Source organism: Natrix helvetica, assembly GCF_964273705.1.
Source record: "Natrix helvetica genome assembly, chromosome: 16".
NCBI lineage: Eukaryota > Metazoa > Chordata > Lepidosauria > Squamata > Natricidae > Natrix > Natrix helvetica.
Window position 1 is genome coordinate 274308 of NC_138563.1, and position 125885 is coordinate 400192.

The 125885-nt window shown below is 62.1% G+C and overlaps 15 protein-coding genes and 1 long non-coding RNA gene across 36 annotated transcripts in view; 7 read left to right on the forward strand and 9 right to left on the reverse strand.

Moving 5' to 3' along the window:
• Positions 1 to 307: 307 nt before the first annotated feature.
• On the forward strand, positions 308 to 18082 carry PEA15 (proliferation and apoptosis adaptor protein 15). The gene is made up of 4 exons (XM_081968029.1): positions 308 to 1008; positions 14148 to 14321; positions 15040 to 15195; positions 15315 to 18082. Exons 2-4 carry the CDS (start codon positions 14150 to 14152, stop codon positions 15377 to 15379), a joined length of 393 nt encoding a protein of 130 aa, XP_081824155.1. The 5' UTR covers positions 308 to 1008; positions 14148 to 14149; the 3' UTR covers positions 15380 to 18082.
• A 1324-nt stretch (positions 18083 to 19406) lies between these two features.
• On the reverse strand, positions 19407 to 25414 carry DCAF8 (DDB1 and CUL4 associated factor 8). 2 transcript variants are annotated; one of them, XM_081968024.1, is made up of 15 exons: positions 25257 to 25414; positions 24956 to 25028; positions 24432 to 24500; positions 23750 to 23822; positions 22787 to 23472; positions 22391 to 22531; positions 22070 to 22164; positions 21881 to 21991; positions 21581 to 21653; positions 21288 to 21345; positions 21053 to 21160; positions 20514 to 20644; positions 20256 to 20375; positions 20047 to 20163; positions 19407 to 19882 (listed from the first exon to the last, which is right to left on the reverse strand). In XM_081968024.1, exons 4-15 carry the CDS (start codon positions 23796 to 23798, stop codon positions 19763 to 19765), a joined length of 1809 nt encoding a protein of 602 aa, XP_081824150.1. In that variant the 5' UTR covers positions 23799 to 23822; positions 24432 to 24500; positions 24956 to 25028; positions 25257 to 25414; the 3' UTR covers positions 19407 to 19762. The 2 variants fall into 2 exon arrangements, with proteins under 2 accessions (XP_081824150.1, XP_081824149.1); XM_081968023.1 differs by lacking the exon at positions 24432 to 24500.
• Positions 25415 to 26213: 799 nt separating this feature from the next.
• On the reverse strand, positions 26214 to 28856 carry PEX19 (peroxisomal biogenesis factor 19). Its single transcript, XM_081968028.1, has 8 exons — positions 28705 to 28856; positions 28464 to 28609; positions 28212 to 28377; positions 28030 to 28115; positions 27743 to 27907; positions 27379 to 27555; positions 27262 to 27306; positions 26214 to 27041 (listed from the first exon to the last, which is right to left on the reverse strand). Exons 1-8 carry the CDS (start codon positions 28754 to 28756, stop codon positions 26958 to 26960), a joined length of 921 nt encoding a protein of 306 aa, XP_081824154.1. The 5' UTR covers positions 28757 to 28856; the 3' UTR covers positions 26214 to 26957.
• Positions 28857 to 28899: 43 nt separating this feature from the next.
• On the forward strand, positions 28900 to 32256 carry LRRC71 (leucine rich repeat containing 71). Of its 3 annotated transcripts, XM_081968027.1 has the most exons (14): positions 28917 to 29083; positions 29267 to 29539; positions 29628 to 29703; positions 29791 to 29865; positions 29958 to 30026; positions 30176 to 30335; positions 30450 to 30533; positions 30635 to 30724; positions 30880 to 30990; positions 31103 to 31214; positions 31297 to 31385; positions 31593 to 31704; positions 31784 to 31899; positions 32007 to 32256. In XM_081968027.1, exons 1-14 carry the CDS (start codon positions 28990 to 28992, stop codon positions 32121 to 32123), a joined length of 1578 nt encoding a protein of 525 aa, XP_081824153.1. In that variant the 5' UTR covers positions 28917 to 28989; the 3' UTR covers positions 32124 to 32256. The 3 variants fall into 3 exon arrangements, with proteins under 3 accessions (XP_081824152.1, XP_081824151.1, XP_081824153.1); XM_081968026.1 differs by having other exon boundaries at positions 28900 to 29083; positions 30176 to 30533; positions 31596 to 31704; XM_081968025.1 differs by having other exon boundaries at positions 28910 to 29083; positions 30176 to 30533.
• A 1158-nt stretch (positions 32257 to 33414) lies between these two features.
• ARHGEF11 (Rho guanine nucleotide exchange factor 11) lies at positions 33415 to 49255 on the reverse strand. 6 transcript variants are annotated; one of them, XM_081968316.1, is made up of 42 exons: positions 49113 to 49255; positions 48420 to 48860; positions 46893 to 46925; positions 45428 to 45519; positions 44997 to 45095; positions 44746 to 44795; positions 44549 to 44606; positions 44201 to 44385; positions 44037 to 44108; positions 43664 to 43783; positions 43478 to 43535; positions 43229 to 43305; positions 43000 to 43137; positions 42664 to 42738; positions 42309 to 42410; positions 42046 to 42144; positions 41829 to 41871; positions 41590 to 41686; positions 41265 to 41387; positions 40955 to 40975; positions 40657 to 40792; positions 40464 to 40566; positions 40261 to 40290; positions 39671 to 39797; positions 39312 to 39491; positions 39071 to 39118; positions 38619 to 38806; positions 38329 to 38475; positions 37960 to 38039; positions 37735 to 37860; positions 37447 to 37564; positions 37185 to 37363; positions 37021 to 37096; positions 36726 to 36893; positions 36513 to 36600; positions 36240 to 36347; positions 36029 to 36123; positions 35679 to 35858; positions 35251 to 35565; positions 34806 to 34895; positions 33980 to 34239; positions 33415 to 33746 (listed from the first exon to the last, which is right to left on the reverse strand). In XM_081968316.1, exons 2-42 carry the CDS (start codon positions 48446 to 48448, stop codon positions 33426 to 33428), a joined length of 4734 nt encoding a protein of 1577 aa, XP_081824442.1. In that variant the 5' UTR covers positions 48449 to 48860; positions 49113 to 49255; the 3' UTR covers positions 33415 to 33425. The 6 variants fall into 6 exon arrangements, with proteins under 6 accessions (XP_081824442.1, XP_081824443.1, XP_081824445.1 ...); XM_081968317.1 differs by having other exon boundaries at positions 49108 to 49255; XM_081968319.1 differs by lacking the exon at positions 46893 to 46925.
• Positions 49256 to 57872: 8617 nt separating this feature from the next.
• Positions 57873 to 63553, reverse strand: LOC309399832 (ETS translocation variant 3-like). The gene is made up of 5 exons (XM_081967960.1): positions 63382 to 63553; positions 62481 to 62548; positions 61928 to 62165; positions 60960 to 61075; positions 57873 to 59384 (listed from the first exon to the last, which is right to left on the reverse strand). The coding sequence occupies exons 2-5, from the start codon at positions 62524 to 62526 to the stop codon at positions 58216 to 58218; spliced, it is 1569 nt and encodes a 522-aa protein (XP_081824086.1). The 5' UTR covers positions 62527 to 62548; positions 63382 to 63553; the 3' UTR covers positions 57873 to 58215.
• A 778-nt stretch (positions 63554 to 64331) lies between these two features.
• Positions 64332 to 66690, forward strand: LOC309400112 (uncharacterized protein). Of its 2 annotated transcripts, none has more exons than XM_081968436.1 (6): positions 64332 to 64688; positions 64912 to 64935; positions 65134 to 65198; positions 65336 to 65383; positions 65461 to 65631; positions 65762 to 66690. In XM_081968436.1, the coding sequence occupies exons 1-6, from the start codon at positions 64651 to 64653 to the stop codon at positions 65992 to 65994; spliced, it is 579 nt and encodes a 192-aa protein (XP_081824562.1). In that variant the 5' UTR covers positions 64332 to 64650; the 3' UTR covers positions 65995 to 66690. The 2 variants fall into 2 exon arrangements, with proteins under 2 accessions (XP_081824562.1, XP_081824563.1); XM_081968437.1 differs by having other exon boundaries at positions 65464 to 65631.
• On the forward strand, positions 66440 to 68449 carry MRPL24 (mitochondrial ribosomal protein L24). Its single transcript, XM_081968438.1, is given in 10 exon segments — positions 66440 to 66492; positions 66494 to 66595; positions 66597 to 66638; positions 66640 to 66758; positions 66761 to 66784; positions 66916 to 67070; positions 67164 to 67259; positions 67370 to 67467; positions 67866 to 67996; positions 68185 to 68449. Coding segments are annotated over 10 exon segments (942 nt in total). The 5' UTR covers positions 66440 to 66454; the 3' UTR covers positions 68322 to 68449.
• On the reverse strand, positions 68394 to 70903 carry METTL25B (methyltransferase like 25B). Of its 2 annotated transcripts, XM_081968432.1 has the most exons (7): positions 70671 to 70903; positions 70316 to 70585; positions 70171 to 70233; positions 69921 to 70061; positions 69182 to 69837; positions 68894 to 69066; positions 68394 to 68780 (listed from the first exon to the last, which is right to left on the reverse strand). In XM_081968432.1, the coding sequence occupies exons 1-7, from the start codon at positions 70764 to 70766 to the stop codon at positions 68662 to 68664; spliced, it is 1518 nt and encodes a 505-aa protein (XP_081824558.1). In that variant the 5' UTR covers positions 70767 to 70903; the 3' UTR covers positions 68394 to 68661. The 2 variants fall into 2 exon arrangements, with proteins under 2 accessions (XP_081824558.1, XP_081824559.1); XM_081968433.1 differs by lacking the exon at positions 70316 to 70585.
• Positions 70904 to 70934: 31 nt separating this feature from the next.
• Positions 70935 to 73639, forward strand: ISG20L2 (interferon stimulated exonuclease gene 20 like 2). Of its 2 annotated transcripts, none has more exons than XM_081968434.1 (4): positions 70935 to 71051; positions 71433 to 72236; positions 72414 to 72614; positions 72807 to 73639. In XM_081968434.1, the coding sequence occupies exons 2-4, from the start codon at positions 71523 to 71525 to the stop codon at positions 72936 to 72938; spliced, it is 1047 nt and encodes a 348-aa protein (XP_081824560.1). In that variant the 5' UTR covers positions 70935 to 71051; positions 71433 to 71522; the 3' UTR covers positions 72939 to 73639. The 2 variants fall into 2 exon arrangements, with proteins under 2 accessions (XP_081824560.1, XP_081824561.1); XM_081968435.1 differs by lacking the exon at positions 70935 to 71051 and adding an exon at positions 71062 to 71254.
• Positions 73640 to 81718: 8079 nt separating this feature from the next.
• Positions 81719 to 83382, reverse strand: LOC309400077. The gene is made up of 2 exons (XR_014176602.1): positions 82765 to 83382; positions 81719 to 81917 (listed from the first exon to the last, which is right to left on the reverse strand). It is a non-coding gene; the product is annotated as an uncharacterized lncRNA (long non-coding RNA).
• A 4269-nt stretch (positions 83383 to 87651) lies between these two features.
• LOC309399765 (dnaJ homolog subfamily A member 1-like) lies at positions 87652 to 94363 on the reverse strand. 5 transcript variants are annotated; one of them, XM_081967864.1, is made up of 9 exons: positions 94238 to 94255; positions 92971 to 93096; positions 91567 to 91717; positions 91282 to 91474; positions 90841 to 90945; positions 90031 to 90258; positions 89482 to 89712; positions 89264 to 89364; positions 87652 to 88987 (listed from the first exon to the last, which is right to left on the reverse strand). In XM_081967864.1, the coding sequence occupies exons 2-9, from the start codon at positions 92985 to 92987 to the stop codon at positions 88760 to 88762; spliced, it is 1254 nt and encodes a 417-aa protein (XP_081823990.1). In that variant the 5' UTR covers positions 92988 to 93096; positions 94238 to 94255; the 3' UTR covers positions 87652 to 88759. The 5 variants fall into 5 exon arrangements, with proteins under 5 accessions (XP_081823990.1, XP_081823991.1, XP_081823989.1 ...); XM_081967865.1 differs by lacking the exon at positions 92971 to 93096 and having other exon boundaries at positions 94238 to 94363; XM_081967863.1 differs by lacking the exon at positions 94238 to 94255 and having other exon boundaries at positions 92971 to 93712.
• Positions 94364 to 102519: 8156 nt separating this feature from the next.
• NES (nestin) lies at positions 102520 to 110588 on the reverse strand. The gene is made up of 4 exons (XM_081967972.1): positions 109704 to 110588; positions 108407 to 108531; positions 107747 to 107820; positions 102520 to 107526 (listed from the first exon to the last, which is right to left on the reverse strand). Exons 1-4 carry the CDS (start codon positions 110508 to 110510, stop codon positions 103805 to 103807), a joined length of 4728 nt encoding a protein of 1575 aa, XP_081824098.1. The 5' UTR covers positions 110511 to 110588; the 3' UTR covers positions 102520 to 103804.
• Positions 110589 to 115171: 4583 nt separating this feature from the next.
• On the reverse strand, positions 115172 to 120576 carry HDGF (heparin binding growth factor). Of its 2 annotated transcripts, none has more exons than XM_081968622.1 (6): positions 119865 to 120576; positions 116822 to 116898; positions 116403 to 116541; positions 115960 to 116157; positions 115605 to 115879; positions 115172 to 115444 (listed from the first exon to the last, which is right to left on the reverse strand). In XM_081968622.1, exons 1-6 carry the CDS (start codon positions 119949 to 119951, stop codon positions 115438 to 115440), a joined length of 783 nt encoding a protein of 260 aa, XP_081824748.1. In that variant the 5' UTR covers positions 119952 to 120576; the 3' UTR covers positions 115172 to 115437. The 2 variants fall into 2 exon arrangements, with proteins under 2 accessions (XP_081824748.1, XP_081824749.1); XM_081968623.1 differs by having other exon boundaries at positions 115605 to 115876; positions 119865 to 120260.
• A 144-nt stretch (positions 120577 to 120720) lies between these two features.
• On the forward strand, positions 120721 to 123443 carry PRCC (proline rich mitotic checkpoint control factor). The gene is made up of 6 exons (XM_081968629.1): positions 120721 to 121083; positions 121158 to 121586; positions 121674 to 121778; positions 121924 to 122067; positions 122173 to 122238; positions 122326 to 123443. The coding sequence occupies exons 1-6, from the start codon at positions 120898 to 120900 to the stop codon at positions 122410 to 122412; spliced, it is 1017 nt and encodes a 338-aa protein (XP_081824755.1). The 5' UTR covers positions 120721 to 120897; the 3' UTR covers positions 122413 to 123443.
• Positions 123444 to 124195: 752 nt separating this feature from the next.
• LOC309400225 (death-associated protein kinase 2-like) overlaps positions 124196 to 125885 on the forward strand; it is a 6322-nt gene continuing 4632 nt past the window's right edge. The window contains exon 1 of one of the 5 annotated variants that reach the window (XM_081968627.1): positions 124196 to 124322. The gene's annotated coding sequence lies outside the window, so the exon portion shown is untranslated. Of the gene's footprint in view, positions 124323 to 124477; positions 124639 to 124690; positions 125472 to 125535; position 125885 lie in introns of those variants that run through there. The other 4 variants (XM_081968624.1, XM_081968628.1, XM_081968625.1 and 1 more) reach the window with 4 other exon arrangements.

A 125885-nucleotide genomic window follows, 5' to 3' on the forward strand; every position in this document is an offset into this window, starting at 1 on the left:
TGGCTGGGCTGCCTTGGCCAGCCGAGAACCAGAGACGTCTCTGCCCCAGGAGAGTCCAGACTCCGGGGTCTCCAAAGGATGCCTGAAGATCTTCTGCCAGAGGGGGCTCAGGGCCAGCCAGGAGGTCAAGGCATAGGAGCCTCCATCGTGGCCGCTGGGCTGCTGCCCTTGGTTCTCGGGGTCCTCCTGGCCTCGCTGACGCCCGGCTCAGCCTCTGGACTGAGGGGCCCCGCGGGCAGAGGGGCAGGAAGGGCCTTTCATCCAGGCGGCTGCAGCAGAGACTCCTGGGAAGCAGCGAGGAGGGCGCCTGGGATACGGGGCGGCCGAGGGTCTGTTCCCCCAGCCCCCTCCCCAAGGATGAGCACTCAAGCGGAGCGACAGTCTGAGAAGTCCAGCATGGCGGGAGTCCTTCCGATCTTTCGGGGCCGCCTTTGGGCGCTGCTACCCTCTTAGTCCATCCGGACTAGCGAGACCGCGGGGCGAAGACCACCCCGCGTTAGAGGAGGGGCGCCGAAAGGGGGAAGTGGCGGAGAAGAGCAGCCGTCTGACAGGCTGGACGTCCCTCGGCCGCCCGCTCTCCTCTCTTTTGCCTTCGCCTCCTCCTCCTCCTCCTCGGGCATCACGTGTGAACGCCGCTCGCTTTCCCGCTCCTCGCTCGCTCGCTCGCTGGCGGCTTCCTGCTCCCTCGGAGGCGATCCGGAGCCAGGCGCTCGGCACAAAAAGCCACCCAGCCGCCAGCTTCTCCCCCTCTAGCTCAGCCTCTCCCGCTGACATCACTCGGCGGGGAGGAGGCGGAGGGAGGAGGAGGAGGAGGAGGAAGGGTGGGGTGAGCGGGAGAAGAGCCTGAGAGAGAGCCGAAGCCGCCTGCCCGCCCTCCGCCTGGGCAGCCGCGACGCCCAGCTCCAGGGTCGCCCGTCCCGTCCCGGCAGGCGAAGCCAGGACGCCCCTCGCCCGCTAGGCCGGCGGTGCCCGCGTCCTTCTGCCTGTCCAGCCGTCGCTCTGCCGCGGGTAAGTCCGGCGCCTCCCAGCCCACGGCAAGCCAGCCGGTAACAGCCGGCGCCTCTTCCCGGGCTCCAGGGAAGGGGGAAAGGGGTGGGGTGGGGGCTCCGGCTGGCGGCAACGGAACTGGCCGCGGGCGCTCTGCACATGGGCAGAGGCGGTCGAGGCGCCTCAAGGCAGAGCAGCTGAGCCGGAGACTGGCGCGGAGGCGCTTTTTTCCCTCCCGGCCCAGGAGCCGCCGGGAGGGCGCGGCCGGAGACCCCTGGCCGACCAGCCTCCTCCTCCCTTTTCCTCCTCCTCGTGACCGTGACTCAAACGCGGAGCCGCGCGAATCACTGCCGCCGCTTCCTCTTTGGCCCCTCGCCCGCCCAGCCCTTGTGGCCAACTCCGCCGCCGCCCTCCTGGCCGCCCGGCCGGCTCGCCTGCCGCCTTTCGGAGTCACCCGCTCAGCCAGAAACAGGCGGAGAAAGGGGGCGCGGCCACCTGCACGCTGCCCGGCGGCCTCCCTCGGCCCCGCGCCCCGGGGGAAACCGGCGCTCGCCCGGCCGTCCCTTTGCCCGCCCGCGCTTCCTCGCCGCCTTCCTGGCAGCGCGCCGCCTGGCCCGGAGCTCGGGCCCCTGACTCCTGGCCTCCTTCCCGCGGGCTGCGGACCTAAACGGCGGCCGGCGCGCTCTCCCCAAGTGCCCCACGGGCCGCGCCCGTTTTTCTTTCCCCTCGCCCCCACTTGGAGAGAAGCGACCGCTCGGGGGCACCGGCTGAGCCTCGGCGGGGCAGGGGGAGGATGTGCTAGAGAAGCGGCTGGGAACCAGGCGCCCTCCATTCCCGCCCAGAAGCAGCGGAGAGAGGGGGGCGGGGGGGGGCGCGGAGAGACTGAGAAGCACCCCAGGTCAGCGCTCCTTCCCCAAATGTGGGAGAGCTCCCACCTGGGCGTTTTCCAGGGCCTGTCCCGGGACGAACCAATGCTGGTCGAAGGCTTCAGGTGAAGCACCCCTGCCCGCCCCCACCTGGCCCCATGGAGCACCAGGGCGCCCCAAACGGGCTGGGGGTCCAGGTGGTGGTTGGGTCTGGTGTCACAGCAGCCCTTCCTCCTCTTCCCTCCCGCTATTTGCAGGATTCTCATTCCCCCCTCCCCTCCAAGCAAAAGTCCTGAAGCCCCTTCCTGTCCTGTGAAGGAGGAAGCTGGATTGACCGGCAGAATGGGCTGGATCTGGTCATTCTGGGTCCCTTGCGGGTCCTTTCCAGGTTCTGGTGGACTTGGTGGCTGCTCTTCTCCCTCCCTCCCTCCCTCTCCCTGTGGTCAGCAGGACATTTCTGCTCAACTCCAGCACTTGAAGATGTCCTGGCTGGTCCGGTCTCCGGAGCATCTTCTGAGAAAAGCTGGAAGTGGAGGAGGCAGAGAAAGAGGGAGAGTGGCCAGAGGTCACCCGACAGGCTTTGGGGCCCCTCAGCAGGGACTTGAACTCTAGTCTTCCTTAGCTCCCCCCCCCCCATTACACCTTAGGAACTCCTCCTGGGTAACCTATTTGCCAAGTAGTAACTGTGAGAGGGATCTTGGAGTCCTAGTGGACAACCATTTAAATATGAGCCAGCCGTGTGCAGCAGCTGCCAAAAAAGCCGACACAGTTCTAGGCTGCATAAACAGAGGGATAGAATCAAGATCACGTGAAGTGTTAATGCCACTTTATAAGGCCTTGGTAAGGCCACACTTGGAATATTTGCATCCAGTTTTGGTCACTACGATGCAGAAAAGATGTGGAGACTCTAGAAAGAGTGCAGAGAAGAGCAACCAAGAGGATTAGGGGACTGGAGGCTAAATCATACGAAGGACGGTTGCAGGAACTGAATATGCCTAGTTTAATGAAAAGAAGGACTAGGGGAGACATGATAGCAGTCTTCCAATATCTCAGGGGTTGCCACAAAGAAGAGGGAGTCAAACTATTTTCCAAAGCACCTGAAGGCAGAACAAGAAGCAATGGGTGGAAACTAATCAAGGAGAGAAGCAACTTAGAACTGAGGAGAAATTTCCTGACAGTTAGAACAATTAATCAGTGGAACAGAAGTTGCCTCCAGAAGTTGTGAATGCCCCAACACTGGGAGTCTTTAAGAAGATGTTGGATAGCCATTTGTCTGAAACGGTATAGGGTTTCCTGCCTAGGCAGGGGGTTGGACTAGAAGACCTCCAAGGTCCCTTCCAACTCTACTATTGTATTGTATTGTAAGTGCTATGCCAAGTCTCTGAAAGGGCAGAGCTGCCTCATGGCAGACGGAGCTGCTTCTGCCCTCTCTCCCAGGACCGCTGAATGGCAGGCGTGGACCTGACACGGCCGTTTTTGTGCCTGAGTTAAAAGGTCAACAGAGAAGGTTTCAGCCCCAGTTCTGCAAGGGATATGGAGCAGGGCTGGGGAGGGGGGATCAGTTCCACGCGATGCTGCAGGCGCTTCCTACTGTCCAGCTGGAACTATTCTTAGAAGCCAGCAGGCAAACCTGCCTGCAGCCTCCAGCTCTCTTCTGATCTGGTCTTTCTGGTCCGATGCCCGTAGATGCCCGTACGGCATTTCTCCCCCAGAGCCTCACCTCTTTCCACGATAGGCTGGCATGAGTGGGTTCAATTGGTGAGGCTCATTGGGAAGGAAGGCTTTTGCTCTGAGGGGCTTTCAGGGCAGAACCAAAGACAGGGGACACAATGCCTGTCCCTTCTGGCACAACCACCCTGGGCTGGGGAATGGAGGAAAGGGAGGCAGCCAGAGAGCTGGTGGGCCGGGAGAAGGGTTTGAGTTGCATCTTTCACCCCAGGCTCTGCTTCCAGGGTGGACTCCCTCTGGCCTCTCACAAACGGCTCCTGGGGAAGCGAGGAAGGGAGGTTGGAGGCAGTGAAAGGGCTTCCCTGAGGCAGCCAGGCACCCTCGCCCCCCTCACCTGCCGGGCCGAGGATGGAAAACAGGTTAGCCATCCCTCCCCTTCGTGCCCTGAATCGCGTCTGTCTTTGGGTGTCAGCCTGGATCAGCCCATCCCTCTCCTCATTGTCTGTGAACAAAAAGGCCATTGTTCAGGCATGGCATGGCTCCCCATGCTTCGCCTCGCCATTGTTTCCTCCCGGCGTCCTTCGATATTCCTCCCCACCGGCGCCTCCCCCACCGGACATTCCATCCCATTTCCGGGGGTGGGGGAGGGGCTGCATCTTTTGGTGGGGCTCTTGCCGAACATGTGAGAAACAGCTGCACTTTCTTTAAAACGAGGAACATAAAACAAAACAATAGGAAGGGACCGGTGAGCAGTGGGGATGGTGGGGGGAAAGGAAAGGCCAGCCAAATTAGCTCTGGGGGGGGAGGTGGGGAGCAAGCCTGATGCAATTCCCTCCCTGCAGAGGAAGCTGAACTGGCCAGTTGTCCCTGGAGGCTGGAGCTGCAGACGGAGGCATTCCACATCTGCTGGAGAGGCATTCGGGGGAGGGAGGGGGTGGCTGTCTTTTCTGTTGGGGGAAGCAGGGCATCCCTAAGACCTCAGCAGGTGGGCTCCCTCCTTTTGGTCCGTGGCTGGCTGGCATTTCCAGAACTCGGAGAATTAAAAAGTTCCTTTATTCCAAATTGGGTCAGAGCCCTGGCTGCTCCTAGTGGTCATTTTCTGCCTGTGGAAAGGAGGAATCCCATCCAGGGGGGACTTTCCCAGAGCTTTGGGAGAGGCCATCTCAAAGCTTGAGGAGCAAGAGGTCTGGTCCTTTGGCCCCTATTCTGAAGGGAAGAGGAACAGAAGTGGGGTGAAGGACATCCTGCCATCCTCTGCTGGAACTTCAAAACTTCCCAGTTCGTATGTTCTTGCGTTGGTCAATCGGCTCTGATGTTGGACATTCTTGGTCAAGCCATCAGTTAATTTTTGAGGGTGCAGCAAAGCTTCCGTTCTTTCCTTGCAACAGGGCTCCCGCTTGCAGTGATCCTGAGGAAACTTGCCCCTCGCTCAGCTGACCTTGCTGGAAAAATAGTCAATGTTTGGAAATATTTGGCACTCCCAACTCCAGACCTTGGCAAATCCCTCCCCTCTGTCAAAGGGAGGCCACCATTTGAAGAAGGAGCCGGAAGGGAGACGGTTGGGGTTAAGGGCAGCTTGTTTAACAGCCATATTGTGTCACGAATTGAATTATTGCTTCGCAGGAAAGGATGAAGGGTGTCATCCTGCCTATAAGCGAGAGAGGAATCTCTGCTCCCAGCACTATGGTTGGGAGAGAACCTTCCATTTTCAGCATGGGGGGTTGATTGGTTCCCCTTCTGCCAGTGCGCCTTCGGATGTTTCTATTGTGGGGAAATGTGAGTCCACAGGTGGCATGGCAACAGGAAGAGGGCAAAAAGCTCACCGGTCTGAGCACAGCCTTCAATTAGTTTTTCTGAGTTGTTTTCCTCTGGAAACACAAGGCACAGCTGGATATGAAAGGGATCAATCAAATTTGAAGGAAACAGGCAATATCCAGGGCTTTTCTTCCTACCTCAAGCCCAATCTTGGCCTTTCAAAGCCCTCCAAAGGGTTTTAGAAACACGATACAGCTGGATGGTTTTCTGGGGACCCTTGGCCAATCGTCCCCAGGAAGGTGGAGGGAAGTGGCTCCTCTGCCATCTTAGCCCTGGAGAGCCTTGGCAGGGTCGGCATTAACCAGCCTGCTCCTGAGGGGACCCAGTGGGAGAAATCTCTCCTTTGTGCAACAGGGATCAGGGCCACACACCTGGACCGGGCTCGGATTGCGCCTTCAGCAACCCTGGGTGCTTCACCCGGAGAGCAAACCCTCGCTGGGCGAAGGCCTGGCTGCCTGCGAGGAGCTCCAGGGCTTTGGATTTCGTGGGAAAGGGAAGAGGCTGAAGAGAGAGAGAAAGAGAATTGGGGGGGGGGGTCAGGGAGAGTTGGAAAGGCATATCTTGCTTAGCAGTTGCCATGACGATTTCTCTTGCTCCTGAAAACTCAAGCTGGATGGCTTTCACTCACCTCCCCCCCCCCACCCAACACTCTGTTCCCCTCCCTCTTCGCTCTGCAAAGTTCCAGGCACTCCTAATTGCTGGGCACGCTCTGTCCCTTCTCTTCCCCCCGGGGGCTGCCAGTCCTCATCCTTGGCTCTAAGCCGCTCCTCAGAGCCACCAGAGAAGGGCCGGGAGGCCGAGAGGTGGTTGCAGATGCTCCTGTGCCAGCGTGCCAGGCGGGGAGCAGCTCTGCCTTGGCCCCAGAGAGGGCACTGAAACCCCCTCCTCCTCCTCCTCCTCTGGTCTCCCCCCCCCCCCCCTACAGCCACCCATATCTGACTCCCCTTTCACGGCAGCCTCTTCTGTTACCTTCTGCATTCACAAAGCTTTCGTCACAAAGCTTGTCATCCTTCTCTCCCCCCGCCCCCCCCCCAGCTGAGACTCCTGGTTTTCTTTTGCCACTGAGGGGCTGCACACTTCTCCTTGCACACCACATCCCCTCCTTTCGACACGGGCTTCATTCTCCAGCTCCACAGTGGCTCTAAGCTGCACCTTCTACTCCCCCGTTGGCAACCCTCCACTTCCCTGAGGATGAGGAGCCAGAGGGCCGTTCAGAGACCAATGACGGAGAGGTCATCAAGCTAGAAAGAGGCCGGCCTTGAAGAGATGGCCTTCTACTCTCCTAAAAGGTGCCCTCCCTGCTTGGCTCTCCTGCCCCGGCTGCAGCTTTGGCCCCCTCTGAGCCTGCAGAGCTGAGCAGGCCTCCTACACGATGGCTCCTCCAGGCTTCCTTGGGTTCCTCAGTCCAGGTTGAGGGCCACGTTCTGGCCCAAAGCAGCAGATTCTCCTGCCCAGGAGACACCCCGACACAGAGGGCCCGGGGCGAGGGTCCGTTTCTCATAGCAGCCTCTCCTCCCAAATCTTCTGGCTTTGTGCACAGAGGCAGGTTCTGTGCTGCTGTTAACCCCATCAGTATTGGGGAGCTTCAGTGCTGCACCCCATTATCTATCTGCACCCTCCCTCTCCTGGGGCAGAGTCTTCCTTCCTGTGTATTTGCCTGTTGGGCCCACAGAAAATGAAACCCATGCTCCAGCTGAAAGCTTCCCAGTCCCTGAGGGGCCATTTTCAAAACTCTTGGCCACTGTCGTGAGGTTGGGGCAGTGCAGGAGGGAGGACTGTGCATTCTCTCCCAACTGAGACAAAACAGGCCCTTCTCCTCAGCTCTTCCAGCCCAGCTTTATTTTGTCCTCCAGGTCTGTGAGAAAATATTCTTGGCAAGGCCCACGGAGGAATAATGGCTCTCATCACAGCTCTATTTTCTCCCCACGGTCCTTCCTTCCTCCCTCCCTCCCCCTCCCACCTTTTGCAGGCCGCCACCCAGCTGCCTACAGAAGGACTGTTTTTTATGAATGAACCGCTCATGCATATGGATGAGCCACTTTGCATAGGAGCCATGAATGGAGTCCCTTTTTGGGAGAGGGGGTGGTTTAGAAATCCAAAGAAAATAATGGAGACAAAGGAAATTGCTCGCAACCCCCTTCCGGTAGCTGGGCTTGCTGATTTTGTTAGGAGGGCTTGCAGTGTCCCTGGCCTGCTCTGGCGTAAGGAAAAGCTTCCCGATTTGCTTGGCTCGGAACAGCCTTTCCACATTGGCCGGACACACTTTTCTTCCTCCCTTCAGTTGCCACAGTGCACAGGCAGGAAGGCCAGAGGCAGCCACTGACTTAAATGGTGCTGCAAGCACGCACAGCCCCGAGGTCGGGCACCCACACTGGCATGGGAGCCCTTTGCCCGATCCCTGCAAGGCAGAGAATAGCGGAAGATGGCTGTGCCAGTGGCGACAGCTGAAGCCTCTGCACCAGAAAGCCTCCACATCCCTTGCCTGGAGGGGCCTTCCCAGAGTCCGGTGGGGTGTGCCAAGGGCTGCCCTCCCCCCCCCTTCATGGCTGCGTTGTCACCAAGACGACCTCATCTTTGTGCAAGTCCCCCTTTAGCTTCTATTATTGTTTTTCTGACGATGTGGCTTAATCCGTTGGATTACCTTGGCAGGAAGTTCTTTCCCCATCATTTCTGGTACAGCTTGTGCGGTTGTGCCTCCTCTTGCGGGCTCTGTGGCCATCACACAAATGAGGAGACCGAGAGAGCAGCAAGGGAAGGATCCTGGGGGATCTTGCTCTGCTCTGCATTACAAGGGAGCTCTCTTGGGCCAGCAAGGTAGGAAGCCGGTTCCCACCCATTTTGTAAGGCTAAGAGGTCCACTCTAGGGCCCGGGGAGGAGGCAAATTAACTCTACATTTTTCGGCATGCCCTGGAGCAATGTCTTAATTCATATCCGCTGTGAGTCATCCACGGGAGCCTTAACCAAGCGTCCCAATTCCAGCTTGCACATTTGTTCTGGGTGCAAAAAGAATTTCTTCTATCTGAAATATCTCTGGATTTCCAGTCCCGTGTCTCCCCCTGTCTCCCCCACCCCGGAAGCTTTCTGGCAAGGATTAAAGCCTTTCTGAACCAATTCCTTCAGGGGATCGTTCCTGGAGTGAAGCCGAGGATCAGTAAAAAGTCTTTCCTTTCTCGGTGTTTTCTTAATTTTCCTTAAGAGTCTGCGACTACTGAGGAATCCACACCTATTTTCCCATACAATTGAACCAAGGCTGTTTACGTTAAATTGTGTGGTTATATCATCGGAGCTCCCGTGTTTTCCTCTTCCACCAAGGTTTGGCTGTGGGCCCACCGAACTCCACAGCTGTCAGCAGCTGGAAAGGAAGGATTTGCTGCAAATCCAGACCAGATTAGGAAACACGAACATGGCTGGATCCCAGCTCTCGGTTCCTCTTCTGATTTGCACTCCCAAGAGCAGTTCTCTGGCGCATGACTTGGTGTCTGGCCATGCCATGCGCTGGGCTCTCTGTTCCTTCGGGTCCTTCCATTAATTCATGACTTTCCAGCCAGGGGAAAATCAAGCTTAGAAGAAGGAAAAACAGGGAGCAGAAAAATCTCTCGACGCAACCCTGCAGAAATGTAGAGGGTCCCTGTTTTTCTCCTAGTCTCTTCTAGTCCAGTCCCCTGCTCGAGCAGGAGATCCTGTGCTATTTTACACAAATGGTTGTCCAATCTCTTCTTGAAGACTTCCGTGATGTGGCACCCACAACTTCTAAAGGGAAGCCAGTCGATGGATAAATTGCTCTTCTGGAAATTTCTCCTTACTTCTAGGTTGCTTCTCTCCTTGATTAGTTTCCATCCGTTTCTTCTTGTCCCGCTCCTTCAGGTGCTTTGGGGCAGCCCCTCAAATATTAAAAGGCTGCCATCATGTCCCCCCTAGTGATGGCCAGGCACGTCACATACGCAGATGGCTTAGCCCTTGGGAAGACTCGGCTCAAACTGGCTTGTTGCAATAATAGGGTTCAAGCCCACAAAGTGGGGCTCCCCACTGTTGAAAACAGGTTTGCAGAACCTGTCCATGCCTGCAGCATTGGTTTGGTTTTTGCAGCAGGGGTTTATTTATTTCACTTGTTAAACCAATTTATAGAGCCGCCCATCTCACCAGCAAGCGACTCTGGGCGGCATTCAACGGAGCTAAAAACTGTGAATAAATTTCCCCCCCTCTATTTTCTCATAAAAGCCATCTCTCTAGAAACCACAAGTTAGAAGAGAAATGGATTAAGGAAGGTTCCCTCTGAGTAAACTCGAGATTGTTTTGCAGATGCAGTCCTCTTATTTTATGAGCCGGAAGCTGTCTGGGGGCTTTGGCGCATCCAGGATAGACTTTGATTACTATTGGTTTTTTATTGCTTTTAATCATGTTTTGTACTTTTGTGGAGGTTGCAGTACCAGGAGAAGACAGCCTAAAGTTAGATGTAATGAATTAACAAAGCAAAAGACCTTAGAGGCAGGAACGCTTGAAAAAATAAGAAGGAATACAGTTGGCTTTTCTCCAGTCCATGGCCTGGCTCCCTTGCCTCTCCAGCTGATTTCTTCCAGAAATTAATCCATATTTAATAATTGAGCAAAGCTAAGTTGCTCCTGGCTAATGTAAGAAATAGCCAAATGCCTGTGTGGCTTTTTCTGTTTTTAAGAATTTCCCCCCCTCTTTCTGAGGCCTCCGAGTTGAAGGGCAGCCATGTTGTGACAGCAGCTTTTCTCTGTTTCTTGTCTGAGAAATGTCCTCTTTTTTATTTTAATTCCAGTTTTTCTCTGCGCTGCCTGTTTGAGAAAGAAATTGGGCAGCATAATGCTTTTGTGGCTGGAGATCAGGATCCCTCCATCTTGAAGCCTTCTTTGAATAGAAGGCTGTTCTGAAAAAGAGCTTTCTTCCTCAAAGACTGTCTGTCCCTCGTCATGTTTAGCCCGGGATGCCTTCAGCTGAAGGAAATTGCTCCAGAAACGTTCGTTTCAACCCAATGCAAAGCGAGGGCCCTGGCTGAAGAAACCCCTCAGCCCTGAGGAAAGTGTCCCTGGTCCTTCTCAAAATGGCTTCCCTCCTGCCATGGGTGGACAAATGGCCTTGGTTGGGAGAAAGAAGCCATCAAACGAAGCATTTTAATGTGGCAATGTCTGCCTTTCAGGGGGTTCCGGAGGACCCTCTAGATATTTCCCTGCAAATAAAGGGAAGTGGAAGATATGTTTTTTGAGGGAAACTCTTTATCTGTCAACGGCCATTGTTACCACAGATGCCCCGGATTCCCCCCCCCCTCGGAGGCCGTGGGGCCTTGTCCTTGGACAAAATGGGGCGGTGGTCTTTTGCTTCCTGAGAAACTGACATTTTGTATAAATAACCCCCTTTCTCTGACTAAATGCAGGCCAGCTTTGCAAAGAAACAGAAAACCAAACTTTTAAGCTCCAGAATTGCCTGGAAAGCAAAACTTTTTCTTTTGTAAAGCAGGAGAACAAATAAACCCTGTTTCTCGCCTGGCTAAGGAGAGCGGCCGGCTCCCTCCCCAGAGCCAAGAAAGAGAAGGGCCCTCTCCAGCCCTTCCTGCTCTTCCATTCGGCCGTTTTTGCTCTCCGCTTCTTGAAAGGCCCTCGGCCTTCTTTTGCAGGCCTCCCTGCCCGCCGTGCTTTGCATAACTTAAGATCGGAACAAAGCGGCCCTTGGCCTGCAGAGTTGCAAGAGATCAGTCACAGCACAGAAGGAAAAAGGAGAAGGGAGGGAAGAGGAAAAACGAAGGGAAGCCGGGCTTCAGGCCTTAAAGGGACAGGCTGGGAGAGCCACTTTCGGAGGCACCTCCACAGCCCCTTGCTCCCTCCCCAACTGCAGCTGGCCCCTGGCATCCCTGGGCAGGACATGCCAAGAAGTCACAACTGGCCTAAGGCTGCTCAGTGCCCCTCCTTCAGAGTGGAGGGAGGATTTGCACCCAAGCCTTTCCAGAGGCAATGCGCCTTAGTGGCTGGGGACGATGGGAAGTGTGGCCCAACCCCTCTGGAATGTGGAAAAGCTGCCCTACATGGCCCACCTCCCTGCGTTGCAGGTGGGACTCCAAAGCCCCCTCCCCCAGCAAAAAGCAGCCGTCCTAGATGAAGCATTACAAAAGTAGACCCATCTGGTGCAGATCGAGGCCACCCGTCCTCCTGCGTCCGTGACCCCCTTAGACTAGTCGGCTTAATCCAGGTCCATGGCTGGCACAGGGGGAACAGCTGGCGCGGGAGCTGTCGTGCTTTGCAATGGGTGATAGATGCCCATTGGACCCATGGCTCTGGCACCAGCCTTCAGGTGCCCATCCCATCTGCCAACCGCCCGGCCCCTCCCTCTGCTGGGCCAGGCCGAGCCTCTCCTGGCCTTCGGGAGCCTGGGAAAGGCACAGCAGATCCCGTGCCAGCTCGTTGGCTCCCAGCCTCCTCTGCCAGGCCCTGGGCTTCTGCCACCTGGCAGGCCTGAGGAAGGGGCGGGGGGAGGCCAGGGGAGGCCGTTGCATGGGGCCCTGAAAGGACGGGAAAAGAGGGCAAGCACCCAACGAGCCTCCCCCCTCCGCCAATTCATTCTGAGGGAGGGCAGGTTGGCCACCTGGAAAGGGCGCTGCCTTTCTCCAGCAGTGCAGGGATGTCCCCTTCCTGGGGAAGTCAGGAGAACAGGAGCAGGCTGGAGCCGCCACCAGTCCCTTGGTCCCTGCTGGCCAGCCCCACACTTCCCTAGTGCAGCAACAGCTGGACTGGACAGAGGGAAGGGAGGCAGCAGCAAAACAGACCCTGGCTTGGCTCGCTTCTGGGGGTGGGGGGGTGGCAGCCTTTGCTGGGGGAAAACAGCCCCCACCGAGGGTGAATTTGTGACCTCTTCCGGAGCCTCTGGGGTCTTCCCCTCTCCCTGGGCATGGCCTGGATGGGAGGGGGTACCTGAAGAAATTGGGGTGCATCAGAATTACAGAGAAGGAACAGGGCAATTTCACTTGTGAGGGAAAATAGCAATTTGCAAACATGGCACAGAGAAGGTGACACCTTTCTGGGGAGGGGGGAAACTTTAGGAGTAGAGATATTGCAGTGGCAGAAATGGGTCTTTTGAGGGGGGCTGTGAGATAATTAAGCAGCCTTCATTTGAGGGGTTTTTGGCTGCCCAGGGACCACTCTGGCCTGGGCTCAATCGTAGCCACCCTATCTGTCTGGAAGAGGAGCAGGACGATGGGTGCCCGGATGCTTCTGTAAAAGGCATAGGAAAGCCATCTGTGGCACGCCTGGCAATACTGTGGTGGCATTTACATTGGCACACGTAGCCTTATTTCCTTCCTGGGCAGGCAGAGGAGTGCTGTAAAGGGGGTGGGAGTGCTGGTGCAGTTGCTCCGGTGCCTGCAGGATTTCTGGGCAGGATACCTGGGGCTGCACCTACAGATCCAGCTTTCCAAAACTTCCTGCTTCTCTTCCCTGAAAAAAGCCTTTCTCTTGAACAAATGCATATTTCAGGTGAAGAGGTGGGAAGGCTGGGTGGAAGGAGAGCTCTTCAATGTTGTCTGGAAATGCATCTTTTTTATTTGCTGTTTATCTCTGCAAAATAAATCATTGGATTTTGAGGCAGAATTAACAGGGCGCTGCAACTAGCAAGCACGGAGCTGGGCTCTGTTTGTCAGGGAAATAAAGAGGGGAAGGATGTGCTTGGCTCCCTTGGTTGTTTTTGAGGAAAATAAGCGCCTTTGTGCCTCCAGAATCTCTGCTCACATCTGAGGAATCTATGTGGGAAAGGAATTTGGGTGCCCCCCAGGGAAAGGCCCCGCCGGTTCTGCCTATGCTGGTGAAGGGGGGGATCAGCCCCACAGGCTGCCTTTCTGCCAAGCCCCCAAAGGAAAAGAGGCTGCGCTTGGCAGGGAGGGGTGGAAGCCCCCCCCCCCCCCCCAAGTAAGCAAGCAACGTGCTGAGCTTTGATCAGGCCCTCCTTGGAGAGCAGCGGTCCAACTCAGGAGCATCTGCCAAGCAAGTGGGTGAGATTGGAAGAACATGTAGACTTTGAATGCAGAGCTCGAAGGGCAGAGCGTGGCCAGGGTCTTCGGGATGCGGCAGCCCCCTTGCAGGATGGTGCCCACTGGGGATCCTGTCAGTCCTTCCGGGGGAGCTGACAAAGCCAAGCAGGGACCCTGCCCGGGGGGTACTTGTGCCGCCTTCCTCTTGCAAAAAATAGGCCAGTTCTCGTGACCCACACCCAACCCAGCCCATCGCTCCCTCCCCATCCCAGGCCAGATGGCCCATGGTCAGGGATTCTGGAGCGCCCTGGGATGCCGGGGGCTGCCTCTGTCTGGACGTTATTTCCTGTGGTCTTCCTTTCCAAATGAAAACGCTCTAATCCCCATCGCTAAGCCGCTGGGCAGAGCGGAAATCAGGCTTCTGCCGGGATGCAGAAATCTGTTCTGGGGGGGGGGGGAGGCAGCGAGACCCACCCCAGCCGTCAGTCGGCACACTCTTCGGAGAGGGGGGGGGAGCCTTCCACAGAGCCACTTGCCGTCTGTTTTGCTCAGGCAGCCTGCGAGGTGCTCCGGCTGCAGTCAGGTAGGAGAGGAGCTGGGGAGGGGGAGGGGGGGACAGAAGCCCCCTGGGCCCAGCAAATGGGCTGCTTCCCGACCCCAAAGAGCCCATCCAAGGCATTAGGAGGTTGAAGTGGCCGCGGCCGATGCCCAGCCTGGCAAAGCAGCAGCACCCACTTCTTTTGAGGATGGGTGGGGTGCCTGTCCCCAACGCCCGTCACCCGCCAGCCTGGTGGGAGTTCTCCCAGGGCCTAAGCCCCCCCCTCCCCCCCTGCAGAGATGGCGGAGTACAGCAGCCTGCTGGAGGAGCTGGCCGAGAACATCACCAACGAAGACCTGGACCAGCTGAAGTCGGCCTGCAAGGAGGACATCCCTAGCGAGCGGCACGAGGAAATCACCACCGGCAAGGACTGGTTCGGCTTTCTGGAGAAGCACAGCAAACTGGACAAAGGTGGGAAGGAGCGTGGGGGAGGGGGGGAGCAGGGAAGATTTGGGGGCCCCTTCGCCATGCGTGGAACTGGGAGGGCTGCGGGTGGGAACTGAAGCGGAGAAACCGCTTGTCAGACACAGCTGGGGGACGGAGGGTCCGGATTGGGAGAAGAGGCTGCTGGTGCCCCAGTAATGCCAGGCACCCCCGTGGCTTCTCCCCCTCCTCCCCCCCCCCCCGAGAGTGCCAGGGAGTGATTTAAATGCATGCGCTGGGTGAGGCGCTCGGGGAAATTGGCAGAGGAAGCAGGATGCCCGCTGAGCTGCCAGAGCAGCCCTGGGACTAGGAGAACCTGGGAAGCCGGGCTCTCTGCCCTCCTCCCGCCAGCCCCTGCCTGCCCACCAGGAGGGGAGAGGAAGGGGCAGATGGTGCCAAGTGATGTCATTTGTTTTTGAAGCAAAAGCTGTTTTCTCGGCTCGGCTCCCTCCTCTCCTGGACGCCTTTGCAAGGCTTTGCACATCGCCCACCCGCTCTCGCTCTCGCTCTCCCGCCTCTGAACCAGCAGTGCGGCCACCCACGTGGCAGCGCCATGCAACACCCACTCCCCCACCCCAGCCACCTGACCTGCCGGCAGAGGCACCGCCTGGAAACGGCCGCGGATGCCCAGTCCAGACATACCCGGGCTCTGTGCCGCCCCCCGGCCAGTGCCCCTGCCCTGATCGCGCCCATCTCCTCCTCGCAGACAACCTCTCCTACATCGAGCACATCTTTGAGATCTCCCGCCGGCCGGACCTGCTGACCAGGGTGGTGGAGTACCGCACGCAAGTGCTGAAGATCTCGGAGGAGGATGAGGTGGACACCAAACTGACCCGCATCCCCAGTGCCAAAAAGTACAAAGGTCAGGAGCCCCCACCCCATCCCCATCCCCCGCCTTGGAGGGCCAGCCCTCTCTGTTAGGGGCATCTGGGGGGGGGAATTCCTTCTGGCTCTTCTGACCGCTGCCCCCTCTCTCCACAGACATCATTCGGCAGCCCTCCGAGGAAGAGATCATCAAACTGGCCCCCCCACCCAAAAAGGCCTGAACCCAGTGTGTGCGTGCGTGTGTGTGTGTGTGTGTGTGTGTGCGTGGAGGGGCCCAGCTCCAAGGATCACTGCCACCGCCCCCTCCACTGCTCTGGCTCAGACCCTTCGCTCCCCTCTGCTTACGCCCTTCTCTGCCTTGGCCCAGCCGGGTGGAGAAAGGGGAAGCATGGAGAAAGGGAGGTGGGGGGTCCATGCCTCCCCCTCCCCATGTTTCTCACCTTGGTTGCTGGCTGATACATGTTTTAACAGGCTGCTGAGGCCTGTTTGAGGGGGGGGGTTGGAAGGCCTCCCCCCCTCCACTGCTGCTGCTGCTCCCCCATCCCATCCCGCTGGGCAAGAGACGACCCACAGTTGGATCGGGGCCAATTTTGCAAGGAACGAGGAAGTGAAGCAGAGAGAGAGAGAGAAAGAGGGACGGAAGGAAGGAAGAAGGGAGAGGAGAGTAGGTAGCCTTGGGACCCTGCCAGAGGAGTGCCCCACAATTGCCACCCACCCTGGGGAAGCTCCTCCCACCCTCTGCCCCGGGAGCCTGCAAGAGGTGGGATGCAAGGGGGCAGGAGGAGCAGAAGGGGGGGGGGGAAGAGGGATTGCCCTCCCCCTTGCCAGGGACCCCCGGATCTTCTGCAGCTGCCCTAGAGACTCTCTGCCCTTTGCCCAGTCCCCAATAGGAGTCAGTGATGGCTGCAGCTCCTGGGAGGGTTGTAACCCAGGCACAGAGCCCTCCTTTCCTGGGGGAGGGGAGGGGAGGGGTGGGCGCTCAGGCAGCTGTTCCGGGGCCCACTGGGGCTGCCAAAGGACCAAGGAGTCAGGAGATGGAGCGGGCAGAGAAGTCAAGATGGGGGCGCCTGCTCCTGCCCAGCCGGACCAGAGCTCCCCCCCCCCGAGCAGAGGAGGACCAAGGGACCAGAGAACCCACCACCACAGACCCCCGCCCTGCCCCCTGCTGTCCACAAGGTGCCTTCCCTGGGCCTCCCACCCCGGTGGCCTCTCCAGGCATTTCCACGGGTGCCTCCTTTTCTACTCCCCTCCTGTGCCTCTGGTGGGGGGCAGCGGGTGAGGGTCAGTTGTCCATTTGGCCACGCTTGCACCCAAGGCCCAAGCCAGGTGGCCGGTGCTCACTGAGGCCCTGTCCTGCCCTGTAGAGGGGGCGTTGGGGGAAGAAGCAGCCCCCTCCCAGACCCATCCTACCCAAGCTCCCCCCCCTCAAAGTGGGTGGTGGAACCACTAATCCCACTCCCCACAGGGGTGGAGAAGGGAGCCTGGCAGACTTCCTTCCTGCCCCAGACTGACCTCCGGAGGGCCAAGACCACAGGGTCCCTCTGCCTCCCCCCCAGAACGGGCACTGCGTGGGGCTTGCAAAGGTGGGTGCCCACCAGTGGCTTTTGCAGCGGCCTCTGCTCAGGAAGAGACCAAGCAACTCGGCCTCACCGGGCACTTTCCCCACCTGGCCTGCTGGCACACAAGCAGGGGCATGGGGGCGCCCACACAAGGTGCCAACACAGGGCGGAGGCTCTGGGGCGCCAGAAGAGGGCTGGGGCTTCTGGTTCGTCCGGCAGAGAAGAGCTCCTGGCGCCTGGCCTGGCTTGTGGAGAACGCCCGGGGTCTTCAGGAAACGGCCAAGTCGCTTCTCTGGCGGCTGGAATGCAGTGTGTTGCTGTTGAATAGACATTTGTTTAGCCCTGCCATCCTGCGCTCCTCCGGCCCCTTCAAGTGGCGTAACCTCTCCCGACACTCGTCTTGTGCTCGTTGTGTGCATAGAAACAGCTGGGCTAGAACTGTGTTTTTAACATGGTGTCCCTTAATGCCTCCCCCTTCTGTCTGTCACATGCAGCCCAGGTGTTGACCTTACGGGGACCGTGGCCACAGGGCTGGGAGTTCTGGCTCCGTGGGGTGCCAAGTGCAGCGCCACAACTCTTGGAAAGAGCTGGCAGAAAGGACTGGGGCCCCTCCAAGATGCGGGAAGAGGGCTGAATTCTCGGGCTCCCCGCGGTCTGCATTTCACGCACTTTGGGTCTGCAAGAGAGGAGATGCAGGAAGCCAGCAGATGCTCTGGCACAGCATCCCCCCCCCGAGGCCTCTGAACCCCCCATGGCTGCAGGGCAAGCCTCCCCCCAAAGCTTCTGCCTCTGCCCCACCTGAGAGGCGGCCCTGGTGCCCAGGATCACAGCTGTGCCCGCCAGGTCAGAGTTGCTCCTGCCACCCAGGACCAACCTCTTTGCCTGGACTGGCCTTAAATTAGTACGTTTCTCTCCCAGTGTTTACAGCTGAACAGTTGGTGGTGCTGATCTCACTGCAAATTAGCACCAAGTAAAAATAGTATGGGGAGGGGAGGGGGGGCAGGTGTGAGGGGAGGTGTAGAATTCAGAGCGAATGGCTCCAAATGAAACGGAGGGCAAAGCAGCTTAAAACCAGCTTGCTCTTCTGACTCCCAAGGGCCCCTTGTCCTGGCAGGGGGCTCCGGGGGGGGGGAGCGGAAGGCCCCCTACTCTGGGGCCACGGGGTAGCTTCATGATGCCCCCCGGCATGGGAGAGGGGGTCTCCCAGGACCCTGCAGCTCCGAGGAGCGACAGAAGGCACAAACCCCATCCTTTGCGGCCAGCGCTCCCCCTTCCCTCCCAGTCCCTGACTCTGATGCTCAGACCGTGCTAACTGTGTGTACATATATATTATAAATATATGTATATTAAATATAATATGGAGTGCTCAGTGTTAACTTATTTTCTTTGTCAAGTGGACCAAAAATAAAAAAAAAGCAAAGAGGAATTGTAAGAGAATAGTTGTTTCTAAGTTCAAAAAAACTATATTCGTCTCAGACTCTGGAATTAAATAAGAAAGAAATCAAATACGCCGCTCTGGTACATCATAGGTGGAAGATGGGGCCACTCGGACCCAAGCAAGCTACGGAGATGGGAGCCGCAGGGGCCTACCTGCATTGGAGCCCACATTCACACACGGGGCAACGGTGGCACCCTGGTGGCACTGACACCACCTTAAACTGCTTTGCCAAATCCCAGCCAGTTTTTCTCGCTGCTCATAATACACCTGGCCATGATCCAAGTGACAGCCAGCAGGACCAAGGATGCCGATTGACAAGCTGGGCACTGGTGGACTTAGTGGCATGGGTCAAGCCCCCCCCTCCCCACCTGCTTCAGGTGAGAGCACCCAGGAGAGGCAAAGAAAACACCCCCAGCAACTACTAAAACATTCCCCACTTTAAATATCCTCCTCACACGCGAAGAATCAGAATGAAGCTGGGAGGCACCGTGGCCACACGGAGTAACTGACCGTTATAAAAATGGGAGCATTTTTTTGGGCTTGTCACACAAAGGCCTTGGGTCCACCCTCCACGTACCCGGCCCCACCCAAGCTCTCCTGAACAGTTTTCCCATAAAGCAAAGAGGATTTCACTCCCCGCATCGACTTGGGGGAGAGGAAAGGGCCAGTTGTGTGGGGAGGAGGACCCATCCCCGGACGAGGCGAACCCGAGGCAGCCGCAGAAGAGCAAGGAGTAGCAAAAGATGCTGGCCGTAGATGCCACCGGGTCTCTCAATTCGTTTATTGCATTTATATAATATATATTTATTTAAACTTTTACAATAATTTTAACTTGATAACATCCAAGTTTAATTTGGTTCTTGTCTTGTTTAATACATATAAAATTAGGCCTCTAAACAGCAGGGGGGGGGGGGGGAGGAGTTGCTTTCAAAACCAAGAGATTTTCCTGAAGAGGAAGGGGAAAAACGAGGCAGCTGTGTTCAAACCTTTGAAAACTTTATGCTCAGTGGACGCTCTCACAGCAGAGGAGGGAGGGAGGGAGGGAGGGAGGGAAGGAGGCCCTCTGGGCCTAAAGCTGCTTGAGGAGAAACACACCAAAAGAAAGAGGGAACCGGGGGGGGGGGGGGAGCAGGGGGGGGGGAACCAACCCAGAGGGAACGAAGCTCCCACGGGATTCACTGGAGAAGCAGGACCCAGGCTCCCTCATCCTGGGCACAACATGCAGCAGCCGGGTGTCTTTGTGTGTGTGTGTTTGGGGGGGGGGGGTGTTTTGAGATAAAAGTACATCTCCAAGGTGCTTCTGAGCCCCCCCCCCGCCCCCCACGGAGAGAGGGACCAAGCAAACTCTCGCCCCCCACCCCACCCCAAAGAAGCTTCGCAGGGAACAGGCGGCAACTGCAGCCAGGAATCTGGGGGCCCTGGGACTCTAGGGAACCTGGCACTGGAAAGGGCAGAGTCCCAGGGAGGGGAGGGGGCAGAGCCAAGCCACCCCCCCCCCCACTGCTAACCAGGGCTGGCAGGCAGGGCGAGGGCAGGCCTCTCATCTAAAGCAGGAAGAGGGGGGCTAATTCAACAGGGTGGGCTCCCCACAGCCTACTCGGGGGCTCTCAGGAAGGCATGCACTGCACCCGGTCGGGGCCCTCCTCGTCTTCGTCCAGGGTGTCCGAGGAGCTGAGGGAGTCCTCGGAGTCGCTGTCGGCCACTCCGGTGCCCGCATCCCGTTGACGCTGCAGAAAAAGAGCAGCCTCAGGGTCACGGGTGCTCCAGCCTCTTCGGAGCCCTCCTCCCTACTTGAGGCTGCAGCCTGAGCTGAGAGGCCACGGAGGGGCCCCAGAGACGGACTGAGCCCCGGGGGTCTCCGTGCCCAGAGTCAGGTGGGAGGACCGCTCACCCTGTGACGCCGCCGAGGCCGGAAGTGGTGCATGAGGAACCAGAGCAGGTGGCTCTCGTACATGTCCGCGTGGTTCAGGCTGTCCTCGTCCCGTTCTCGCTTGTTCTTCTTGATCACCTGGGGGGGGGGAGCAGAGCGAGGATGGAGACCTGCACGGGGGTCCCCTGGGGAAGGTGGGGGGGGGGAAGGACCCGGGAACCTCTCCCCACCTCCTTCAAGCCAGTCAGTTGGGTCGCCATCTCCGCGGTGGGGGCCCAAATCTTGACGTCGTAATCCAAGCCGCTTGTGGCCAGAACCGGCAGGTGGGGGTGAGGCTCCAAGCAGTTGACCTGCGAGAAAGAGGAGGGGGCTGCAAACATCTGCAGAGGGACCACCGAGCTCAGGAGGAGCCGCGTGAAGGCGAGGGATACGGGGGACCGGACACCACACGCCCCACCCCGTCTCCGTAGGCCCCAGGCCCCACTCACCACGCCCCCTTTGTCTCCTGGCATGAACTGCACCACCTGGCAAGAGGCCTTTTCCCACAGGAAGATGTGGCCGCAGTCGCTGCCGCTCACCACAAACTCACTCTTGGGGCCGTAGAAGTTGACCCCCTTCACTGAAAAAGCAGACGCAGAGACCCCTCAGGCCGGGCCGGAAGGGCCCTCATCCCCTACCTGCTCCGAGGAGAAAACCTCTTGGGTGGGAAACTCTGCTGCCTTTCATTCGGAGGACACAACACTCCCCCCACTCCCTCCCCCCCCCCCCACAGCAAATGTCCCTCTCTGCCTGCATCCCTGGCCTCCATTTCACATGGACCTGCACTCAAGGGGGGGGAGCACATTTTAACTGCCCCCCCACCCTTGTCTCCTCCGGCCAGAAGGGGGCAGCAGCCAGTTTTGCCAAGGAGGCCCCCACCTGCCTCTCTGCTGCCTGGGACCCCCCACCACCACCCTCCGCAACCCCATCAAACCACCCACAGCCTGGTGTGTGTGTGTGTGTGTGTGTGAGAGAGAGAGAGAGAGACCTGTGGCGTTGTTGCGGTGTCCCTTGTATCTCTTGATGTATTCGGCTCCGTCGCTGTGGGAGGAGTTGAAGAGATAGATGTCCTCGTCGTTGTAACTGGCCAGAAGCTCTGCAAAAGACCACAAAAGTGAGCGCCTGGAGGCAGCCGCCCAGCCCCCCCCCAGCCCCCCGCTCCAGACCAGAGGGTGCACCCTGGCCTTCAGCCTCCGAGCGGCTCCCCGTGGCCGGCCCCCTACCTGAGCCATTGTGGCTGTAGACCAGGCAGGTGATGTTGGCCTTCGACTCGCTGTTCACCTGGAGGGGGAGGATGGAGGGGCAGAACTCGAGTGCCTGGCAAAGCCCCCCTGCACAGGGGCTCCATCTTCCAAACCCTTCCCTTTCCCCAGCGCAGGGAAGACTCTTTCCCTAGAGACCAAGGCACACAGCCGCCCACCCCCACCCCACCCCTGGGCAGTCCGAGGGGGCTGTGGACCCCCCACCCACGGCTCCTGCTTGCTCCCCCGAGAACAGGCCGAAGAGAAGGCCTCACCAGGTGGTGGGGGCAGAACTTCTTCAGCACCCCATTGTTCTCGTTTTCATTAATCTTCCTCTGGTCGTAGACCCTGGGCGGAGATAGGCAGAAAAGGAAGGCTGAGACCCCGGCCTCATTTCCTCCAATCAAAAGCAAGCTGCTAGTCCTTAAGCTAACAGAGTTAAGGGGTGATGAAAGCCGAAGGAAGGACAAGGCGGATCTCCTTCCCCGAGTGTGGCACCCCAGCTGAACATCGGGGGCCCAGCAGGGTCTCCCAGACACACCAGGGTGAGGAAGGGGTGGGGGGACCCTGCTGACCTGACGTATTCATCTCTGCCTCCCACAGCAAACTGGTGGGTGTTGGCTGGGTTGACGTAGATGGTGTAGAGGCCGACTTTCTTCTCCTTCTCTTTGGTCACCACCAGTTTCCTAGAGAGACAAAACAAGGCCTTCAGGGCCCCCGAGCCGGCTCAACGGGCAGCACCAGCCGCTCAGCTGCCCACTTACGAGGCCGGCCGGTCTTGTCTCAAGTCGATGGTGAAGACCACAGCATCTTCTCCCGCCGAGAGGAAAGTACAGGGGGAATCCGGTTCCAGGGCCAGCTAGGGGACAGGAAGGCTGAGCTGAGATGCCTTTTGTGGACATCGCAAGAGAAGGGACAGGCCGCCTCTCGCCAAGGAGCCGGCTCATCGCGTGGGCAGAAACCGAGAGCCAGGTGTGGGCAGCCCATTGGGCAGAGGCCTTCCTGGTCCCCTTGCAGCCACAGGCTCCTGATCAACACTAAGAGCTCCCCTCCTGGGGTGGGGGAAGCAGAGGGCGCCCCCTCACCTTGTGCGATGCGCCCTTGTGCTGGGCCACCCGCTTCGTGGTCTTGCAGCACTGCGTGGCAGAGAGTTCGGCTATGCGGACCTGGCCATCCCGAGCACACATGGCCAGCGTGGAGTCTCCGCTGTTGGGGAGGAACTTGGCCTGCAGGGGCGAAAGCAGCCAGGGGCTGGCAAGTGTGGAGGAGTGGGGGGGCAGCTCTGGCCCAAGGCCAGACACCCCCCTCTGGCCCACTAGCCAGCAGAGCTCTTTCCAGGGCAATTAGGATCCCTCCTCCAGGCTCCCAGCCTCAATGGTGGGAAGCCCGAGGCAGCTGGGCCCTCTGGAAGACCCTGCTCCAATCTCCAAGTCACACCTGCCCCCCCCCCCCTGAACCAGAATCGCTGCCTCCTCCCCCACCTGGAAGACGTTGCTCTTGTGGCCGCTCTCAAACTCCAGCACGGGCCGCCTGCGCACCCAGTCCCAGACCACCACCTTGAGGTCGTCGCTGCCGCTGGCCAACCAGGCCCCTCGCTGGTTGAAGTGCAGGGTGTTGACGCAGCCCCCATGGCCCTCCAGGCTGTACTGCAGGCAGAAGCGCTGCACAAACAGCTGGGCCCCGCAGGCATCGTAGATGAAGCGGGAGCTGGAGCCGAGCTCCCTCCCTCGCAGCGCCTGCAGGGCTCGCCATCGAGGCAGGGGCAGCGCCATCGTCTCCGAGGCCACCCAGTCCTCCAGGGCCCGCTCATCATCCGAGGAGTCCCGGTCCTGGTTGGGGCGCTTGCGGTGTGCTCGCCAGCGGGAACGCTGAGCCTCCACTTCCGCCTCCTCCTCCTGCTGCTGCTCTTCCTCTTCCTCCTCTTCCTCCTCCTCTGAGGGGGAGTGGTCATAGGTCCGATTCAGTTCGTTGATGGAGTAGTGTCCAGTCTCCTCCATGCTGTCCGAGTCCTTCTCTTCGGTGGAGCTCTCTGTGTAAGTCTGGGTGGGGCCCACCTCATCCCCCGTCAAGCTGAGGCTCAGGTCAGAAGCCTCCACCTCCACCCCGGAGGACGTCTCGGGCCCTTCCGTGGTTCCGGACATCTCTTCCGGGCTGCTGGACAAGCTCCCTGTGTGTGCAGAGCACATGCGGGTGAGGACGCTGAGCTGGCCTTCCCTCCTCTGCCGTGCCCAAATGCCCACCCCTTTCCACAGGGGCAGAGCGGCTGTGATCCTGCCCAGCACAGGAGTCGCTTGCCCCCAGGGAGACGGACAGAAGCGAGCAGGATGCAGCCCATCTGCCCTGCCCTCTCTACCATCCAGACCCAGCTCAGTGGATTGGCCCAGAGCCCTTCACGGTCCTGCAACCAACGCCGGGAATCTTCCTGCTTCTCTCTCTGCTCTTACCGTTAGGGATATTCGTTTTCCCATCTGTGCTGTTCCCTGCGTCTGACATCTTGCTATTCTATTTGAACTCGCCCTAAGAGAAAGAGAAGGAAAGAGAGCAGCCGGTGACCCATGTGTGGCAGGAAAGGAAGAATCAGAGAGACCGACCCCTCCCCCAACCCTCAAGTGTGGGTCACGGCCTCTACAAGCCCATTCTGCCCCAGTTCGCCCAACAGCTGCCCTCAGACAGCACTGGCGCACCCGGGCGATGGAGGGCACAGTCACAGCCCTCCCGCCACGCTCACACATGGCGCTGGAGCTGTCTGGAGCACCAGCAGGCGCAGCATCCGGGGCCTTATGTGGGGAAGCAGCTGCCCTGGCACCTCCTCCCAGAAAGGCCCCGGCAGAGGCGGCGAGAGGGGCAGGGAGGCCCTTTTTTCAAAGTTCCCATCTTCAGGGCCCATCTCACAAGACAAGAAGCCCCCAAAACGCCTCCAAGTCCGACCAGACCTCGATGAGCAAACTCTTAACCGTAAGGAAGGCTTCCCGAGTGGGAGGGGCAGTAGAAAACCCCACCCTTTATTCTTCTGTTTAGATCACACTGCTTATTTAAGATTGTTTTGCCTTCCCTGCAGCCAGATGGTTGTCAAGATGGCTGGTAATTAATGAAATTATCAACAAACATCCTTTCAAAGACACCCACGCGATGGAGCAACCGTCTCCAAGTAAACAGGGGGGCTCCAAACGCCGGCCGGCCAAGGTCGGATGAGATCTGGGTGCGAATAACAGAGGCACCGTGGGGACATATGTGGGTGCCAGCTTGCACGAAGACGGCCCCCACGTCAGGCAGCAAGACCCAAGGGGAGGCTGCCCTCCTTCGCCCCCTGGCCAGGGCATCAAAGGGCCGGCTCTTCCCCTGGCCTCTCTCCCCTCCCTCAGCCAGGAGGGTCCCCCAGGGGACCCCGGGAGGCTCAGGAGCTGAAAGGCGGAGGAGGAGGAGGAGGGGGGGAGGGGAGGCCCCCGGGGGAAGGACTGAACCGAGACCCTCTCCCCTCCCCTCCCCCCCAGAGGCTCTGCCCAAAGAGGCCCCCACGCCCACCGGGGAGTCTCGTCCAGGGAGCCCCAGCGACCAGGACCCTGGGATTGGCTTTGCAGCCGCGGGGAAAGAGCGGTTTCCCCTTGAGAGCCTCCCTCCCTCCCCCCTCCCTCCCCCCCCAAGGGACCCACCTGTCCTGCCGCCTCTTCCGTCGGGGGGGGGTCGGGGGGGCCCTCGGCCGTCACCCGGGAACCGGAGATCAGACTAAGCGGGGGGGGGGGAGAAAACGGCGTCTCTGAGAGAACCGGATTTCCCCGGACGCGCCGGGGAAACTTCCTGGAAGGGAAGGTGGAGCCCCAGCCCACCCACCCCCTCCCGAGGAACGGCGGCCGAGGCTCCGCTGCCCCGCAGGCAGGCCCGGCCCGGCCATGGTGGGGCTTCGGCCGGGGAGGCGGCTGCCCTCGGCTGCGCCTGCCGGGGCCCTCTGAGTACCTCAGGCGGTGGCAGCGGCTCCCGCTCCTCCTCCTGCCGCCCCGTCGCCGGTGCTGCCCCCGGGACGCCCAGGTGCCGCCGCCATTTTGTCGCCCAACCGGCGCCGCGCGTCTCCTTCCGGCTCCTCCGCGGCCGCCGCTCTTCGCGACAGTCGCGCTTTACGCCACCCACCCCCCGCCGCCGCTTTATGGCAGAGAAGCTCGGAGGTGCCTTCGAGACGCCTGCCCAGAGCGGGAACAACCATAGAGAGCGAGCCCTGGTGGCTGGACTAAGGTAGTCCGGAAGCGCCGCCATCCGGGGGACCCTTGCCCAACGGTGGGAGCGCCGACCTGCCCCGAGGCCGGGGGGTTAGGGTCAAAGGTGACCCCCTTGGGCGCTTGTGCAGCCCCCTCCCCACCTCCCCTGGCAGCCTTTGCCGAGCAGAATCCCTCCCCCCTGCCTAGAAAGAGCCAAAGGGGTACGTGCCAAGGTGGCCGCTCCCAGGAGGGGCTCTGAGCGAAGCCTCTCATTTCCAAGCAACCCTAGAAGATGGGGGGGGGGGGGGTAGTGGATTATGGGAGGCTGAGACAGACCATCATCGCTCTCTCCACCGGTTCATACAAAGGCCACACATGCAACTCCTTCATGATTGTCTTCTCCCCATTTAGGATTCGCACCCCAAAAAATAAGCCTCTCTGCCTCTGGCCACTGAAGAACAAGAAGCATCTGATAGACAACCCTGCCACTTCGTCCCCTTTTCCCTTTAATGTGTACCTACTGAATGTGTCCACATCTTGGGAGATGCCCCATTGGAAATAGAAGTTGTTTTAGTAGACTGCTGGTTGTTTTGCCCAGACTGAACAGGACCTGAGCAGCTTAGGGCTGCCAAGCGGAACTGCTACAGACTCCGTGCGCTGAAGATTGGAAACGGGGGACTCCCTCTACTCACAACAATTAACAGAAACAACCACAACTTCAAACCATCAACCTCCACCTTTTATTTCAAGAATTGCCCTTCTCATTCGGTTCGGCCAGACCCGGCCAAGGAGGGCGGCTCTCCTGCACCATCAGCCGCTATCAGAAAGTGGCCAGTGGGCAGAGTCGGCCTGCTTCCTACCTATCTCCCCATACAGGCAGTTCTCAAAAAGCGATAGGACTAACGAGGGGCAGGGGAACGTTAATACTTGGGGCTACGGCAAAGAAAGAGGCTCACGCTGAGGTGGTCAGCTTGCCTGGCATAATCGAAAGGGGGCTCAGGCTCCTTGATCCAGAGACCGTGACGGAGCACTGAACTGGGGGTCGCAGGTGGAGCTGCCTGAGGAGAGCAGAAGAGTTGGGGCTTGGGGAGTGGGTGCAGGAGGTCTCCCTTCACCCAGAGGGCTCTCATGAGCCACTGCCTCCTCCTCCTCCTCCTCCCTCAGCCCGATTGTTTCATCGAGAGCAACCTCATCTGAGAGAGCCTGTCCATCAACCCAAGGCAGGAAGGGCGATCCGTCTCTTCAGAAGCCAAGAGGCAAAGCTGGGCACCTGACCTTGGGGCGTCATTACTCTGCCTTGCTAAGTCCCTGGTGGGATCCCTGCACAACCACCTGCTGGATTGAGCCAAGGCAGGCAGCCTCAGGCACCTGGTGATGACGGAAAACAGGGGGAAAAAAGGACACAAACCCCTCGACCCACCACAGCGCCCTCCCAACTCCTCAGTCTCCCTGGCATGGGAGCAGATCACATGATCTGGCACTGCTCGCCTCCCGCGCCTCCAGCATCAGGCAGATTCAGTCCTTCCAGGTCAAAGTTCAGGCCAGGAGGCTGGAAAAGGAGCAACAGGAGTCCGGTCACAAGAAAGAAACGCTTCTCTGCATGAAGTGGGCTGTAGGAAACGCCGGCGGGTTCAAGCCACCCTAATCAGGCACTTGGCGGCTTGGAAATGCCCCCTTTGCCCTCCTCTTCCTTTGCCTTGTGATGCCAAGGCTGCTGGTGGCAAGACCGAATCCAAGCCCGGGAAAAGGGCAGCCGAACAGGCACTCACCGACTCTCCGGCCAGCTCCTTGGGAGGGTGTCCCAGGTCTTGCAGCTGGAAGGCAAAGGGCATGGTTAGTCCCCAGTCCACGCACGGCTCCCCCACGCGGCCCACGCAACCCCTCACCTGCTGCATCAGGTCCAAGATGGTCTCAAAGCGGGCCCTGTGCTCTGGGTCACCGTCAGTGGGCTGCTCAGCCTCAAACTGCTCGCAGATCCTTCCCATCACCCTCTGCTGCTCCTGGTACTTCTCGTACTGTTCCTTGGGCAAGGACTCTCGGTGTCTCTGGAGCCACTCTGGGTACTGGGGGTGGGGTGGGGGAGAGTCCCCCATGAAGTGGTCACAGATAGCCCACTTGCTGGACCCCCTGCCTTTCTCGGGTGGGGTGAGGGGGGTGAGGAGTAGCCCCAGGCAGCCCCTCTCCCTGCCTTTCTGCAAGAGCTGGAGGGGGCTGCAGGGAGGGAAGGGGCCGTCGGGTGGGCTTCCTTACTTTCTCGGTGATCTCCTTGAGGGAGGGGTAGAGGACGTCCTTGGAGAGCAGGTTCTGCATGATGCTGTGCATGATGGGCCACAGGCTGCCTTCCCCACCGTCCCCTTCCTCCAGGCCGAGCCCCTCCATCGTCCGGCTCAGCTCCTCCTCCGACACCCCGGAGCTCTAGGGAAAGAGGCAGCTGGGAGGGAGGGAGGGCTTCCGCGGCACAGAGGGAGGGGTCGGGGAAGGCCGGCGGGGCCCTGTGGGCAGAAGGTGTTGGGGGGGGGTCGACGGGGGGGACCCACCTGCAGGCCGTCGGCGTTCCTGGCCAGCCCGCTGAGCGTCTCCTTCAGGCAGGAGGTGAACTCCTGGCGGGACGCTGGGTCACTTCCTGTAACGAGGCGGAGGCGGCAGCTCTCGCCGGGCTCTTCCCTCCCTCAAGAGCCCTGCGACCCCAGCCCAAAGGGCCTCCCCCCGCCCCGCTCACCGACTCTGCCCGCGGCCGCCGAGAGTTTCTGGAACTGCTGCACCAGCATGGGCTCCTCGGCCGCCAGCTCCTCCATGGCCCGCTCGAACTCGGCGCTGGCCTGCGACGCCAGCTCGCCCTCGAAGAGCTCCTGGAAGAAGGTCTCCTGAGCCGCCAGCAGCCGCCCCTGCGGGGGAGGAAGGAGAAGCGCGGAGGCTCTGCAGGGGCTGCCCCGGATGGACACCCCTGCCCGCCCCCCACCCTCCTACCTACCTGCGCCTCCCCCGCCGGCTCCGCAGGCCCCTCGCCGCCTCCTCCTCCTCCTCCTCCTCCTCCTCCTCCTCCTCCTCCTCCTCCTCCTCCTCCTCCGGCGAGCTCCGCGGGCGCCGGCGCGGCCCTCTCGAAGTCCTCCAGGGCGCCTGCCGGGAGAGAGGGCAGCGGGCTCGGAGGGGCGCCTGCCGGGAAGACACCCCCGCCCCCCGCTCCCCGCCCTCTGCCCGCCGCGCCCGCTCACTGGCCAGCAGCTCCTCCAGCTCGGCGTCGGGCTCCGTCCCGGGGGCCGCCATCTAGCAGCGCAGACCGGCCAGACGCTCAGCAGGACGCCCGGGGGAGGCGCAGGCCGGCGTGGGAGGAGGCGGCGGCGGAGGAGGAGGAGTAGGGGCGCAGGCGCGGCCTGGCCCTGCGGACTACCGCTCCCGTCAGGCCCCGCGCGGGGAGAGGAAGGGCGGGAGGAACGCCGGGCCCCGCCCCCTGCGCGGTTGCCGGGCGACGGGTGAGACGCCTGCCAGACGCCGCCGGGATGGGCAAGAAGGGCGAGCGGGGCGCCAAGGACAAGAGCGCCGCGCAGGAGGAGGAAGCGCGCTTGGCGGCTCGCAGGGCCGAGCACGGAGAAGGTGACCGGCAGTCAGGAAACCCCCCCCCCCCAGTTGAGAAAGAGAAGCAAAAAGCCCCCCGTGAAGACCTGGGCAAAGGGGGGGGGGCTGGGGGCACCCAGGTTTCTCAGTGAGCCTCAAATCCCCCCGGGAGACCCCTCCCCTGTTCACCCCTGTTCACCCTCCCCTCCCCTCCCCCCGCAGAGGAGTACGTCTGCAGCGGCGCCCTGGAGCTGGACTTCCCGGAGCTCTGCGCGCGGGCGGGGCTGCAGGAGGCGCCGCGCGTGGTCAGCCGCCCCCACCCGCCCGCCGGGGCCCCCCTGGAGGAGGCGGAGGGGACGGGCCCGGCGGGGGAGCAGCGGGAGGCGCTGTCGGCCCTCGCCCAGATCCAGGCCAAGTACGCCTACTTCCGGCCCTGCCTGCAGGTGGAGCTGGAGCACGAGGACCCCAAGAGCGCCCGCGAGGTCTTCATCCGCAGTGAGTCTGGGGGGGCCTCCCCGGGAGCCCCCTCCCCTCGGAGTCTTCCCCCACCGCCCGCTCTGCCCGGCCTCTCTGCCGCCCGCAGGTTGGAAGATCGAGGAGAAGATGCTGGGGGTCCTGGGGAAGTGCCTGCCGGCCCTCGCCCACCTCCAGGCCCTCCAGTGAGTCAGCCGGCGAGAGAGGGGGGGGGAGGGGGTCTCCTGCGTCTCTCTCCCTGCGGACAGCCGGACTCTCTTGCTCCCCTGCAGCCTCTGGAAGGTCGGCCTGACCGACCCCGCCTTCCTCACCCTGCTGCCCATACTGGCCGCCTGCGTCAACCTCAAGTAGGTGACCCCCCCACACCTGGGGCTGGAGGGGAGACAAGGGGGGGGTCTGGCCGGTCAAGGGTGACCCTGCCTCTTCTCTTGCCCCGCAGGACCTTCGTCTTGGAAGGGAACCCGCTGCCCGAGCGCTCCTTCTACAAGCTGGTCTCGGAGGAGAGCAGGTGAGGCTGCCTGGCCCAAGTGGGTTCCCCCCCCCCCCCCGTGCGGCTGCTGCTGATCCCCTGCAGGGGCACTCAGGAGGAGGCCAGGCTGGGGGTGGGGGGGAAGGTGGTGCCACCCCCTCTCCCACGGCCCTGCCCTTTCTCCCCAGCTTGGCCCACCTGTCCCTGCGGAACAACTGCATGGACGACCAGGCGGTGCTGCTGATCGGCCAGGCGCTCTCCTCGCTCCGCAGCTCCAACAAGAACCTGGTCTCCATCAACCTCAGCTACAACCACATCACGGACGTCGGGGCCACCCACCTCGCCAACGTGAGGATGCTGGTTAAGGTCTCCTGGGCTCTGCTTGGCCGGCTGCCTTCCCCATTGAGGGGGGGGGGGAGCTGCCCATTGAGCCCGGCCCTGAGGGCCTCCTTCCTCATGCAGGGCCTGCGCCTCAACCGGTCCCTGCTGTCCTTGTCGTTGGCGCATAACCAGATCGGGGACGAGGGAGCCCTGAAGCTGGCCGAGGTGAGTGCCAGGGGGCTGCCCGCTCCGCTGGAGGAGCCTGGGGTTCAGGGTGGCCAGAGGGCAGCCGCCAGGGGTCCCTCAGCCGGCTGCTTGCCTTGCAGGTGCTTGGCCCCTTCGCCCTCACCCACACGGAGGTGGTGGAGAGGCGGCGGCTGCTGCTGGAGAAGGAGGCCCAGGAGAGAGGGCGCCTGGTGAGCAGCTGGGGGTCCCGTCTGCAGAGCAGCTCTCCCTCTGAAGGGGGCTGAACTGGCACAGGCAAACACCCCCCACCACTGGGAATTGGGAGGGGATGAATATGAGGCTCCGCAGGGTCCCCCAAGCCCACCTCCCCCCTTTTCCTTCCCAGCCCCCGAGACACTCGGAGCTGAAGGGCGACCGTCCCGCCAGCCACGTCAGCAGCACCGCCATTGACAAGCTGCAGGGCGCCAAGGGAGCCAAGGCTGTGGTCAAGAAGAAGGCGAGCCATCCCAAGGACCGGGGGGGGGGGGGAGCAGAGCTGGGGGAGGGGTTACCTAGAGAGCATAGATCACCTCCCAGGCAGGCAGAGACAGGCATCTGGCCTCTTCCAGGAGCCCACCAAAAAGGAGGAGAAGGGCCCAGTGGGTGGAGCGGCTCCCGCACAGCCACCGGCGGCACCAGCGGCCCAGGCTAAGAAGGAGGATGCCAAGCAGTCCAAGAAAGGTTCTGGCTGGGCCGCCTTGACCCTCCCCCCCTCCCTCCCCAGGCCTCCCCCAGGCCCCTGAGCTCCCTTTGTCTCCCGCAGCCGTTCCCCCGGTGGATCCCAAGGCGAAGGGGGCCAAGGGAGTGAAGCAGGGCTCCAAGGACAAGCGGTCCCAGGTCCTGGAAGTGGAGGTGAGCCCCCCCCTCCCCTCAAGCTCTGGCTGAGTGCAGCATGGATGGCTGAGCCTCACCCCACCCGCCAGAGCCGAGGCTGGCCGTCCTCTGGCAAGAGCCTCCCCCGGCCAGGCTCCCAAGGGACTGTGGGGGGGGGGGAGGGCAGCCGTACCCCGCCTCTCCCAACTCCTGGACCTGCCTGGCTTGCTCCCCGCCCCCCCGCAGCAGATCCTGGAGCCCACCGAGATGGTGAACCCCCTGCTGGAACCAGCCGAGCACCGTGAGGGGCAAGTCTTCCTCCAGGGCAACCGAGTTCTCATCTACCTGAACCTCATGCGTAGGTTGGGGAGGGGATGGGGGGGGGGGGCTCCAAGATGGAGGAAGGACCCATTGCCCTCCCCTCCTTGCCCCCCAAGGCAACCACATCTCGGAGAACGGCCTGAAGGGCTTCCTGGCCATGGTGGAGTACCAGGTCAGCCGGATCCTCCCTGGGGCCAAGGGGCCCACCGGCCTCCTGCGTCTCTCTCTGGCGGTGAGTCCCTCCCTGCCAGTCCAAGGGGGTGGGCAGCCCCTCTCCCTGCCACCCGGAGTCCTGGGCCTCACGGGGCCCCCACCCTTTTTGTTTCCCCCCCCCCCCAGAAAAATGCCTTCCCGGCTGAGAGCAAGACCTACAGCAGGATCCAGGAGCTCATGGGGCCCCGAGACCCCCTCCCCAGGGCCAGGCCAGAGGAGGAGCTGCTTGCCGCTGCCCTGTAAGCCTCTGCCCGAGGATGCCAAGAAGCTCCCAGCCAAGCCCCAGGACTGGCACCGGAGGGCAGAGAGGCCCCCTCCTCACTCAAAGGCTGGAAGGACGGAGGCCTCCCTTCCGCCCATTAAAAGTTTTTCTTCTGCGTAAAAAGTTCCGCCTGGGGAAAAAGACCTGTTAATTCTGGTGGGGTCAGAGGGGCTTCCATCTCAGCCACCCTCTGGCTGGGTGGCCCAGGACCAGGGGTGGGCGCAGGCCTTCCTGCAGCCAGGACGGACCCTCCCTCGACAGCCCACCTCTCTGCTTTTCCAAAGACCAAAAGCAATTGGGCTGCATGTCACACCAGACCAATGTGCAGATGCTCAGAGCCCTGCGCGGGTGTCCGGCAAGCCCTTGCTTGCTCAGAGCTGCCCAGATGCCCCTCCCTCCTTCAGCCGTTTCATAACCTGCTACCTTTAAAGGGAAAAAGAGCCCCCCCCCCTCTCACACACACAGGTTGAAGAACATTTTTCTTTCTGTTGAAAACTCTTTTAGCGTTGAAAGCAATAAAATGAAACCGTAACTCTGGTGCGCCCGTGGCATAAACTACAGGGGGGGGGAGGGGAGGGGAGGGGCCGCCTCAGTGTCTTCCCGGCCCCAGAAGGGCCAGAGCCTTAAGCCAAGAGCCTCGGGAGGAGGAATGGAGACACGTAAAAAACAAGAAGAGCCACAGGAAGGCAACCGTCTTATCGTATTTACAAAACCTCAATGCGCATACATACATATTTACAGCCCCTGAGGAGAAGGTCTGGGGGCTGCAGGGCCTCTCGGGTGAGGCTCCCCTCCCCACGGAGAGGAGATGTTCAGGGAAACAAAAGTGCAATTATACAGAATATACTCCCGCTGTCCTGTGCAGGGCGTGCGTGTATCTACACATCTCTCAGGCACACCCAAACGTGCAACCATGCCATCCATCCATCTAGGGGACAAAGCGAAGGGCTGAACCCCAAAGTCAGCCGGTGGAGGGACGGGGGCTCCTCACGTTTCGGGGGAAAGAGCGGAAAGTCTGCCTTTGCTCGCTCGCTCGCATTGGGGAAGCCTCGGGATGTTTCCGCAGAACAGTTCATGCGAAGCCGACGTCTGTCCTTTCCCTCGAGGTGGGGGTCCTGCTTTCCTCCCCTTCCTCCTTGGCTTCGCCATTTCTTGCCCCGGTAGCTCCCGGTCCCATCCACAGCCCTCTCCCATCTCCAGCACAGGCCGGGTGGGAGGACGAAGGAGGCATCGCCTGGAGGTGCCGTTTCCTTCCTTCCTTCCTTGGCAGAGGCCCTCATTCCCTAGGGGGTCACTTCCTGGGAGCCGTCTTCAGGTAGGGCGAGAGAGACCCCGTTCACATCTGCAGAGACATTAGCATCAGTCCCCGGGTGGACAGCGAGCAGGGGTGGGCCAGCGGGACCCTCCGGCCCTCGGGCCGCCGAGGACTGTGGGGAGGAGGGCAGAGAGGGGTGGCTGATTCTGGACCCCCGGTGGGTGCTGGGCGACATCCGGCTCGGCTCTGGCAATGATGCGCTTCCCTGCCCAGGCGTGGCTTCGGCAGTGCAGTGGCCCTTTGGCGGCAGTTGCCGGAACAGCAGCTGCTGATAGGCCCCTTCCACATCCTGCAAGGGGAGAAGAGATCCTCAGGGGGGGGCAGTTGGGACCCTTCCCTGCACGCCATCCCCTCTCCAGCCATGCCTCAGCTGTGGTGGCTGTTTCCCTTTGGGCGTTTGTGTGCCCTGCCCAGAGTCGCCCGTGTGAGGCTGCACGGATTGAAGAAGTCAATAAAACTGCCCAGAGACGCTGAAGGCAAACAGAGTCCACTTTGCCTCCCTCACCCATCCTGCCTCCTCACCTTCAGCTTGGTCAGCTTGTGGGTGAGTTGCTCTATGGTCCGGAAGATGGCCTCGGCCTCCTCCCGCCTGCCCTGGCTGGGCGCAGGGAGCTCTGCTGGGCTGGGCCACCTTGCCAGGGTCTCCCTGGGGCTCCCCTGGCAGCCTCCGGGCAAAGGCAAGGATGGGGCCCAGCTGGAAGCCCCCTCTGCCTCCCTGAGGCTCTGGGCACCTGTTGGGGGCTGCTTGGAGTCGGCCGGCAGGCTTAAGTAGAAAGTGTTTCCTGTGAGGAGGAGGAGGAGGAGGGCGACTCAGAGGGTCCTCTTTTGGGGAAGGGGCTCAGTCCCTTGGGCAAAACCTCTGCGTCCCCCTCGATGGGAGGCTTTCGGCCACCCTGGAGCTCTCAAGCCCCCCCAGCCCAGCCAGGCCCCTCTTCCACCTGCAGAAGGTGCAGAAGGCCCAGGCGGGGAAAGCCCCCCCCCCCAAGAAGCCCCCAGCTGCAGCTGCTTCTGAACTGGGGCCCTGCGTGGAAGGCAGCTCCCCCCTCTTTCCATCGCCTCAGCTGTGGTGGCTGTTCCCCTTCGGCTGTTTGTGGGCCCTGCCCAGAGTCGCCCGTGTGACGTTGCACGGATTGAGGAAGTCAATAAAACTGCCCAGAGACGCTGAAGGCAAACAGAGACTGCAGGGTGCAGACCCCTCCTCTCCCCCCCCCTCAAAGGCAGCCCTAACCTGCCCACCCCCCCCCCAGCCTCAGGGACTCCCCCCCCCCCGTGATTTCCCCCCTAAGGGCACAGAGGTGCACTATCTGGTGTGGGGGGGGGAGGGGGGGTTTCTACTTTTGGTCTTTACCATCTGTGTTAGGGGGGGCTCCGGTGTCAATTCCCGCCCGGCTGTCTTTCTCCATCAAGAGCCGAGCACTTTCACTCCCCTCCACCTCAGCTGTGCGAGAGACACCAGGAAGGGGAAAGTGTTTGGGGAGGGGGAAGGGGGTTGGGGGAGGGGAGACAAGAGAGGTCACCACTGGGAATCCCAGGAGGGTCCAGCACCGTCACCCACAGGGGAGCAGCAGAGAGGCAAGCGGGGTGGGGGGGGAGGGAGTGAAAGAAGAGGAGGGGAGCAGAGCCAGGGGGGGGGGCTTGGGAGGGGGTGCTCTGAAGAGTAATATAGCTGCAGATCAAGCCAAGCTGCCCAGCCCCTCCCCAAAGGCCACCAAGGGGGGGGGAGTTCCCAGGAGCTGCTGCCCCCCCCTTCTCTCGGGTGCCCCTTCCTCTCCCCTCCCCTCCCCTGCGCTTACCTTTGCGCACCACCAGGTAGCAGCTGGGAGTCTCAGGCTGCTGGTCGCCTGCCTGCATTGCAGGGGCCCCCACCTCCTCCAGGCCCTCGCCAGGCCCTGGATGGCTTGTGGGGCCCGAGGACGGGGGCCCGCTCACACATCCCTGCCCCTCCGGCTGCAGAGGGCCAGGCAGAGGAGGCGCCTGGGGGTCCTCGGAGGGCTCCTCTTGGCTGGTCCAGCCCCAGTGCCGGTTGGGGGTGGGGGTCAGGTCGTCTTCGGGCTCAGAGTCCTGGCAGGGCAGGAAGCTATGGAGCAGTAGCCTCCGCAGGGTCTCCACTGGAGGGGCACAAGAGAGGAGGGGCCGCCTTCAGTCCCGTCCAACCCCCCAAGCACAGTGGGAGGCCCCCAGGGGCCCAGCCTGGCCCTCGCGTGGAGAAGGGGCCACCTACCGTCCTCCAGGGCAGATTCAGCCATCCTCTCCAAGCAGGGGGGCCTCTGAGGGGGGGCTTCTTCCAGGAGGGGCAACACAGGTGCGGTGGGCAGGTTGCCTTCCTCCTCCTCCTCCTCCTCCTCCTCTGGGTGCCCCACCTGCAGCTGCTCAGCTGCAGAGGATTCAGTGGGAGTGTGGTCTGGGAAGGGAGAGGGGGGAGCCTGAGAAGCAGCTGGGGTGGCGGGGAGCGGAATAGCTGCCCCCTCCTCCCATCCAGTGGGACCAAAGGGGGCAGATGCCCCTGCCTGCCTTTTGCTGCCCCCAAAGCCCAGCCTCTCCACCCCCAGCCCCCAGGCAGCCGCTGCCTACCTGAGGCACCTTCCTCCTCTTTCTCGGCTTCACGGCTGGGGGGGCTGCTCCCCCGGTCCAGCCTGGGGGTGACCTCGGCATCCGGGAAGATGAAGCTGCGAAGAAAGAGCAGTGGTCCAATGGGGGACCAGAGGCCGGGCCTAGGAGGAGGAGGGGAGGCATGAATCTTTGCCCTCCCCTCCCTGCCCCCTCCTGCGGAACCCTCGCCCACCTGGCTGGGGCCGGCTGGTGGGGACACAGCTGCTGGGCGTGGGGCTGGGGGGGCAAGGTGGCCTTCTGCGTGGCACTCTTGACCGCCTCTTCCAGGAGCTCCATCCACCTGCCAGGAAAGAGCTTTCTCAGCAGACCCTTGAAATGGGGGGGGGGAGGGAATGGGGGAGGGGGCGGCCCTGGATATCCTCAGCCAGGCCGTTTCCACAGGCCAAATGCCCAACACCCCCCTCCCACCAAGAACAGCCCCCCCCCCCGGCCCTCCTCTCCCTACGTGTTCTTCTCCAGGGAGGTGGAGGCGACCAGCTCGTAGATCTGGGGCCCCAGTTCGGAGGTGCAGATGATGAAGAGGGCGCGCTTGTCTGCGGAAGGAAGCAGAGGCCGGGGGGCGAGGGGGGGGGGCGTGCTCAGCACCTCCATCTTCTCCCCCCGCCCCACCCCCGTGTCTCACAATCCCCCCCCTCCCATCTCAGGGGGCCGGGCTCACCGGTGGCCACGGAGCGGATGAGGACGGAGCCAAGTCGGAGGACGGGGCTGAAGGTCTGCTTGGGGTCGCTGGAGCCCAGCACCGTCCGGCTGTGGCACTTCAGCACCAGCCTCTCGTCCTGACGCTGGAGCAGCACCAGCAGGTCCCCCAAGAGCAGCACCTGCAGGTCTGGGGGGGAGGGGGGGAGACCCCTCAGCACGGCTGCTCCTCCCCCGGCCCTTTGGGGGCCCCTTCCTTTCCCAAGGAAAAGCGGCAGGTGGGTTTTCCCCCCCAAAAGCCAGAGACCCCTACAGACCCACAGTCTTGTCCTTGCTGATGCGCCAGAGCAGGGGCCCTTCGTGGATCATCCGGCGGCCTCGCAGGTCCAGGTTCTGGGCAGGGGGCGGGAAGCGGTCAGCTGGGGCCACACGGGGCCCACGCAGGGACCCCCCTCCCTCCCCCCGCAGGCACTGGGCTTACTTTGAACTCCGCTGCAATGGGGTTGCTGGTCCGCTCCAGCGAGGTGGCGTCCAGGCGCTTCTGGTAGGACTCCAGGCGCTGCTGGTTCTCCGCCTGCTTGACGGCCTCGTTGACGTAGCGGAGGGCCTCCCGGCACTGGTCTCGGGCCCGGCAGAGCTTCCGCTGGTCCTCAGGCTGCCCTGGGGGGAGGGGCCAGAGGGGAGGGGTCAGCGGAGGGGAGGGGAGGGGGCAGCTGCCGTCTTGCGCAGGAGCGGACGCCCACCTGAGGAGTGCTTGATGAGGCTGTCCAGCAGCAGTGGGTACTTGGTCAGCCGCTGCATCTCGCAGATGATGAGGTCCTTCAGCTGCAGCCGGCGGCACTGCGGGTGGCTCTCGGCCTCCTGGGGAGAAGCACAAGGCGGGCTGGGTGCTTGCCCTCCCCCCCCCGCGAGCCCCCTCCCCCCCACGTGAGTCCCAGGCAACCAGGCACTTCAGACGGGCTCTTCCAGCTGCCTCCATCAATTTCTCCCCTGAGCACAACAACCTCGCCCCCCCCCCGAGAATCCCCCACCTGCATGAACTGCTGAAAGCGCGTCTCCTTCCGCTTCTTGGTTCTGATCAGCTCCAGCGCCACGGACTGGTAGGCACAGAACTCTGCAACCACTTGCTGGAATTCCTCAAGCGCAGCCCCATCAAACTAAGGGGAAGGAGGAGGAGGAGATGGGGGTCCCCATGGGGGTCCCAAGGTCCACTCCCACCCAGGCCCCAAGCCCCCCCACCCCCCTTGGTGGCTCACCCGTGAAAGCATCAGGTCCCCGACCTCCTTCACCACCGGCCCCTCCTCCCGCAGCTTCTTCATGGATTCCGAGAGGGAATCTGGGGAGGGGGAGAAGGCAGGGCGGACTAAGAGGAGCCAAGCCCCCCTCTCCCCAGGAAAGACCCCCACGCAAATACACCTGTCTCCCCAACCTCCCCCCCCCCCACTCACTGTTAATGCTGTTGCTGAATCCCCTCCTCCCACTGAATTCACCCCAGTCCTGGCCCATTGTGAGCCCATCCCATAATTTCAGGGCCCTTCCGCTTCCAAACGTTCCCCGGGATTTCCTTTCCGCTCTGTCCGTTCCAGGTGGAGGGAGGGAGTGGGGGGGGCAGGGGGCAGCCTTACTGTGGATCTCGATCAGCTCTGGAAGGTTGGGGAAGATCAGGGTCAGCTCCTCCCGGGACAGCTGCCCCTCCCTCCTCAGGCGCTGGTGGAAGAGGAGGTCCAGCACACGCAGCGTCCGCAGGTGGGAAGACTCCGTCACAAAGAGCTCTGCGGGGGGAGGGGGGAGCGGGTCAGATGTAGCTGGGGCCCCGAGGGCCCTTGGGAGGCTCAGTCAGGGGGCTCAGGGCCTGGCTGACCTCTGTCCCTCCACCCAAGGGACAGACCTCCCCTCCCCAGTTCCCCTCCCTCACCATTGATGACCTCCTGCCGATCGATCTCCTGCTGAGGCATCTGGGCAGCCGCCTCCCGTCCCACCGTGTGCTGCCAGTTCTGGGAGTCCAGCTCCATTTCGAGGTCCGAGAACTGTCCCAGCTCGTCCTCCAGCAAGTGGGGCAGGAAGGCCTCTGAGCTGAAGGCCAGGCTGGGGGACTCCATGCTCCTGCCAGGACGTGGGGGGGGTCAGGCCGGGCTCCGAGAGGAGGAACCCCCCGCCCCCCAGTATCAGCTCTGCACCCCCTCCGCCTGAGTGGAGAGGGAAAAGGGGAGGAAGCCAAGCAAGTCCCCCACCCCCACGGCCAAAGGAGGGAGGGAACTGGGCTGCCTGGGGGGGGGGGGGTTCTGTCCAGAGCAGCCAGATTTAAAAGTGACCCCCTGATCCCAGGTGGGGAAATCTCTCCCGGCCCCTGGTCGCCTCCCCACTCACCTGCGCCCCATTTTGGGAGTGTAGGGTGGGGTGGGGTTTTCCAGGGACCTGGAGAGCGGGAGACAGGGCAGAGTCAGCAAGCACCCCTCCCGCCCCCCAACTCCCCCCCCCAGTCCCTTCGCCATCAGCCCCCACGCTCTGCCCTCCCTTCAGAGGGGCCTCCCGACGGGCATGGACACGGGGCGGGGGGCAGATGCCACAGCCGTGCGACTCCGGCTCCCCCAAAGAGGCGCCACATTACCGGGTGGAGATGCTGGAGGCGGAGGACGAGGTCGACTGGTGGAGCCGAGCAGCTTCCGCGGCCGCATCCATGTCGACATCACTGCGGGAACGGGGGACGTTCTCGGCCTTGCGCAGCCGCCTCAGCTCCTCCCGCCCCTTCAGGCTCTCCGACCGGCCCAGCCGGACCTCGGCCCTGGAACTGGGGGAACGGGGGGGGGGCATGAGGACTTCACAAGGCCCCCCACCCCCCCTCTCCCCACAAGGCCACCCGTCCCAAGACGGGCAAGGGGGCGAAGCAGCCGGGAGGCTCAAGAGTTGGGGGTCACTAGGGAAAGAGCCCCCCCCAAAGGGAGAAGGACCGAGGCCAGAGCCCCTCACCTGTCCGAGTCCAGAAGGTCTTCGGGGAAGCTGCCTGTGGAGAGGCGCTGCAGGGAAGCCTCCTGACCCTCCTGGGTCTGGCTGTTCTCAAAATGCTGGATGATGGTTCTGACGTTGCCGGGCTTAACTGCCAAAGAGGAAGCCGTTAAGACCCCCCCTGCGTGACTGGCCCTTGGCCCCCGGGCCTGGCCCTCCAAAGATCCTGGACTGGGGGGAGGGGGGGACGGGACTGAGGGGCTGCTCCCTGGTCCTTGTGCCCTCAAGGGCAGGGAGGAAAGGTGGAGGAAGGCTGCCGTCTCTGCCCCCTTCCTGGCCTTTCCCCTCCCCCCAGACCCAGCTGCCCTTGGAGGGAGGCAGCATCCGCAGCCATTTTAGAAGCCCGAATGGGGAAGGCGGAGCCCGTTGCTGTTCAGAGGGAGGGGGGCTTGGAACAAAGTGCCCCACCGTGGCAGAATACAGGTCCTGGGAGCTACGATCGCCACCTTTGGGGGGAGGGATCACCCCCTCCCCAGTTGAGAAAGCAGCAGGAGGAGAAAGGGAGGGAGGCCAGCCGGTGTGTGTGGGCGGAGGAGGGGAGGGGTGGCGTTTACCTTCCACGGGGGACAGGGGGACATGAAATGCTGGAAAGGAAAACAGAAATGGGGTGTCAAAACCAAGCGGGGGAGGCTGATGAGGGGGGCCAAACGAAGGAGAGGGGGTGGGGGCAGAGGAGGAGGAGGCAGGGCCCGCCCAGCCAGCCTGGGGGCTCTGGGATGGGGCGGTAAGTGGGGAGGAGGCAGAAAGGGGGACTCACTGCTCTGGGAGGCGCTCTTGGGCTTGGCGATGTACTTCAGGATGGGGTTGCGCTTCTTGTCCTCCACCGCGGCCTCCTTCTCCTTCTTGCTGCTGCTGCTGCTCTGTGGCCCCAAAAGAGGGAGAGGCGGGTCAGGGTTGCCTTGGGGGGGGGGGGAGGCTAGGGCCCCGCCCTTTCCGGCTTCCCCACCTACCTTCTTGGCCTTGGGGAAGAAGGGCAGCCACTTGTCTTTCTCCTGGGACTTCTCCACAACGCTGGCTGGGCGAGACTCCCGAGGGCAGAGCCCCATGTGGATCATGTAGGTCTTCAGGGCAAAGCTCATGGGGGAGCTGCAAGGAGAGGGGAGGGCAGTCTGGCTGGAGCCCCCCTCCCCTCAGCATAGCCCCGGGAGCAACTGACGAAGAACTGAACAGAAATTATACATTTGAAAAGAGGCCACAATTCAGGCCAGGATCAGAGGAGGATCCCCCCAAGGTGCTGAGATCACTCACCTCCGATCTTCATATTTGGATCTAAAGCAAGAAAGCAAAGGTAACGTCAGATCCCCCTTAAGCTGCTCTGGCATCCTCTTTTCTCTTCTTGCCCGTCTAGGACAAGGTTTCTCAAATTTGGCAACTTTAAGATGTGAAGACAACTTGACAAAGGTCTTATTTGAGCTGACCCGCGGCAAACCCGCCTAGCATCTGAGGGTGGCCCTTTCAGAGGCAGTTCGAGGTAAACTCTCTTCCAGAGGGGCCAACCCCAACCTCTGCCCCATCAGACCCTCCCCCCCTCCCTCCCCCGCCCACCCGTGGCACTCACAGGATGTCCCCCAGCTGCGCCATCTGCTTCTCGGCCACTTGGCGTTCCTTCTGGAGCTCCCCGTCCAACTCCAGCAGGTCATTCTCCCCATAGAGGCTTCCCAGACCCATCGTGCGCTTTGTCCTGGAAGGGCAGAGAAGAGGGGGCCCATGCAAAGGTTCTCCCTTCCTCTCGGAAACCGACCGAAGCTCCCCAGATGCTCCCCTGAGGAGCAAACTCCCACTTGCAAGGCCGTCCCATCTGCTTTTCCCTGCACCCGGCCTTGGTCCACTCGGATGGGCCCACTGAGGGTTTCCGACCTGCCACAAGGGTGGTGGGAGCTGACCTGTAATCTTGGATCTGCTCCTGGATCTCAGGCATGACAGCCTCCTGAACCTCCAAGAAAGCCCCCTGGGCGTCCTCTCCGTTGCGCAGGTGAGCCTCTGGACGGCACAAGGAAGCGGAAGGTGGGTGGGGCTGCTGGGGAAATGCCCAAGGGGGGCACAGAGGCAGCACCGAAGCCACCTCCTCCTGCCCTACTCAGCCCCCCAGAATTGAGCTGGCCTGGGCTCCGTACGGACTCACCAATTTCCGCCAACAGCTGATCGGAGACCGTGACTCTCAGGGGCTGCAGAGGGGGCAGAAGACACACGGCTGACCACTCACTGGGACTCCTGCGTGCTCCACTGCGGCCAAGGCAGCCTCTCCCTTTCCCGCGGCCGCCCCACCCCTGTCGCACCGAGGAGCCCCACGCAGGGCAGGTGTGAGCACAGCACAGGGGACCATGACTGGTCACACTCACGGCAGTCTTGTCCAAGAAAATGTGCCAGATGTCCTTGCCCAGCGCCCGGGCCTCCTTGGGGCCCATCTGCTGGGAAACGTCCACGCACAAGTACAGAAGCTGCAAGGAGAGCAGGACGGAAGCGTCTCAGCGGAAGCGAAAAGCAGTCGATGGAGAGGCATCAGGCGTGGAGGGGAAGGAAGCGGACTTCAACTGGGGCACTTCTCCAGCCCCGGGGAAGGAAGGAAAGGGAGCCCTCTCCCCCCCCCCCCTGGGGACCCTACCAGGGGGCTGGGATCCGCTTGAGAGAAGAGATAGCGCAGGAAAACTCCCAGGTGAGCCGGCCGTGTCTTCAGCTTCCCCAAATCTTGGAACAGAGAGTCGTTCTGCGATGGGGGGAAAAAGATGCTGAGCCAGGAGGGCCACAAACCAGCGCAAAGGAGCCCCCTCCCACCCGCTAGGTCTCCCCGCACCCCCAGGACCCCCTTGTGGAGGCATTTTCCCAGCCAAAGCTGCCAAGAGCAGCAGATTCCCCCTCGCTGGAGGGTTTCAAGGGGGGCGGGGGGGGGGGGGCGAAGGGTGTCCATTTGGGAATGGCCTGAACGGGGACTTTAGGAGAAAGAAGAGAAAGCTCCCTACCTCATTGTCCAAGTATCCTGGGTAGTAATCCTCTTCCGGACCGATGATGGAAGTTTGGAGTATGTGATCCAAACTCTGCAGAGAAAAAGGGATTAAAATCCTCTCAGAAAAGAGACGGAGGTGCCGAAAAGGAGGAGGAGGAGAGACACAAAACGGCTGCTCCATTGAACACCTCCATGTTCGGACACCAAACACAGGCAGGAAGCAGGAGGCACCCAGACGGAGGTGGCTCAAGATCAGATCGCAAGGACTGCAAGCGAGGACTGCCCTCCCCACCCCCAGGCACCCTTAGGAGGGGGGGAGGGGCTCCTGCGGATGGGCCCTGCCTGCCCTCACCTGCTCCGTGGAGTGCAAGACGGGGGTGTCGGAGCCTTGGCGTCGATGGTGCATGAAGAGCCGCGAGGCGGCAACGGGCGAGGTGTGGGGACTGCCCAGGCCAGGATCGGAAAGGACAGAGTTCCGGTTGAGGGAGATCTGTGCCAAGAGAAACCGGCATTCTCAGGTCAGCAATCACGGGCACCTTCCCTGGCACCGCGGGAAGGAGGAGCCCCCCCCCCGTGCTCACTTCGCTCATGGAGGAGAAGCGCTCCGTGCCCGAGTCCAGGCCGCTGTCCCCATCCTGGGGGTTGCTGGAGAGGCCGCCTGCACGGACAAAGAGAAGCCCCCGGGGCACTCGGAGGAGGAGGAGGAGGGGAGGGCCTTTGGACACCCACGGGGCTCCCTGAGAACCAGCAGGCGGAAGCCCTGAGCCCCCCGGGGGCCCTTCCCACTCGGCCAGTCGGACATTCCCAAAAGGGGAAGCAGCAAAACTCACCACCGTCCGTCACCCGGGAGCTGAAGGAGCCGGGATCGCTGGGCCGCCGGGGGCCGTCCTGAGAGGCAGAGCGTGGGAGAGAGCCCCATTGGAGAGGCCCAAGGACCACCCCTCTTCCTTCCCAGCCCCTGCAGGACTTCAGGAGCCCCCCTCCTGGCCAGCTGCTCTGCCCCCTTCCCCGCTCACCACCAGCTCTCCCATCTCCTGCCGGATCTTGAGCTGCAACTGGCTGACCCTCCGCCGAGCCCCCTCGATCTGCTCCTCCAGCAAAGATGCCGGATTCTGGCTGTAGATCTCGTAACATCGCTGGGGAGAAAGCCGGGGGGGTAGGGGGGTGTTAGGGGGTGACATGGGCTTATTTGGGAAGAAAACTAAGGCTCCTTTCCTTGGGTTAGGGTCAGCCTTCCTACTCCCACCTGCTGCTACTCGGTCAGTAAAAGCCAACCCGGGGGGGGGGGGGGGGGACAGGCCAGAAGGACCCAGACTGCCCCTGCAGTGGACCCCTCCCAACCTCCTTGGGGAGAGCCCGGCACAGACCCACAGGCGCTTTGACCCACACCTGTAATTCGGACTCTTCCTGCTGCAGCATTTTCCTGAGGATCTGCGTGGCGTGCTTCTGGACTTCGGGGTCCTGCGGTTGGCAAGGCGGGAGAGAGGGTGAGCCCCGGCCTCCAGTTCTGCCCCCACAGAACCGGCCCGGCCCCCTCTGCACCCCTGTGGTACCTGGGGCGGCTTTGGCCCAGCGGTGACCCAGTGGGGAGGTGGCGGCAATGGTGGTGGCAATGGTGGCGGGGGGCAGGCGCAGGTGATTTGCGGGGTGCCTGCCTGTTGCCGGTCATGCTGCGACCCCAGGAAGCCCAGAGACGGAGGAGGGGACCCCAACAGGGTGAGAGCAACGTAAGCACCAGCTGGGGGGGGGGGCAGCCGAGGGTGGGAAGAGAGAAGCAGAGAGAGAGAGAGAGAGCACAGGGAGACCTTCAGCTGCCTCTCGGGGGGCAACGCAGCCACTGCGGCTCCAGCCTCCCCCGACCACTGAAGGCCGGCCGGCCTGCCCCAGCCCGGCCCACTCACATCGGATGAGCTTCACCACTTCCAGGTGGGAGGTGTTGGTGACCACCATCCCATTCACCTGCGGGGAAAGAGAGCGAGAGGTCAGCAGCTGGGCAGAGGAGCCACCCGGGGAGGGATGGCAAGTTGGCCCACATTTATAAAGAGTCGGGGGCAGCAGAAGCCCAGCGGTCGGGGCAGCCCTTGGAGGCACGGCTCACCTTGACAATCCGATCGCCCTCCTGCAGCCCGGCCTTCATGGCGGCCCCGCCTGCAGGGACAAGCACGGAAAGGAGACGGGGGTCCTGCGTGGGGAAGCTGAGGGCGGGAGGGGGAAGGCTGCCCGGGGGCCTTGGGAGCAGCCCCCACACCTGCCCGGCCCCTCCCTGCCCTCCCCCTCGCTCACGGTGGCAGCTCAGCTCATTCGGGGCCTGGGACAGCAGCCCCCACCCCAACGGAGGCCCCTCCTCACCTGGCCGGACGGACTGCACCAGCACAACGCGGTCCCCGCTGACGGTGAAGCCGAAGCCGTGTTCGTCTTTCTGGATGATGACGCAGCGCTGGACCAGCCCTGCCAAGGCAAGCCACGCCCCTTTGGTCCCTTTCCCCCCAGGAGGGACCCCCCCGGGCACCGGCAGTGAAAGGGCCTCCACTCCAGCCCCCCCCCCTCCTCCTCCTCCTCCCACCTTCCCCCAGGAAAGAGCCAGGGCCGAGCAAGGGAGCCTCCCTGGCAGGGATGGTCCTGGACCGGACCTTTCTGGGGCAGGGAACCAGGGGTCAGCCTCCCCCTCCCCAACCACACATGCTGCAGACCCCCAGCCCCATCGCCCCCCCCTGCCAGCTCAGCCCCCGTGCACGCTCTCAGCCCCCCTCCCAACCCCCCAAAAGGAGCCAAGGGGGCACCTGTGGTCTCGCCGGAGTCGGAGGGCTGGCGCTGGTGGCTGGGCGATTGCCTTTCCAGACCGGAGTCGCCCAAGGAAGACAGGGAGCCCAACCTGCACGGAGAGAGGGGAGGGAAGGCGAGGTTGCCGCCCATCACCCTGGCTGCACCCTGAGGGTCTCCCTGGCACCCCACTCCCCCCCCCCACGGGGCCACTGGAGGCCAGGAGGAAACTGGAGCAGCAAAGACCCGGAATCCCAGACTGACCCCTCCAAGTCAACAGGAATTTCAGTCAGGGGTCCTGACTCCCCTGAGCCTGGGGGGAAAGGCCCAAGAAACCTCCTCCTCCTCCTCCTCAGCCAATGGGGAGAGGAGGGGGGGGGAGCCCTGGACCTCAAGAAGCCAACTCCTCTTGGATGGCGCTTGCAAGGGTGGGGGGCACTGGCTGCTCCCCCCAATCTTCTCCAGCTTTGCCCTTCCTTCTCCCCCCTGAGCAGAGAAGCGTCTAATCCTGGGGGGCCAAGGGAAGCCGGGGGGAAAGGGGGCAGCGTGGCAGCAGTGGAGAGGCGCTCGGGGGGGGGGGGGGCAAAGCCAGGCCAGGCGGGGGAGGAGCGGCTGATCTTACCAGGCGGCAATGGGGCTGACGGAGGATGCCACGACACAAAGCGGCAAGTGGGCAGGAAGACAGACGAGAACGGAGAGTTAATGCCAGCAGCCAAGTGGGCAGGGGCTGCGGGTCCTTGTGCCCCGGGCAGAGCCTCTCCGTGGGGCAGCCACGCCATGGGACCCCCAGCCTCCCCCTCCTCTTTGCCCTGGCCCCTCTAGGGGGTCTCCCAGCTTGGCAACGGTGGGACCTGTGGACTTCAAGGCCTGGAATTCCTCCGCTGCCCATCCAGAGCGTCTCTCTCTCTCCAGGGCCTTTCAGGGTCCCTGCATCTGAGGCCTCTGAGCAGAGTTATCTTCTGCCTCCAAAGCTGTCCGCTCTGTGCCCGGCCCTTCGAAGGCCCACCAAACCCACGGCTCCCACTGGGCACCAAGAGAGGCCGCTGGTCCTGTCTAGGTTTCATCTGGGCTCCTCTCAGGACTCTGGGCCTAGTTCTGTTTCTGCCTGCCTGCCTCGGTCACCCCTGCGGAGCTAGTAAGTCCGAGAAAGGAAGCAGGCTGCGGGTTTGTCCTCCCGACTCCCCTTTTGATTTCAAAACCTGGGTCCAAACACCAACCAGGGTCCAGAGGGCCCTCGCAGTGGCCTTGTCCCCGGTGGCCTCTCCAAGCCCCCCCCCCAGAGATCTGTTGGTGGCCATTTGGTACCCCCCCCGCCTCTGTCCTCTGCAAGGGTCTTCAGTTATGCAAATGAAACAGACAGCTGCCAAAGGGGAGGGGGCAGAGGGGCTGACCCACATGCTCGCAGCCGAGCCATCTTTTGGGGGACCCTGCGGGGAAAGGCAACTGTTTCGGGCAGCCCCCTTCGGCTCAGGGAGCCCGTCTTACCTGGGCAGGCGAGGGTGCCTTTTACTGGCGCGTCTGGCGTAAAGAGGAGACAGAGACAGAAACAGAAGGGGGCAGCAGCCGAGGCAGCATGGAAGGAGACAGAGAAAGAGAAGAAGAGGAGGCAGGCGGGCATGAAAAACAGGCCGAGGGGCGCAGGGCAGCCCTGGGAGGCTCTCCTGCCCAAATCACTTTCCTTCGGGGGGCCGAGCGGCCTTCCACAAAGCCCAGGGACCCCCCATCTCTCCCCCTCTGCAAACAGGGCCAGTGAGGCCAAAGGGTTCCTGCTCTCGGACCCTTAAAAAAACACAAACCCAGAAAACGCAGACCCCTGTTGGGCCGCCCCACCGCCAGCCTCGCCACCGTCCCGCTCGAGACCCAAGCCGAAGTAAAAAAAACCTCCCTTGGCCTCTGCACAGCGAAGCATTTCTGGGGAGCAAATTCAAATGGCGCACGCAACAAACTTTGCCAGATCTGCAGCTCAGCTCAGCAACCACGTTTTCCCAGCTGTCGGACGTTGTGTGAGCTGAACCAGAGGGAACTGCCGACTGCAGAGGCAGCAGGTTGCTAGCCATGGTTGGTTTTGCAAAAGCTAAACCGAGTCGGAAAGCCAGAAAGCTCCCGGATGGGAGACCACCAGGAGATCAACGTTCTGCAGAACCTTTGCTTGCTGTCACAATGGTGCTTTATAAGAAAACACGGGACTCCCTTTTGACACAGACCAGAAGGGTGGGGGGGCCAAATATTGAAATGGAAGCCATACATTGATGCCCCCCCCCTTAGAGGATTTTGCAGTCCTCCCTGACCACAAGTCTCTTCTTTAAAATGACTCACAAACGGCCACACGGCATTTTGCCTTTTGCCTGAAAACCTTCCTGCCCACTCGGCTGTGGAGAAGGGATCACCACGCTGGGTTATGGCGTAGAGCAACGTTGCTGCTTCAGGAGGGCTGCCCAGGCTACGGAGCAGCCTTTGGCACAGGGGGCACCAACCGGTGCCAGGCTGTTGGAGGAAGGCAAAGCCAGGGAGCCACGAATCCCACTTCCTGCTAAGCGGGCCCCTTCTTCAGCCGACTTTACGTTCACACGAGATGCTGAGCCACAAACGGGGCCCCTCGACCTCAGGGCCAAAGCAGCTCCTCCCACCCCCCAGAGCCAAGGAGGGCAGCGTTAGTCCCCCACCTCTGCCCACAGGGGGCTCCCCCTACATCCACCCGGGAATGTCTCTGGGCACCAGCTGCACTCCCCCCCTTGGCCCTGGCTGAGGCCCTGAACAGAGGAGGAGGCAACAGGACATAGCCTGAGCCACCCATGGTGGGGGGGGGGGGTGATCCTAGTCCTAGCACTGGAGAACCATATGGGGGGGGGAGGCAAAGGGTGCCAGGGCATGAAGGGAGAGTTCTTCCCAGATGCCAAGGCAGGTGCCAAAGGCACGAGTGCCCCCTCTTTGCCCATCCATGGCCAGTCCAGGTAGAAGACAGGAGGAAGCCCAGCCGAACTCCCACCTCCCCCCATGAGAGCCCCCGCATACCTGTCCAGGGCAGGGGGGCGCATGGTCATGGTGTGCAGTCAAGGCCAGAACCCCGAGGCGGAGGGCCCTGGTCCTTCGGCTGGGAGAGGAGGAGGAGCAGCCACCAGCTGCAGAAGGAGTCACTTCCCCATCCTGGGTGGGGGGCATCCAGGCAGCCCCCCCCACCCCCGCCGTGCCCAGGCCCCCTCGGCTTCCCTTGCAGGAGGGGCCTCCTCTTCCTTGGCAGGGCCAGCGCCTACATTGAAGGGGCGGAGGGGCTCGGAAAGGCTGCGGGGGGGGCAGCAGATCCCCCTCCTCAGGATCTCAAAGGCCCAGCAGATCCGAAGAGCAGATGGTCCACTTTTACCAGCCGGGCACCTGGGGGCCGCGGGGGCTTCCCGTCTTCCGCTCGAAAGTCCGGGCGGGATCCGCCTCCGCTGCTGCTCGGGGGGGGGGCGCCTCCTGCGGGGGGGGAGGGAAGAGGGGGGGTCAGCGGGGCCTGCAGGGGGGGCATCGGGGGGCAGGGAGGGAGGGAGGGAGGGGTTTTTGCCCACCTTGGAAGACCCCCCCTCCCTCCCTCCCTCCCCCTTGCAGAAGGGCCGTGGGGGGGGGTCGCTGCACGGGTCCCCCTCCCGGCCCCGACGAGGCCTGCTGCGGCGCAAAGCCCCGGAGTCGCCCGGCCCGCCGGCCAAAGCCTCGGCCGCCTTGCCTTGCCTGCCAACGCCGCCGCCGCCGGCCCTGCGGAAGGGGCAGCGGGAGCCCCGCGTCTCTGTCCGCCTCCGCCGCCTCTCTCCTCCCGGCCGCTCCTTCGCTCGTCGGTGGCGGCCGCTGCTGCTCCGTCCGCCTTCCTCCTCCTCCTCCTCTGCTGGGTCTAATCCCCGCCCTGCTTCCTGCGGGAGGCTTCGCTCTGCAGCAGGTGGGAGGGGGCTCCCTCCTTCCCTCCCTCCCCTGGCGCCCCCCCTCCCGTCGCTGCTGCAGAGGCGGTAGGCGACCCCCCCCCCGCATCCCCGGAGTTCCCACCGGTGCCCCCCCTTCCTTCCCCGGCTGGACTGGCTGGCAAAAGCCCCCCCCCTACTCCTCTAGAGGAAACCAGGCAGTTTAAGCCCAGGCGCCCTCTCCCTCCGATCCACCCACCGCCCGGGGCTTTCCTGGTGGTCTCCCATCCCAACAGGGGCCGCTGCCCTCCTCCGCCCCTTTCCTGGGCTGCTACTGAGCCACCCGTGGGGAGTGGGGTTTTTTGCTCCTTCTGGTCAAAGATGGGCCGGGGGGGGGCACTTTCAGGAGGAAGGAGGTGTTTTCCCCACCTTTGAAAGTGGCGGTTGGGGGCAGCTGGAGGGGATGTTTCCTCCCTTTTAATTGCTATAATGGGGCTGGAGGTCTCCTCCTGGCTGAGGCATTGGGGGGGGGGTGTCTCTGTGCATCAATGCTGAAGAAAAGGGGGGATCAAGGCTGCACCCCCCAAAAAAATTCATTTCATTTATTCCTTCATTAATATGATTTTTCACAACTCCAGCCATGGAGGTCTTTTTTTCTCATTCAAATATTATACTAAATACTTTACCCCCTCCCCTCCCCCATCTTAAAATAGATTACTCATTCACATATTGTACCCCCTCACCTCCCAACAAACATAAGTTTCTCTTAAAGTAACAATAGCCCATTAATCCCATCTTCTAAGTTAATTAAACATATATAAATCATAATATAAATTTCTCTTAGAATTATTTAGCATCACAACTTTAAACGCAGCGGAAACAGAAAAGGGCCGATGTGGGGCATCTCAAGACCATCCAGGTTGTTTCCACGACACTAATCAGTTCTAGATTATCCTGCCGTTTTGCAGGAAAAATATCTTTAAAGCGTTGCTTGTCAAAAGCTTTCAGCAAGGGGAAAAAAGCTAAAAGCATCATGAACAAATGGGGGTTTCCTGCACATTTGGCTCCTTTCGCGCAAAGTCCCATCCTTGGCCAGCCGCCTTGGCTGATTCTCCCTGCTTTGGTGTCGCAGATAAAGTGACTCGGGAGTCTGTTTTCCTGCCCTGCGTGGCCAGGAGGGGGGGGGGCGGAGGACCGGGCGGGAGGTGAGGCCAGAGCTGCCCACAAACCCTCTGGAACAGGAGCAGCTTCTTTGCAATGAAGCCAAGCGGGCGCCAGGGGCTGCTGCTGCTGCTGCTTCTCTTCCCTGGGCCGGGATCGACAGGACCTGTGCAGAAAGAGGGAGGGCTGCTCCTCCTGCACAACAGCGCCCAGCACTTCCGTTCCCCCAATGGAGGGGGCGGGCTCGTCCACGTCTAAATAGCCACCCTGCCCTTGGTTAAGGAGAGCCCGTTTTCATTCCCCATGCCTGGTGTTCTGCCAGGCCAGGCATCGTCAGAGGGAGTAGCTGCATGGAGCGCCACCGGTGGAAGCCCAGGGAAGGGTCTTCCGTGCTCCCCGTCTGGAGCACTCATGCCCAGCACTTTGGGGTCCATTTGGGGCTCTGCAGAAGGGCTCTTCCTTCCGAGGGTCCTGCAACCTGGCCCCTCAGTGGTGGACGAAAGGGCCGGGAAGGGGGTCTGGGGCCCCTCCTGCCAGAATGAGGGGGGAAGCCTCGATGGGGAAGTGGCTGAAGGAAGAGACTTGCCTTTGGTGCTTAAAGCACACTGGGAACTGAGGAGGCAGGAAGGTGGGGGGGTTTTCCGGGGGGGGCAAGGGCAGAGAAAGGGGGGTGTAAAGGTGGAGAAGGCCGGGAGCGAGGAGCAGCCAGATCCTGAAGGACACTCCCTTCTTATCACTCGGGAGGGAGCGAAGACAGCCAGAGGGACGGCAAAACTTTCCTCACCTCAGAACAATCGTTCTTACCTGGGTACAAAGTTGATTCATTAATAATAAACTAAGCCTGTTTGCTCAGAGGTGAGCTCGGCTGGTGCCCTCGCTGGAGCGGAGCCGAGGCTGCCCGAGAGGCCGAAATCCTTCAGCTGCTGAGCAGCCTCTGCGACCAGCCCTTCCGGAGAGCGAGCGAATGCAAATGACAGCGGCTGACTGAAGTGCAGGAAGGGCCCCTGGGGATGGCTCTTGGTGGGACGCCTCTGGGTGGGAGATTCGGCCTCAGAGCTGGTGGGGCTAGCACCCTCCTCCTCCTCCTTTTGCAAGGCTCAGGCAGCAGGGAGAGGGCTTTCAGGCCTTCCGAAGGCACTGCCATGCTATTTCCCGTTAATTGACCATTGCTGAAATATACCATAATTACAATGGCCTCCAATTGCCTCGTTCCACCGTCCTCCTGAGAGGCTTCACACTGTTTAAATTAGGACTCCTCCTGCCTAGAATTAACCAGCTGGCTCAGGAGCCTCTCTACCTTTTACCAGCACTGGAGAGGATGCCCCCCTCCAGGTACAGAGCCCACCCTGGCCGTAGCAGGAACTGGCCGCTCTCCCGTCCCCTGGATGTCCCATCTCCCAGCTGCCCCTGGGAGAGATGAGGACTGAAGTAGAGCAGGCTGGCCGGGCAAGATTCGGCTTGTACACCCAGCCAGGAAGGGCCAGGGCTGCTCTTCCTGAAGCCCCTTCTCCAGGGCAGGTCTTTGCCCTCGCCCCCTTACCTGGCCCCCAGGAGGAGCCTGGGAGAGATGGGGCTCCCATGAGGACCTTCCCACAAGGCATCTGGCACAGCAGGAGGCAGCCTGACATGAGGGCAAATGGAAGGGACCCACTTTGAGCTGTTTGCAAAGCCACGCAGGAGCATTTGGTTTGGCCTGGAGAAGACACAGCCTCAGGGAAGCAGCTTCGATAAAACAACCCCTTCCCCAAATTGCCCGAGACCCTTCCTTCCTAGCCGGGCTGCCCTCTGCTCCGCTGCCTCTCCTCACTAAAGCTTTGAATCCAGAAATTCTTCCGTTTCCCCAGCCCAGGTCTCTCCTCCTGTTTTCCTTGACCCCCTTTCCCTTCCCATTTCAAGGCACCCTGGGCCACGGAGAGTTGCAATACATACAAGAGAGAACATGAGATAATTAAGCCATATGTGGAAGACGAAAGGCGTGAGATAACAGCCCCAACCAGAATCGGTTGCTAAATTACAGATTGCTTTTCCAAACTGGAGAAGATGCAAAGATAAGGTTTGAAATTTAAACCCTTAAAACATAAAACACGAAATAACGAGAACGGAAGGACGGGACAAAGGCAGCAACTCTGCAGGAGGACAGAATCTGATTTCCTTTCCACAAGGAGGATTCTAAAAGAATCCAGACTGTGCACAAATCAATGGGGAGAGGTGAATTCTGCCTCCCTCCAGGAGGAAAAGTTTCCCCAGCCAGGAAAGGACGGCTCCCTTACCCGCCCGGCCCCCTCTGTCAAAGGATGCCCCAGCTGCAGCACCGGAGCATATGCTGCCTGGGTCGGTCCTCTGGGGGACGGGAGGGATGAGCAAAAGCCCCTCTGGGCACCCCAAGCATCGGAGCAGGCTGGAGGTGTGTGCCTGGCATCAACTGTGGGCATGGCAAACTGGGAAAGGGCCGCTGGCACAAAAGAGTCACATCCACTGTGGAGATCCTTTCAAATGGCTCTTCCTTCCTTCCTTCCTTCCTTCCTTCCTGCTTCACACTTTCCCGGGCCTCTGATTGGGGCACCGGCAGGTTCCAACAGGTGGTTCCCTCGTGCGTAAGTGGAGGTATGCCTTGCAAGCAGAATTCCAGTTGAGCCGGCCTGGCTGGCAGGCAGGGAGAGCTTGGAATCGCCTTGCAGCCTCTCGCTCGCTCGCCCAAATCCCCCCCCCCCCGCAATCTGCCTAGCCCCACTGAGCTGAGTGGGGAAGCCGGGGGCCGCTTGTCCAAAACCTCCTATGTTGGTCTCATCAAGCTGATTGCGGGAGACGCTGGCTCTGCAGCCAAGGGGAGGGGGGGCTGAGGAAACTGGGAGGGACCCTCCCTCCCACCCTCCCACCCTCTACACCTTCTGTGTAGCTTCTTAGCTTTCCAGGCTGTCCTGGGATGACCCAGTGAAGAACATACAAATTAACTAACAGCGACGGCCAGCCAGAGGTTCCAGTCACACTCCCCACCAGACATTTGCTCGGTTGGGGGAGAGGCAGAGGGATACCAGGAGGACAGGTGCTTTGAGGGAGGGGCATCTCACTAAGGTGCCCACCTGTTGGCCAAGCCCAAAGGGAGGCCGTTGCCTCTGCTGAGAACGGAAGCCTCCAGTGGGAAAACCTCCTGACGAGGAGAGCCAGCTGGATCGGGGCCTTTCAAAGGGTGCCCTCCTTTGGCACCTTCATCCCCCCATTGGCCGAAGACGCTTGCCACCATCCGCCCGGTCCCCCTTCAGGCTCCGGTTCCCTTTGAAAGCGGCATCCCAGGATTCGCAACCAGGCAAGGAAGGGCAATTTGCTGGGAGAATTTGCTGGCTCCTGATCCAGGGAAGGGTGGAACCCCAAAACACTCTACACAATCGCTGTCCCAGACTGGCAGGCGGAGGAGATCATTTGGCTGATTGAAGATGTGGCAAGGAGAGCTTCCAGGAAGTGCCACATCCTGCCTAGGAGAGAGGCAGCCCCGAAGCCTCGTCAAAAGGTGCCTTGGAGGAAAAGGGGGAGCTGGGGTTCCCCCCCCCCCTGGGTTGGGCGTTCCCAGGACGTGCCGCCTGTTTTCCATGCTTCAGCAGCAGTGGAAGCTGTTGGTCACTACCCATTGGGGCACACAGCCTCTGAGCAATAAACCCAGCTCGGCACCCTGTTTTCTCGAGGCAGAAGTAACAGCCACGGGGCCAAGATCTGGAGGGGAAGCAGGGAACACTTCACCCAGGCCTTGGCATTGGAGCTCCCGAGATGCCAGGGAGGCTGCGCAGTAGGGTAGACTGGGCCTTTCTTGGTCCCCCCCCCCCCCCCACACAGTGCCCAGGGATGTTTTCCGGCTGCTCCTTCTAATGTATCTGCAGATGCCCCAGAAGCCACTGGGAGGAACAGGAGGAACTGGCTGGTTGGAAACCTTTGAGGAGGAACTGAGCCTGAGGCGTTTTCCATTGCCTCAGACAGGAATCCTACGACAGGCTCCGAGTTCGTGTTCTTGGCCTACTTGGCTGCAGCCTCCAGGGGAAGCAGGCCGCCCTGCTGATGGGAGCCTCCGTGAATGCCGTTTAGGAGACTGGAGTGACGGAGGCAGGGAATCGGTTGATTTCAGGATCTCGGTTTTTCATAAGCATACGAAGTCGCTTGGCCTGCAAGTGGGCAGGTGACTTGCGACCCGCAGCTGCGCCTGAAGCATCCTGCAGCAGGGCTGCAAAGGCTTTGGGCCTTGCCAGGGTGGGAAGCAGGAGGCGGGGGGGGGGGGAAGGGACCAGGGAGGATGCCGGAGTGGCGTTTCCTCAGCTGCCCCCGGCCTGCGCTCCTCTTTGCCCGCCTTGAGGCCCGGCTGGCACAGCCTGCCTGGGAGCCTTGTGCGACTCCCTGGGCGGCAGGCTCCCTGCGGGCCATGACGCTACAAGCCGCGCTGAAAGGAAGCCGCTCCCTGCCCTCCTGCCAGAGGAAGCGCCAAGGGGCACTCCGGGGAGGGAGAGCGCGTGAATCACGGCCAACCCAGGCGGAGTTTTCTCATCCGGAGGCCCACACGCCTCACTTCACGAGACAAAGTGGTGGCACCCATGCCCGACCTGCAATCACCAACCCGCAGGCTCTGCCCCGGCTGGCCTTTGAGAGGGACACACCAGCTCTGGACGGAGCAAGGGCCGGAGCCGTGGCCAGGACAGAACGGGCAACGCGGGAATACCCAGGCTCCCTGGGCAGCTCCCTCCCTCCAGGGAAGAGCGGAAGGGAAGGGACCCGAGATAATCACTGCAGCCAGACTGAGTCATCTCCCAGGTCAAAGGGGCCTCCTCACCTGAGCTGGCTTCAGAGGTGTAAAAACCCTCGCCAAGGAAGCCCCGGGCCTCCAACAAGCACCCAGTGGCCTTAACCTCCTCCCGGCAGCTCCTGGAAGTGGGCGGAAAGATGCCCCAGGCAGAGAAAAGATGGCGTGGCTGACCCGGGATCCTGCTGGGCCTCGTAAGGAGCTCCCGTGTGGCTGAGGGTCGGCCTTTGCAGCAGGGCGGCTGCCCACCCGTCCCTACCTTGCCTGAATGAGAGCCTCCCTGCCTCACAGCTGGGGACCCCCCAGCCGCCTGCCCTCCCCTCTGCTTGGCCGCCTCCTTGCACCACAGACGCCAAGGCCAACGTTCGCCCCCGTCTCCCCGAAAGCAAAAGGCGGAAGGAAGCCCAACAGACTTACTTAAAAGGTTTATTTAACTTTTTTTTTAAAAATTTGAGGTAAAATATCTCATATCAACTTCCATAACAAAATACAGAGCTATCAGATACCCCTGGAAAAATATGTATATTATACATATATTTCTATAACATTACATCATATATATAATATATATGCAAAGTTTTTTTTTTTGAAGACTTTATAGAAAGTGGAACGTCTAAAGGCACTGCACAAAAGCATGAGGACTACTTACATTTTTTTTTTAGACACAATTTTAATCCTGCTTTACATGGACAAATACCTCAAGCTGTGAGCTGGTGCCCTGCTGTGGTTCAGTTCTCCAGCCAGGGCCGTCTCATGAAAAAATGTTTCCTCTTTTTAAAAGGAGTGATCAGTAAATACTTTGCCACTTTTAACACTCTAAAGTTTGATTTTTTTTTCTAAGAAAAGAACCTAACTGGATGCCCCTCGAACCCAAGACCGACCTCTCTCCCCAAGTCCTCCCGCATCCCTAAGGCGCAAAAGAAAAGGAGAGCAAAGCAGGGGGAGAAGAGAAGCCACCCAGCCCACCCCCCCTCGAGGTAAATTCTTCCCATCCGAGGGCACACCGTCTCCCCCCCCTCCCCGCAATGGGGAGGGGGCTTCTGGATCTTTCCCTCCGGCCCCCAACTCTGGCTTCCCTGCTCCTTCAGACCTCCCCTCACTGAAAACACCCTTGTTGCTGAGGGCATCTGGTCAGCCTTGAAGAGCCAGAAGCAGCGCCCCCCCCCTGCCCCCTTCACCCCAAAGCCCTCCCCCTACAATGTCCTGGCGAGGGAGGGGGGGCACGGCAAAAGCCCACCTAAGGTTTCCTATGGCTACGAAACACGTCAAAACAATTTCCCCAAAGTACGAACGCTTCCTTAATTAGCGGCAGACGGGACGTGTCCCCCCCCTCCCCTCCCCCCCCTGGAGCAGCGGATTCAGTTTTTGGCACAAAGAGCTGTTTGGGCTGGCAGGTGCCCCCCAACGCAGCTCGCCAGGGGAAGGGGCTTCATGCCCCCCAACACAGGGCTGGAGGCAGCCCCCCCCCAGCCCCCTGGAGCACCCAGAGCTGAGCCCTTGTATCCCTGAACAGGCATGGCAGCTCTCAGTGCAGCCCCCCCCCCCCCAGCCCGGAGGCAGAGAGTGCAAGGGGCACAAGGTGGGGAGGGGCTGGCCTCCAATCCCCATCCCTCCCTCTCCCCAGTGAACACCGGCAGCCCCCACCCCGTGGCCCCCCACCCCTTCTGGCACTTGGGTTCAATAGAAGGAAAGAGTGCAGCTCCCAGGCAGAGAAGGCCTTCCCGTTTCAGTTCCTGAGTTTTGGGCCCCACGGCCAGCCCCCTCCCTCCCTCCCTCTGGGGGTGGATAGAGGACCCCCGGGGGTCCCTCCCCTCACCCCATGCAGCAGAAAGGCTCTAAGGCTTGGACATGCAAGGGGGCAGCTGAAGCAAAGGGACAGAGCTTCCGACGGGACACCAGACCCACTGCCGGTCTGCACACGTTAAGAGCAAAGACCCTCTGTTTCCCCCCCCCTCACAGCCCCCTCCAAGAAGTCCCCCCCCCCATGGCTTTCTTCGCATGCTACAAACACAAACCCCACAGAAGTCTCCAAGGAACAGAAGAGGGGCAGCCCCCCCAATCTCCACAGGATCCTTAAGCTGCTCTGGCAAGGTGGGGGGACCACTAAGACTGTGCCTGCTGCAAAGCCACCCCCCCCCAAGAAAGAGCCTGGTGCAACTGAGGCCACCAACCCCCCTTCCTCAAGATTCGGCAGCCCCCCCCCCCCAGTTAAGAGCTTCCAGGAGGGCCAAGCACTGCGAGCCCCCAGCCTTTGGAGAGCCCCCCGCCTGCCCAGGTATTCAAGAGCCACTCTGGCAAAGGAGCCATGGAATCTCTCTGCCTAGGACCCCCTCCCCGAAGACCGGAACCAAGGAAAGGGAGGGGGGGGCTTAGGGTTAAGCAGTGGCTGCGTTAAAGGCATCTGGGTCTCCCTTTCACTTCCCCTCCCCATCCCTGAAAGTTCGAGACTTGAACTTCCCATGGCTTCTTCTTCTTCTACAGTCAAAAAAGGTGAAACCCCCCACCCCCATTTCCACCCCCCCCAACACTTCAGAGAATCGCTCTGAAGGCTGCCCAGCCAGCGCACCAGCAGCCCCCAGCCCTCCTCCCTCGCCACCCAAAACGCCCCCTTCCAAAACTGACAGTGCAATGTTCCAGCACCCCCCCCCCCAATTTCCACTCACAACCCTCCATCCGGCTCTGACAAGGAAGGGAGACCACCCAGAAAGCCACAAGAGAGATTCAGAGTATCAACCCTCCCCCCCCTGAGGGCGGGTCCATCAGAGGCGCTGCTGCTGCGTCAGCCACACAGAAATGGCCGAGGAGGGGGCTTTGCAAGCCAAGGAGCCCCCCTCCCTCGGGACATGAAAAACTGCATTTCACCTGCAATGCACACGCATACACACACAAAGCAACCCCCGCCCCCCACCCCGCAAGTTAGTGAAGCCCTCCTCCTGCCCCCCCCCAGCCAGGAAAACCTTTGCTACATGACACCTCGCAGCCACCCTGTCTCCCCCTCCCCGTCCTAAGTGTCCACCGCAGCCTTGGGGGCCAGCAGGATGTGGGGTGTGTCCAGGCTGCCGGCCCAGGAGGGCTTCCTGCTGGGGGTCTCCTCGGGGGCTTCCGCCAGCCGGTCCCCGTTCCAGCGACGCTTCAGGCGCAGCTTGGGGGGCATGACAGCGTCCTCCCTCTTCTCCGGGGGCCCCGGCTCCCACCCGGGCTCCTGCGCGGGGGGCTTCTCGGGGACCCCTTCCTCCTGCTTGAGCTTCTTGGCCAGGCCGGGCACCAGGGAAATGCCAGGCCAAGCCGGGGCAGCCGGGTGCAGGAAGAGCCTCTTCTCCCGTGGCGGCTCTGGGCGTCGCAGTGGAGGGCCCGAGCCCTCGCTCTCCTCCCGCCCAGCCGAGACTCTCTCTGGGGAGTCGGTGCTGCCGGGCTCCTCATCCAAAGGCCTCTCCAGCTTGATCCGGGGGGGCGACGGAGGCGGCCCGCTGCCCCCCTCGCTCTCGTGGCGCTCCCGGTGCTTGCGCCCGGCGGGCGGGGGCTGCAGCTTGATGGGGAAGGGAGGCTGCTCCTCGTGGGGCGGCTGGCAGGCCAGAGGCGGGAGGATGAGGCCCGGGTAGCGGGGGAAGGTCCGGGGGCTGAGGTGGTAGTTGAAGACGGAGCAGGCCTGGGAGTGCAAGTAGTGCTTCATCTCCTCGGGGCTGAAGGAGAAGCAGCTGCTACTGCCGGGCGCAAAGGGGCTCATGGCCGAGGAGGGGCTGTAGGAGAAGAGGGTGGGGGTCAGCGACAGGGCGGGAGAGAGGGGCACATTGAGCACCCCCCCGCGGGGAGGGAGGGGAGACCCGGCAAAGGGGCTGTGGGCGTCCGGGTAGAGGCCGCCCCGGCCGAAGAGGGGCAGCACCAGGTCCGGCTTGCGCTTCGGGTGGCCGACAGTGCCCGGGGCGGCCGCCGTGTTGCAGGAGGCCAGGAGGTCGACTCTGCGGTGCCAATCGGGAGACCCCCCGTCCATCTCCAGCGCTGGAGACGCCTTCTCATCCGCGCTGCCATTGCTGAGCACCTCCTGGCCCGGCGGTCCCAGGGCTCTGGCCGAGAAGCAGCCCGGCTGGGAGTCCTCGCTGGGAGACTGGCCCTCCAGGGAGAAATGGAAGCGGGATGAGGCCGTGGGCACCGGAGGGGCGCTTTGCGGTACTGCGCCTGGCAGGGAAGAGAGGAGGAGGAGGAGTCAGAGGAGGGTCTCCGGAACACAAACCCACAAGAGGTGGGACTGAGCTCTCTCTTGAGTTGGGGTCCTGGGGCAATGAAATGATGGAGATCCAGGCCTGGTGAGGCAGTCCCCACACCCTCCCATGCCCGCTGCCCTGATGCCCAGGAGGAGGAGGAGGAGGTCTGCCCAGCCCCTCCCTCTGCTGCCATCTGGGGAGAGGTCTTCCTCCAAAGGTCTGCTCCCCTTCAGAGACCCCCTCCCCACCTGTAAGAATGCAGCTGCAGCCAAGGCTGCCTGGCAGAAGAGGGCAGAGATCATCCTTCTGCCCTCCCAGGGCGGGGGGGGGGGGGGGAGAAATGGTCCTGCAATTCCCCCTCCCCCTCCAGCAGCAGAGGCTCAACCGTGGCCCTTTATTTCCCTCCCTCCCCCTCCCTCCCCAGGCGAGAGGAAAGGAAACAGGCTGTAATCGCAGGGCAGCTTCCAGCCTCTCCGCTCGCTGCCAGCCTGAGGGAGCGCAGGGCGTGGCCGAGAGGAACCGGGGTGAGCAACTGCCCGGACTTGTTCCTGCACTTGTTCAGGCCACAGGGGTGCAGCCCTGCTCCGCTCTTGGGGCCCGGCTTTCGGCTGAGGATCACGTGGCCGGACCTCCCTGGCAATGAGCACTTGCGCCCTGGGACCACCCCCCTCCCCCCCGACAGAGAACAGGCGGACAACCAGGGAGAAAGAAGACAAAGGGGGGGGGGAGAAAGACCTCCCCCACAGAGAGGAGGAGAGGGCAGCTGAGCTGTGGAGGAGGGAGGGAGGGAGGGAGGCCTTTGCCCAGAGGAGCGACTGTCCTGAGAGCGCAGGGCCTCCCTGGGGGCAAAGGGCCCCCCTGCACGGGTGGGCCGAGGGGCAGCAGGAAGGAGCTTGGCCTGGGGAAGAAGAGGCCCCTTGGGGGAAGCCAGGCCTCCGGAGGTCTCCCTGGGGCAGAAGCCTCCTGGGAAGCGGCTGGGCTCGCCCTCTTCCCAGCCACACCCAGCACTGCCCGAAGCAGCATCAGTCGAGGAGGCTGGAGCTCCTCTGCCTGGCCCGGGGCAGCTGCCGGTTCCCACATTGGGGAGGGCGTCTCCCTGGCCTGCTTTTTTTCCAAGGCCAAGGAAAGCAGCAATCCAGAGGTGGTTTCCAGCTGCTGCCTCCAGCCCTTCCTCCACCAGTGGCCGAACGCCGGCCGGAGGGAGAAGGGCCAGCAGAGGAATTCAGGAATTGAGGAGCGGGAGAGGCCCTCGTGATGGCAGCAGGCGGGTCCCATCGGAGCACCAGAGCCAAATGCAGGATTCCCCGATGCTGAAGGAGCAGCTGGAACCTGCCTCTTGGGCTGCCTGGGCCCCTCAGACCAGTCAACTGGGAAGGCTTCCAGAGCTCCCTTCTCAGCCCAGCCCCCTCTGCAGGGAGAGCCCGGGAGGGTCGCCAACCAGGGTCACTCACAGGCGGAATGAATGAAAATATTCCCCTGGCCAAACCCGCCAGGCCTCCCCTCCCCCCCAATCCCCCCCTGGCAGAACCGGGGCCCACTGGCTGCTCACCGGTGGGGCGGATGTTAAGGAAGGGGTAACTGGGCATCACCAGTTTGTTGAAGTTGAACTTGTAGGTGAACCTTTTGCCCTTTGTCTTATGCAGGATCCGCTTGTTGTAGTAGTACCTGCCGAGGGAGGAGAGACACCCATTAGTCTCCTTGGGAGGCCCACGAGTAGCAGGGGAGAGACCCAGGCCCTGTGGCAGCCCTCCTGCCTGGCCTTTGCCCCATACACACACTCACAGAGAGAGAAAGAGGCAGAGAGAGAGACAAAAAGAGATTGAGAGGGAGATACAGAGAGAGAGAGAGAGAGAGAGGGAGAAAGGAAGGGAGGAAGAGTTCTGCAAATTAGAGATTTCCCCTCCATTATGCAAACACAGGGCACGGTGCCTCCTTGAAAGGGACAGAGGGCAGAAGGCTCAGCCAAGCCTCAGCTTCCTGGGAAGAAAAGCCAAGGACGTGCCACCTGGGCCACCAGCGCTCACAGCTTGGCACCAGCTCAAGTCCGTTGCTCTGCCAACCCAAAGGGTGGGGCACGGGGAAGATCTCAAGAAGGCAGCCAGGGGACGGCAGCCACTTTCCGGAGTGGATTTCAGACCCTGGGAGTTTTTCCCACACGGGAGGCTCCTTGGCAACACAGACCCACCCACCCGCTCAGGAAATCCAGCCCCAATCAGGATCTCTGGGGCAGGCGGGCCCTCCAAAACTATGGGGAGCCTGCAGGGATGTGGGAGCCCAGACTGGAGATATACGCCAGGGAGGGTGAACGGAGGAGCTTCAGTTCTGAGGAATGCAGGTGGACGTTTGCAGTGTCCAAAGTCACCGGAGGGCAGGTCTGCTCCAAAACCATCTCCCCCCAGAGTGCTTCTCGGCCTTTTGGGGGTCAGGGGAAGGGGTCACCCCAAAACCTGTGTACATGTGCAGCCCAAGGGTTGTTCTCAGGGGCCTCGTGTCAGCCTCCGCCAGCCCCACGCTCACCGGAGAGCCCTGCTCAGCTTGTCGTAGTTCATCTGGGGCTTGCATTTCCTGCGGCCCCACAGCCGGGCCACCTCGTCCGGGTCCTTGATGACAAACTCCCCGTATTCGCCCTGCTGCCAGGCGATCACGTGCCGGAACTCCTCCTTCTGCAGCAGCTCCAGGATGAAGTGCCAGAGCTGGATCTGGCGGGAGCCCGGGCTGGATTCGGTCTTGTACGCCCAGTCAGGGAAATGGTAGCCTGACAGACCAGAAGGCAGAGGCGGCCGTCAGGAGCCTGCAAGCCAACCGTCTCTGCCCCCTTCCCCAGCTGAGTGGTGGAGACTACAAGTCACCTGCGGTTCCAGAGAAGGTGGGCACAGCAGCGGCTGCCACCCTCTCCGGACACCCCCTCCCAGCCCCAGAGCAGGGATTGGCAGCCCAGGTGAAGGCCGGGAGGAAAGGCTCTGCCGAGGGAGACCCCTCCTTCCCCCCCCCCCGGGAAGAAGGGGGCGAAGAAGCTCCTGGCCCTCCAGCTGGGCCCTCGCCCCCTTTGCTACAGGCAGGGAAGCCTCACCTCCTCCTCCTTCCGGTTTCTCCACAATGGGGCAGCCGGCCTTCATGTCTCTGCTCCTGCGAGGGTGGCTGGAGGGAAGAAGGAAGGAAAAGCAGGGTGAGCCTCAGGATTTCCCAGCAAGGCTTCCTCGCCCCCAAAGCTCCCCCAAAGCTCCCCCCAGGCCCTTGGCTGCCTTTATCAGGACGGCCACCGCCCCCCCTCCCCCGGTTGAGCTACCAAGTGTAAACAGGGGAACTGAGCATCCTCCCCACAAGGGACCCCAGAGACACGCCTGCGGGGGGGGAGGGGACAGATGGGTTTGCTGGGGAAAAGACGCCCCTCCCGCTCCCCCTTTCCCCGGGGTCCGAGCTGCCCTTCTGCCCAGAGGCCCCTACAGGGAGGGACTCTCCTCCCCCCCCTCCGCCACCGGCCCACAGCCCTCCGCCGCTTCCAGGGAAGGAGGGCGACCTGCCGGCGGCTGTTGGGGAGGCTTCCCGTCCGAGAGGCTCCCCGCCGGCTCCCTTCCCTCCGCCACGCCCGTCTCTGGAGAGCGAAGCCAGCGGCGGTGCCGGAGCCTCGGCGCGCAGGGCCGATCAGGGGCCACGAAGGCTCCGTCCCGGCCTCCCTTCCGCCCGCGGGCCCCGGCAGCGCCGCCCTGGGACTGCGGGGTCTGGGAGCCCCGGATGGCGCTGGGGAAGCAGCCCCGTCCGGACTCTGCGGCGCCCGAAGCTCCCCGGCTGCCCGCCCGAGCGGATCCCCTCCCTCTGCCCCCTCCCGCATCCTCTCCTGCGCGGGGTGCGGATGATGGGGCTGCGCGAGTGGCCGGGAGGGGAGGATGGGCCCCGCAGTCCCCGCCGCCCCCCGGCCGACCAGCGCCTAGCGGGGAAGGCCCGACCCTCCGCCGCGCCCTTCCCGGACTCACCTGACCGCCGGCTGGGGCTCCGTGGGCGGGTGGGGGGGATGCGGCCTGCGGGGCTGCGCGGCCGCTTCTGCTGCTGCCTCCCGTCGCTCCGCCGCCGCCGCCGCCGCCGCTCCTCGCCCACCTCCAGCGCCAGCCACCGGAAACGGAAACGCCTCGTCGACGGCGCGCCCGCCCACACGCCCTGACTCACCGCGCGCCGCTTCCGGGGGAGGCGGGCGGGCGGGCGAAGACGCGCGTCACTTCCGATCCGCCAGGGCGGGCCGCTCTTACTCCTCCTCTCTATCGTCGGCAGGTTTAGTTTACTTTATCGTCGTTCCACGTGGAACCAGGAAGTGAAATGTCGCCTTCAGTTACAATTATAGGAATAAAAACAAACACGCCCGTCCTTTCCTTTCCTTTCCATATAGAATTGAAAACCTGATATTGCACTAGACCGTAGAATTCAGTGTGGCTCTTGCCCTGGGATAGACTGTTTTTCAGCCTCCGGCTGGGGAAATGAAAGGGGCAGAAGTCCCCATCCTAAGCAGGGACCCAAGCATCGCCACGCCTGCGGTGCCCGGCATCCCGCCCTCCTCCTGCCGCCGGCCCACTTGGCCCGGAGCCCCCGAGGGAGCGCTCCCCAGGAGGGCATCCCTGGCAGGCGGCGGGGGAAGCCCTCCTCCTCCTCCTCCTCTTCCGAGGCAGCAGCACCGCACTGCGGAGAAGCGGCCGAACGGCAGCCGGCATGACTCCACGCTTCGCCCGGCACGGGCTCCCCTTCCTTGCAAAGGGGCAGCGGCGGGGAAGGCGCCCCGGACGGGGCTCTCTACTCGGGGTCCCCGTTGCGCCGGCTCCGTCCCCGGTTATCCTCTATGCCCCTTCCCAAGACCAGGCAGGGATGGGATGAACGTTGGCCCTGACGTCGGTCCCCTGGTGAGTCCTTGAGGGGAAGCGCAGGACAAGCGAAGTCCGTTTGGGAAGCCTGATAGAAAACTCCCCCCCCCCTCTCTCTCTCACACACACACATTTCCTCTCTCCATAAGAGCCTTTATAATAACGGATCACATTCCAGTAACGTCTGGACTGCTCTGCCGGCAGCTGAGGGATTTCCAGGAGTGGCGCAGAGTTCTCGTTTCCCTGGTGGCCAGCAGCTCCACCTGTCCCCAGGTGCTCCTTCTGTTGCCTTTCAAAGTAGGGCCTGACCTCACAACCAAGGCGGAACCCAGCCGTCTGGGTTGCCTTGAGACAGGTTAGGATTCCAACAGCGGTGACAGCTCAGCTGGCATCAGGATGCAGAACTGGTTCTCCCTAAATCGGCACCTCCGCAGGTAAGGCCAAATTGGGCAGGAAAGGCCCAGAGATTGCCAGGGTGAGCCTTCCACAGCCATGTCCGTCTGGCCTTAGGAGCAGGGCAGCCCCAGAGATCAGCGCAGCCTCCTTTGACCATCTCCCAAGGGGCCCCTGAGTGGGAAGGAGAGCCGGCTCACATTGGCAGCGTTTGTGTCTGGGCCCAATTTCCTGGCAGCTGATTTTTCTTTTTTTCCCTTCTAGATCCATCTACGAGAAGAACAGACCGTAAGTAACTGCCTCTCTGAAACTCGGAGAAAACCTGGCCTACGTAAGGCAGGGCAAATGAGGGAGATGTTGGTGCTGGAAGGAGAAACTGGGCTTGGGATACCCTGGATATTCCTGAGACCTTGGCTGCCGTAGATCCGTGGATGTCTTTCTGTGGGGCAAGGCATCTCACACACACCCTCTGCTCGGTTTTTGCAGGCTTTCCGAGGATGACAAAAGGGAAACCTCGAATGAAGCTGAAAGGGACCCGGTCGTAGGGGAAGGTGAGTGAAGATTCAGAGAAGAGATTTGCTCCTTTGAAGCTCTGCAGAGATACCCCCGTTTTGAAACAGGGCAGAAGCTTGTGTGTGTGTGGGGGAGAGCCTCCACTGACGTGTGCCCTTCCTTTCCTGCTTCCCAGGTTGTCTCCTTCAGGTGCAGCCCCAACCAGGCCCAGCGGCTGCAAATGGTAAGCCCCACAGCGGTGAGCTCCAGCCCAGGTGCCCAAGCAGCTGCCAACACTAACTCTACCTCCCCTCCCCTCAGCAGGGGATCTAGAAGGCAAGGCCCAGGCTAGTCCCTTGGTTCCTGAACCGTCGCCCCCCCAGGACATTTCCCCAGAGCCTGCCCTTCCGGCTCCTGTGACCCCAGAGATCACGGCCCTGATTCAGGAGCTACAAGCTGCGCATGAGTTCCAGTCTTCTCACTTCCAAGAGCGTACGTCGGAGGGTGCCTTCCCCTGCTCCTCCCTTGGGGTGGGGGCAAGGGTGCTTCTGAGCTGAAAAGGCCCAGATTTTACCCCCCCCCCTCCGCAGGCATCAGCTCTCCCGGGGCTCTCTCCTTCCAGGCAGGCAGGATCTTCGCAGCTGCCACGATTGCCTGAAGTCCATGAAGATCCTCAGGGAGCACCTCCAGGCTGTGAAGACCAGGCTGTGGCACGTGGAGACCATGCTGGGCATTCAGGTCCCCCCTCAAGAGCTGGACCCGGAGGAGGAGCAGGAGGAGCAGCCGAGCGCCCAGGAGAGCCCCTGCAACCCGGACCTCCCTCCTGCCCCCCCTTTGCCTAACGGGGGTGCCTGAGAGGCCAGGAAAGCAGGCAGAGGGGCTGGTGGGCCTCCCGGAAGCACAGAGGGCAGCATAAACAAAGATCTGCACTCTCTAATCACGCAAATCCTGGGTGTTTTCTTCTTCTTTTTTGAGTGCTGCTCCCCAACTTTTCTACTTCCCCAATGGGGAGGGGGGAGGGGGGTTGCATTCCTTTGACAAAGGCTGGGTGTATAATACTGCATAGAGAGCCGCAAGTGTGGGAGGGGGACCATCGGTCAGGCTCCCTGTAGCTAAAAAGGACTGTCAATTCTGTTGTCCTGTGAAATGCATTTTCTCCAGTGCTCTGTAATAAAGTAGAATTGATGCAGAAATCAAAACATTTCAGAATAAAATGGGAAGGTTCACAGAGAGTTTCTGACACCTGCCACCCACCCACCCCCCTCAACTAGCAGTAAAAAGAAAAGAAAAAAGCATGAGTTAGACCCCAACGTTAATGCCAACTGGGGGATTCTGGGGAGGGAAGGCCGCCCCCGATGCAGCCCAGCCGCTGTCACCCTGCCATCCAGGCCAGCCTGTCTCCCGCCCGCTTGGCAGCCAGGAGGCAGACCGTCAAAGGCGCTGCAAACGGGATGCGCTAAGCGGGCGCTTGCTGAGGCTCCTGGCTCGGGAGCCCCAGACTGACGCTCTGCGCCTGCGCAGCTCCGGAGAGCTCCGCCGCCTGCTAGGACTGCAAATCCCAGGATGCACCGTGGCCCGGCCCACATGCCCGCCCCGCCGGGAAGCGCCGAGAAGCGCGGGCGAGGAGGTGAGCGGCGGGCGCCCCGTGCAACGGCCCTACGGGGCTGGCGGGCGCCGGTTGCAGCAGGCGGGGCTGCTGCAAGGAGGGAGGGCGAGGCCGGGGGTGGGGAGGGCTGAGCCCCTCGGAACCCCTTCCCCAACCTGCGCCCCTTGCAGGCGCCATGAGGCTGACGCGGCTGCTGGCCATGGCGGAGAAGCTGGCGCCCCCCTGGGCCCCCGAGCTCGGCCGGGCAGGGAAGGCGGCCCGCAGGAAGAAGCCCGCGCTGCCGCCCATCCCGGAGGAGGATTGGCAGGTCTTCCGCGGGGACACGGTGAGTTGGGAGCCCGGCCTTGGAAGGCAGGCGACCCCCGCCCTTCCCCTCGGAGTCCCCCACCCAACCGCCGCCCCCCTCTCCCCCCCGCAGGTGCAGATCCTGAGCGGGCAGGAGGCCGGCAAGCAGGGCCAGGTCATCAAGGTGGACAAGGAGCAGCAGTCGGTGCTGCTGGACCGCCTCAACATGGTAAGGGGCGAGCGGGGCGGAGGGGGGAGGTAGAGGGGGCCTCTACGGAAGCCCTTCCTTGTGGGCACAAGATCCCGGGCTGCAGGCTCCCCTGTGCTGCTCTCCCCCAGGGCTACTACTATGCGGACACTGTGGCGGGCAGGGCCATGTTTGCCCGGGAGAAGCCGCTGTCCTTGAAGGAGGTGGGCCTAGTGGACCCCACCGACAGGTAAGGCTGGATTGCCCCCCCCTTCACCCCTTTGGGGACCATAAGTCACTCGAGCGCCTGGAGGACCCAGTTGTTTCTTCTCTCCCTCCCTGCCGTCGCTCTCCAGGGAAGTGGTGCCCCCAGTCGTCCCCCCCCAGGACAAAATCAAACCATTCCTCTGGGAAAACTGGTTGCCCCTGAAGGACAGGCGGCCAGAGGGGCATTTGCCCAGATGACCCAGTTTTTTTAAAAAGTCAAGATTTCTATTTTTTTTCACTCCTGGGGGGGGGGGGGAGAGGACTGAATATTGGCCTTGTGTGGGTCTTGCCTTCTGAGCGTGGCCTTTGTCAAGGGGTTGCCATTTGGCTCCTTGAATATACACGCTTACTTTTCTTTTGGGGTTCTCCCGGGTGCCTCAGGCTGCCCACTGAAGTGGCCTGGCGCTACACAGAACAGGGTGAGCGCGTGCGTGTCTCCGTCCGGACTGGCCGCATCATCCCCAAACCCGTCGAGCAGAGGGAGGACGGCATAATCCCGGAGCTGTGGGTCGGTAAGAGGCTCCTCTGCTGACCAAGGGAGGGAGGAGGATGAACTGGGGGGGGGGGGGGATACCTTGGGCAACTTCTGCTAGGCCCTGCCCTGGGGCCCGGCTTGTTCTCAAGCAGCATGAGGACTAGAACCTTGAAAAGTGGCTTAACAATAGACTTTGCTCTCCCGCCCCGTTCCTTGGCAATTCAGATGGCCCAAAGGACACCTCCACCAAGGACGCCCTGGAGAAGACCTACACCCCGTCCTTGAAGACCTTCCAAGAGGAAATTATGGAGCGGATGGGAATCCTGGAGACACGGCGGCACAGGAAGTCCTATTGGTACTGAGGCTGCTGCTCCTGCTCCTCCCTCCCCCCCCCCGGGAAAGGAGAGGCGGCAGGAGTCACGAGAAGCTCTGCATTCACTGGCCATCTTTTATCAAAGGCAAAGACAATAAATATCCCTTAATAGAACAAGCAGCTTACTGTCGTTACAAACACACAACAGACGGGAGGGAGGTGAACGTTTTGGCCCGCTCCCTCCTCCTCCTCCAAAAGGTTGGTCCAGGGGCTTCCTTGGCTGGGGTGCAACGGACACTCCGGGGGACGGGGAGGCCAAGTCCTTTGGCGGCGGCTGCTGCTGCTGCTGCGTCAGACACTGAGAAGGCCCATCTAGGGCAGGAGCCCCCTCACTCTCCTGCGGCCAAACCCCAGAGGTCGGAGGGCGGCACCTTCTTGGCCGCCACCAGCACTAGGTTCCTGGCGGACAGTGCCGGGTCAAAGAGAGGGACAAGCGCGCAGGGGACACCTGGGGGGAAGCAAGGGAGAGGCAGTGGGCTCTGAGCAGCCTTCTCAAAGGGGCTCAGGAGCAAGGAATGGGATGCCGCCTCCCCTCCGGCCGAGACCCCAGGCGCAGCTGACCTTGCTCCTGCAGGTAAATCATCCGGTCAAGGAGAATGAGGGTCTCCACCAAGGGGGCCAGCAGGAGAGCGAGGCTGAAGAAAACCACCACCTGCCGCTGCTGAGTAGGAGAGGCTGGCTCCAGGGGCCCAAGGGGGCTCATTCCAACACGCTCCAGGCCCTGCCGAGCGTACCTGCCCCGGGAAGGAAAGGCTGCACTGGCTGCTCCAACAGAAGGGCCGGTACTGCTCCCACCAGCTGGGGAAGCCCCGCCACCCCCGTTCCCAGAAAGAGGCCGGGCTCGCTCACTGCTCAAAGGTCATCTGGTGGGCCTTGGGAATGGCCTGCACCCCCAGGCGTTTCTTGGTAGGGTCGATGGCCCGGATGAGGGTCTCCAGCCTGGCCCGGTAGCAGTGGGTCTTCAGCGAGGGGCTGTCTTGCTCCAGCCGCAGAAGGTAGTCCTCCATGGCGTGGCAGGCCCCTTCCCGGGCCTTGTAGGAGAGCTGGTGCCCGGGCAGAGCAGCCACCCAGTCGCTCAGGGGGTAGCCGGGCTGGGGGCCCTTTCCGGTGCTCAGCTTCATATAGCAGCAGGACACTGAAGTGATGCCCACCATGTGGGGACAGGCCACAAAGAGCCGGAGGAGGGTGGCGCTGAGGTCCCCGCAGGCATGCAGGCCGGTGAGCAGAAGCGGCCCCTGCGGGAGCTGCCCTTCCAGGTGGGTTGGTGGGTTCTGCCCCAGGGACTCGGGCCCTTCTCCCCCACAGGCTCCGCCTCCCTTTCCAGCCCCCCTTTCTCTCGGCTCACAAGGCTCGGGGGGCTGGCTGGCGGCGGTGGCTGCCCATGAACTCCCACCTCCTGCAGCCTTCCCCGAGTGCAGCAGCTCCACGAACTCTGGCCACTGTGTGTCCGGAGTAACCCAGCCCACCACGTGGCTCGGCCCCTGGGCAGGGGGTGCGCCTGGCGCCTGAAAGATAGAGGGCCACAGTCAGGAGAGTCGGTCGGTCACAGCCGGTGCCAGGCAAGAAGTCGCCTCCCTCCCTTCCTCACCTGCCGCCTGGCCTGCTCTTTCTCCAGCTCCAGAGCCAGCGCCCGGTCAAACCTGGCAGCCTGAGTGACCAGCCGGGCATCTCCCTCCACGGCCGTGACTGACAGCCGCAGCCCGAAGGCCAGGAAGCGGGCGAGGTGGCCCTGTGGGAGGAGGAGGAGGAGGAGGAGAGGCGGGTGCCAAGGAGGCGCCCATGCCCAACCAGAACACAGGGGGTCCAGAGCGCCTAACCCCCCCCCCCGCGAGGCTCACCTGCCCTGCGCCCACGTCCACCACCTGGGGGCATCCGGTCAGCTGGCTCAGCCGCTCCAGCACCTGCCCGGCAGAGGGCGGTCAGGGCCTCCTTCGGACCAGCCCCCCCCACACCCACCCACCCTCCCTCCCGTCCGTCTCGCACCTGCGCCAGCCGCCGGACCTCGTGCTGCTTCTTGGGCCGCAGGTGCCGGCGGAAGCGGGGCGGCAGCGGGGGCTCGGGGGCGGCGGAGGGGCGGCGGGGAAAGGGCAGGGCGTGGGCGGCGGCGCGGAAGGCCAGCAGAGAAAGCGGCCACAGCTCGGCCGGGCGGCCCCCCCGCAGCAGCAGCGCCGCCACCTCCGGCGGGGAGAGCCCGCCCAGCGCCGCCTGCCAGCCGCCCGGGAGGCGCCCCCAAAGGCCGTCGCTGAAGAACTCCTGCGGGGGGGAGGAGGAGGAGAGGGGGGCTCAGCGGGGACCACCGGCCGCGGGAGGGGGAGGGGGAGGGAGGGGGAGGGCTTACGATGACGTAGGCGTCGGTCAGCGGCCGGTAGAGCGCGAGGACGCGGACCAGGCTGGCGGCCAGGCGCTTCTGCTGCTCCAGGGCGGAGCCGCGCATAGCGGGCAAATTTGGCCCCGGCCGGCCACCGTCCGCCCTCCCCGCCCACCGCCCCAGGCGCGCTTCCGGTTTCGAACGGAGGGGTTTCGGTCGGTGGGCCCGCAAATCCGTTCCCCCCACCCCGAGCTCTCCCTGCGGTCCGGGCGAGGCTGCGGCCAAGTGGCGGCGGTTTCCCAGCTACGGGGGAAGGCCGGCGGATCGACTTCCGGCGTGACCGGAAGTTCCCCCACTGAGGGAGGAGGCGCTTCCGCATCCGGGTCGGCGGTGCCGTGGCGGCGGTGCCAGGTGGGCGCGGGGTCCCCGGGAGGGAGCGTAGCGGGTCCCGCAGGTGCTCATGACGCGCCCGGCGGGGCCGCTGTGATGCCGGAGCCCCGCCGCGGTCACAAAGCCGGGCCTGCCGGGGGAGGAGGAGGAGGGGAAGGAAGCCTGGCTGGCCAACCACGCCCCGATCGCCTCCCCGGCCCCGCCGCCCGGACGGAGCCGCTCAGGTGCCGATGGGGCCGATGGGGGGGAGGCCGAGAGGGTCGCGGGGCTGCAGACTCTCCCCCTCCCTCCCTCCCTCCCTCCCTCCTTCCCTCCCCCTCGGGGCCTCCTTCCAAGGGGAAGGGGAGGCGGGGGGGAGCAAGGGGTTCCCGGGGATTCACCCCCTCCCTCCGTCTCTTGCAGGGCAGCCACGCCGATCTGCCCGTCTCCTCCTCCTGCAGCCCTCTGGAGAGCCGCTGCCTGCCTAATCCGGAGCCCCCTCCGCTGGGCGCCATGTCGGACATCCTGCTCAACCTGGAGACGGTGCTCCCCGCGCCGGCCCAGAAGGGCCCCGCGGGCAACAAGAAGCACCAGCGCTTTGTCAAACGCCGGCAGTTCCTGGAGCGGAAGGGCTTCCTCAAGCAGAAGCAGCTGCCCCCCCAGCCGCCCCTGCCCAGGCGGGATGCCTCCCTCGGCTGCCCTGCGGGGCCCCACCGGCCCAAGAAGAAGCAGAGGGTGGAGGCCAAAGAGGGCGGCAAAGCCTCACCGGAGGAGCGGCCCCCTTGCAGGCTCAAAATGCCGCCCAAGGAGACCTCCGGTTCGGGCGCCGTGGATCCCACATCCTGGACCTCCAGCTCCTCGGTGGCGGCTGCGTTGGCCTCAAGGAAAACGGGGAGCGGTGCCGGGAAGCCCAACGGGACCCTCTGCAGCCGGGGGGATGTTCCCCAAGTCTGCCTGTTGAACGAATTCAAGAGTGGGCTACCTGACGCGCCGGGGCTCGCCAAGCCCAGCAAAATGGTGGCCATTGACTGTGAGATGGTGGGCACGGGGCCCGGTGGGCGCAATAGTGACTTGGCTCGATGCAGCGTGGTTGGCTACTATGGTGACGTGATGTACGATAAGTACATCCGTCCCCTGAACCCCATCACCAATTACCGGACTCGGTGGAGTGGCATCCGGCAGCACCACATGAGAGACGCCGTCCCCTTCAAGCTAGCCCAGAAAGAGGTGAGGGCGGTATGCAGCCTCCACACCCTCTTTTCAGCCCCCGCTCCCCTCCGTGCCCATCTGGGGGCGTCTTCTGGTCTGGGCATTGTGGGCCTCAGCATCGTCTCCTCCGTCTCGGCTAGGAGGCCCCTGGGAATCCGGGGGCTGAGCGAGCTTCCTCCTCTGCTTCCTTTCCAGATTCTGAAGCTTCTCTCGGGGAAGATTGTCATTGGCCACGCCATCCACAACGACTTCAAAGCCCTGAAATATTTCCACCCCAAATTCTTGACCAGGGACACTTCAAAAATCCCCCTGCTCAATCAGAAGGCTGGCTTCCCCGAGAATGAGTCGGCCTCCCTGAAGCGACTCACCAAGCAGCTCCTGCACCGAGACATTCAGGTAACAGGTGCCGGGCACATCTGCCCAGGTGCTGAGCCCGGCTGCTCGTTTGGGAGGGCGGTTCTCTTAAGACCAGGGGCTGCCTCAGGGTTCTCCCTGCAGGGAGGAAGGGGGAGAGAAGGGGTGCCCTTGTGGCCAGGGAACAAGTCTTCGGCTGACTTTGAATGACCCTCAGACGTTCCCTCCCTCCAGGTTGGTCACAATGGACACTCGTCGGTCGAAGATGCCAGGGCTACCATGGAGCTGTACAAGGTGATTGAGGTGGAGTGGGAGAGGCACTTGGCCACCTCCCCTCTCCAGGACGGACCGCCGGACACCACGTGACGGCCCTTGGCCAGGAGCCAGCTGGCCTGGACTTGACGGAGCGAGAGCTGCAGATGGGGCAGAAGCTTTTGGAGGGAGGGGCAGAGGAGGGGACGAAGGCGTAGCTGACCTGAGGGGTGGGTGGGGGTGTGAGAAGGACGAGTCCATTACATTGTCTCCAGCTGAGGCCCACATTGGTGTCTTCCTTGCAGGCTTCTTGGGAGCCGATCTAGCCCTGAGGTGGGGAGGAAGGCCTGCTTGCCTGCCGGCACTCTAGGGCTGCTGGGGCCTCCCCAGAGATGGGGGAGGGGGCAGGAGTGGGGCCACAACCACAGAGGGCTTCCTCAACCAGTGGGATTGTTGGGCAGAGCCCTCCCGATGCCTGGCGGTGCTGAAGGCTGACGCTTGCATGGAGCCTTGGGGCCTCCAGACGGCTGAGGCTGCCTTATTCCGAGGCATCTGGAAAAGGGAAGCCGGGAGTTGCTGCCCACTCTTGAAGGTTGGGGGCATCCTGGCTGCAGGGGCCACTCGGGATTGCTCCCTTCAGCAGCCGCCTGGGGCCCTCCCACTTCGCCTCCAGTGGCAGCATTTGGTCCTCCAAGAGGCGCTGGGGACTTTTCATCATCATCAGAGGCGCCTTCCGGTCTTGGCACACGGTCTGTGTCAGAAGAGGAGGGCCGCCTGGTTTCTATGGCTTGTGTTGGTGGGGGAGGGGTGGGGGGGTTGGATGGGTGCAGAAGTAGAAGTAGCATAACTCGTGTGCCTGCTGTGGGGGATGTAACGGGGTTTTTATCCTATTAAAAAATGCCTCCCCCAAAACAACAAAGCTTCCCCTCCCTGCATCCCTCAGGTGGGTCTGGCCTGAGCCCCTTGGCAGAAACACCCGGTCAGCTGGACCCTGGGCACCCCCCCCCCCTTGGGCTGTGGGGGGGGGGGGGAGTTTGCTCCTGAGGATCCTGTTCAAATGGATGGAAGCTGCTCTTCCTGTTGGCAACAGCCCCAGTGGGAAGGGGGGCTGCCTGCACCAGGGGGTCAGAGAGCTCTGTCTCTGGGTTTGGCCGGATGGGAGCTTTTGGGTAACAAAGAGCCCCCCCCCTGCATCTGCAAAAGATATGGGGGGGGTCTCCCTTCTCCTGCTGGTGCCCCAGAGTCTTTCCTCCTCCTCCTCCTCCTCCTCCTTTGTCCCATTGCAAGGGTCTCCTGCAGAGAGCTGCAGGGCAGAGACCCCGGCTTCTCTTCCAGGGATCCCCTCCAGCACCTGCTTACCAAAACAGGGTGGGGGGGTGCTGAGGGTCTGACAGTTCTCTGCAGGAGACCCTAGTGGGCCAGAAAGGGGGCAGGGAAGGAGCCCGGCTTTCTTTGAGGCTGCCAAGTGAGGAAGGGGAGGTGAGGGATACGGCTGGGGAGGGGAGGGGGTTGCTGTGCAGTGATGGATTGGGCTCTGTGGGTGGCCACCTCCTTTGCTCTCCTCTCCCCCCTTTGCTAGAGCACCACGCCCCCCCCCCCAAAAAAAAAGTCCTCATGTCAGCGGTTAGGGATGGGCTTAGGTGCAGCCCAACCCCCCCTTGGCAGACCCAGGCTGAAGGAGGCCTCGGCTGCCTCTCTTGGCCAGCGTTCCTGTCCATAGCAGCAGTTTATAAGGCTATGATAACACAAGGGCAGCCCTTTGTTAGCTTTAGCTCCGCTCTCTGCGCCCTCCGAGGGATTCACTGGCACGCCTCTTTCCTTCCTCCCACCAATAGCTGGTGTGTGTGTGTGTGTGTGTGTCTTCTGGCCGGCTGTGTCCAAGCCCTGCCTGTCCTTCCTTCTCCAAGGCAACTCTTAAGAATGAGGAGGAGAACCTGGGGCCAAAGCAGCAGCAGCAGCCCAGCCCCCTCTGGGAGCCACATGGACGGGCTGGGCTGGGCTGGGGGGGTGGCTGAATTAGCAGGCTCGGGGATCGCAGGCCTTTAAAAAGAGGCCTTTATCCTGATGGCTGATGGCTCCAGTAATTGGAGAGGTAGTCAAAAGAGGGGCTCAAAAGGGACCTCGGGGTCAGGCAGGGTCACGACCGGCTAACGGGGTCAGGAGAAGTGTGGGAGCTCCCCCTCCCCTTTCAGGCCTCACTGGGGATTGCGGGACTGACCTCCCCCTTTGCAGGGCAGCAGCCCCTTCCCTCCTGCCAGGGCCACGTGTGCCAACCAGGTGCCCCCCCCCCCCCCCCAAGCGGCCAGCGCCTTCCCTTGGGCTCCCGAGAGAAGGCTGAAGGGATTGAGAAGGGAGTCTGGGGAGCAGCAGGTAGGACTTGCTGGAGGAGCAGGGAAACACCAGAAGCCCCCCTTCTCTTTGGGGATCAACCCACCTCCCCTGGGCCATTGCAGGGCGGCTGCAAAGGGAAGCCCCACAGCTGGGCCGGGCCATGTTGGGGCACCTTCAGGCCTTTGGACGGGGGGGCTCGCAGGGAGTCCCTGGCCTCGAGGTTGGGGGGGGAATGTAAAATCCACTTCCCTCCCCTGCAGGACTGGTGTTGGGCACAGGCTTTGGAGCGCTGCATTGGGGGCTCCCGGATAGGTTGGGGTCTGTCCCCTCCCCCCCAGGGCCCTGGCACGTGTGAAGGCGGCTTCTCCAGCAACTGCTGGGCTGCCTGGACCGTTGACCATAAGGAGGCCCTTCAGCTCTGATGAGGGACCGAGTGGCTTTGAGCGGGTCCCAGGGCCGGTGCCTGCCTGCCCGCCCGCCCAGCCCTGCAGGAACCTGCCCTCCCCTCGGAGGGGGGAAAGACCACCCAGCAAGTGCCACTCCCTCCCTGGCTGGGCTGCAGAGACCCTGTAATTACCCAGAGAGGCTGAGTGTTTATGGAGATAAGCGGAGAGATGGGAGGCTAAGAATCAATCCCAGCTGGAAATCTCACACTTTCTTTCCCTTTGCTCTTCAACACCCCCCCCCCCACTTTCTCTCCCGCCCCCCCGCCCCAACCTTCTGGGTTTTTTTGTTAGTTATCCCACTGTTTCTCTAACCTCCCTGGAATGGAGTGGAGGGCAATGGGGCGGGGGAGATGTCAACCCCAACTTACAAAGGATTTTCTCTCTCCCCTCCGGAGACATGAGCCAGCCTCTCTTCCTGTAACCCAACCCTTCCCACTGTCTTAAAAGCCGGCCCTCCTCTTTCGGACAATAAAGCAGGAATGTCTTGTGAGTGGGGGGGGGGGGGCGGCAGAGAGACACTGAAAGGGCCCACAAAGAGGGGGGGCTGCTCTATAAGGATGTCATGTCTGCCCTCAATTTGGAACCAATTGGGCCAGAGGTTTCCCCTCCAGGCTACAGAGCTGACCGGTCATTGAAGCCTCTTCTGTCCCTGTCAATCAGGGCCAGGAAGCCCCCCTTGACTCCAGTGCGGCCCCCTCGCTGAGCGACGGAGACCCAGAGATGGATGTTGCTGCTTCAACCTTGAGGGAATTCATCCAGGATCGCTTAGTCAATCGACTTAGGTTAAGGCAAGGGCAGCTTAGCCAACTGACTAAGCACTGACTAATTTCCTGGACTTCCCCCTGCTGGGAAGGGATAGACTGCTCCTGAGCTGGGTGTTTCATTCCCTTGGACTCGCCCTTTCTGGAACCTCTCGGTCTTCACTTTCTGAGCCCCTCCCCCCCAATGGGGCTGGTGGATCTGGGGCTCTTCCTAGGACCAGAGAAAGCCCCTGCTTTCGTTTACTGTCCCCACAAGGGGCAACCGGATCCCATTCGGGCAGCAATGGAGACCGACCCCCCCCCCAAAGGGGCTGAGCCTGAACCCTCTGCTGAGGGGCACCAGGAGGGCAGGCAGCCACTGGGGAGGGAGGGAGGGAGGGAGGGGAGGCGGCCCTCCAGGGCAAGGAAGGGGCCCACATTCCTTCCCTCCTAATTGGAAGGGTCTGGGGCTGCCTCCTCCTCCTCCTGCTCCTCCTCCTCCTCCTCGCAGAGCCTGAGAAAAAAAAATCCTCTGCCATAATCACATTAAGATGAGAAAATTCGCTCAGCTCGGAAACCGGAGAGCTTCTCCTTGCCCAGGGGCCTTTATCTGACTGGGGGAGATTAGGGAGGGGGCTCCCTTCATGGGGGTGGGGAGGGGGTCACTTAACACTGGGTTGGTGTGCAGGGCACCTCCAGGTGACTCAGGCTGCCCAGGCCCCAGCGGAGACCGGAGCCAAGGGGGGAAATTCAGCTGGGGGTGGGGCTGTTCCATCTCACCCAATGCTGCCGGGTAAACAGGAATATCCAGGAGGGATTCCCCCCCCCCACTATCTGGTTGGTTCCCACCTATCATGGCTCCCCCCTCCTTCCTTGGCTGCCCTCCAGCGTGTCCCATGTGGGGGGGGGCTTGGGCATCCTGTGGGCACCCTCTCCCCACCTGGGGCTTGGGATGGGAAGTGGGTGGGTGGGTGGGCTGGATTGGTTCCCACCTGCAAAAGCCTGGCGAGGGCTCCGTCTCCTGGCATTTGAGGCTTTGAAGGAAGCACCCGGCTGTGATTGTACTACCGTGGCAGGGAGTCCTTTAACCCCCTTCCTGGAGAGCAGCTGGGGCTCTGTCTAGAGGGCCCCAAAATGGGCAGAGGGACCATACGGTGGCAGTGGTGGGAACAGGGTGGGGAGACACGTGGCAGGATCCGCAAGTAGGGCTTCTCAGGGCAAGCGAGGAGCGGCAAAGAGCAGGCCTGCTTCTCTGGAGAGGCCCAGGTGGGGAGAAGCTCAAAAGCTGGAGAATGGGGGCTGGTGGTCCAGGCAGCCTCCTTCGGCTGGTGAGGAAGGAGCCACGTTGTTCTTGGCTTCATCCATCCGAGAACTTCCTCTGCTAACAAGCCCGGCCTCTGTCTCGGCCTCCGGTTTCTGACCTGCTTGCAAGGATCCCGAGGCTCAGGCTGACCACCCTCCTGGCCCAAGATCTGGCAGGCAGCAGACACCCTCTGGTGGATCCGAGAGCCCAGCAAGGTCCCACGCCAGGCAGGTTCCACGTTCAGCCTCTTTCCCCCTCTGCTCCTTTGCCGGAGAGACTGGTCCCCTGCCCTGCCGTTTCTCATACACACACACACACACACACACACAGGCAGCAGCTGTTCCAGAGGTGCAGCCTCTCCCTGCCAGCCCACCTGGAGAGGAAGAGAGGGTGACGTCTCCTTCCTGCCCCTCGTGGCCTGTGGCTAAGCCCTTGGCTGGCCGGCCGGCTCCCTCCTCCTCCTCCTCCTCCTCACACCCTCAGCTGCAGGGCCCCTCTCTGTTCCCCTCTGGCTTGGCTGGCCTTACAGGAGGTGGGGACGGCAGGGAGGAGGCTGGGAACAGGAGAGGAACGGAAGGGGAAAGTGCTGGGCAAAGCAGCTCTGGCCCTCTCTGCTGCCAGCTGCCCACCCCCCTTTCCCGCCCAGCCAGACCCCCAGTGGGCTGTTGGGGGGGGGACACGGGGGCTGCTGCTGTCCCTTCAAAAGCACACCAAAGGGGGAAGGGGGCACAGCCAAACAGTCTTGCAAAAGTCAGTATCAATAACAACATATAAATCATAATTGATTCACTTATGTGCCACCCAATTCCCAGCAACCGGTTCCAACGACCTCCTGGCCTGGCCTCTCCAGGGCTCGCACGCGGATTGTGCTGCCCCTCGCGGCCCCTTCTTATGCTTGAGTGAATCAACTCTGGGCAGGGGTCTCCCTCACCAGCTTCCCAGCTTTACTATCTCCTAGTAGCTCCTCCATGGCCCCCCTCCTGTTTGCCTGCCAGATGGAGGGCCTGGCATCATCCCTGCCACCCTCCTCTCCTCCTTTCTCAACAGTGGCAGAGTTTGGGGAAAGGATTGGGGGACGGGAGGGGCTGCTCAGGGCTGCAGCCTCAGCAGGAGAAGCTGCCTACCACCCTGTTTGGCCTCTGTGTCCTGGTCCCCCTTTTGGCCTGCCCCATTTCTCCTGCCCCATAGGAATCAGAGCCTCGTGGCCCTCTCACCACACGGGCCTCCTCGGCAAAGCGGGGCCAGGCGGGTGGGGCTTCCCCTCTGATGGTTGCATGGTCAGGAAGTGGCCGGCCCAGACGGGGAACTTCCACCATCCGCAGGAGGAAGCAAATTGGGGAACTGGCCAGATTTCCCTCTTTGGATGAGTCTGGCGGGGGAGCCGGCTTTGAACCGAAGCCACCGAGGCCCCCTCCGCCCCGCCCGGCACCCAAGCCTCCCTCTGTGTTCCACAGGTGGCAGAAAGGGGGGCAGCGCAAATGCCCCCCCCTCCGAGGCCTTGTGGGCATCCCCCTGGGGGAGCCTTTATTGCTTTCAGAGCTGGGGAGGGAGAGGGGAAGCTGACCGTAGGGCTGGCAGCACAGGCTCCCTCCAGGCCATCCATTTGACCCGGGCAGAGCTCGGCTCCAACGAAGGGCTCCTTTGGGTGGGCAAACGTGCAAGCAAGTAGGGGGTCTTTGGAAGAGTCCTACAACTGGGCTGTGAAGTGGGGGAGGGGAATCGCCTAAGGCCTCCATTACACTGTATGTGCGTGTGCCCGCTCACACGTCCCGTTGCCCAATCATGCAAGGCATGTTACCTGGGAGGGGGGGGGGCGCTAAGCAAAGAGGGGAGATGTCTTCAGGCTCTTCCTTGCTTCCCTTGCCAAAGTGCACACACCCCCACACACGCACAAATATTACACACACACGCACACACACACTGCTGGGGAGAGAAACCCCGCGGAAAGGAGGGGGATGAGGGCGGGCAGGATTTGGGGCTGGGGTGGCCAGGCGGCCTGTGCTTGAAGACGAGGGGAGGGACCCCCTTTCGGCTTCATTCCGACACCTTTTGCGGGGGGGGGGGGAGGCAGGATAAGCCCTGCAGGGCCCAGCGAGGGTCCCTCAGCAGCACCAGCCGCTCCTTCCCAATTGCACAAACATTGGCCGCAGCCCAAAGAGAACAGGAGTGCTTGACCGGCCCTGCCCCCTCGCCCCCTTTTCCCCTCTGCCCTGCCTCCCTCGGCCTTCCTGCCCTGTGGACTGCAACCTCCCCCTCCAAGGGCCTTTCCTAGGATATTGATCAGCCCAAGAGTTCCATTTCCCGGGTGCTCTCCAAAATTGAATGGGGGGAGGGGTTCTGCAGCCCCTCCCTGGATGGTGGCTGGGCACCTGCCATGTTGCTTTCCTGGAGGAACTAAGCCTCCCTCCTGCCCTGGGGGGTGGGGTGGGGGATCTCCCTGGTTCCTGCAGGTGGGTGGATGAAGGGCAGGTTGGGCCTCGCCTGCAGCAGGGCTTCCTTTGAACCTGCCCCCTCTGTCTCTGGAGCCGCCTTTGCTCTAACCCTGATCCTGGAAGGGGTCCAGGCACCAACAAGTGGGAGGGGCTGCCTGAAAAGCAGCTGCCCCCCCCCTCCATTCCCTTCCTCCATTCTGAAAGGACCCTAATCAGTGGCTGGAAGGTTTTTTCCCCCCCCCCAGAGATCTCCCTGGAAGGTTGGGGTGAGTTTTCTATCCACCCCAGGAGCGATTTTTTGCACAGGGCGCTACCTCACAAGGCCCAAGGAGGAGGGGTTGCGTTTCATTGGGGAGGATCAGCATAGCAGGAGGTGGACTTTTTTTCTTTTGGAAAATTCCTCCTATAATCCACCAACTTTCTGCAAACAAAAGCCAGGTTGCCAAGCCAGGATTTTTGGAGTGTCTCTCTGCAGAGGGGTGGGGTTCCCCCCTGCCTCCCCCCCTGGCAGTACATTGCCCCCCACCCCCAGGGGTTGATTTGGGTCTTCCTGTGAGGAAGGGATAAATTGAGTTAAGGGAATAGGTAGATAGCTGTGCTTGCCTCTTTTTCAAAGGGAAGGGATGCCGGGATGGGGAGAGGGTGCGGGGGGGGGGGGCACTTTAATTCCCCTTGAAGGGCAGAGCTGGCTTGACGCTGAGGTTTTCCCAGACAAAGGAAATTCTTGCTGGCTTGAAGTGCTTTTAGGTCCCTCCAGGCTCCCCTGTCTCCCACTAAACCTTTCAAAGCAAGCATAGAGCCCCTGCAAGGAGCCAATTGAAATTTCCAGGTTCCCTAAAACCTGGTCAAGCGGGGAGCGAGGCTTAGTGGTATCATCGGCGGGGGGGGGGTTCCCTGTCCCAGACCTGTCACCCACCCACCCCCGCAGAGGCTAAGGGTCGCCTAGACGCACCTTTGAGGCGCCCCTTCAGGACCCGGGGCCGGAAAGCGCCTTTTGGGGGATGCGGCAAGGATTCCGGGAGGCGGCGAAGCGCGCAGGTGAGCGGGGGACCCCTTCCTCCTCCTCCTCCTCCTCCTCCTCGGGAGGGGAGGGGCGGGACGGCGGGACGGGCGGCTCTTAAGGCGAGGTGCGCCGGCGGAGCCACCAGCGGCAGCGAAGAAGCTTTGCTCGCGCTCCTCTTGTCCCGGACCAGAGACCCGCTCGGTCAACCCTGCCGCCGCCGCCGCCATGGCCAACTTCACCGGCATCTGGAAGATATCCACCTCGGAGGAGTTCGATGAGCTGTTGAGGGAGATGGGTGAGCGGCAGGGCCGGCCGGGGGGAGCGCCAGGCTGCGCTTGGGGGGCTGAAGGGACCGGGAGCCTCGCAGAGGAGGAAGGAGATGGGGAAGCCGCCCCCGCTCTCCAAACCCCGAGCCAGGATAAGGCGACACCGTCGGGGGAGAGGGGCTGCTCCGTGCGGGCTGGGGGCTTCGGGGGGGGAGACGAGGGAAACCGGGGGCCCAGCTCTATCAGGACGGCTTCTCCGGCCTCCTTCGCTCCCCCGGGGGCCCAGAGTCCGCACCCGAGTCGAGCCCTGGCTCCCGTCCCCGTCTGGCCCCATAGCAGCGTCGCTTCCTCCCTGGGAGACCCCAGGCAAGCCTTCAAGCTCCCCTCCTTTTATTCCGAGGGTTGGAGACGAGGCAGGAAAAGGCGTCCTTTCCAGCAGCGCTTCTTGGGGATTTGCCCCTCTGGGGAGGCCGAAGCGGGAGGGGAGGCTGGGGTCTCCCCGGGCAACGATTCAGCCACCCAGCGGTGGCTCTGTCCGGTCCTTCCCTGACCCGGAGAGTCCTCGGAGGCCCCTGCGGAGAGCAGCCAGGATGGAAAATCCACACACATGCACTCTCCTCAGCCTCCCCTCCCCTCTTGCCTCCCCTCCTCTCTCCTTCAACTGGGGAAAAACCGGCACCTTTTCCAGGCAAGCTGGAGCCCACTCACCCATTCACCTCCAGCCAGGAAAGCTGGGGGAGAGGGCTGCTCCCAAGCCCCACTCCTTTCTGGGGGAGGTCTCCTGGCTCTTGGCTCCTCTAGTAGCTGAAGAGCTACCCCCCTCCCCTTTTCCCTTTCCAAAGCAGGGGGAGACGGGGAGGGGGCTTTGCAAATTCCTTCCAGCTTGGGGAAAGCATAGTTCAGGATAAATATCAAATCCTTCGGTTTCCATTCCGCATCCTGCCTCCCAAATGGGGATCATATGATGCTGGGCAGAGGGTGGAGGAGAGGCCAGATGGAATTCAGGTGGGCCTTGGTAAATCTGTGCGGAAGAGGGGGGGCCCACGGGGCTCACTGGCAGGGTCCTGGGCCCCTTAGGAGCCGAGGCTGTGGCCCAGTTCTTTGGGGGGGGGGAGGCTGCCTGATCCTCCCGCAAGAGGAAGGGGGTAGAAGGGCATCAAGAGCCATCTAGCATCTAGGCCTTTGGGGCCCTAATCCTGCTCTCGGTTGATGCCACTGAGATTTCCCTGAAAGCTGTGAGGGCCCCCCAGAATGGCCGCCTTCCTGAGGGGCCCCACCGCCATGCTGTCCTCTCCCCCTTCGTTGAGATCACTCCCCCCCCACATCTCTGGCAGGGGTCTTTGTCCTCTTCCTCCTGGGTCTCTTCCCTCGCAAAACGGCCCTTTTTGCTCACATCTTGGGGTGGCATCTTGTCCTCACCAAGAGAAATGTGGCAGCCGGCTGAGTCCACCAGCCAAGGGCCACGTGACACATTTTTCCACGCGGGCCAAACCGGGGTTGGTCCCATCTCTGCTTCCAAAGGGTGAGGCTCCTTGGGGCCCTTCTGCTCCCCGCTTTCTGCTTCCTCAGGGGAGGCTCCCATTCCAGTGATGGGACGGGAGAGGCTCCGTTGGGAAAAGAAAGCAGAGGAGGTGGAAAAGTCCTGTCCAGAACAAGCAGGGAAGCTTCAGCTACGGGCGCTGATTGGATCCAGACCTCTTGGAAAATCTGATCTCATAGCAAACAAAAGAAAGCAGCGGGAGCCAATCCAGAGGAGGGAAATCCGCCTGACTTGGCTGGCTGGGGAATTCTGGGAGTTGAAGTCCACAGGTTGGCAAAGGTTGGAGTCCCCTGGTTTACACCTTCCTGGGATTCAGCAAGGCTGCCTGGGGGCTAGGGCCTCAGTTCTCCCCCGGAGCCTCCTCCGTCCTTCCTGCCTCTTCTGCCTGTTGCACAATTGTTAGCTCCTAGGACACCTCGGGTGCTGCTTCCTTCGGGGGAAAGCCATCAAGGCTGATGGTTGTGCACTTTCTTGATAAGTCTTTTTTCAGAAACATGACCGTGTCCCTCCTCACCCCCAATTCTCCTTAAAGTCTGCCATTGCCTCATCCTCCGCCCCTTCAACCTGGCTGAAGGCCCTCACCTGCAAGTGTGTGCCTGTGTGTGTGTGTGTGTGTGATTGTGTGTTTTAAGAAAGAAAGAAAAAGTCAAAGAATGAGGTAAGAAGCATCGGAGAGGTGAACAGGTTCATTGTCACCAAATGTTGTCGTGCAAAGACACGCAGGAATGCGCACATATGGGGGTGGGGCAGGGGGGGAGGGGTCATTACACAACCCCACCACCCTTTGGAGATGTGGGTGTGTCCCTTGCAAATTGAGCCCAGCTGTGAAGACATCCAGCAGGAATGAAGAAGGCCCATTTGAAGGGGTGTGACTGGCAAGGGTGGATTCTGGGCCCTTGAACCCGAGCCAGGACTGTATGGGTGGAAGTCAGCTGGCCTCCAGACTCCAGCAGGCAAAGTCTAAGCAGGGTTCAATGTCTCCAAAAGAGGCCCCTCCCGGAGGAGAAGCCCCATGTTCCCCTCCCTGGCCAGCCGGACTCCAGCCTTCCCTGGGGATCCCAGATTCCGTCCGAGGGGGATCATGTTTCACCCCAGAAAGGGGACGCAGGGGCCACATCTCAGCCAGGGTCCCTCGGGGAATGGCTCATCTCGGGCCCCCTCTCCTCCCAGGGGTCAACATAATACGCCGCCAGTTGGCGACGGTTGCGGCCTCCAAATCAGAGGTGGAGATCAAGCAAGAGGGATCCTCCTTCAGCATCAAGACCTCCACCCCGGTGCGCACCACTGAGATCCACTTTGAGGTCGGGAAGGAGTTTGAGGAGCAGACGGTGGACGGGAGGCCTTGCAAGGTGAGCGGCAGGAGGGAGGGAGGGAGGACTATGTCCTGGGGCAGGGGTGTCTGTGGACCTTTCTGCTGGGGGAGGCGGCCCCTCCCTTGACAATGCAGGAAGGCCCCCCAGCTGCACAGAGGCTGCCCCTCCCTGCCAAGGGGCAGCTGGCTTTTGTGACGCCCCCCCCTACCCCCCCCCGCACGGCCCCCTGCCCAGCTGTCTCCCTAGCTGGACCGGCTGCAGCGAAAGGTGGGGAGTTGATGGCCCTGCAAAATGGGGGCAGAAGGGCCAGCGGGAGAGGGAGAAATGCCCCCCCTCATTTCCCCAATCCTTTCTGCATCTCAACCCACGAAGAGGCGTTTCTGTGCCCCCCCCAGGCCTTCTGGGGTCCCAGGCAGACAAGGACATGACTGCAGTGGGGGGGGGGGTGTCTCCCGTGGCCTTTGAATGCTCTCTGGCTGCCCCCTCCCTCTCGCCCAGCCCTCCCGCCCCAGTGATGGATGAGTTGCCCTGAAAAGGGGAAGAAATCTCAGGCGTATGGATGTCCCCTCCTCCTGCCAGCCGCCTGCCGGGTGACCAAGAAGTGTGATGGGGGGGGGGGGCTGCGTGCCTTCCTTGGCCTCAGGAGGTCCCTTTGCTCACCGGAGGGGGGGGGGACTTTCTTTCTTTCCTGACTTTCCAGAGTTTGGCCAAGTGGGAGAACAACAACAAGATTGTGTGTGAGCAGAAGCTGCTGGAAGGAGAAGGGCCCAAAACCAGCTGGTCCCGGGAACTGACCAACAATGGGGAGCTCATTCTGGTGAGGAAACCCCCCCCCCCCGTTTCTTCTCACTTGGTGCTGGGGTTGCAGGCCCCCCCCCCCGGCCTTCTTTCTCAGCTGCCCTTTTTTCGTTGGCCTAAAGCACAGACTTACGCCAGGATTGGGCTCCGTGAGACACCTGGGCTGCACCTTCTCAACTCCCCCCCCCCGCCCCAGATGGCACAGGAGGTGGGGGCTGCAGGGAAAGGCTCCCCCCCCCTACAGAACCCTTTTCCTTCCTGAGGGAGGCAGGGACCCAAAACGTCCAAGCTTTGCAGTTCCCCCCTGTCCCAAAGTGCAGATTTGGGGGTGGATCCCCTCGCCCCTTCTCCCCCCTTTCCAGCCCCTTTGCTCCCCAGCCTGCAAGAGGGCGAGAGCCCCGCCTGCTTCCCCCTCAACTCCTCCTTTCCCTTCTCAGACCATGAAGGCCAACGACGTCGTCTGCACGAGGACCTACGTCCGCAAGTGAGAGGCCTCCGGCCAGCGCCAGACACGACCGGGGGGGGGGGGGGCAGACCGGACAGCCCGGGGGCATCCCTGCCCTGCAGCACAATGGCAGCCTCCCCCACTGCCTGGTCCCTATTCTCTCTCCGTGCCCAGAGGCTCAACAAAGCCCTTCAGAATGGCCTTTCTACCCTTCGGAGACCCCCCTCCCTGACCCCCTCCCCCCTTTGCTCCCTTGGAGGAGGCATACAGAGGCCTGCCTTGTTTGGGCGATTAACTGTGGAATCCGGGGTCAAGCTTGGGGGTCAAGCCGTGGCCCCTACAAGCTGGAGCCTCTCCCCTCCTCCCCCCTTTGGAGTGGGGCAAGGGGCCTTCCCTTCAGGTGTCCCTGCTGCCCCCTCCTCTTTATTCCTGGCCAGTTTGTGCTGCTCCTCGTGCTGAATCACCAAAGCAGCAGAGAAATCTTCCTGCAGGGACCCACCGAAGGGCTGGCGCAAGATCTGCCCCCACCTCACATGGTCTCCTTTCCTTTTAGCCCGAAGCCTGTAACGTTTGTGCGAAGGTGCCTTCAATCCCCCCCCCATCCGCCTCCATTAAAGCTTTTTGCAGGTCTTCTGCCTCCATCCTTTCTCCTCGCCTCACCCCCCCCTCCATGCCCAGTTGGTGCCCCCCTCGCCTTGCCAGTCTCTCCTATCCATCTCTCCATCTGGGACTTCGTCTCTCCTGGAACTGGGGAATTCAGTGGGGGGGGGGCCCTTAGGAAACCATCTCTGAAGCCCTTTTGATTGATTCCCCCCCCATCAACCCCCACCCCACTGAATGCAACACAATAGCATTAATATTCCAGAGGGGGAACCCCAAAGGGCCTACTGTTCCCTGGGGGTGCCCACGATGGGAGGGGAGGATGGAATTGGGGCCCCCGGAGTCCAGGCTGGGGTCTTTCCAAAGAGGTCTGGACCTGCAGGATTGGGGGTGCCAAAAATTCCTGGCAGCTTTCAATCAAGGTGGCCACCCCCAATCCCCCCACCCAGAAGCAGAGTTGCCCCCTTCGCCGCTCTGCCAGGGCAGCTGCAGAGACCCTTTGGCTGCCCTGACCAGCTGCAGCTCCTCACAGCCAGGGAGGCCCAAGCGCTCCATCAACCCCCCCCCCTCCATTGCCATGGCAAAGCCAGGGACCCCTCCTGCATTATGCGCCTGGGAGCCTTTGGCCAGGCAACCTTGCTTGCAGTGGCCTCTCGGGATCCGCTTTTCCCAGGAAGGAGAACAAAGTGCCCCCCCTCCTTCCTTGCCCTGAAAGGGGCACCTTTCAACCTCAGACAAAGCCTGCCGGGGCCCCCTCCCTCCCGGCGCCGGGAAGGTCAGAGGCCGCAGCGCCTGGCGGTCCCTCCTCCACCTCTGCACCGATTTGGAAGGGGGAAGAGAAGAGTTGGGGGGGGGGTTGCCAGCCCAAGGGATGATGGCTGCGGGATGGATCCCTGAACGCTCTCTGCCCTTGGCCACCTGTCACTCTCTGCACCTGCTGACCCCACCCCCCCACTTGCAATCAAGATGGGCTGATGGATTCAGGCCCCTTCTTTTCACACTCTTCCGTTCTCTCGCACCCACCTGCCCCAAAGTCCCCGAGGATCTGGGGACCCCGTGCAGCCCTCTGCAAGGACCCCAACAGTCAGGGAGGCTCCGTGCATTGGTCCCCCAGGTCTGAGCATTTTCCCCCCACCCCTTTCCCCACAATCTGGCAGTCAGGTTCTGCCCGCCCTGCCCTTTGAAAGGGAATTAAGTTCCGTTTGGAAGTCAGAAACCGTCTGCTGAGAAAAGGCCTCTTTCGGCAGCCCCGGATCATAAAAATTTGGCAAATGAAAGCTTGTGGTTGGTGGAAGGTCTGCAAACCCTCCCCCATTCGAGGGAGCCCCCTCCCTTCCGCAGCCCCGTTTCCCGGACGGCCTCCTGGTCGGAAGCAGAGCTGGGAGTTTGTGGGGAGGGGTCTTCTGGGGCACCGGCTTGTGGAGACCCCCCCAAGTGGGCCCTCCAGCTCAGAAGCGGCAACCGGCGTCCACGGTGGCCCTTGCACACAGATCCAGAGGGAGTTACACAGGAGCGAGTGAGGGGACGAGTGAGGGGTGGTGGGCCCTGTTGCACAAAGCAGACCAGGGGGGAGGAAGGGGGAGGGACGGGATCAATAACCAGGCAGAGAGTGATCTGGAGAATCTCCTTGTTTTCCTTGAACCAAAATTCAAGTCAACTTCTGCAGAGTGTCCCCCACACACACCCTCGTCCGACTCCCACAGACGGTTCAAAGTTCTCTTCCGATCCCTTTGCAGACAGGAGGCAGAGAAGAGCGGAAAAAATAAAAAGAGGAAAAGCAAAAAGCGGGGAACGAACCCCAAAGTTCCTCAGCAGACACCAAGCTTGGCTGGGCTTGGAAACCAAGGCCCCACACGTGGCCAGACGGGGGGCTCAGGGCAAGCAGGACCACCCTGGACAACCCCAGGAGGCCTAGAGTCCCGTCCCCCCCCCCACCGCTAACACCTAAGACTGACTATGCTACCTGGAAAAGGCCTGCCATGATTCCCAATGCAATGGGAGGGGGGGGAGGGGGCAGCACCCAGGATGAATGGCACAACTGGGAAGGCACTTCAAAGCAAAGGGGAGCCCCCACTGACCCCACCCACCAGCAGCCGACGGGGTCCCCCGCTGGTGTCAACAGAGGGGCTTCCCTTGCCGGGACCCCCCAGGACATGCCAAAGTCCAGCTCCCCGCCTGTCAGCCGCCACTCGGCTCTTCCGTAAGACCCCCGTAGTGGCTAGACTTTGAAATGGCCTAGAAATCAGCTGGGAGGCGGGTTAGGGTTAGGGCCCCTGGGACTCCTGGCCCCTAGAAGATGGGCAAACCCAGGTCAGGACCAGCCCAGGGTGCGAAGGAAGCTGCCTTGCAGCCGGTGGGGGCCTGAGCGTTTTCTTTCCCCTTGGAGTCGGGGTGTCCTAGAGAGAAACCAGCATTACCGTCCACGGCTGGCAAACTAGGGCAGGCCCAGAGCAGATGGGCAGGAGGGGAAACGCCCGGCGGAGGCTCCAAAGTTGATTTCTAGGCTGGGGTCCTGGGGGGCCTTGGGGCAGCTACGACTCCCTAAGCTAAACGGGGGTTTTCAGAGGCAGCCGGCCTCCAGAGGCTTGGGGACCTTTGGCCAAAGGAGGGACTTGACCGCTCTGGCTGGACATCCACCGGCCGTTGTGCTTCTTAAGGCATCCTGGGCTTCCTCCCCCCCTCTGCAAGGTCACACACGGGGGGGCTCCGTCCGCCGGGCTACGAGGTCTGGCACTGGACGTTGTGGCGCAGGGGGTCATCGAAGTCGCCTTCGTGGTAGATCTCGCTCTGGAAGCGACGGCTGGAGAAGTCCGGCTGGGGGAAATACTCCCGCAGCTCCACCTCCTCCATGTCCTCCGTGGCCATCACCTCTTCGTGGCGGGGGAAGAAGGACTGAAACTGGCGCAGCTGGTGGGGGGGCAGCCAGCCGGGCTCCGGGAATTTCACCTGGGCAGCAGAGGGGGAGGGGCAGGAGCGTGGGCAGCTGGAGCTGGGAGGGGAAGCCAGGCTCCTTCCCAGCGGGACAAGCAGCAGGGACTGGGGACCAAAGAAAGGGGGAGCTGGGGGCCCCCCCAAGGCAGCCAATGGCTCTCCTCCTCCTCCTCCTCCACCCGTCGCTCAGGGCCTGCAGGGAGGGGGGCCCTGGGTGAGACTAGCCGGTTAGAAGGCCTCACCGAGACTTCCCCGAAAGAGCCGGCTGGGGGGAGCCAAGGGCCTCCGTACCTCGAAGTGGATGACCAGCCTCCCCTTTTGGCCGGGGCTGCGGTAGACGGGCATGCCCTCGTTCGGGATGCACCGGATGTCCCCCGGCTTGATCACGCAGCCTGTGGGGCAGAGCAGGCAGGGGGTAAAGGATGGGCAGCAGCCCCAACCAGAAGGCAGCCCCCCCCCTTCCAGGATCCCTCCTCCCCGCAAGCCCAGAGGGCCCCCCAGCTGCTCACCGGGCCGCGAAGAAACCAGGAGCCTCCGGTTGTCCAGGGTGCGGATGACCTGCTTGCAGCCACACAGGGCGTCCACCAGCGGCACCTCCCGCCGGACGATGAGGTCGCTGCCGCTGCGCTGGAAGACCGGGTGCGGCTTCTGGTCCAGCACGATCACAATGTCTCCGGGCTCAAATCCGGGGGCCTGGTCCCCCTCCTGGTGGAACGTGATCTTCTGCCGGTCGGCCATGCCTGCGGGGGGGGGAGGGGGGACAGAGCCACGGTCCAGGAGCAGCCAGCCTGTGGGGCAAACCCTCGGCCCCCCACGGGGCAGCCACTCTCCCCATACATGGGAGGGAGGGAAGGGAAGGGAGGGAGGGTCCGTTGCTTGGCAACCGGCTGAGTCTGCCTGAGTTAATGAGGGATTAAAACTAACCATGGTTACGACTGATGAGGCTGGGGTCTGTCACTGGACCGAAGGGGGCCCAAGGAGGCCGAAAGGGAGCCACAGCAAAGGGCCAAGAGGGAATGGGGAGCCAGCAAACTCCGTCCCCCCCCCGCAGGGCTCACCTTTGTCCAGATGGACGTTGAGAATCTTCTTCTCCCGGATGACCTTCCGGCCGTTGCAGGCCAGGCAGCGGTCGAGGGGCCGCACCCATTCTCCTTGGCCCTGGCACTGCGAGCACATGGCCTGGATGTGGTGCACCATGTTGGGCCCCAGCTGGTGGACAATGACCTCCATGCCAGTCCCGTGGCACTTGGGACATCGGACGTCCAGGCCCTCCCTGCCACCACGGCCTGCCGAGACAGAGCGGTGGGTTGTTGGGGGCACAAAGCCCAGGCCCCTCCCCGCCTCCTTCAACCCCCAGCAAGGGAAGGCTCCTTCTCTGCAGAGGGCCTGTCACTCACCCGGCCCCACAGCAAAGCTCCCCCTCCCAGGAGCCCTCCCCCCTTGCCTGCCGGGGGATGGGTCTTCCCCACCAGCTGTCTGGGTGGTTGCCTGCTTCCCCCCTCCCCCACCCCCAGGCCTCACCATCCTGCCAAAATCAGCCAATGCCGCTCAGAAACAGGGCGCAGCAGACTGAAAGGGGACCCCCAAAACTCCCCTCTGGGCCCAGCCGCTGGGCCCCAGAACCCGCCGAGCCGGTCCCGGCTGAGCCAGAGCTCCGTTCGGCTAATTCCAGCTCTGGAGCATTTTTGCGGCTGGCTGAGCTTCTGAACACGCCCAAGACGGGCTCAGCCGGGTATCAGGTGAAGCTCTGGGGCTCAGCAACAGGTCCGTCCTGCTCCCGGAGTCTCCCAGTGCGGCAGACGGAGCCCCCCCAACCTCCTCCCATCCCTGCTCCTGAGTGGGGGGGGGGAGCCCCGTGGCCCACTCACCCCCACAGCTCCTGCAGATGACGTTCTTCTGCAGGGAGAGCTTGCGGGTGGCCCCGCTGTACAGGTCCTCCAGGGTGACGGTCAGCAGGTGGACGGCCGTCTTGCCTGCGGAGGGAGAAGCCCAGAGACCAAGGGCTGTTTGTGGGAAGGAGGAAGGGGGGGCAGTGGCTGCGATGACGGAGCCCCGGGGATTTGGGCAGGATGGGGCTTGTCATTGGCAGCCTCGGTTTCCTCTGGGCCAAGCATGCAGGGGGGGGGGAATCAGCCATAGCAGACCCCCCTCGGAGAGCCTGCAGTCCCACGGGACACAATTGGGGCACACACGGGGAGGAAGCAGGGGAATCGGGGTGCTCTCCCAGATCCTTTGCCTTCCACACCCCACACCCCATCCCAGAAAGTTCCTCCCAGCCCACCTGCCCTACTCGCGGCCAAGCCCCCTACCTCTCCTTTCCACCCGGGGGCCCTGCGTGCGGCCCCCTCCTCCAAAGAACAAGTCAAAGATGTCCATCGGGGGCCCAAAGCCGCCCCGCCCAGCTGCGCCGCCCTCCTTCATGGCCCGTTCCCCTCCTCGGTCGTAGACGGACCTCTTGCTGGGGTCCGAGAGGACCTCGTACGCCTGCGAGATCTGCTTGAACTGGGGAAGGAGGGAGAGGGAGGCTGAGACCAACCCCACAGCCGGCAGAACCACCCCCCCTTGCCATACCCGCCTCGCTCTCCCCCACCTACCCGCTCCCCCTCGCTGGGGTTCTTGTCCGGGTGGTATCTGAGTGCCAGCCGCCGGTACGCCCTCTTGATCTCGTCCATGGTGGCACAGGGCTTGACGCCCAGCAGGTCGTAGTAGCCCGTTTCCTTCACCATCTTTCCTCCGGAGTGGGCACTATGGGGGAGGGAAGGCCGTTGGTGTGGGGCAGCTCCCAGCAGGTCCAGCCAACGAGGTGATCAGTCCGAGAGCCACCAGGCTCCTGGCCCCACCGGACGGCCCCACAGGCACGGAAGGGGCCAATCGGAAGGAGGGGAAACAGGAAGACAAGCAGCCTAAAACTGTCCCGGAAGACAGGTGGGTTTTCTCCTGCAGCAGCACCAACAGCCGCCGTGCCTCTGCCGCTTGGGCCCTCCTCCGCCCAGCCTGCCTGGCGGACAGCTTAATAGCCTGGCAAGGGAGCCGGAGCTGGGCGTGGGGCTGTGTCAGCATCTCAAGGCGCTCATTAGCCGGCCTGCCCCACAGGATGAGCTTTCAGCCTCACAGGGCGTGGAGGGCAGGCGGAGGAGGAGGAGGAGGTGGCAGGCACACTGGCCCAGCCGGCTCGGCCTGCCCTACTTTCCTCGGCTCCTTCTCGGCAAGCCCAGGGGAGCCCCCGTCGCCCCCAGGGAAAATCACGCCCCCCCTCCTTCCTTCGCCCCCACCAGCCCCTCCGCCTGTTTCCTGGGTCCCTGGTGGGCAGGGCAGGGGTGGGTCCCCAAAGCGTTTCTGGGAGGGGTCCGAAGCCTCTCTGGAGGCAGCAGAGCAGACCAGGATCCCCTCTCTCCTCCGTCCCCAGGCAGCCCTGCCGCCCCTTCTGCCCACGCGCCCCACAGCTGCTTCCCTCCGGAGCCCTGACAAGACAATCCACCTTCTCCGGAGTCTTCCCGTGTCTGACCCGGAGGGCCGAAAGAGCCCGATTCCCTGGAAATCCACAAGGCTGCTGAGTGAACCGTTTCTCACCTCAAAATCTCCCCGGTGGCAACTTTGTGGGCTCCGCCAGGCACCCAAGCGCAGGGCAGGGAAGGAGACGCAGCCACCACCACCACCCACAGGGCGGCCCTGTACCGTCAGCTCTTTCGGGAGCTGGGATCTCCTTCGCCCCACCTCGCCCAAGCGGCCGGGCCAAAACAAGCTCCTGCCGGGCTCCTTTGATGCCGAGGGGTGCCCAGCCGTCAGAGGAATGCGGCCCTCCCCACCTCAAAGGAACCACCCGGGCAGGCTGGCATGAGACGGGCTGGCACGGGAGACTGGGCAAGGGCAGCCCCATGGGCCACTCGCGCACTGACTCACGCATCGGCTGCAGAGGGACCCATCCCAGGGCAGCCCCCCAGCAGCCGCTAAGCCCGGGCACCAGACGAGGAGTCACGGGTCACATGCAGGAGCTTCACCTGCCCAGAGACGTCATTGCCCCCTCTTCCAAATAATAATGATGGGTTGCAGAGTGAGTAAGAGAGGGGAGGAAACGGCCTCCTTCCAAAGGAAGTGAGGGGTTGTAGGTTGTCCTTTAGCAATGGCTCAAAGGTAAAACAGCAGTGAAAAGAATGGGCCGGTCCTCACACTGACGACCGCTGCAGCAGCCCCACGGCCACAACTCAGATGCTTGGCAACTGGCAGGCCTTTAGGACGGTTGCAATATGTGTGTGTGTGTGTGTGGGTGGGGGGTAGTCATGTGATTGTCCCTGGGGACCTTTCCAGCAACCCACAAAGTCAATGGGGGGGGAGGGTGATTGTCATGAGGGTGAAGGGAAACTTTGGCTCCAACCTGTTGTTAGCACCCCCTCCTCTCTCTCCCTCCCTGGGCTCCCTCTCTGGGGGCTCCGGGGGGGGGAGATGGGGGCGCTGGATGGGAGGGGCTGGGAAGCCCTCCTCAGTGAGCAGCAACCAACTCCGCTCCCAGCTGGCCTTTGATCTCCTGGTGGCCTCCACTCCCCCCACCCGCCTGGCTTCCGCTGACACAGAAGGGGCCCCACATCAAAGCGGCGCCTCCGGGGCCCTTCCAGGCGCTTCCCAGGAGTGCGGCTCCCACATCAAAGAAAGGAAAGCCTCGCATTCAGGGCTTTTTCTTCCCCGCGCCGCAAAGGTGAAGCTGCCCGGATCCCCAGAGGAGACGGAGGAAATTCCGCCTCGCTCGGCCGACGGACGCTCCGCACCTCCGCCCCCCCACCCGGCCCCTCTGGCCCAACCGGTCCGGCCACCGCTCCGTCCAGCCGGGGAAGCGTCCGTGACCCGCAGCCAGGCGGGAGGCGTTCGGGAGACCCGCGCAGCCCCCGGCGGGCTCCGGCTGCCCTTCTGCGCTGAGCCGCGTTCGGCCCGACGGACGGACGGAGCTCCTGGGCGGGTCCCGGGGGCGCAGGCGGCACCCCGACCGGGAGACCCCAGCCAGGCTCCCCGCGGCTTCTCCGGGGCGGATCCTCCCAAGACCCCCGAGGGACCCCCGCCCAGCCCGGCAGAAGCTCTCCGCCAACCGGGCGCCCCCCGTCCGCCCCGTCCGCTCAGCCGCCCCTGGGGACAGGCACGGGCAGCGCCTCCTCCGCCCCCGGACCGGCTGCGGGACCCCCGACGGCGCCCCCCCATCCCCTCCAGCCCCCTCCCGCCCTCGGGACTACATCTCCCATCCTCCCCAGCTGGGACGGGACGGACCCCCCCGATACTCACCCCGCCCGCTCGGAACTCTCTGGAATGGCGACTACGCCCCCCTGTGCCCATTGGCCAGCCTAGCTTCTCCGGGGGAGGCCCCGCCTCTTTCCCTCAACACGTCTCGGGGAGGCTCGTCGCCATTGGGCCGTTCTGGCGGGACGGCAATCCGCCCGGCGACGTACATGTAGTCGCCTTTGATTGGGCGCATGTGAGGCGCTCCGGCTACTCTGATTGGCCAGGTTGAAGTGAGGGCGGAAGTAGCGCAAAGTTTGCCTTCCGCGCCTGTAGATGTATTTCAGAAGTTGCCAGTTTCGGGATTTTCTATTGAAGAAACGGGATTTTGGCGCTGGGGAAGAAAGGAAGGATTTGCTTTCTAAAGGCATCGAGGATCAGGAGGAGGAGGCGGCTCTGACCTCCCAGAGTCTGTGGGAGAGGGGCGACCATATAAATTTAAAGCATTGCAGGATGATTATTGTTGTGTAGGGAGAACGAGGCAGGCAGGAACTGAGGCAAGGCAGATTGAAGCTAACACAACCTTTATTAACAGTTTAACAAGGCAAAATGTAAGGCAAACCTCGAACCGGCAAACAGCAGCATTTGACAGCTGACAGCCCTTTTTATACCAGAGCTGTCAGACGCTGAACCAATAGAAAGACTGCATTCTCCCGCCAGCTGGCTGCTCGCGTCTCAACCAATCAGGAGCCGGCAATGATAGTCAATGGCGTCGTAGCCTCGAGGACTTAACAATTATTACGTCATAGACAGTGCTGTGTCCAGTTTTCCCTCTGGTCCGTACCTGACAGAGAATCTGCTGAGCCCTGATTGGCTGAGGAGAAACTGGTGGCACTATATAAGGAGCTGTCCGGCCGCCGCTGCTCCTGTTAGCCGAGCAGCCGCACGAGCTGCTGAACGAGTGCCTACGGTTAGCCTTTACCGAGTGCCTCGCCTCAGTCTGTAAGTCCCCTCGTACTGGGAGGACATAAGAGCTGGCGACGAAGGTGGGATTGTGGTCCCGACCTGAGGCGAAGACAAGAGCTGACCAAGCAAGTCACTGAGCTGAGCTGAGCTGAGTGGTCACTGAAAGAGCTGAAGCTGCTGTCAGCGACGAGACGTTGCCTGACGAAGACAAGCCACAAGCTGCGCTCCCCGTCTGTGGAGAAGGACGCCCTTGCCTGTTTCTGCCGCTTTTAAGCCCGCGGAACAATCACGGGACGCCTACTTGGAAAACCTCGGGCGTTTCCTCATGGCCGATGACTACGGGGAGGTATTTCAAACGGCGTCTGTGCGTGTGTGTGGGGGGAGCTTATTTCCTATCCTCCGGTGGGGATGAGGTGTTTGAAACTGCTAAGAATTGGATGGCTCCTCAGAAGTTACCGGCTGTGCCTTGAAGGGAAGTCATTTGAGAAAATGGAAGGAGCCGCTGTTCTCCTGTCCCCTCCGTGATGGCCAGAAGACTTCTGCCTTCCGTCACAGGAATCAATAAGAGGGAGAGGCCATAAAAGCGCCCAGATCTTCCCTCAGAGCTGCTGCCTTGTGCTGTGGGTGTGAGAATTTGGGAAAAGCCTTGAAGGGATAGATTGCTATGTGGCACAAGAGGCTTAAGGTTGCCATGCCACTTTCTGACTAAAAAGGGGCTTTCCCTTCAATTGGCTCTTGAAACGAGCAGCCGAACAAATCTTCCTCAGACTCAAATGATAAACGCTTCACATTTTCCCGCCAAAATGGAGGCTGTCCATTCAAATACAGCAGACCCATTGGGGGACACAGCAGAGGAAGAAGAAAAAGAGATCCACCGCCTCAAGTGGCAGAAGAGACGACAAACAGCCCAGAAGACCTGCCTAAGCTGTGGGGGTGGGGGGGGGGCAACACCTGAGGGGGGGGCAACACCTGAGGGCTTCAGGAAAGTTCTGGCGTTCTGTCTGCTTACGATGTGGACGGAAGGGTCACTCACCACCGGCTAAAGTGGGCAAAGCCCCACAGCCAAATTCCAGGCCAGTAAGCAAGACACCTAAAAAACCACTTTTTAGAAATAAAAATGGGGGAGAGGATTGCTATACTATTAGCAACTAGTACCTATCTCCCTGAAACAATAATTGGCAATGCAATCTGATAATAAGGAGAACCTTTTTATTACTGTCAAATTAGAAGGGCCTCCATATGAAATGGAGGTGGAGACAGGTTCCTCTTATGTCCCTGAAGTCCTGGCAAAATATTAAGAAAGTTCCTAAATGGTCAAAAGCCAAAATTCAACCAGCCCCGTACTAAACCAAGGGAGACTCCTTCCTATTTGGGGCATCTGCCCATTCCATATGCAGTGTGGAACAATCTGAAATATTCTTTGCAACTATGAAGTGTTACTTCCTGATAATAAAAAAAACAATTGCATACTGCATTTATCACTTATGTGCTGCCCAGATCCTGGTTACATTCTCCATCATAATGAGAGGGATGAATATTATTGTCAAGAGGTTTGCTCAGAAGCTGTTGCAGCTTAGCTTTGCTTCCTCTGGAACCTCAGGCTGGAGCTCAGGCTGGGTGGGGTTTTCTGAGCAAGGGAGCAGAGAAAAGAGCTTTGGGCTGGCGGTCCTCCTCCTCTTAAGGGATCCAATCGATCCAGCCAGGGGTTTTCCTTTTGGATTTTCCCTGCTTTGCTCAGAGAATGTGATGGCTGCACCACCAGGGGTCTCCCAGGCTCCTCACTTGGCTTCCTCTGCTCCTAATCAGCGCCTTGCCTCACTTGGGCAGCTGGCTGAGCTCCACAGCAGCTCAAAATACCCAGCTGCCGGCTGATGAGGGTCTGGGGGACCCTCTGCTGCTGCTCGGGCTGGTCTTCCGGGACTGATGGGTGGCGGAAGGCAGGTGGCAGTTGCCTGTGCGGGTTCAGGGGCCACCAACAACTGCAGGGGAAGGAATCCCGCCCACTTCCAGCCCTTTGGAGAGCCAGAGGCTTGCTAATTTTCCAGCCAGCAAAGTCCCCCCCCAGTTTCCCCCCCCCTCCCCGCCAGTCGGCTGTGGTTGTGAAGTGAGTCCGGATGGCGTGAAGTGCCTGGAATTCCCCTGGAGAACGTCAGTGTGGCTGAAGAGCCTTCCTAAAATAGGACTTCAGACAAGAAAGAAAAGTGGATTTTAGCACCCCAAAGAAGAGGCTAAAAATAGGAGCGTCTTTCTTTCAATCCCCCTCTTCACTTGGGGGACGGGGGGGGGGTTGGTGGTTGCTGGGTAACTCCCATCTGCCAGCAAAGGAGGAAAACAGGAAAGGGACTTCCAGCCAATCTCCTCGGAATAATGGCATTCCCAGGCCTTTTCTGAGGGAGGCATTACTCAGCGGCTGCCTGTGGCTGATGTCATCCCATTATCTGCAGAGGCTGCCAGGGGGGGAGGGGAGGGGAAGCCGGCCACCGAAGAAAGGGGAGAAAAGACTCACATTTTCTGGAGTCTACAGACACACACACAGCCCCCCCTTCACCCCCCCTTTCCCCAGCAGCCTCTTCATCTTTTGCTGAAGGAGAAAGAGGCATTCAGGAAACTCCTCACAGAAATCACAGGGCCATGAGTTCCACAGGGGAACAAATGAACTTCAACCCAGTTATCTCTCTGGGTGGGATTGGTGAAGCGGCTGCGGCCAAAGCAGGACCCCTGGCATCCCCCAAAGGGCCTTCAGGTCTGTCCCTCCAAGGGACTGAAGCCAGACATGGAGGGGCCTGCCCAGCAGCTCAGCCAAAGTTCACCCACCCTGGCTGCCCCTTTCCCCCCCCTGTGCACCTGCAGAGTTTCTTTCCTATGTGTTTGGGGAGGGGGCTCACCTGCAGGACTGGAGGGGCACAAAATCACTGCAGGAGGAACCAAGGAAAGCATCACTCTAACCACACACACACACACACACCCCTGAAACCGGACCCTGGCAGACAGTTGGCACCAGCTGGTGTGAAAATAAACTCTGATCCTCCCCTGGGCGAGCTGAGCCTGCCTTGGATTCCTCTTGGCTGCAAGCAGGATTTGGGAATGTTCGCAAGAAGCTGACCCCTGAGGAGGATGGGCAGGGGTTGGGGGGGGGAGGAATGGGGCTGGAGAAGGACCAGTGATGGAGGCCCTGAGGCTTTCTGGAGGAGGGGGCCTGCTTGCCGCCCGCCCCGGCTTACCAAAGCTGTTGGGATCTCCTTCTATGGCCTGCCAAGGGGTCTCCTGGCCCTTAGTCCACCAGCTGTCTCCCTGAAGGGAAGAAACCTCCCTGCAGGGCCAGGAACCCTCATCTGGGCAGGGCTCCCTCGGCTTTGCCCCCCAAGAGCACTAGGAGGGCCTGAGCTCCCCCCCCCAGTGAAATCAGGGAGGTTCCATCACCGCAATGAAGCCCCCGGATGGGTGTTTGTCCCCCAGGCCTCAACAGGTGCCCGGAGCCCCCATGCTGCTTCTCTGCTTCTCAGAATCTCCTTTGCCCAATGGCAGAGTGCCAAGCGCAGACTCGGATGCCTCTCGTGCCCAGCTGGCAAACACACCTGCTGCCTCGGCCCCCTGCTGCCCTGGGACCAGAGAGGAAACACTGACCTGCCCCCTTCCAGCCCCCCTCCTCATGGGCCCATTGCCCACCCTGCCCCCTTCCAGCCCCCCCCCAACGGGCCCATTGCCCACTTCCAGGCCCCAAAGGAAGCCTCAAAACAAGCTGGCTGGAGGCTATTCTGGGGGGGAAAAAAAACCCCTTGTCCCTCCTCTTCTCTCTGGCTGGATTTTAATTACAGGCAAAGCACCAAATCTGCTGCTCTGGGAACGGCTGGCGCCAACTCCGCTCCTTTGAGGTTGTCCTGACACCTCCAGGGGCCCCGTGGCAAACCCGGCAATTTTGGGTCCTGTAATGGGCACCTTTTCCCCCCTCTGGGAGGGATTACAAAGAGTCAGTTGGGGGGGGGCAGGCAGGAGGGCTGGTTCATGGCAGCCCCCACCTGTGTGGAATGGCCCCCTGGGAGGGAGCCCATTGCTGACCAGGCTGCTGTGCGTCCTTCTCTTCCTGGCTGGAGGGGCAGCAGCATCTGCTCCCTGCTCCCCCCCCCCCAGTTTCCATGAATCCTGAGTGCTGGCGGCTCAGTTACCCCCTTGCTGTGACCCCTTCTTTGGGGGGGGGCTGCATTCTGGAGAGTCCGAATCCCCTCCTGCACGGCTGGTGAGGCTTTAATCCGTTCTGTCAAAGGTGACGGGGGAGGTGGTCTCCTGTGATCTTGGCTGCCCCCTCCTCACTGCGTGCTTGTGCTGGGGAGGGGGCTGAGGCAGGCAGCAGCTGCAGGCAGGCAGGGGCTGTGGATGACCACCAGGCGGGAGGGAGCCACGACCGTCCTGGCAAATGCTTCTATGCTGAGGGAGGGTCTCAGAATAGCCCTGGGGGCAAAGGACTCTCCTCTCCTCTTTTATGGCGCCCGGTTGCTCCGGGGCTCTGCCCTCTGAATCTATGGCAGCCAAACCAGCTCCAAGGGCCCCCTTGCAGGGAGGGAGCCAGGGGACTGAGCAATCCCTCTACCCTCATGCTTTCAGGAAGCCTCCACTTCGTTTCCCCCCAAGCGAGCCCTTCCTGGCCTCAGCACACAAATCAGGACACCCCTTTGCCCCCCGTCCCCCCCCCCGTCCCCCTGGTCAGCCTTCCCAGTTGAACCTCTGAGTCAGCCTTTGTTCAGAGGTGGGAGGGGCCCCTCCCCCCAAGTGTCTGGCTTCCCACTGACTGCAAGGGAGGAATGGGGGGACAGAACAATGGGCAGGGAGGGAGGAAAAGCCCACCCACAGGTCCTTCACAGGCTCCATTCCACTTCGTTTCCTCCCTCCTCCTCCTCGGCCTCCCAAACAAGGAGAGTCTGCTTGGCCCATTTTGCTGCCTCGCAACCAGCCGGCAGGTGGGATGGGGGTCTACGTGGCCACATTGCTCCATTGTTCCCTGATTTGGGGGGGGCACGTGAGACTTTTCAGGAATGGAGAGAAAGCCAGCTGACCGAGGGAGCAGACACAAAAACTGCCTGGCACAGCGGTGGTGAGTGGGTGGCAAAGCACTTTGGGCAGCCAGGAGCTGTGCCCGGTTCTCCCCAGCAGAGCTTGAGCTGTGTGGGGCACAAGACTCTACACCCCCACACCCCCAGTCTTACGCCCTGCGGATGTTGAGGGTTGGGCTGAGTGAGGTCATTGCTTTGAGGCTATCCTGCCGCCCCCTCCCCTCCTCAGTCCTCCCCAGCCCCCATTGAAAGAGGCCACGGAGAGCTCTTCATTGAATGGACTCTGGCCAATTGTGGCTGCAGACAAAGGAGCTGCACTGGGGCAGCCCAGACGGATCTGGGGGTGGGGGGTGGGGAGCCACCAAGGAGGGAGGGAGGGAGGGAGGGAGGGAGGGAGGGAGGGAGGAGCCGGTGTCATTTCCATCTCCAGCACAGAGCCATGCTCCCGGCTGCTGGAGGGACTTTCCAAGGCCCCGGGATCACTGAGGACTAGTGGCCGACTGAAGGGCTCAGCTGTAGGGCAGGGGGCTTCTGCCAGAGCCCCGGTGCCACTTGGGATGCAACAGCCCAGCGTGGACCCTCTGAGCTGAAGCTTCAGTATTACTCTTGACCTGCAGCAAGGGTGGGCAGGGGGTCTGTGGGCATGCCCTCCCTAGTCAAACCCCACCCCCCCACCCCGCTTAGATGGAGTCACTGCTTGATTGGCCTCCACAGGTCCAAAGTAGCTCCAAATCTGTCCCAGGCTGGGGTGGATTGTGCTTCTGACCCTCGGGGGCTTCCCCCTTGCCCTCCCTGCCAAGGCGCCAAGGCCTTGCATGCCACGGATGCCCACAACTGCCAAGGCCCGGTGCCCCATCCCACGACAAGGGCAGTGCCATAACAAAAGCACGTATCTCTGTTGTCAGCCAGCAGACCAAAAACAGCCTCGGCTGGTCCCCAGCGATGCCAAGGCCCCTGAGCCAGGCCTGGTTCCCGATAGAAGAGGGAGGCTTGATCTTCCAACTGTGCGACTTCAGCCCTTAAAAGGAGCGGCTGGACCAGAGGACAGGGCTTCTTCTCTGGCTTGGGACGGGGCTCCTGGGCTCATGCAGCTGAGCGCCAAGCCAGCTCCTGCCCTCCAAGCATCTCCAGCCTTTGGGATCTATCAGGAAGAGCCCAACTCCCCCCCCTCCTCCTCCTCCTCCTCTTCCTCGCCTGGCAGGAAACGCAAATCTCTGGCCAGGCCCCGAGAGAGGGGAGGTCTCTGCCCCCTTGGCCGAAAGCTGCCAAAGGCTTTGGCTGCCGGCTCCTTCACCCTGGCATCCTGTTATCAGCCCCAAGTCCTCTTGCACCTCCCACCAGCCGCCTGGCCAAGTCCCAGCTCTGCCTTTCCCCAGAGGTCGCCCGGCTGCCCTTTCCTGCCTCTGAGGAACTCAGGCAGGAATTGCCAGAAGCCCTCGGAGGCCTGGCACAGCCTCGTTTCGCCAGGGCTGCTGGTGGCAGCTTTGCCCCTGGAAAACCAGCCCACTGGGCTCTGCTGCCGGTTGGCTAAACATTTTCTATTTTGAAGAATATTGTTATTTCCGCAGCTTGTTTCTCTGTTGAGGTTTCTGAACCCTTTGAATCCAAACGGTTTGCCACGCTGGGCCAAATGGGAAGGAAGCCCACCCCCCCCAGCCCTCCAGGGTGCGCTTCAGTGTTAAAAACAGGCACGAGTGACGTGGGGTGGGGGCAGAAACAGGTGGTGGGCTGTCCATTCTTGCCCACCCACCCATAGGGGGAGGGGGAGGTAGCCATATTTAACTTTCTCCCAACTCCTCCAAATATTTCTGCTCTGCAGGGAGCGGCTGGTGGATCGGCTGCATGAGTGGCCAAAGGCATATTTTAAGGTCTTCCATCACTTCCACCACCTGGTCTTTGCTATCAAAGGGGCCCTTTTCTCTGCTTAGGCCCCACCAGGGGAGCCGAAAGGGCAGGTCATCGGTCCTGCCCCATCCACAGTTGCTCAGGGCACCTGTTTTCTGCCGCCAGGAAGAATCTGCAAGAATTGCCCCCTTGGCCTGGTGAAGGGAGAGGCCACCCCTCCCTCCCTCCATGGTTCTTCCCCCCTCCCCACTGGCCTTGGCCAGAATCCTAGCTGCACAGGGACGAAGCAGAGCTAATAAAGAAATAGAGGAGGAGGGGGAATTAGACAGAAATATGTCTTTTCTGTGCGTGCATTAAAAATGATTTCATCCCTGCCTCTTCATGCCCCGGCTTTTTTTCCCGTAGGGCCAATCGTGGCAGCCACCTTCCTTCCCCCCACAAACAAACCCAGGATGAATCCTGAAGACCTGAAGCCAAAGACAGAGAGAGACCTTGTACAGGGTAACAAATCATTTGCTTTATTCGTGTCTCAGAGGCACCGACTGGAGCTCGGGTTTTTTCCCCCCCTTTTTTATATCATCCTAGCTTTATTGCAGAAGGCACTGAAGTGCAGGAGGAGAAATGATCCTGGAACCGGTTTGTGGACCATCCCTCTCGGTGCCCCGTCTTTAGGTCTCCTCTGCGGGATTCTGCCCATGTTCTGAGGCTGGTCTGGGCTTGGGAGGGTGACCGAACCCTTGTCGTTAAAAAGAGAGGAGGGGGATCAAAGCCACACTTGCTCCCCCTTGGCTATGCTTCTGTGCGCTGGCAGGGGCTCTCGGTGCTTCTGAGTTCATGCCAAGGGACCAAAACGCCCGCTAATCTCTCCCAGGGTTCTTAGATGGGCCCCGTGCAGAAGCAGAGGGACGTTTGCCAACACAGGTATCCTGACTCCCTCCCGCCCCCAGAGATAAATGGTGGGTGGATAATGGGAATCCTGGGAAATCAAGGAGAAGAGACGGGGACGAGAAAGGGAGCAGCATCACATCAAATTCCAGAGTTTCTTGCAGGTATTCCTAAAGTAAGGCACGCTGGCATGTTACAGGAGCCGCTATCAGAAAGAAATCTCCCTCTGGATCCATGGGTCTCAGCCCCAGCAACTGTAGGACAGGGGGACTCCAACTCCCAGAATTCCCCAGCCAGCAGGCTCTAGTGGGGAGCTCTGGGTGTCCTGCAGCCAAACACAGACTCTGCCCTGGCTGAAGCACTTCTGACCCAGGCAAGAAGGACGGGGAGGAGGGGACGTTGCAAAAGTCTGCTGGGAAACGACTCCAGAGTGCCTCCTCCCTTAGAGAAACAAGGTGGGAGACTGGATCTGACCACGCAGCTTGTTTTCCTGCTGGGCAGAAGAACTAAAGCACAGAGGCAACATTTCATTTTCTTTTTTAAAAAAAAAACACAGTTTTGCCAAATTGCTGGTTACACTTAAGGCAAAGACAAAGACAACGGGATGGGAGGGCCTTTTTTTCTTTTTTTTTAAAAAATCTACCATGGAAAACGTTAAAGGGCTGAAAATGCTGCCTACCCAAGCATTTGATTGTCAATGGGGCTATCTCAAATTTGGAGGGAAGGAAGGAAGGAAGGAAGGAAGGAAGGAAGGAAGGAAGGAAGGAAGGAAGGAAGGAAGGAAGGTACAAAAAAAGAAAAAAAAAGGGGGGGTCTGAGAGAGAAGGGGTGCGTTTAGCAGGAATTACACTGTTTGTCACCGGCTGGAATTAATGGCCCAAAGGGGAACCTCTCAGTCGTCTTCCGAGTGCTGGAGATCCAGGTCCCCTTCCGGCCGGAATTCCAAGGGTTGGCGCCGAATCTCGTCCCCGAAGAGGAAGGGCATGGGTTCCAGGTTGGTATCCTTGCCTCCTTTCACATAGGTCTTCTGCCGCAGGTCATCCAGGATGTTCTCATCTAGGAGCTCCTGGCCTTCCTGGTCCAGCGAGACCTTCTCGAGAACCTCAGGACTGGTGCCTCCACTTCTAAACCCTTCTTCACTGGCTGGGACTGGGGGCGGACTCTGGCTTAGGGTCCCTGCCCTGGGGAAGCTGTCCTCTGGGCAGAGGTGTGGGGCGATAGTCACTTCCTTGATGAAATCCTCACCTTCAGGAGGGTCTGCCTTGCCCTGCCCAAGGCCGTTGAGAAGTTCCCTTGGGAACTCATCCAAGCTTGGCTCCTCCTGAAGCCCATTAGCCTGGCTCTCCCCCAACGGGTGGGCTTCCCTTGGGATGGGAGGAGAGCCTTCTGGAGCTTCTGTGGGAACCTGGGGTGGTCCCTCGTCCAGACGTGCAGGGGGAGCATAGGGAGACCTTTCTTCTGGGGAGCGTTGGGCCCCCTTGCCCAGCCCTCCCAGCTCCTCCTCAGACGCCTTCATCAACTCTTGGTTGAACTCCAGAGCTTGTTCTACAATTTCCAGAATGTTGGGGTCTCCCTTGCTCTCTAGAGCAAGACCCACCAGGTCCTCCGGGAACCTCTCAGTGGAGCCGGTTCCTGGGGGATCTTCCACGGCCACAAATTTCTGCTGGATCAGATCTTCTGCGTCCAAGGCATGGAAACATTCGTCCTCACAGGGTCCCAGCGCGTCAGATTCCACAGCCCCATCACCTTCCAGCACTATTTCTCCCAAATCAGTGACGCTCGTCAGGGGTGAAACCTTTGCAGGGGCCACACCCAAAGGCTCTTGGTCACTAGATTCCCAGGGCCCCTGATCTTCCTCTTCTTCCTGCTGGGTGTAGCTGGGGTCAAAGCCGTCCGCTGGGGACCCAAAGCCATCTCCTGGCTCTGAAGGAAGCTCTGCACCCACCTCTTCCTTGGGGGCCACTGGCCCTTTGGCCACCTCACCCTCCTGCCAGGGGTCCTCTTCTGGCTCCAGGCCAGGGGCCCCTTCCAGTTCCTCCTGCTCAGCTTCTCTGGGGACCTCGGCCTCCCTGGGGCCCTGATCCTCCCCGTCTGCTGTGAATGGCAGTGTTTGGATCACGGCTTCTGCCGAACCCTCCGTGGCCAGAGGCTCTTCTGAGCAGGGCCCTTCTTCCTGTGGACTGCAGCCACTTTCTCCCCTTGGGGGGCCTTCCTCCCCTCCGTCTCCCTTGACCAGCAGAAGGCTTGCAGGGTCTTTATCTAAAAGGAAAGAAAGCAGGGATGGAGTCTCAGGTATGGTCAGCCTATGGTCTGAAGCCGGATGGCCTGGCAACGTCTCCCCTATCTGGACATTCTCCTCCCCAGCCCCACCTCCCTCCCTCGGGCCATTTGGGAGGAAGTCTGAATGTCCAAGGGTCTCCTCAGTCCCCAAATCTTCCTCCCTGTGGGGAATGGAGTTTTCTTCAGGTGGTTCGGCCAACTCTTGGGCTTCTTCTGGCCAGGTGGTCCCTTCCCTGGAGGGCTCTTCAGTCTCGAGGGGCTGCTCTCCTGCCTGGTGATCATCCAGCCCCAGTCCTTTGTCTTCGGAGTCCTCTTCCTTCTTCTGCAGCAAGTTCTCGGCCACCACAGCGCCACGTACCTCTTCCATCTGCAGGACCTCCATGAGGTCTTCACTTTCTGGTTCTCCAGAGATTGTCCCCAAGTCTCTTCCCTCCCAGTTGCTCCCTTTGGCTTGCAAGGGGATCTCTGGGAGCCCTCCTCCCCCTCCCCCCTCCTGTTCCTCCAGGGGCTCCAGGCCTCCTCCTTCAGCCACCCTCCTTCTCTGGTCTTCCTGAAGGGTCTCCTGCAGCGGGAGGATTGCCACGTCCTCTCTGGGGAAGGTCACACCCAGTTCCAAGATCCTTTTCGGTGCCTCCAAATCGAAGTAGTCTTCGGCCTCCATTGTTCCTTCATCTCCTCTGTCTTCTGTGGGAAGAGGCCCGGCAACCCCTTCTCCCTTCTCCTCTTCCCCCTCTTCCCTGCTCTCGGCCCCCTTTAGCTCATCTGCCAAGAGGCCATCTTCCTCTATGGCAGAACCTGAGCTCCCGGGCAGGGCCTCTTCCGTGGCATCTAGACCCTTCCCCTCGTCCTCTGGCAGAGCTGAACCGGCTTCGTGAAGAAGCTCTTCTCGGCTCTCAAAGGTCTCCTGCTCCACCTCCGGGAAGAGCGTTTTCTGGTGGTCACCCGCGGACAATGCCATATGGGTGGTGGTTGACCAGTCCTCCTTGGCTGGGCTTCCTTCCACCTCCAGGTGCTCTGCCTGCAGACCACCCTGGTTGTCTTCCCTGGGGGGCTCCTGGGGCTCTTTCCTTTTCTCAGAGAGATCTTCTGGGCTGACCATCTCCACCTCTTCAGCCCCTCCATAGACCTCCTCCGTGTTCACTTCTGGGGCTCCTTCGAGGATATCCGTTGGGGGGCTGCCAAGCTCCCAGCCTTCCTGGCTGCCATTCACATGGGCAGCTGCCTCCATGGCAAACTCTGACTTCTCAGGTGCTTCTCCCACTGCGTTGCCCAGCGTCCCCCCCAATAATGCAGGCAGCTCCTCCTCCACATCCCTCTCCTTCCATTCTGGAGACCCCGTTTCTTCATCGGCCTCCTTCTCTCCAGGGAGCAAATCTGCTCCTCCTCCTCCTTCCATCCTTTCTGCCCTCGGTAGTTCTGCTCCCAGGGCCAAGGGGGCCTCTGCCTCCAGGGCCCCCCAGGCCTCTTCAGTTCCCTGCAGCTCAGCCCAGGCTTCCTGCCCACCGTTGACCTCTGCAAAGTCTTCACAGACCTGGAACTCCTCCAGGGGGTCGGTGGGTTGTCCCCCTCCTCGGTGGTCTTGCTGGGCCTTCTCCAGCCCCTCGGTGCTGCTTAGGGGAAGGCCGTTCTCCTCTTCCAGGGAGGAAGAGCTGTCGGAAGAAGCATCTGCTTGGCTCTCCACCGCCTGGAGCAAGCTGGGTTCCAGGTGGGTTTCTCTGGGCTTCACTTCCTGGATGGCAGTTTCTACGGCTTCGGTAACCATCTGGCTCAGAAAAAGCCCGTCTAGGACTTCTCTCTCTGCTGGCAGCTGATGGCTGAGCTGTGTCTCTTCTTCCTCCTCTACCTTTTCTCCAGAGGCCTTTTCTTCCTCCTCTCCCCTCCCTTCAGCCTCCCTCTTTGCTTCCTCTTTGCTCTCCTCTCCTCGGCCCGGGCTCCCCGAGGATCTTCCCGAAGCCTCCTTCACAGAGTTGAAAGCCAGCGGGGGTCGGGGGCAGAAGACGGACTGGGCCAGGCTCTCCGAGTGGGTGACCGTCACCCTCTGGCTGTGCTGGGAGGAGTCCAGACGGAAAGCAGATGGCTCCTTGGACGGAGGCAACAGCCCATTGGGGCTCTGGGTGGCCTGGGAGTGCCGGAGGGAGGCGTTGGCCTTTTGGAACTCCCTGGCTGCCGAGCTCGGGGTCTTGGCCCCCCAGGAGGGCGACTCGACTTTGCTCTGGAACCCCCAAAGCTTAGGGGGAGCGACAGGGCTGGGCCGGACATCCCGGCTCCCCAAAGAGCGGCCCCGATCCACCGACGGCCCCTGCAGCCTGCTGAGAGTCGATTCGGTTGTCACATCTGCAAGCAAGAGAAAGAGGGAGATTGAGCCAAGGCTGCTGGGTTCAAGCAGAGAATCCTCCAAGCGGATCTGCCCCACTTTGCCCTATCCTTTAAGCTGCTTTCTGGCTGAGCAAAGCTCTGACTTCCCCGGCTGAAGGGCAGCTCTGTGGCGGGAGAAGGTGGCCCAGACTTTTGTGGCTCTGCAGGCTTCTCCTCCATGCCCCCTCCCCAGGCCTACCTCTGAGCCCCCTGGCCAGCTGGAGATCCGTTGCCGGCAGCTGCAGCCTGGTGCTCTCGGCTTCCAGGAGGGTCCTGCAAGACAGAAAGGGATTCTTGAGAGGGAAAAGGGGGGGAGTAGGAGGCACTGGGGGTTATTTCTGGTGGGTTATTCCTGGCCTCCTGCAGCTGTCTCCTCAGGCAGGCTTTCCTCCCCCTTCCCAGCGCTGGGAGGCTCCCCCCCTCCCCTCCCCCCCCCCGCGAATCAGGAGGGGGAGGGGGCTCGCAGGAGCAGGGCGGGGGTGACATCATGCGGTCTGCTGCCCTCCCTCCCTCCCTCCCTCCCCCGCTTACCGGCAGCGGGGCCATTCTCATGCTAATGCCCAAGACCCCCACTCTCTCCTCCTTTTGTGTGGGAACCGTCTGGGGAAGGCGAAGGGTGGGGGGCAGAGGGAGGTTCCCGTGAGATTCTGCTTCAGGGCGGGGGGAGAAGCGAGGCCGTCTGCAAGGAAGGAGGCGCCTTTGGCCAGGCAGAGACCGTCGCGCAGGAGAAAGAAGCGGCTCGGGGGCCCTTCAGTTGGGGGCGGGGGCTTTGCATAAAGGCGGTAGCTGCCCCCGGCCTTATTCTGGGGCCCCCCGCCCTCTCTGCGGCCGGGGGAGCTGCGGAGGGGGCGCCCCTCACCTGTAGGTGGCCACTTCCAGGCTGAGCGACATTTTCAGGTGCATCAGCTGCTGCCGATCCTCCAGGACCTGGGAGATCTGGCCGCGCAGCGACTGCTTCTCCTCCTCCAGCGCCTCCAGGGCCATCTGTCCGGCAGAGAAGGAGACACCGGCGCGGTCAGCACCCGTGGCCGTCCCGGGGGAAGGAAGGAAGGAAGGAAGCGGGGATGCTGCAGGAGGCCCCCAGGACGGTCCAGCTGGGCTCTGGGGCAGGACCCCTCCCCGCTCCTTCCCCACCGGCGTGTCTGGCATGCGAGTGGGTGTGGCAGCCCAGCGGTCCGTTTTATGGCCAAAAAAATCTTTTGTTCTGCTCCAGCCTGGAATCCCGGCAGGGTCGCTTCCAAAGCCCCGCCTCACTTTGCCCCTTCACGCAGGTTTGGCCCGGCAAAGGGACTGAAGGGCGCAGGGCAGGGAGGTCGCTTTCGCCTCGCACCCCATCCTCCTCCCCATTTCAAGACCACCGCTAACCAGCCCCCAGCCCCGGCCAGGGCGTGGCTCTCCCCTGCTGAGCTTGGATGCAAAGAATGGGGGGGGGGGAAACGTTTGACTTTCCCAGCTGTGTCCCCCCCCCCCTTCAGTGTTGGATGGATAAGAAAAGTTGGACAGAAACTTTCTTTTCTTTGAAAACATTTCTGATTTTTTGGAAGTGCCCCTTCCCAGCCTCCCCACCCCCACCCCCACCCCCTGGAGTCAAGGCCTGTTTGGGGGGAGGGTTGGGATTTGCATCTGCCAAGGAAATCTGCAATTCTTTCCAGAAAAGGCCCCCAAATGAGTCCCCCACAAAATGAGTGGGCCCTTCACATCCAAGCATCCTGCGGCTCCGGAGGCAGCCCAATCCCCCCCAAAGAGTCTATGAATGGAGGGGGCAACCTCTGGGGCAACACCCTTCACAAGGGACCCCTCTTCCCCAGCCAATGTGTGATTCCCACCACCCTCAAGCTGCCCGGCCCTGGCTTCTGGGTCTCAACCGATGCCAAGGGCTGAATCACAACCTTGGTTGAGAGGAAATGCCAGGCGATGCTGCCCCGTTGCCAGCAGCATTCCGCTTCCTGCCTCCAAGGCCCTTTTCCAAGCTACCAGCAGCCCTCCAGGTGCCACCAGCCCACTCTCGGGGCAGCTGCCCACCTGTGACCCCAGCAAGTGGCTGTTAGGGGCAGTGCTGCTCCCAAAGCCACCCCAGGAAGGCAGGCAGGCAGGCAGGCAGGCGGGCATCCCCAAACCCTTCTGGACTCAACGGGGGCTAGAGACCCCAGACCCACCTGCAGCTTCTCGGCGTCCCCCTGCTGCTGAGCCCACTGCTGGGACAGGCTCTCCTCCAAAGTTGTCTTCCGGACCTTCAGGCCGGCCAACTCCTTCTCCAGCTGTTGCAGCTGCAGCTGGTTCTGCCGGTTGCGCTCAGTGGCCTTCCAGAGGTTCTCCTTGGCTTCGCAGAGGGAAGCTTCCAGCTGCGAGACCTCCATCTTGTAGGTCTCCACTGCTCCTTTCCAGATGTTGGTGAGCCTCTTGGCATAGTCTTCCACTTCCACCGGCTGGAAGCAGACGGGTGCCACACGGAAGCCGTCCAAGCGGTGGGAGAAGCTGGTCATCTCCTGGTCCAGCCTCAGCAGCTCCTCTTGGTGGGCCTCCACCAGCTCTTCCATCTCCTTCTCCAGCTGGATGGCCTTCTCCTTCAGCCAAATGTGGGCCCGCTTCTCCTCCTCCATCTCCTTCTTGCTGAGAGACAGGAGCATCTTGGTCTCCTCCTGGGCCGCCCTCTCCCTCTGGCACCTGCTCGTCACCTGCTGGACCTCCTCGTAGAGGGAGTCCCTGGCCAGCTCCACCACACACTTCTCCTGATAGGCCTGGTCCAGGGTGGCCCGGAGTGTGGCGACCTCTGCTTCGTACTTGGCCCTCCAGGGCGTCTCCACCAAGCCCCCCTTCAGGCCGTGGATCTCTGCTTTCAGCAGCTCGTTCTCCTCCTCCAGGAACTTCACCCTGGCCAAGTAGGCCTCCAGGCGCTTGTTGAGGTCCCACATCTGGAGGGACTCCTCTCCCAAGGACCGCGAGGAGCTGAGGAAGCTCTCCATCTTCCAGGCGCCTTTCGGAGGCAGAGTCCAGCCGAGAGAGAGAGAGAGAGAGAGCAAGGCCGGCCGAGCGGAGGCGGCTGACTGGTGAACAAGGGCTGGGCAGCTCCGCACTGCTATTCATATGGAGGGGAGGCTCCTGGCCAAGGAGGCTGGGCTTAACACCTCCCCCCCCCCCCATCGCCCGAGAAGAGCAGCATTCCTCGGGAAGCCGGGTGGGAGGAAAGGAGCCTTGGAAATGCATCCTCCTCCACGCAGCTGCTCCCCCCTGGCGGTGGCGCCCCCCCCCAAGAACGTCAAGAGGCTCCTCAACATCTCCCTGGTAGGGAGGCTCTCCAAGTTGCCTCATCTTCTTGCTTCTTCCCACTCCGCCCCATGCCACTCCCCAATTTCTTTCTGAATCCACACCACCATGAGCCTCGGAAACAACCAATGCCCATGGGGGGGGGCACTCTAAAATACGTGGGCAGAAAATGCCAAAAAAAGAGCCAGAGACTCTGAGTAGCACTCAGGCAGTGGGGGGCTCCCTTCTTCACCAAATGCACCATGGCTTCGTCTTCGTTCTGTGCACCCCACATACATGAATGCTTCTTGTAAAAACGGCAGGTTTTTAGGACAGAGAGAGAGAGACCAAAGGGGTCTTTGGGTGGAGGGGGGTAGTTGATGAGGAGTTGGGGGTTTCCATGTGGGAGGGGGCTGGGCAGGATCCCATAGAAGAGACAGGGAGCATCCCTTGCAAGAGGGCAAGGGCGCCATCTGGTGGACAGAAGGGCCAAGGTGGAGCCAGGGAGGCCACCCATGGAAACTGGGGGGGGGGGGCACCTGTCGCTCCAGAATCTCCCCTTTTCCTTTGGATCAGTTCTGTGCAAATCCAGCACCTGGGACGTTTCTAGCGATGGGGCTGGAGAGCAGGAATCTTTGTAAACGATGGGGAGAGGAAGGCTTGACGGGGCAGAGACCCTCCGTGGAGCCTCTCCAGGGCACTTTCCAACTTGCCCCTTTCTCGCTGCTTCTAGCAGCCTTCTCTTTCTCCATTTCCATGGGGCCCTTATTTGCTGCCAGGACTCCCTTCAGTCCCCAGCCAAGGCCAGTCGAGTGGGCACCAGAGTTGCCTCTGGCCTGGAACAGGGGCAGCGGGCAAGGATTGCTGGCTTTGGGCTGGGGAAGGTCCCTGGACTTTCTTGTTTGTCCTTGAAGACATTTTGCTTCTCATCTAAGAAGCTTCTTCAGCTCTGAGTGGATGGTGGAGCTGAAAAAGCACTTCGGAGTTAACCCCCTGTGATTCCCCTCAGTGAATTTTTATGTGGGTGGGTGGGTGTTGGGGGGGGGCTATAAAGATTTTAATTTGTACACAAGCAGGAGAATTGAAGGCAATTTTAGCTTTCAGGAACTGACAACGTCTCTGGGGATAGAGAGAAGTTCCAGACCAGCCACTAACGTTGTCATTACTCGCAGGAAGCCCACCCCACCTCTTTCTGGGGGTCGCCAAGCCAAAGCCCCTCCCTCTTCTTTCGGGGTGCGTTTAAGAGAAGACCCCCACTCGCGCGGTGGCTCCGACAGCTGAAGACTTTGGAAAGCTTTATTAAGGGCAGGCAGGGACTTCTGCCTCCAGCAGCCGGCCGAAGGTCTGTGGATCCAGCAGGGGCGCGTTCTGGCCTTCCCTCCTGGCAGCGGGCAGTACGGGGGGCAACCAGGGAGGGCCGTCCTCCTCGTCCTCGTCGTCCTCCTGGTCTTCCACGGAGAGCTCGCGCGGGGACATCTGGATGCCCAGCTCCGCCTCCACCCTCCACAGCCGGCTCCGCACTCGGCGCAATTGGCCGCGCAGCGTCTTGATGGAGCGGACGCACTCCTGGCAGCTCCGGTAGTCCCTCTGCCCTGCAAGCAGAAGAGCAGCCCGGGGGCTCCGCCAGCAGCCCACCCACATCCCCTGCCACGCCACGCCCCGTCGGTCCCGGGCGCAAAAGAGAGGCGGCGCGCGGGGGCTTCCCACCCAGCCCGCTGCGCTTTCTGGAGTCGGAGCCATCCCGGGACCGGCCCGGAGGAGGCGCCCCCAACGGCGGACTCACGGTCGTGGAGATGGCGCGCCTGGCAGTCCAGGAAGGTCTCCAGCGCCTCGTGCAGGTCGGGCAGGTGCGGCGGCAGCGGCGGGGGGGCGGGCGGCGGCGGGGGCGCGGGGAGCAGCAGCAGGGAGCAGCCGGAGAGGGAGGCGGCGTCGGCGGAGAGCCCCGGGCGCGCGGAGGCCAAGGCCAACAGCTCGGAGGGCGGCGGCGAGGGGCGCGCGAGGAAAGCGCCTGCCGGGGCAGAGAGGAGCGTCGGCCGAAGGGTGGGCAGGGAGCGGGGTCGGGGGGCGAGGGGGCGGCCGACAGCCGCGCGCACCTTCCGTTTCCCGGCGCTGCAGGCGGACCTCGGCGCGGATGAGTCTCCGGCGGCTGCGGCAGATCTGCAGGCTGAGGGCGCGGAGGGCGCGCGGGAACTCCCGGCAGCTGCGTCTGATCCTGAGCTCTGGAGCGGAGGAGAGCGGAGGGCAGGAGGCGGCGGCCGAGGGGGGTCAGCGGCCCCAAGAACCCAGATACTTACGGCCCCAGGAGCCCCGATACTTACGCCCCCGGAGGTACTGGCCCTGCAGAGCCTTCAGCGTCTCCAGCCGCTCTTGCAGCGCCTCCAGACTGAGCGCGGGGCCCAGCTCCCTCCCCGCTGGCTGGGGGGCCGAAGGCGGCGAGGCGGCGAAGTCGAGGGAGCCGGAGCCGGAGGCCGGGGGAGGCGAAGGCGGTGGGGAAGGCGTTCTTGCTGCGAGGGGCGGGAGAAGCGGCTCGGTGAGGGCTTCCCCTTAGCCTCCGCAGGGAAGGATCAGTCCCCTCCCGGGGTTGCCCAGGGGGAGGGTGGGAGGAAACGGAGCCAACGCTCACCATCTTCTGTCTCTTCTCTCTTCCTGGGGAGGCTGCTGAGAGGACCAAGAAGGGTCAGCAGGAGGAGGCCAGAGTCCCCAGGGCCAAATGCCCCCTCCTCCAGCATCTTCTGGCTGGCCCTTGGCCCACCTTGAGGGCATTGGGAGACCCCCAGAAGAGGCCACGGAGTAGGACTCTGGAGGGTTGGGAAATCCCTTGTAGGAGTGGCTGGATTCCCACCCACCCTTCCCCAGAGACCCTCTGCCCATCTCTGATCTTCCAACCCAACCAGCTCCAAAGAGATGAAGGTGCCAGCTGCCTCCCTTGGGCCTGATCTGCCGGAGGGAGGTTGGGGCTCCCAGAGGCTACTCACTGGCGGTTGCTGTCACGGCTGGGCCTGCAGGAAAGGGAGGGGGTGAGGGGTGGTAGCTGCGTCCAGTGCATCCCCCTCCGGTTGGAAGGGGAAGGACAGGGAAAGAGGGCAGCCCAGACCCACAGAACGGCGTTTGGGAGCAGCCTTGGGGGGGGGGGGGACAGGGGTCAGCTTCCACCCCCGCCTGTTGGTGTGTGCTTGGGAAGGAGGTAAGGGAGAGGGGGCCCTTCCCCAAACCCAGCCTCCTCCAGCCAAGGGGTCCATCTGGGGTTGGGGGTCTCTGCCTGCTGTCCCATCAGTACCTGCTCCCTAAACAGGACAGCCAGCTTCCCATCCCGCGGCCGAGGGGGCCGGACTGAGTTGTGCTGCTGCTGCTGCTGCAGATTCCTGTCATCTCCGGGAGGGGGGGGGCGGATTCCGAGGCTTTGTGAGGTCAGAGCTGTCACCTCCTAGCCCCCCACCCTCCAGGACCCCCCTTCAAGAACTCTGCTGATGGGACAGGCAGGCAGAGATCATAGAAGAGACAGATGGACCCCCACTTCCAACCTTCCAAAATCCCTGGCAAAGTCCTCTGTTAGCACCAACAGCAGCTCTTAAGACTTCTATGTCGCCCTCTCTAAGTGGTTTACAGGCCCCAACAACCTGGCTCCCCATTTGACCCACCTCGGAAGGACGGACGGAGGCTGAGTCAGCCTTGAGCCGGTGAGATTTGAACTGCTGAAGTGCAGCTAGCAGTCAGCAGAGGTAGCCTGCAGTGCTGGGCCACCTTGGCTCTCTTAGCTGGGAGAAAACACCCTCTGTGGGGTAGCAGTGGGTTTGGGGAAGGACCAAACACCCACATTCCATTCAAATACAAGCCAGGGACCCGGTTTTGGGGGGATGTGGTGGGCAGGGGCTGGCCTGGATGGTCCCTTGACCTCTTCCAATTCCAGGATTTCTGTGGATTGCCCCCCCTTGCTCTCAAACGTTTGCAGGAGCCCCTCACTAAACTGTGCCCAAACCCCTCCCGGAAAACCTTTGTGTAGATCAGTGTTTCTCAAACTTGGCGACTTTAAGTCCTGTGGACTTCAACTCCCAGATCTGGGAGTTGAAGTCCACAGGACTTAAAGGCGCCAAGTTTGAGAAATACTGGTGTAGATGGTGGGAACAAGGCAAGCGGGGGCCAGGCTGCCTTTTCCTCCGAGGAAGCCCCCACCCCACAGGTAAAGCTCTTACTCCCTCTCTTTTGGGAGTCCTTTTTCTCCATCAACCAGCTGCAATGGCCCAGGGGAGCCCTGGAGAGACCCAAATCCAGTGAAAAAAAAGGCCTTGCAACCCCTCCTCCTTCACAGGAGCCCCTTACCCCCCTTTTGGTGGAGGGGGCGGCTGTGGGGGGCCCCTGCTGCCCAAAGAGGAAACGACAAGGCTTTGTGGTTTTTTTTAAAAAGGCATCCAGCTGCGTTTATTCCAAAGTGACCGATCAGTATATTCCCTCTAGAAATTAGGAGTAGCTCAAAGCATCAGCGAAAGGGCCGGCCGGGGGAGAGGCAAGCGTTTCCTGTTCCTGGGGTGGAAGTGTCGGATCCGCTCCCTTCCCGCCTGCGCCGGACACGGAAAGGAGAGGACGACGCGATCTGGTTGACAGCACCAGGGAAACCCAGAGGCCGGACGGGGCCGAAGAGCAGAGGGCCAGCTACGGGCTGCAGCAGGAGGAGAAGAAGGAGGACAGGATGGAAACTTGAGTCCTGCATAGGTGACCAGCGATTCTGCCACCTCCCCCAGCAGGTGATATCCCAGATAGGCTCTGCTGAGCCATGGAGATTCCACCCAGCTCCCCTATCCTCCCCCATGCCTGCCTACCTCTTCTCATGGTCTCTGCTTTCCTCCTCCTCCTCTTCTTCTTCTTCTTCTTCCTCCTCCTCCTCCTCTTCCTCAGCCTTCTCCTTTTTCTCCTCTCCTCCGAGCACGTCGATGGGGGGGCTGCCCCCTCCGCCGTTCTTCCCCTCGGCCCCTGGCTTTAGCACAGCCGGCTTCTGACTCCGGGCTTCCTGGGCCGCGTCCTCCCGGCCGGGCTTCTCCCCAACCGCCTCCGCCTGGTCCTCCCCATCTTTCATGCGCTTGGCAGAGGGGTCCTGCTAGGGGGCAGGCCACTCTCAGTGGGGACCCAGAGGGAGTCCCGGGGCAACCCTCCCGCCCAGGCCAGCAGCCGCCTTACCTGCGGGGCCTCCGGGGCCCTCCTCTTGTGGGCTGCCTTCTGGTTCTTCTCCCTGACCTGCTCGTCAATCACCAGGTCCCCCTCTTCCTCTTCCTCTTCCTCCTCCTCGGGGCTGCTGCCTTCCGGGCTGCCCTTCCGGCCAGCCTCCAGTTTCCCCTTGGCCTTCCCTGCCTCCAGGGGGCGCTTCTTCTGAGCCGGCTGCCAAGGGAAGCTGCCGTCAGTGGGAGCTGCCTGGAGAAGGGCCAGCGGGCTCCAGGCTGCCTCAGTTTCCCCAGGGGACGTGTCTTCTTTCTTGACCAGCCTAGTTGGTGCTGAAGGGTCCCTGCCCCACCCCCGCCCAGGGGATGCTTCTGGGCAGCACAGAGCCATGGGGGGGCGGGGGGAGGGGCCACAGCTGAGCCAGCCCAGGGCCCGAGCAGAGCAGGAGCCCCTGTTCCACCCACCTGGTACCCCGAGGCCTTGATGGTGGGGTTGTTCTCGATCTCCCAGAGGCCTTCACTGAAGCCTTTCCGCTTGCTGGCCTTCCCAAACTTCGCCTTGCACTCCTCGTAAGGAAAGAGGTCCTTGGCACCCAGGAAGGCCCTGCGGGGGGGAGGGGGGGGTTGGGGGGTTGGGAAGGGGGGAATTGTCAGACTCGGCTGGCATCAGAGGGGCATCTGGAAAGCGGGGGGGGGGGGGGAGGGCCCTCCATTTCCTGGCGGTTGGGAGGCAGAGATGCCCCTCCAGCATCCGAGGGAGTCTGCCTTGCACGGCTGAGGAAGGGAGGGTGCCCTCCCCCCATCGGTGGGGGAGTGGTGGGGGAGGGTTCCCTATGGGCGCTTCCTGGGGTGCAGGGAGACCTGAAGCTCCTGGCGTTACTCACGTTTCATGAGTCCCAAAGAAAAAAACCTGGTATTTGTTGGAAGTGGATTTCACAGCTGATTCCGGCATCTCATCAATCTGTGGAGGGGGGGGAGAAAGGGGGGTATCGAATGTCCACTTGGCCCGGGGGCCCTGGACCAGCACTGGGGCATGGCCTGGCATCTCCCCAGCCCTCCCTAAGCCCCTGTCTAGACGCCCCGGGCAGAGCAAGCTCAGCTGGTTTCACAGCAGCCGCTGGAAGGAACGGAGGCGGGAGGGCCGTGGGGAGGAGCAGCCAGGGAGGACAGAGGGGGCTGGAGCCCCCCCTCCACAAGGCCCTGGCCAGTCTGCTCAAGAGCCACCAGCAGAAGGGGCCGGAGGAGCAGGGGGTGAAAGGGCCCCTCCCTGTCTGAAAGGCCCTTTGGTGGGGCGAGCTTGGAGGAGCGTGTGTGTGTGTGTGTGTGTGTGATGCCCCCAGAGCAACCACAAATGACACTGACCATTCTGCCAAATTCCACATTCATGGGTAAACGCCCCCCCTCCCACCCCCCCACCCCCCAAATTGCTCCATAAAGCACAACTCAGTGAATTAATACCCAACTTCTGGCTTTCCACACTCAGAAGGTGCCAATCAAGACCTCAAGGAGCCAAACTGTTTCCCCCCCCCCTCTCTCCCTCACACACACACACACACACACACACACGCACGCACGAGGCTCTACCCCCCCAAAAGGGGGGCCTTGTGTTTGGCAGCCCCGGCGTTCCATTTCCTGCCCGGTCCTTGAAGCCTCAACCAAGTTGGAGAGCAAGGGAGAGCCCCCAGGGACAAAGGCAGTCTACCTTTGCACGCTGGATGCCCACCAGCTTCAGCACCAACCCAAGCAGGCTCCGCCCCCCCCCCCCCCCGGAAAGCAAAGCCAGCCGCAGACTTTGGCCAAGCAGCCACCTGGGCCAGCACTGTAAATATGCAAAACGGATCAGGTGACCCCTCCCCTGGCTCTTCCTCTAAGGAGGCCCCCCTGCCCACCCAGGCCAGCCCACCCCCTCCGGGTTTCCTTGCCCAGCCAGTCAGGCCAGGTCCAGGCCCCCTCCAGCAGCAAAAAAGGGCTGGGGCTGCCAAGAGCGTTTGGGCATCTCCCCCCCCTGAGGACGACGGCTGCTCCCCTGTCTGAGTTTCTGGAGAATCGTGATCACCTCCAGCCTATTCTCCCCCCCACCCACCCCCCTCTCTCTCTCTGAAAGTTGTGTAACTTTTATTCATGGTTGCCCAAGATAAGGTGTCTTTGGGGCTGGCAGGGGCTCCTCCCATCCCAGGGCAGGGGAGATTCCGGGGCCTTCCTGCCCAACACCTCCACTCTGTGTCCTCCCCCCTCCTCTGTGGGTTCCTCCTTTTGCTGCTCTGGTGGCTGATGCACAGCAGGAACAAAGGCCCCCATTGTGGCCTCAGGAGAAGGGGCATGCCCCCCACCCCTCGGCTCACAATTCTCCAGGCACACCAGCAGAACAGCCCCCCACCCCCCAAGTAAAGGACATGCCAGGCAGGGAAGGAGGGCGAGATCCCCATGTGCCCAATGCCAGGGGGAACACAGTGGAGCAACAGCCCCCCCCCAACACCCACCCCCCCCCCCGCGTTTGCACAAGCAGCTCCAGCCTCCCTCCCGCTCTTGTGAGGGCCTGGCTCACCCAGGTGTGCAGCTGCTGGATGCAGAGAAGGCCACGCAAAAGACCCCCTGTCTTTGGGAGATGGACCCCCCCCCCTGACTTCCCAGGTCTTGGCTTTTGGGGGTTGCAAGCAATTAGGTGGAAGCAATGCCCTCCCCCCTCACCAGGAGATCCTGGGGGCTCTTTCATAAGCATTTTGGGAATTAAAAGGCCCAGCAGGTTGCAGGGATGGGGAAGCTCTGCCCAAGCCCCGCAGGTGGCTGGGAGGAAGGGCCCCTCTAAGCCCCACAGGAGCTGCAGGGCAGGTGGCCAGCAGGGCCCCTCTGGGAAAAAGCCCCCCTCCCTCCCTGGTGCTCCTTTGTGCTCTGGGGAAGGGCAGAGGCCCAGCCAGCCACCAGATCTCTCTCTGGGCTCCCCCCCCCCCGCTCCCTCCCCTCCCTGAAGGAAGCCCAGCTGGACTCCAGGTTCTTTCCCCAGGGAGCCCCCTCCCCCCCTCCCTCTCAGCAGGCGGAGGGAATTGGGCCAAGGAAAAGCTGCCAGTGATTCATCCCTGTTTAGCCAGAATTTCTCAACCCCTGGCAGCCAGGACTTCAACTCCCAGAATTCCTCCCTGCAACTCTTCCAGGGCAAAGGCCCGCTAGGAAAGCTCTCCCCCCCCCCAGGCATTCACTTTTGTTAGGTGGGATCCCAGTGCGCCCCCCCCCCCCCTTTGCAGGAAAGGCCGCCTGCCTGTCTTGGCACGGGGCTCCCCCCACCCCCGGGGGGGGGCACTGCTGGGGCGTCTTTGGATAACTGGACTGGGGGCGATTTTGTATCCAAGCGATCTCCGCTGTTTGCAGGTTTGCTCGGTGGCTGCTTCGCCTTGATCAACCACACCGTTCATCGGTTGATGGAAAAAGGATTGGGAAAGACCCACGTTTCTAGTCCTCAGGGTTACAAAACAGGCTGCGGGTCCAAAGCAAAAACCGCCGAGCCAGCGCGTCTCAACAGGAACCGCCACTTTGGGCGGCAAAGGGCAACAACGCAGCTACCGCGGCGTCGGGAGCGAGGGAAGCCGAGGAAAGGGCCCGGAGGCGGCCTTTTCCTCCCCTTCTCCCTCCGCCGCCCCAGAGACCCCGGACCTTCCCTTGCCCCGCTCTCCTTCCCGCGCAACCCCCGCCATGCAAGCCCCCCGCCCCCCAGGGCCATCCGGGGAGGGGAGGGGGCTGCAGCTGCACAGAGGGCCGACTTCTCCCCGCCCTCCCGGGGCTCCGACCTCGGCGCGGCTTCCCACCCGGCCACCTGCCCACTCTCTGGGCCGATCCGCCCGCCCGCTGCGGGGCAAGGGGGCTCGGCCGCGGCCAAGGAGCGGAGCCATCGCGGGCGGCCCTGCGGCCTGGGTGGCGGCGTCGGGCGGCGCTTACCCGGGCGGGCCAGTGCGGGTAGCCCTTCATCTTGGCGAAGACCAGGTCGCCGCTCTTGTAGTCGCGCGGGCGGCCGGAGCGGGACATGGCGCGGGCGGAGAGGCCGGAGCGGCGCCCCCGCCGAGGCCGCCCTGGCCGAGCGATCGCCGCGGCTCTCCTGCAACAGGCGCCCCCGGCCCGCCTCGCCTCGCCGCCTCCTGCAGGCACTGCGCTGGGAAGGGGCCGCCGCCGCTCTCGCCGCCCACCCTGCCTGCTTCGCTCTCTGCCGGCCTGGCTGCAGCGGGTGGAGGCGCCTGGCGAGGCCGGAGCAGCGCGAGATGCGAGGCGGGGACGGCGGCGAGAGGAGGGGCGGCGCTGGGGCAGTGGGAGGGCCCAAGCAGGGACCCCCGCCCAGTCCCTCCCTCCCGCCCAGTCCCCCACCCGGGGGAAGGGGGGCAGTTCTGCGGGGGTCCCGGGGGGGCTACTCCAAGGAGGGCAGCTGAGACCCCCCAGGGCGGGGGCTGCTTGGCTACTCTGCCCCCCCCGCCGGACACCCCCCCGCAGCAGCGCCTCTCCGGGCAGAAAGGAGGCGGGGTTCTCTTGGGGGGCGTCTGACGGGGAAGGCCATGCTCGGGGGGGCTTGCAACAGGCCGGGGGGGGCAAGAAACGACCCCTCGCTGGGGCGCCCTGGAGGGAGACCCCCCCACTCGGCGGCCGCCCCTCCAGCCGCGCAAAGGCCGACGGGAGCAGAGGCGCTCGCGGGAACCTCCCGCCCGTCCTCGGTTTCCCGGCGGCCCCCGCGCGGCCCCAACGCCGACGAACCAATCGCGGCTTCCCGCTCGGAGCCTTATGGGAGCGGTAGTCCATTTCCCCCCCTCGCTGGAGCGCGGAGGAAGGCGGTCGGCGGGGCCCTTTGCTGCTTCCAGGGCTGCCCGGGGCCGAGCGCGGGGAGGCCGCAGGGCGCTCGGTCGTCTTCCGGCGGGCCCCGTTGCCATGAGGGGAGCCGCGGCCTAGCGCCCCGACGAAGCCTGGGACTCACGTAGACGCCGCCGCCATGTCCTTAGTGGCCTACGCCAGCAGCGAGGAAGAGCGGGACGAGGAGGAGGAAGAGGAGGAGGAGGAGGGCGAAAAGGCGCCCGGGGCCCCGCGGGGGCTCCTCTCCGTCCTGCCGCCGGCGCGCCCAGGCCCGGCCCCCAAGCGGCAGCCGGTGCGGATCCCGGCGCCGCGGCTGCCGGAGGAGGTGAGCGGGGTCCAGGGCCCGAGCGCTCTGACCGCCCCGCCGCCCGCCTGACCGCCTCTCTGTCTCTCCCGCAGTCCGACTCGGAGGAGGAGGAGGAACCGGCGCCCAAGAAGCCCTCGCGGCTCGGGGGTCTCTCGGCGCTTCTCCCGCAGCCCCGCCGCGGCGCCCCGCAACCCCACCGCCCCGACCCCGCCGCGCCGCCCTCCCCGTCGGCCATCAAGGCGGCGGCCAAGAGCGCGGCCCGGCAGGTGGCCCGGCAGGTGGCCCAGGAGGGCGAGGCGGAGCCCCCGCAGCCCTTCTTCCCCAGGCCCCCGCTGGTCCCCGGCCCGCCCGCCGCCCCCGCGCCCCCAGTCGCCTTCCCCGACGACCTCCCGCCCGGCACCGAGCCCGACGGCCAGGACGGCGCTGACGCCCCGCTGGAGTTCAAGACGCCCCCCGGCGCCCGCCCCGCCCCGCCCGGCTGGCCCCCCGCGCCCACCCCGGACTACGTCGCCCCCTACGCGGTGAGGGTCCCGCGGGGCTTTTGGGGGCGTGGGGGGGGCTCTAGCGGGAAGATCCCTGGCACCGTTCTGACCGCTCTCTCCCCGCAGGGCTACTACGGCGGGGGCTACTACCCGGAGAACGAGCCGGGATTGGGGCCGCCCCCCGAGGGCAGCGCGGACGCCGCCCCCACCTCCTTCATGGACGACGAAGCGGTGAGCCTCGCCTCTCCCGCCCCGCGGGGCCGCTTCCCAGCCCTGGACTCCCGGAGTCTGGCTGGGGGAGGGGTCCGGGCTGCCTTGGGCGCCCGGCGGCAGAGACCCTTCCCCGACCCCCGTGTCCCTTTCCCGCCCCGCTCAGTTCAAGCGTCTGCAAGGGAAGCGCAACCGCGGGCGAGAAGAGATCAGCTTCGTGGAGATCCGGGGCGACGACCAGCTGAGTGGAGTCCAGCAGTGGCTCACCAAGTCCCTGACCGAGGAGCAGGGCATGAAGTCCTTCAGCAAGGTCTCCTGGGCTGCCCCCTCCCGGGCGGGGGGGGGGCTGAGAACCAAGAGCAGGGTGGGGTCTTCTTAGGCCAAGGCCCCTGACTTTCCCTTCATTTCCTTCCAGAAAAAGGGGGAGCAGCCCACGGGGCAGCAGCGAAGGAAGCACCAGATCACCTACCTGATCCACCAGGTGAGGCCTTTGTTTGGGTGGGTTCAGCCGCCCCCCAACCCCCTCCCGTGTCTGAAACAAACCCCCCCCCAATCTCTCTACCCGCAGGCGAAAGAGCGTGAGCTGGAGCTGAAGAACAGCTGGGCAGAGAACAAGCTCAGCCGCCGTCAGACCCAGGCCAAGTATGGGTTTTAATCCCTTCCCGGCCCCTCGGCCGCGCTGGGTCCCGAGCAGGATGGCCGCCCGCGGGATCCTCTTCCGCCAGGCAGCAAGGCTCGCTGGCCTTCCAGGGAAGCCGCCGCAGGAGGCCGTGCAGCCAGGCGCCTTGCCACAAGCCCCCCCACCCAAAAGAGGAAGGGTCCGTGTCTGCTTGAGTTGGGGGGCTCTCACCCTCTTGATTTCCCTCTAGCCGTTTTTTCTTCGAAGTCACCGCCAAGGCAGGAGGGAACCCTATCTGGACTGGGGACGGCTGCCTGCCCCACCCCACCCCTGAGAATGTCCCACCTGGAGGGCAGGGGCCTGGACGTCTAGCTTGGCCGTGGGGCTGTGTCCCCCCTCCTCCCCTTGGCCTGGGTGTTTGTGTTCCTCAGCCTGTCTGGGTCCTGTTGCTGCCCACACCAAGGTCTCATTTTGGTGAATTGGGAACACTCTGCCACTCCCCCCCCCCCTTCCTGGTTTTAGTTTATCCTCAGAGGCTCATTCCCCCCCCCCCCCCAGTTTCAATTTCAGAGATTGGGGGTTTCTGTCTGTCCCTTTCCTCGCCCTCCCCAGGTGTGCCCTCTTGACCAGTCTGTGGCTGTTCAGAAGACCCCCACCTCTTCAGAATATTTTTCCATAGCTTACGGAGTTTGTTTTTCTTAGACAGTCCTTAAAGGTTTCCCACTTAATAGGCCTCCTCAAATGCACAGAGCCAACTGGAGAGGGGTGGGGGCAGGACGATGGTGTCTTATGTGCCCCTCCCCGGCCCCCTCTCAGTGGCAGCCCCAAGCCGACTCTATTGCCCCCCTCTCTGCTTTTAGTGGTCTTTCTTTGTCCAAACCCTGTTCGGATTGTAGCCGTTTCCAGTTCAGCGGACGGATTTCCTTTTTTTGCTGCAGAGTTTCTGTATTTAGGGTTTTTTTTTTCTAAAAAAAGATCTTGGTTTATTTCCCTGGACACTTTAGTACTTAGGAAAGCTCCCTGTCCCTATTTTGAATATTTGAAAATAAAACTCATTCAGTAATTGATTTGTTTTCCCCCCTTTTTGAATTTGTGGGGGGGGGGTTGCAAGGGAATAAAAATTAAATTAAGAATGGGGCCCAGAGGCTGAGGTGACAAGAGAGGGGGTGGAGGGGTGCAGTCTAAGGACACTTTCTGAGAAAGGGGGAGGCTGTTCTGTTGTGGGGAGGGTGGCTCTTGTGTTTGCAGCTGTGCAGGGGGCTAAGGGAAAGGACAGGCCCCTTTGGCTCCAGCTGCCCATTGGGAGCTGCTTTCTCCTCCCTGGGGGGGGGGGGAGTCTGGAGCCCGGAGCAAAACCCTGGTGGGCCTCCCTCCTCTATGGGCTGAATGTGCCCCCCCAGGACTCTTGCTCTTGGAGGGGGGGGGACAGGTCTCATCCTACCCGGCCTGAGAATCACTTGTGGAAGAAAACAGGGCTTTAAGCCCATAAACGGCCCAATTCTCTCCTGCTTCCAGCCCTCCCATAGGCCTCTGGGTCTGAAGTCCTTCCCCAGTCCAGGAGAGAGAGGCTGAGCTGGGGATGTCGGGATCAGCATTCTCCACGGGCAGCTCTCCACCCCGCTCAGCGGTGGAAGAGGCTCAAGGGCCCCCGGGGAAGAGTGCCGGTGGCAAAGGCTTGGCGCTGGCTGGGCCGGTCTCGCGCCCCCTGCAGCGCCGCTGCCTGTCGCCCCGCGGAGAACTGGCTTCCCGAAGCCCCTGGGGCGCCCCCGCTGGGGCGCCGCGCCGCTCCTCCTCCAGGAGGGTCTGGCAGGCAGCGCAAAGGGGCTGAGCCGGCCTGCGGGGGTGGGTGGGTGGCCGCTGTCCCGGCGCTGGGGCGGCTTCCAGCGCACTTCGGCAAGGAAGCGGCGCCGGGCGCTCTGGATCGCGCTCCCTCCGGTGCTTGAGCCGTAGGTACCCCGGGCGGGCGCTTTCTTCGAGGGCGCAGCGCACTCGCGCTGCTGGCGAGGGGAGGTGGGTGCTGAAGGGACGGGATGCGTTCAGGCGTGCTGAGCACCCGGGTGCGGGCTCTGATTCTCGGGGCGGCGGAGGGGAAGAGGCAGGCCGAGCCAAAGGAGGAACCGAAGACGGCTGTTAAGTTTAAAAAACAACCGTCACAGGTCCCGAGAAATTGGGCCCGTTTCTTCTGCGCCAGGACACGGGGGAGAGGATGTAAAATCCACCTGTCCAGGTAGCGGATGGCAGCCCTCCCTCCCTCTCAATCGGGTAGGATTTCTGCCTTCCTCGCAGCCTCCTTCCAGGGTTGAGATATGACTCAAGTGGCCAAAAATGCTGCCAGATTTCTTTCCCTTTCCCGGCGGGTGTTTTGTGCCCTGAGCGGGTGGGCTGTGCTGGGAAAGGATCCCACCACAAAAACACCAGATGCTTCTTTCTATGCGGGAGTGGAGCAGGGGAGTGGGGGTGGTTGCTGAGCGCCCTTCCCCAAGCCTCATCGCGGAGCCAGGCCTGAGCTTTGCCCGTGAGCCAAAATCCCCCTTCTTCACCAAATTCCTGGCCTGCATAAAAGGGCTGGAAGAGGATCAAGAATCCGGGAATTGCAACACATTCCTCCATTTAAGCTCCGGCTCTTCCCTCGCCTTTCGTGGGGCCCTTGTTCTCCTGGGCCGCAGCCTGGAAGTCCAGTTATTCTCGGGCGGGATAAAGGGGCAGATTTCAGGGGGACCAGGCAGCCCCCCCCCGTCCCCTTTGGAAAGGAATGCAGCCTGGCCGACGAAGGGAGGGTGTGTGTGTGTCTCTCTTTGGAGACCGTTCCCCTCCCCTCTCTCCCCGAGGGCATCGTCCTCAAGCGCCTCTCATCGGCTGGTAGCCCACGAGACTCCTCGACTGCCTGGCTCCTTCTCAGGCCGGAAGGTGGGGCTTCCCCCTCCTTCTGCCGGGCCGTTCCCACACTCCCTCAGCCTCCCCGAGACGCCGCCACCCTCGCCCTCCCGGGCCCTGGCCCTCTGCCCCGCCCAAGGGATGCGGCCTGACGGCAGGACCACAGCTGCCGCGCTGCCCCCCTTGCCTGGCGGCCCCGCCGACATACACAGGCGCTTGAGGTGAAGCTGGGTCACCGGGGAGGGCCGGTCGGGGCCTGGGGCGGGCGCAGTCGGAGAGCTCTCCCCCCCCTGCAGGATCACAAGCGCCCCCCGGGCACCTTGTGGAGCGATCTGCCCCCCCCCTCCCAGCAACGCGTGGCTGACGACGGCTCCTGGAGGCGAGGGGAGCGGGGCACGAAGGGGAAGCCACTGCCGAGGCTGCGGAGACGCTCAGGCACGCAGGAGGCGGTAGCGGTCGGGGCAGGGCGCGGCCAACCGTCCTCCGGCCCGCCGTTCCTAACTGCGACTGCCCGGGAGACTTGGCCGGCCGCCGCCGCTTCCGCGTGGCCAGGAGTGGCAGAGCGATCCCGCAGGCGGAGAGGTGGCTGGGGGCGAGGGAGCCCGGGCGAGGCGGCTGGGCATCGAGGTTCCGGG

Excerpts from the sequence above, each read along its gene's own strand:
- PEX19 (XM_081968028.1), bottom strand. The coding sequence starts at position 28,756 with ATGGCGGCCCCCGGGACGGAGCCCGACGCCGAGCTGGAGGAGCTGCTG. Across the intron at positions 27,556-27,742 it reads TCAAGGAGATCACCGAGAAA|TACCCAGAGTGGCTCCAGAG; the intron begins GTAAGGAAGCCC and ends CCCCACCCCCAG. Across the intron at positions 27,307-27,378 it reads TCTTGGACCTGATGCAGCAG|CTGCAAGACCTGGGACACCC; the intron begins GTGAGGGGTTGC and ends TTTGCCTTCCAG.
- PEA15 (XM_081968029.1), top strand. The coding sequence starts at position 14,150 with ATGGCGGAGTACAGCAGCCTGCTGGAGGAGCTGGCCGAGAACATCACC. Across the intron at positions 14,322-15,039 it reads GCACAGCAAACTGGACAAAG|ACAACCTCTCCTACATCGAG; the intron begins GTGGGAAGGAGC and ends TCCTCCTCGCAG. Across the intron at positions 15,196-15,314 it reads CAGTGCCAAAAAGTACAAAG|ACATCATTCGGCAGCCCTCC; the intron begins GTCAGGAGCCCC and ends CTCTCTCCACAG.
- METTL25B (XM_081968432.1), bottom strand. The coding sequence starts at position 70,766 with ATGCGCGGCTCCGCCCTGGAGCAGCAGAAGCGCCTGGCCGCCAGCCTG. Across the intron at positions 70,234-70,315 it reads AGGTCCGGCGGCTGGCGCAG|GTGCTGGAGCGGCTGAGCCA; the intron begins GTGCGAGACGGA and ends TCTGCCGGGCAG. Across the intron at positions 70,062-70,170 it reads TGGACGTGGGCGCAGGGCAG|GGCCACCTCGCCCGCTTCCT; the intron begins GTGAGCCTCGCG and ends CTCCTCCCACAG.
- LOC309399765 (XM_081967864.1), bottom strand. Across the intron at positions 90,946-91,281 it reads CCCCCGGGTGGAAAGGAGAG|GCAAGACGGCCGTCCACCTG; the intron begins GTAGGGGGCTTG and ends CTCCCTCCGCAG. Across the intron at positions 88,988-89,263 it reads GGCTGGTCATCCACTTCGAG|GTGAAATTCCCGGAGCCCGG; the intron begins GTACGGAGGCCC and ends TCTGCTGCCCAG.
- PRCC (XM_081968629.1), top strand. The coding sequence starts at position 120,898 with ATGTCCTTAGTGGCCTACGCCAGCAGCGAGGAAGAGCGGGACGAGGAG. Across the intron at positions 121,084-121,157 it reads CGCCGCGGCTGCCGGAGGAG|TCCGACTCGGAGGAGGAGGA; the intron begins GTGAGCGGGGTC and ends TCTCTCCCGCAG. Across the intron at positions 121,779-121,923 it reads CCTTCATGGACGACGAAGCG|TTCAAGCGTCTGCAAGGGAA; the intron begins GTGAGCCTCGCC and ends CGCCCCGCTCAG.
- LOC309400112 (XM_081968436.1), top strand. The coding sequence starts at position 64,651 with ATGCAGAACTGGTTCTCCCTAAATCGGCACCTCCGCAG. Across the intron at positions 64,936-65,133 it reads ATCTACGAGAAGAACAGACC|GCTTTCCGAGGATGACAAAA; the intron begins GTAAGTAACTGC and ends CGGTTTTTGCAG. Across the intron at positions 65,199-65,335 it reads GGACCCGGTCGTAGGGGAAG|GTTGTCTCCTTCAGGTGCAG; the intron begins GTGAGTGAAGAT and ends CCTGCTTCCCAG.
- NES (XM_081967972.1), bottom strand. The coding sequence starts at position 110,510 with ATGGAGAGCTTCCTCAGCTCCTCGCGGTCCTTGGGAGAGGAGTCCCTC. Across the intron at positions 108,532-109,703 it reads GGGACGCCGAGAAGCTGCAG|ATGGCCCTGGAGGCGCTGGA; the intron begins GTGGGTCTGGGG and ends TCTGCCGGACAG. Across the intron at positions 107,527-107,746 it reads GCTGGCCAGGGGGCTCAGAG|ATGTGACAACCGAATCGACT; the intron begins GTAGGCCTGGGG and ends TCTTGCTTGCAG.
- LRRC71 (XM_081968025.1), top strand. The coding sequence starts at position 28,990 with ATGGGCAAGAAGGGCGAGCGGGGCGCCAAGGACAAGAGCGCCGCGCAG. Across the intron at positions 30,027-30,175 it reads CTGGTCTCGGAGGAGAGCAG|CTTGGCCCACCTGTCCCTGC; the intron begins GTGAGGCTGCCT and ends CTTTCTCCCCAG. Across the intron at positions 31,386-31,592 it reads CCCAGGTCCTGGAAGTGGAG|CAGATCCTGGAGCCCACCGA; the intron begins GTGAGCCCCCCC and ends GCCCCCCCGCAG.
- HDGF (XM_081968622.1), bottom strand. The coding sequence starts at position 119,951 with ATGTCCCGCTCCGGCCGCCCGCGCGACTACAAGAGCGGCGACCTGGTC. Across the intron at positions 116,899-119,864 it reads ACCCGCACTGGCCCGCCCGG|ATTGATGAGATGCCGGAATC; the intron begins GTAAGCGCCGCC and ends CCCCCTCCACAG. Across the intron at positions 116,158-116,402 it reads TCAAGGCCTCGGGGTACCAG|CCGGCTCAGAAGAAGCGCCC; the intron begins GTGGGTGGAACA and ends TTCCCTTGGCAG.
- DCAF8 (XM_081968023.1), bottom strand. The coding sequence starts at position 23,798 with ATGTCAGACGCAGGGAACAGCACAGATGGGAAAACGAATATCCCTAAC. Across the intron at positions 23,473-23,749 it reads GAAAACGAATATCCCTAACG|GGAGCTTGTCCAGCAGCCCG; the intron begins GTAAGAGCAGAG and ends CTGCACACACAG. Across the intron at positions 20,376-20,513 it reads CAGGAGACAAAGGGGGCGTG|GTCAACTGCTTGGAGCCTCA; the intron begins GTGAGTGGGGCC and ends TCTTTCTCGCAG.
- ISG20L2 (XM_081968434.1), top strand. The coding sequence starts at position 71,523 with ATGTCGGACATCCTGCTCAACCTGGAGACGGTGCTCCCCGCGCCGGCC. Across the intron at positions 72,237-72,413 it reads TCAAGCTAGCCCAGAAAGAG|ATTCTGAAGCTTCTCTCGGG; the intron begins GTGAGGGCGGTA and ends CTTCCTTTCCAG. Across the intron at positions 72,615-72,806 it reads TCCTGCACCGAGACATTCAG|GTTGGTCACAATGGACACTC; the intron begins GTAACAGGTGCC and ends CCCTCCCTCCAG.
- LOC309399832 (XM_081967960.1), bottom strand. The coding sequence starts at position 62,526 with ATGAAGGCCGGCTGCCCCATTGTGGAGAAACCGGAAGGAGGAGGAG. Across the intron at positions 61,076-61,927 it reads AAGCTGAGCAGGGCTCTCCG|GTACTACTACAACAAGCGGA; the intron begins GTGAGCGTGGGG and ends CTCCCTCGGCAG. Across the intron at positions 59,385-60,959 it reads CCTTAACATCCGCCCCACCG|GCGCAGTACCGCAAAGCGCC; the intron begins GTGAGCAGCCAG and ends CTTCCCTGCCAG.
- ARHGEF11 (XM_081968316.1), bottom strand. The coding sequence starts at position 48,448 with ATGACCATGCGCCCCCCTGCCCTGGACAG. Across the intron at positions 39,798-40,260 it reads CCCCCTGTCCCCCGTGGAAG|TTAAGCCCGGCAACGTCAGA; the intron begins GTAAACGCCACC and ends CCTCTTTGGCAG. Across the intron at positions 36,348-36,512 it reads ACCTCCCTGGAGAAGAACAC|GTGGATGGAGCTCCTGGAAG; the intron begins GTAGGGAGAGGA and ends CTTTCCTGGCAG.